The 144,179-nt window shown below is 42.4% G+C and overlaps 1 protein-coding gene across 3 annotated transcripts; it reads right to left on the bottom strand.

Annotated features, from left to right (window-relative positions):
- Window positions 1-47,727: 47,727 nt before the first annotated feature.
- Window positions 47,728-103,164, bottom strand: SV2B (synaptic vesicle glycoprotein 2B). Of its 3 annotated transcripts, XM_069465760.1 has the most exons (12): window positions 102,714-103,164; window positions 83,474-83,654; window positions 82,951-83,102; window positions 78,471-78,604; window positions 76,945-77,034; window positions 71,821-71,931; window positions 70,880-70,968; window positions 67,948-68,112; window positions 58,074-58,207; window positions 53,472-53,672; window positions 50,173-50,332; window positions 47,728-47,911 (listed from the first exon to the last, which is right to left on the bottom strand). In XM_069465760.1, the coding sequence occupies exons 1-12, from the start codon at window positions 103,162-103,164 to the stop codon at window positions 47,728-47,730; spliced, it is 2,052 nt and encodes a 683-aa protein (XP_069321861.1). The 3 variants fall into 3 exon arrangements, with proteins under 3 accessions (XP_069321861.1, XP_069321862.1, XP_069321863.1); XM_069465761.1 differs by lacking the exon at window positions 53,472-53,672; XM_069465762.1 differs by lacking the exons at window positions 82,951-83,102; window positions 83,474-83,654.
- Window positions 103,165-144,179: the final 41,015 nt, after the last annotated feature.

The following is a 144,179-nucleotide window of genomic DNA, read 5'->3' as shown; positions in this document are numbered from 1 at the left end:
TGTTAGAAGATAAAGGTGAGCCCTAATTGACTGGCTTTACCTACTTCATGAGCAGGGTGATAAGCAATCGTAAAAATAACAACCAGCATGAATAGTATACATTCATATTTCTTAAAAGTACTAGTTTAAATAGTACTTTCATAAACAAGGTATTTTGTACTGGCAAAAAAAAAAAAAAAATAAGGCCCAAATAACATCACCTCAGTGAAAGCTGTTTATAAATTGTAAAGCATGCATGTGAAATTATATGGCTTTTAGTGTCTATTGTAATAACCACCTGGCATAGCTCAAAAGATCACAGCCCAGCCCGGCAGAGAGAAGAGCCTGTTCCGAGGGCTCACACTGCGTTGAAGAGCAGCAGGCAATTTTATTTCCATGATAATGACACCGCCTTCTGGCTTCCTCTACTTTAACCTCTTTATGGGGAAATAAAACAACATCGTACAAGTACAGGTAACTTAGATTTGCAAAACGCTTCCACATCGATTACCTCTTTCAATCCTCAGGACTCTTCCCACTTTGCAGAGCAGAAATTCATTCTTCAGAACTGGAAGTAACTTGCCTTAATCCTTCTAGCAAACGAGAGGGAGTTGGACTTGGAATTGAGGTCTTCAGACTGCAAGTTCCCAATCTGTCCATCAAACCATGAGCCCATAGCATTAAAGCATTTGAGATCATCTAATCTAACGTCTTTAGAAGTTAAGAAGCTGAGATCATTGTCTCTAATATCATACAATGAAGAGGAGAGTTAGGAGTCCAGCCAGGACCAGAACTCCAATGTCCCACTTCCCGCCAGTCCCTAGAGAGTTATGTTTTACCTTTTGTGGTATCTGCCCTCAAATTTGGCCCCCAGTGGTCCCCAACTACTAGTATTCACACTCTTGTATAGTTTCCTCCCACACTGCAGAGGGCTGACTTGTCTAACCAACAGGACATTGTGGAAATGACAATGTGTGACTTCCGAGGCTAGGTCATAAAAGGCATGCGGCTTTTGTCTTGTTGTCTTGAATCACGTGCTCTGAGGGAACCGGACACTATGTCGTGAGGACACTCAGGAGCCCTTTGGAGAGGGCCACGTGGCAGGGAACAGAGACATCCTGCCAAGAGGCAGTGCCAGATTTGCAGCTATGGGAGTGAGTCTCTCTAGAAATGGGTCTTCCGGTCACATTGAAGCCTTCAGAGATCACAGCCCCTGCCCATATTTGGACTGTAACTTCATGAGAGACCCTGACCCAGAAGCACCCAGATAAATCACTCCTGAATTCCTGCCACACAGAAACTCTGTGTCATAATGAACCTACTGCTGTTTAAGTCACTTAGTTTTTGAGGTAATTTGTTATGCAACAATAAATAACCAATATAATTTCCGTTATGGCCAATGGGTTCTCCAAGGCATAGGCACATTCTCCTTTCTCCTCCTGAATTTCAGGCTTCTCTTCCTAAAATAAATCCACTTTTCATTGGTTCCCTGAACTCACTGTCAGGGATGTTAAATGAGAGGAGTTACTGCAATAATCTGATTCTCTATGGCCTTCACCGGCTTCCCCAGAAGTGTTCCATCTTGTCCCCCGGCAATTTCCTCACCATACACTCGTGTCTAAAGCCTGAGATAAGGTTGACTAGGCAGTGTGCATGTCACGGGCTCTATATCTGATCTGTCGTCTACGGAACACCTAGTAAGATCTGAGATGCATCTGGTGGAAAAATTGGATCCAGAAATGATAGGATCATGGTACTCACGTATATTCTTGTTTATTTAATCCAGATTCTATGTTTCTCTCTTCAAATCCTTCTATCATCCTCCTGTCCTTTATGATTTATCTATCATCCTTCTTACTAAGAAACCAAACCCATAGAAACTGGTTGTTAACTATAAATATGATAGTTCTTTTTAAAAATAATTTACTTATAAATCAGAGCTCTTTAATTTTCCAAACAAAATAAATTGTGAAACCACAAGTCCCCCCAAAGACCAGTCTATTTATACAACTCCCTTGAGAAAAGGAAATAGGGGGTGAGAATCCTGAACGCATCCCATCTCTGCCCTGGGAAAGCCCAAGATGCTTGTCAAGAGGAAGGGAAAAGATCCTGGCTATGGGGGTCGTTCTCCATCCTGGCTGCATGGACAGGACCAAACATCTTCAAGTTCTTTGCAGGAGAGGAAGGTCAGGAGGAGTCAGTAACATCCTCCAGGAGATGCTTCAGGATGCTGAGGGGAAGTGGACATCACTCCCTTCAAAGTCAGAAACCACAGTACCAGTCAAGGGAGAGCCAGGAATTTGGGAAGAACCTACTCTATCTGGGGTGGACCAACATAAATGCTATGACAAGGGGGAATCTTGAAATCTGAAAATAACCAGAACAGATAAAGAGAAGAGAAGGAACAGAGAAGGCTGTCAGCATGTACTGTCCATCTATTGTGCGCCAGGCACTGTGCCAAGGGGTAGATACTTAGCATCTCATTTAAGACTCCAACTTGCATAGTGGTTAAGAGCATGTGCTTTGATGGGAACCTAAGTTCAAACCCCCTTTCTGGTTGTATGATATTGAGTGGGCCATTCAACCTCTCTGAGCCTTAGTTTCCTTCCATTTAAAGCAGGGTAGCTGTTAGTATTACCAAGAGATGCAGTATACAAAATGAGTATATGTGCATACTCCAGTATCATAATGAGGAAGAAATGACATAATTGCAAGTGCTTCTCAAACTTTCCAGAGCATATAACTTACTTAGGGATTTTGATTAAATACAGATTCTCGTTCACACTAGGGTATGGCTTGAGCTGCATTTCTAGCAAGCTTCCAGGAAATACTGATGCTACTGGCCCAGGGACCCATTTTGAATAGTGAGGATATAAAAAACTCATAACCGTTAGCAATTTTCGTTGGTGTTAACATGTTAACATGATCTCCCCAGCAAGAGCAGCAGAGCTGGGAAGCGGCAGAGCCAGGGGCCAAATCCAGGACTGACTCTCCCCTCTTTCCCTCACCCCAGGTTGCCTCTTAAAAGGGGCAGGATGTGCTTGGAACAGGGCTAGGCAATGCCTTCGTGGAGTCATTTCCCCAGTTGTCTGCAGCCCAGGGACTTCCCATGTGACATTTCATTTCAGCCCTGACATCTCAAAGGCTCCACAAAAGAACTCCAGCAGCCTCCATCACATTAGCTCATGCTGAGGACTTTCTGAGTCACCCAGAAAATTTCTGTCAGCAAAGACAGATTCAATCAAAAATGAAAATTGAGGCTTAATTCAGCTTGAGGATGAAAGCGATTAACCAGGAGATGGGAGATTAACCCCCTGGGCCACTTCGCAGGCAGGAGCGGGGCTGACTGCTCAATGTTCGTCAGAATTAATTAAGCGCTCTCTGCCCCCGGAATCACAGGGAGGGGTCCTCTTCTAAGACCGAACAGGCCCAGAGATGTGGGCACTGGGCCTGACTCTCATTACCTCTCAGCGAGGGCCGGGCCTGAATAAGCTGTTATTTGGCTTTGGAGAGCGTATGATGAGGCTGCCAAGAGGAGCCTGGCGTTATTATCTTACGCGTACAGCACTTTTGAGGCAAGAGTGCTTTGCATCTTTGTCTTGGCTTATCTTAAATAAAGTCACAGGAAAAGGAAACAGAGACAAATTCTGAGAAAGAGAAAAGAGGGAGCAATCCTCATGTTCTAAAGCCTTGATGTCAGACACAAGAAATCGTGCACTTGGAGCTGGGAGCAGATGCGCTGGTCACTAGTCGTGGAAGTTTGAGGCCGCACTTGCAATCACAGCTAGGTTAAAACTGCACCATTAACAGTTAAGGCTAATAATAGCTACTAGTCTGTCCCAGGCTCTGTGTTGAGAACGATACATGCATTATCACGGCAATCTCTCCAGTAGTCTCATGAAGGATGGATCTGCTATCCCCATGTTACCGAGAACTGGAGTGATGTTGCTTGCCTGCGTTTCCAAAGGCAGAGGCAATGCTGAATCTACTTTTCTATATCAGCTGAATCATTTGGTAAAAGCAAGAGATCCAGTGCTAATTAGAGCACAAATTTCAGAGAGAATTCAAGAAGAAAGAGAATGGAAGCGTCGTGTTGTTATTGACCAAGATGTAAGAACTATCACCCAGTCTCTTTTATTTACACAAAGCACTCAGTAGAATACTTGTGAATTTTATGTGTGCGCAACATGCTGGAGGTTCAGGCTAGTTCTTGATGTGGCCATAGTTCCTCAATAATAGGTCTCTCCTGCCTGCCTTTATAGCCACACCCATTTGGGGAAGCCAGTGATGATCTGATGGAGTCCTCACTGGGGTTGCCATCACAAAGCCTGAGTCTGCAGCCAGGTAATAAATGTGTCCCAGGAACTTGGGGAAAGCAACTAACTTTTCTGATCCTGTATTCTCTTCTGTTAAGTGGGGCTAATGCTACTTACTTTACAAGACCATTGAGATGAGCAAACAAAATAATACTTGTGAAAATTACTTGACCGTGATATGCAAATGTTAGATATTAGCCTTACAGGGAAATTGCTTTCTGTTCTTCCCCCAAAGAAATTCCCAGACTCAAGCCATGTTTACTTCCTAGTCTTCTTTCAAAAGGCATTGCAAGGGATGCATGGCTCATCAGAGCACCTTTTCTTTCTGCAGGGTCGTTTTTTTTCTGTTTCTCCTCTTTCTTCTGGCAATAAGGCCTTTTGAAGACTAACAGTGCCCTGATCTGTTGGCTCACTCCTTCACGCCCAACCAGAAATTCTCTTTAGGAAGAAGTGAGACACATCTTCTTCCAGTATCGTGAGAGAAGGAAGCTGACATGAGGATAACTCTAAATCACAGGCAACCCTCTCCACACATTTATGTCTGACTTTAGATCATAGATCCACCCTCCAAAATCTCAGGAGCTAACCCATAAGTGCAAATGAGCTAATAAGTTTATAAATAGAAAACATTTAAAAAAATTTTTAAAAATCTATGGAGCAAACACAAGCACACACTCCTGCACACATGCACGCAAGATACACGTCCTCCGTGTACTGAGAAATTCCCTCTGTACCTCTTTTCCTATTGAAACTGAGTCTCTACCCACAGCAGACAGAAGGTAAGGTGGAGCCATTTACCAATGGTCATGGACCAAGGTCTCGTCCACAAAGCAAAAAAAGAGTTAGAAATGGACTGAAGTATTTTTAATACGAGCAGGACTTCTTAGACACTATGATGCTTCCCCAGTGCACACGTGGTCTTGCCTCTGGGAGTACTGATCTCAGCATTCCTGGACATGTCAGGCAAAGGCTGCAAAGTCCTTCAATAGGGATGTTCCCAGAGAAGGTGGCAATCTTCACTTCCTGGGTGAATTCTCTAGAACCTTCCAACATTTGTCTTGTTCCAACAGAAGAAAACCCAGTAAGGAAAACATGAAATTTGCTCCTACACATGGTTTCTGTTCCTTTCCAAGCTGAAAATTTTTTCCCTCTTGTTTTATTTCTATTTCTTCTCCTTCTTGACATTTTTCTTCCCATTATTGTAAATTCTTATTTTGGGGAGGGGAAAAAACAAATTGATGCTACTAATTTAAGAAAAAGAAGTTTACAATTTTGACAAACAGTAGAGGCAGAGGGTTTTAAATCCTAAATCCTTATTCCAGGCACTTCTTTGAAGAGTCTGCCAAACCTCTCATCCTCCTCTTCTGCCATTAATTTTGATTTGAAGTTATTTTCTTAACCTATCATCCATTTTCTTGCTAAGGCTTCTCAAGGGTGTCTTGAATATATTAATACTACATATTATAAGAGTTCTCTGTCATGGAGGAGACAGCCTCTATCTCCAGAACTCCCCATAGCAGAATGTTTATAAGGAATTGTGCAATTTGAAGATTCTCAAATTTTGTCATTGCTCTGAAAATGTCCCAGGTGCCCTATTTAGTTTTCTGCCATATGGAAAAACGAGGATCAACCCCAAAGCTTAGAATATGTGGAGATAATTAAGCATTCTGGAGAGAAAAGGCAGTGAGGGGTTAACTGAGGAGACCTAGTAAACAAAGGATTAATTCTTTCTTCTGAGTTACCAGGTATAGACTTTCTCCTCCCTTTCAGCTCCTCCCCCATCAGGAGCTGGGAGCCTATGAGAGGGAGAAGGATGGCTCTTTTATTATCTCTAAAATCAGTATTTTCTCCACGGGATTGGGAATGCCAGTTAATGACAGACAAGGTTCTAAGTTGTATGGGCACATGAAGCCAAAATTACAAATACAGGGATACAGGGCAGCAGAATGGATTCGCCAATTGTTTGGATTATTAGTCCAGCAGAATTTTTAAAATTTTAAAGCTAATAACCTCTATCATTTTTTTCCTGTGACCAAGCGATTAGCACCTTACACAGTATCTTATTTCAGGTTTCCCCATACGCAGAGCCTGCGTGAGGACCACATCCAGGAGTGAGGGTGTGGAGGGACACAGCAAAGAGAAAAGGCCAGCAGAGGGCGCACTTTCAAAGTCACCGCGGAAAGCAGAGGGGCTGAGCTCTGCAGGTTGCTCTGAGGATACAAAACACTCCCAGAACTGAGCACTGGGTCATTTGTCCGCTGCTTTCCTTCCCCTCTAGATAGGGCTGCCCTGAGGGTGTTTGCTGCCCCCAACCTCACTTTGAGGCTGCTACTGTGCCCAGGCTGAGCAGCTCCAGCAGCCTCCAAGAAAGCTCCGCAGCACGAAATGGAAAGAGGCTCTCAGTGTACGGGAGACGGGTACCACAACCACCAAGCCAAAGCGAGGCACAACTATCCAGCAAAGCCACAGCTGAAATCAGAGATGCATCTCGCAGAGTGAAGAGCTACAGCAAAAGGCGCTGCTACGCACACAGCAGAACCCCCTTTGGCTCCTTCCACCTCATTACTCTTGTGCAATCTCTACAGAGAATGATTTAACAATATCTTAAAAAATTAAAAATGTACTTGATCCAGAAGTTCAAATTCTAGGGATTTGCCTGATAAATGTTCTTGCACATGTGTGAAATGCCTGTACAATATTTATCTGAAGCGTTACTCATAACGGCAAATAAATGGAAGGAAAAAAACTAAGTGTTAATGAATACAGGACAGATCAAATAAATATTGATAAATTCATGAAACAGTGGAATTAAGGTGACAATTATCTATATTTAACAACCTGCATGAAACTGTCACTAACAAGTTAGAATGGACACAGCCCACAAGAGCAGCAGCTGGCTACAGAACATCAGGCACACCCATGATGACGCGCACTGGCTGAAAGTCAGTCATGAAGGACAAACCGTGTGGCCGTTAGAAGGAATGAGACTGCTCTGCTCTGTACACACATTTAGGCTCCTACTTTTTTTTTTTTTTTTTTTAACGTGGAAACCAGAAGTCATTTTTACCAGCAGAAAAGTCGGCAAACAGAATTCATTATTTGGACGCAAAGTGAAATCACAACCTTAGAGCCGTGCCTGCATTCAGGAGCAAAAGCAAACCAAGCTGCCCAGCTCTGGGTCATGGCTTGTTTTGTTTCCAGGTTTCCCCACCAGTCTTTTCTGGCTGATTCTGTTCAGTCTTTTGTTATATGCCCCTACTTTTAAAGTTGATTTTAGATCTCTGTTCCATTAAGAAGTTCAGGCTGAAACCTCAACCACCTTGCCCTTGATTCCTCCAGCTAAACCCTGAGAACAAGGCAGCCTTTCTGAAACACAGAATTGTCGGTGCTGATTTGAAGGGTGTGTGAAAGGATATATTCAATATATTAGGCTTATTATGCAGCTATTAGTAGCAATGGAATTTTTTTTCCTGTTCTAATCTCCACTGTATTCTAGATGTTTAAACAGATGATTGAATTATAAAGCCAGAGTCCTGCATGTGAACAGCCAGTCCTCATAGAGTTAAACTAATTCCCCAGCAGGATCACTTCATCAAGCAAACTGATAAATCACACTCAGCAGGGTTTTTTCTTCTTCCTGATAGCTTTCCTCTGAGCTTTAATATGCAAAAAAATAAATAAAATCATACCAGCCATAAGATAAAGTATCCCGAACCTGGAATCCTCCCCCACGGGAACCAACAGCCTGGAATGCCATGTCCAGACCCACCCAAAACAAACTTTCCTATCTGGCCTCCTGCATTCTCTGGCTCTGAAGACGGAGAAAACTCACCCTCCCAAACAAGCCACACTATGCTTACCCAGGATTCCATGCCCAAAACCACAGCTTCCATCCATGGTTAAAAAGCACTTCCAGTCCTGGATTGGGCTCTGCCAGGGAGTCGATTAACCCTGCGGGGTCTCTCCTGCACCCACTTATGCAGACACGCCTCCTCTGGCCTCAACGTGTGCTCAGCCATGGGCAGGATGTCCACACAGCAGGATGCACCCAAAGCAATCATCGTAATTTAGACTGTCAAGGAGACGAAAAGCAGACCCTACCCAGCACTCTGTCTGGCATTCTGCATTCTTTCCCAGTGGAGAGAAATCCCTGGAGATAAAAAGAAAACCTCTGCTATCAGGGTTCATTCCAGGAGTGGGGAGAATTCAGCACAGTGTAGGAGTAAGTCTCTGTTCGCTAGATGCATCCTTCTTCTACTGGATGTTTTATGAAGAACTGTGAACAACCCCCATACACTGAGTGCATTTGCCCCTCTCTTTTCCATCAGTGGGGACCAGCATTTGGATCCATGGTAGCTTAAAACAAGGTGCATGGTGAGAAGGCTCATTCATCACAGTGACAAGGACTGCAGGAAAATTTCAAAGAGTTGTGCACCATTCAGCTCTGCTTACAGGAGCTTAGTATGATGATAAAACGTGTTGATTTCCTAGCCTTCACCAGGGATTGTGGAGATGAAGGAGCCATGGGGAGTCCTGGGGTTGCAGAGGGAGGCAAAGGGCTCATGGGGATAGGAGTGAAAGTGATGGGAGCAGATGAAGAGGTACATGTGCTGGCACCAGTTTGGAGCATCGGTCTCTAGACAGGCTTGTGCCATTTCCCTGGCTTGTCATTGAACTTTGCTCATGATTAACACAGAGAGAGAGATGCCCAGACAGTCTAAGGTGAAGGTGAAGAATGTCTAGACACCATTTTCCTGCCTAGATCTTATAAATAATGGAAGGTAAAACATGAGAAAAGTTATTTTTCAAAAATATTTATTTTATTTTATAAATAGCTACCTAAATTGAAAGAGGCATATTTCTTTCTCATTAGGACTCTTATTAACGAATTTTAATTAAGAAATATTTCAGATAGGTAAAACATCCTGTCCTAACCCATTCCCTTCCCTTTCCTCCCTGCATTCAAGTTTAGTGTTTATCTTTTTCACCTGTCGCTGTACTTTAATTATATAGAGATATAACCAATATAAATAAATATATATTAAGTGATACATAGCATTATTTTGCATGCCCTTAACTTTTAAAAAATGCACATATTTCCTTCTGCATTTGATATTTAACCATATTGCTATGACGCCCCTAGTTTAATCCAGCTGCCATTTAATAATCTGTTTTACGAATCTGACACAATTATTGATCAGTTCTCCTGTTGGTAAATATTTAAATTATCTCCAATTTTGCACTGTTGCAATACTGCTGCAGTAAACATCCATGAACATCTTTAGACTTGCCTCCTTATACACATGTGAAAAGGTTGTGACATGTTTTTAATACAACTGTACATTTTAGAGATCTTTTTGTGCCAGTATGTGTGGTTAGAACTCGTTCTTTTAACATTTGAACAATATTCTAGGACATTAAAGAACTAGAATATATTGACTCAAGGTTCCTGCTGGACGTTGAGACAGCCCTCCCTTTGTTCTGTGCTGCTGACAGCAAGGCTCACATGTCTCCCTGGACATGTGTGAGAGTTTCTCCAGAGTATGCACCTAAAATTGCAATTGCTGGATCAAAGAGTGGGTGTACTTCCAAGTTCGCTACATACTGCCTAATCACTCTTTAGCTTTGCTCATTTGCACCGACCCCCCACAGTGTGTGAGGGTACCCACTGCCCTACCACTCACTATCTCTTAGTACTGTCAGTCTTGTAATTTTTACAAGCCAATGAATTTCAAATGGCATCTCATACTATTTATGTTTACTTATATGCTTGCTTGTAAGAATGAGCATCTTCTCTTATGTTCGTGGACCATTTGGTTTGTATCTTCCATCACTTGTATGTCCACAGCCTTTGTTCCCTTTTCTTCTGGGGGACCGTTACAAGAGTCTGTTTCCAATATTTCCTATGTTCTATTTATTTTAGGAGAGGACAGTCCATTGAAAGCTTAACTAAGAAAAAAATCAAATCTGTAAATAATAAAATAATTCTAGTAAGATATTATAGTAAACCTAATAAGTAAATAAAATTAATTTATTTCTGTTTCTCAGAGCTTTGGAGACTCGACAATGATGTGAGAGATACCCCGGAGGGATGTGAGTCTCTGCTTGCACTGGGAATCCAATCTGCTTCATGCTCCCTGAGCCAAAGGAGTAGGGAATGAACTAATATTAATAAATATTGACCTTCTACTCAGAGTTTAATGGATATTACCTCATTTAACCCCTACCACAAAACTATGAAATAAGTATTATTACCCCCATTTAAGGATGAGGAAATGGACACTCAGCAAGATCAAATATCTAGCCTGAAGTCATGGAGCTCGTAATTAGCAGAGCCAAAATTTGGAGGTTTATCCACCTCCAAAGCACATGTACTTTCTACCACACAAGAGAATCATAATCCTTATGGATAAAGTAGTTTGAAGAGGTTATAAACCTTAACAGTAATGAATGCTAGCCATTCATTCCTTCTGAAATAATTACTTAGGGAACTAAAGATCATGCTCAGTCTTTTCTGAAATCTGACCATTGGAGATCTTCAGATGCACATTTCCTCCCCACCACACCTCCAGGAGGAAACTATGACCATCACATTGTTGTTTAAATATTGTACATGCTATGGAGAATTGATATGCATTCTATTCTTCTCTTGTCCTCCTGCTAAGAAAAGAGTGGTTAGTTTTGCAGGAAGCAATATCAGCTTCTTTCTCAAGGGGTTGATGATTTGGCAAGATGTGGTAAGGGGGTGAGAGGAAACAGTCTTGGAGAGAATATAAAATAAGTTTTAGTGTCAAAAAGTGCTAGAATTTATTCTGAAAAAAATTTTTTTAATTATTGTTTCAGAACAATATGGGAGTACAAATGTTTTGGTTACATAAATTGCTTTTGTACTGTTTAAGTCAAAGTTATAAGTGTACCCATCCCCCAGAGGGTGTGCATTGTACCCATTAGGTGTGAATTTATCCATCCCTTTCTCCCCCATCCCACCTGCTTGATTTCTGATGAATGTTATTTCCAAATGAGCACATAGGTGTTGATCAATTAGTTCCAATTTAATGGTGAGTACATGTGGTGTTTGGTTTTCCATTCTTGTGATACTTCACTTTGAAGAATGATCTCCAGCTCCATCCAGGATAATACAAGAGGTGCTAGATCACCATTGTTTTTGTGGCTGAGTAGAACTCCATGGTATACATACACCACGTTTTATTAATCTATTCATATATTGATGGGCACTTGGGTTGTTTCCACATCTTTGCAATTATGAATTGTGCTGCTGTAAACATTCGAGTGCAGGTGTCAATTTCTGAAAATTTTAAGTCAAACACACACCCAATGAATATATCACACTTTTTTTCTTACCAATGGTTTATTTCCTAACTATAATTATTGGGTAATTACAGAAAAAAGCCAAACTCAGCCCTGACAGTATGCAATTATGGGAACCCTCAGGAATTTCTAAGGTGGTTTATATGGCTCTTAAGATTCCTTGAATCCTGGTAGTGTGCTCATAAGTTTTAGGGCAAAGCATTTCCCACCACCCCCCTGCCCCCTATGGTGAGATGGCCAAGGCCCTCTGCATTGTACACTGTCACCTTGAATGTGATTTCAGCTGGAGTTCTGCTGGACAGTTCCCATTGCAACTTCTCACCTTCCACACACATTTCCCGACTTTCTGCCACGATTGTTTCTGAAGCTAAGGCAGCTTGCTCAGCCTTTGTGCAGAGCCAGAATGCAAGAGAGTTAATGCCCCTGGAGGCAACCCTCAGCCAATAGAGGAGTCAGCCAATAGATGAATGCCCCAGTCTCTGGAGCTTCAAAGGGAAAGTTTAAAGGGTGTTCTCGTCCCATTTGCCCATAGCAGTACCCAGTTCAATAACGAACACTCTCTTGGCTTTTCTCTGTTCCCTCACTCACTCTCCTCACTCTCTTAGACCTGCCTCCTGGGAGTACCTGCCAGATAAACACTCCCATCCTTTTCTCAGGTTCTGTTTTTGGAGAAACTTAAAGCAATACCCCCCAAATTCTCATACATACCAATGTATTGTCTTAGATATAATTTACTTCTCCGAGAAGCCTTCTCTGATCTCCTCTAAGTGTAAATAAATGAAGCTAAGCTTCTGTTTTACTGGTCTATATTTTAATTGGCTATTTATTTATTCACATCCCTCACTAGACTATGAGCTTCCTGAAGATAGGGACAGTGCACCATGTATGCCTGGCCCCAGCCCCATATCTGGTCACAGCCGGCATTCAGTAAATATCTCTGGAACAAATAGAGACAATAATGTATAGGTACTGAGCTAGGTGCGAGTTAGTCATGCACCAAGATGAACAATGTTCACAGCACTCCCTTTGGTCAAGAGGATTCAGTGTACTGGAAATGACAGGAAAACAGATAAATTGCAAGGCAACATGTTTTGAGCTCCAGTGAAGGCATGAAACAGCAGAGCCTAAGCTCTGCCTTGACAGCCAAAACAAGGCTCTCAGAAAAGATATTTGAGCAAGAACTTGAGAAAACCTGGCGTATCTTAAATTTTTCCCCCCAAAAAGTAAATAGATTAAAATAGGATAAACAACTCACATTTATTGAGCCCTTACTTGGTGTCTGGTACTTATACAAAGGGCTTTTCGGGAATGATTTCATTTAATCTCCATAGGTAGATACTGAGCAGTCCCACTACCCAGATGAAGAGATTGAGGCTTGTGAGGTTAGGAATTTGGCTGGATTTGCACAGCTAACAAGAGGTAAAACCAGGATTCCAGTTTGTCTAATTCCCAGGCTCTTAACCCAGCATTTATTATAATAAAGTTTCCTACTCTAATGAGAAAAGAGTCAAATCATGGAATATTCCCCATGTGCCATGAATTCTCACGTGAAACCCTGCATAGCAAGGACTAAGAAAGCCAGCCTCAGAAGAAAGGGAAATAGTGTCATCCTTGAGAAGTGACAAATACTTCCACATATCCCCATTCCAGCCACGTGCTCACTCCACCCCAAGGCTCACATTCCTCCTTCCACCTCTGGGGAGTTCTAGGGTCTCTCTCTCTCTCTCTCTCTCTCTAATTAGAACGGTGTATTCCAGCCTCTTTCCTCACTCTCACGTGATTCTTTCAATCTTTCTTTAAAAAGAAAAAGAAAGTGTGGTTCTACTTAGAATCACCTCTTAGTTCTTCAAGTACTTCTCAATCATTTTAAATCAGTCCTCAGAAATTCCCAAGAGTGCATGTGTGCACAACACATACACACACACACACACACACACACAGATGCACCAAAAAGCTCTCCAACAGTCACCTGCGTTATACATGTTATACATGTAAGAGGTGATCTGGGAACACTAGTCAGTAACTAGGGGATAAGGATAATGCAAAATATTTTAAGGCTAAACTTCTAAGTCAAGACTTCAAATTCCCTCTCAAAATCTGATAAACTCTGCTAATAGAAACAGATTTTTTCAGTTGTTTCATCCTCAGGAGAATGAGTGCCATTTTGGTGATTTCCCATGGGTGAAATTAGTGAAGTTTGTTTGTCAGACATGATCTATTATTGAAATCATTTTATAAAGGTGAGAGAAAAGAAGGAAGGAAGGAAGGAGAGAAGGGAGGGAGGAAGGGAAAGAAAGAAGAGAGAGAGGGAGTGAAGGGAGGGGGAGAGGAAGTGAAAGGAAAGAAAGGGGAGATGCTTCTCTTCTAATGGGAGTAAGTGTAGCTGCTGAATAAAAAAAATAATTAGTAGGGAAATAAAATTGATTTCCAGGTTTCTTTTCCATGAAAAGAAAGAAGGAAGCTTCTTGCATCGCCTCCGCTCTACAGGGCACCAGATAGGAGGGAAAATACCAGAGGGCAAAAAAAAAATATCTTTGCCCTTGCTTGAAATGCAGCATGGACAGATTTTTAAAAATTGAGATTGTCTAATGGCCCAGATACAGCATAACTGATTAAGCAAGGAGACTAGGATGAAATGAGTAACTGCACTTTATATTCTTTAAAGTAACTGGCCCAGGCTCAGAAGATGGTGGAACGACTAATCGGAGCATATCGCTGCCATATCAAAGGTCTGTTAATAGGATCTGGGAATGAGAATTGGGCTTTGAGCTGGTTTAGCTGAAGACCATAAGAACCTCTTCCAGTAAGACTCTAATCCCACGGGACTGAAAAACGTGACTGCACTGCATAAAACATGACCCACAATTTATGGCACACTTTCCAGCAAAGATCTTGGGCAGCCCCTGAGGGGTTGACAACACTGTAATTCCACATTAACTGATACAAAGGGAGCTGTTTTCCAGATGACCTCACACCTAATTGAATAAGGCAGATACACATACCACACATAATCACGTTCAACGTATGCATTATCGTCATTTAACGTGTATCACCTTCTCCCAAAGCATGTGAAGGTCAAGAGAGCTGACTCTAAAATCTTACAGAACCAAGCCCTGTCAAAAAAAAATAGCTCTGTGAGCTTACCATCTTTAAAATGGTGACAAAGAATAGTTATTACCTCAAAAGGTAGTTGTAAGAGAACAATGCATGAAAATATGACAGGTGACATACAGTAAACATTCGTAAATATCATTATTATTTGTACTTTCTAAAAGCATTGTGGATGGGCTTATTAGCTACACTTTGCTCCTTGGGCAAATTCAACTAATATTTTTCAAGTGCCTGTCTTGTGTACAGTGCTAAATTTTTTCACATATGCTTTTTATTCCCCACAGCACTTTGGAGAATAAAAAGGTATTATTAATCCTATTTAAAAGTTAGGAAAATCAAAGCTGTGGTAGGATAAAACAATGTGCCCCTTGTCACTTGGCTAAGATGTCATGAAGTTTTTTATTTGAGCTCAGGTCTTCTGGCTCCTCAAAATAGACACTTGCACTACATAGACAGTGTCATATCCTTTAGCATACCTAAATTTTTACAGCCCACGGATAGTCTATCGATGGGTGTTCTGATAAATCAGCTCTCCAAAAAACAAGCCGATTACTGTAGTGTATATACTCCCACCAAGGCTGATTTTAAGCTACCAACAACAGACTGGTAAAATGTTTCTATACTTAACAATCGGCTCTCACTAGCTATTATTTTGGAATATGGTCACTTGTATTTCAAAGTGCCCACAACTGCGGAAGTTAAGTCTCAGTGCTATGCCTCTCTCTGCCTACCGTTGGCTATGTTCCTTTTCTCCCAGCCTTTTTGACTTTTTGAAGACTTGTTGTGGATGCAGCTTTGGAGCCCACCATGCGGAGCAGCAGCCAGGCCCACACCTAGGAAGAGCAGGCTGCAGATGAGAAGCAGGCAAACAGCAGAATGCAAGACAACCTGATGAAAGCAATGACTGAGAGACAAGACCCGCAGCCAAGAGCAGGGGAGTCTGATTCCAGATACAAAGAGCGGGTCTAGGCAACTGAAGAGAGACAAGTAGCTAAACAAAGGACGGTCACGTGGAGTTGCCTAGGCACAGGCTAGGAAGCATACAGATTGGAGCACAACCATTTTCCCCACCCCTTACTCACTGTGCATCTGTGGGAAGTGTAGTTAAATTCTCTTTGCCTCAGTTTCCTGTCCTATGAATGGGAGCAATGGTATCTTCATGTAAAGGATTACAATCTCTCACATACTAGTTAGCATTCAATAATACTAGGTTTTAAAAATTGGTCTTATTACTTATAAGGAAACCAACTCTGCCTCAGCCAGGGAAGACAATTTTATTTTACTTTACCCTATTTTTAGGACTCAGGTCTACAGATTTGAATCGATTGCCTTCATCAGTACATGATGTGTTGTTGTCACCCATCCATTTGTGATCCTCTTTTTAAATTGTTTTCTACCTTATTTCTCACTCTAACCCCATTCTCTTTCCTTCGTAGCATCTTCCCTCCAGTGTTTAGTCTACTCACTTCTATACACACATGGGTTTATTCAATTACCTTTGTATCTGTGAAAAACACATAGCATGGCTTTGGGTGAACTTTTAAAATTTATGTAAATAAGGTTACATCCATTTGCTAGGGCTGCCATTACCAAATCCCACAGACTGAGAGGCCTAAACCACAGAAATTCATTTTCTCACCATTCTGGAGCCTGGAAGTCCAAGATCGAGGTATTGGCAGGGTTGGTTTCTTCTGAGGCCTCTCCCCTTGGTTTGTAGATGGCCACCTTTTAATGCATCCCCATGTGCTCCTTCCCCTATCCGTGTATTCCCTGGGTGCCTCTCTGTGTGTTCACATTTCCTCTTCTTATAAGGACACCAGTCATACTGGATAAAAGTTCTATATTTAGTCCATCCTAAAGTCCTCATTTTAACTTAGGTATCTTTTTAAAGACCTTACCTCCAAATATTATTACATTCTGAGGTAGTAGGGGTTAGGGTGTTGTTCAACATATGAATTTGGGGGAAAGGGGACAAAATTCAGCCCATAATAAGTGTTGTGCTATTGTGGTAGATTGCTGCAGTCATGGCACCCAGTGAACCACACAACTAATAGGATCCAGGCCTTCATGCTCCCCTCTTTGTCTCTGACTCCAGGCTTGGCACGAAGTTGCTCTGGACAACGGAATATGAGCAAACATAATCCAAGCAAAGCCTTAATGACATCTTGTGCACTGGGGCTTTCTCTCTCTTGCTGCTGGCAACTCATCCACTGCTAGGGGAAAGCCCACACTAGCCTGCTGGTTGCTACAGACATGAGGCCTCCAAACATGAGTAGCCAATACCAGTGGCCAGCTGGGTGGGGGAGCCACCTTAGTCTACCCAGTAAAGCAGGTAGAAATCCCAACCAGCTTCGGGGGCATAAGTGGGCCCAGGAGAGACTGCTAGACTTCCCCTGCTTAGCCCATCCCAAACTGTTGAGCTAATAAATAATTCTGTAAACCACTAAGTTTAGGATAGTTTATTAGTAGCAACAGAGAACGATAAAGCTCTGGATCTCATTCTGTTTCTGACTTTTTATCATTTAACATTATGTATTTGAGATGTTGCTATTTGTAGATCCGTTTCACTCCTCTTGGCTGCTATGTGGCATTCTGTTGTACGCACATGTCATATTTTACTTATCCATTCTTCTATGGATGAACAGTTGGGCTGCCTCCAGTTTTTTGCTCAACAAACACTCTCATATACATATCTTTCTCTGCCTGCCTGAGAGTTTCTCTGGAAACACTATTCAAAAGCGAAATTGCTGCGTTGCAGGGCATATGCACGCTTAATTGCACTAAATATTGTCAGATTGGTCTTCAGAACAGCAGTAGCAATCTACACTCCTTTTAGAAGTAAGGGAGGACTGGTCAGGGGACTTTTATATGTTTCTTATTAGAACAGGAATCATTCCCTGAAGGTTGCTAGCTTTAAATCTGCAAGAGAAAATAAGCAGAAGTTCCTAGCTAGAATATGAGGAATAGTCCAGAAATCAAAGCCTACTGACATAGGCAGAACTTAACACTCTTTCTCTCCATTTCTCTTCTTCACTAGCCTTCCCTGGAATTGATACACTGTGGGGGGGGGGGTAGGTTGTTGTTGTTATTTGCCTATTAGAGTTATTGTACTCAGTTTTCTGCTCTCTCCCATTCCTAAACTTGAAATTTTATGATTTTTAATATTTTCATTTCTCTATCATAAAAAATCTAAAAAATAATCAAAATTTACTGGTAGTAGACAATTCTGTTGAAAACAATTTGTTCAAGTTATTGATGTGGTTGAAAATACGTGAAGATAAAAAAATAGTTTTTGATAACACTGTAACATAATTATGTTATCATGTTAAAGGGAAAATATCAGGATACAGAATATATGGAAAATAATTATTTAATAATGTTAAGAGAAAAGCATCAGGATAAAGAACATTGTGCAATGCATAATCACAACAGTGACGACTTGCTCCAAGGCTATTTGCCATTACCAACTGCTGGTCCTCTGGTCCTAAGACTTTGCAGTGCAGCGGGCAGAAGTTCAGGCCCAAATTCTGCCCAAAGTTGGAATTATTACAGGAGTTTTTTTCCCTCATTAAGTATGACCCCTAGTGATAAAGGCAAACCACATCAAAACCCATCTTCTATCCTGCTGTACCACAGACATGCATAGACTGGAATAGACCGGGAAACCTCAAACTTCTCAGGCACTCTGAAGGAAGGCCAGAAGGTACATTCATCCTTGATCTCAGGGAGTCGGAACAAATAATTTTCAAGGGCAATGACAAGAGTGTTGTCAGAGATAACCAGGCATACAAGGAACCAAGACAGCATGAAAGAAAACAAGCAGAAGAAATAGACAGCTGAATTATTTGTTAATTATAAAACAACTATGATTATTATGTCTACAGAAGTAAAAGGCAAGCTTGAAAATATTCAGTGGTAGTGGAAAACTATAAAGCATGATACAGTAGATTTGAAAAAACAAACAGAATGTCTAGATATAAAATATATAATAAAAGGATTTAAGAGCTCTGTGGTTACATAGGACAGCATATTGGACATAGATGAAGAGAGATTTGGAAAAAGATGATACTTTCCAGATACAACACAAAGATAGATGAGAGACATATAAAGTGATTGGAGTCCCAGAAAAAGAAGAAAGAGAAAATGGAAGAGTCAATATTTGAACAAATAATATCTGAGGCCAGGCGTGGTAGCTCATGCTTATAACCCCAGCATGTTGGGAGGCCAAGGTGAGAGGATCCCTTGAGGCCAGGAGTTCAAGACCAACCTGGGCAACATACTGAGACACCATCTCTACCAAAATTTAAAAATTATCTGGGTGTGGTGGTGTGCACCTGGACTCCTAGGTAGGAGAAAAGAGGATTGCTTGAGCCCAAGAGTTTGAGGCTGCAGTAAGCTATGATCATGCCACTGCACACCAGCCTGGGCAACAGAGTGAGATCTTGTCTCAAATGATAATAATATCTGAGATCTTTGCAGAACTGATAAATGAAACTAATATACATATGTAGGCTCAGAACACTCAAGTAGGATAAATAAAAATAAATCCATATCTATATGCATTATAGCCAAACTGTGACAAAAAGCAAAATAACCGCATAAAAAAAGAAATATATAAAAAGGAATAAAATAGATTACCATCAAAGTGTAGCAGTAAATACATAATTGACTTCAACAGCAACAAGGAAAGACAGAAGACAGTAGAAAGCTATTTTCAATGCACTAAAAGAAAATTAGTATAAACCTAAAATTCTATACTGAGCAAAACTATCTTTCAAATGTGAAAGTGAAATAAAAACTCTTCAAACAAGCCAAAATTGAAATACATGATCACTGAAGGAAACCTAAAAGATATATTTCAAGCAAAAGGAAAATGATCCCAGGTGAAAAGCTGAGATTTAAGAGGGAATAGAGAGCAAAGGAAGTTATACATACCTAGGTGAATGTAAACTTAATAATGACTAGTCACTCTCACACACACATGCACATATGCATACACACAAACATACATACATAGAGAAAGTTAAAATGCCACATAACAGTAAGATGGGGAAGAGATAATTGAAGTTGAAGTATTCTAAGGTTTATCAAGGAGGAGAGTAAAGAAATTTATTAAGTTTTTTTTTTATAAATTAGGTATACATGTTGTTATTTCTATGGTAACAGCTATCACAGTCAAGAAGAAAACAATGCAATAAAAATCTATTGTCTAGGTTAACAATTCTGGTTCTGCTGCACATGTAAACAGATATTGAACAATTAATTGGATAGCAGATTGTGGGAGCCAGGTGTTTCATTGTTGAAGGAGGAATTTACAGATAAGGAAGGAAGGACACTAGAATGATCTGTGTGGTAATGAATTATAAAGCTGGAGACATTAGTAAGAACTGATGTTAAGCTTAATGCAGATACTTACGATTTCATAATAGCAATATTTATAGATATGTGTATACCAATTAATATACACACATGTATTTCCTTGCTGTCTCAGCTAAGAGGGTTTAGAAGAAGTAATAAGCACACGTAGAGCCCAGATCTCGGTTTCTAATCCCGTTCTCCAATAAAGGAACCAGAGCTCCTTGGAGAAATGACTGATCCTAAGACTGAGGCAGGAAATATACAAGATGAGTCTGGAGTACTTAGTAGTACCAGAAAGCAAAGAAGTGCAAAAAAAAACCCCACATATTCATAAAGATATGTCAAAAGGCCACATGAGCCATCTGAAAGAGCTCACAGTGGCCAAATGGAAAAGTGAGCAACAAAATTAAGTAGTATTGGATTAAAGCCAAAAACATAAAATAAATATCCATGAGTCAATATTGACATAAATACTTAATTTAATGAACGGGGAAGAAAAGACAAATCTGTGCAGAATTCTAAGTAATTTGTGTAGATAATGTGCCCTAAAGGAGGCGGAGCACAGCTCCTCGCTCTTTAAATGTGGGCCGCACATAGCATCTTCCTGCCAAAGGGTACAGTATGCAGAGGAGAAAGAAAGGGTAACTTTACAGTGGAAAAAGCCAGCAAACACTCCTCAGCCTGGTGACCAAGGTCAACATCGGCAGTCAGAAATCATGCTGATGGCACGTACCTCTTAGGTGATGAGACAAAGTCACACTTTGCCTCTGTGATCTTCCTCCAACAAAGCCCTAACTCCAGTCTGATCATGAGAAAAACATCAAATAATTCCAATACTGGGGGATCCTACAAAATACCTGACCAGCACTCCTCAAAACTGTCAAGATCATCAAAAACAAGGAAAGTCTGAAAAACGGTCATAGCCAAGAGGAGCCTAGGAAGACACCATGACTAAATGCAATGTGGTGTCCTGGATGGGATCCCAGAGGACAAAAAGACTTCAGGTAAAAACTGCAAGAAATGTGAATAAACATAGACTTTCATTAATAATAGTGTACCAATATTCATTAATTAATTGTAACAAATATGCCATGCTAATATAAGATGTTAATAATAGGGAAAACTGCGAGAGTGTGTGTGTGTGTGTGTGTGTGTATGTGTAGTTTAAAGATACACGTAAAAGTAGTAACGTACACAGAAAAACTAAAAAAAAAACCGTAAAAATAAAAAAAATACAGTAATTATGCAAGAGGAAGGGAGAAGGTTGTGATCACATAGGTGTTTTCTGGGATGCCTACAATGTTGTATTTCCTGACCTGAATGAGTAATAAATTGCTATTAAAACAGGTATTTGGTTTAGTAACATTCTTAAATTTTATTACTGTATGTTAAGCTATACATATCTATTTTATGTACTTTTATCACCATAAAAATGTAAAAAACCAAAAAAAGTAGAATGACATACACTGGAATAATAAAAGAGATTATCTCCAAGTGATAAAATTATGGATTTTTTTCTTTTTCCTATCTCTTAAAATATTTTTTAATTTTTCTACAATGAACATAAATGTTATTTATAATAATCTGAGAAGAACAAATTCTACTTATTAAAGAAGGAAAGGAAAATAGACTCTCAAAGAGTATTTACCCAAAAACAGCCTTTCTCTTCTCATTTGCACCTTTATGTTGTGCTAAAAGTTGACTAGAAATACACCAGCTATGGTCATTTAATTGCATACCAAATGGAAATGTAAGATAGAGCATAAAGCCTGAAAAATCTAGAAATGTTATATTATAGTTTTCCATAAGTCATTCTAATGTTTTAAAAATTGTTTTCATAATTCCCAGTTTGGAAATAAGCTAACAAACAACAAAAATACAATGACTTTGGAGAAGACACAATGACCCACAGAAAATATGGCAAAAAGTTGCTTATCATTTAGCAGCCTCCATTTAGAAGCAATTAAGCATCTGGCCTTGTGCTTTCATTTGTGATGTCAAATACCAGAGGGGAAATTATATGTGGAATAGACAACAGCCTCAGCCTGATTTTGTGCAGGCATTTCAAGGGAGCCACTCTATGAGATGTTTATCCTTAGAGAAGCCCAATATCGGAAAAGCTTTCTGATTATGTGTGACTTTCTACAAGTCACATAGGCCTCCCTGGGCCTCAGTGTCCTCATCTGTAAAATGAGAGTTTGGAAGAAATTACCTCTAAGGATCCTCCTGGAATTAAAATCCCATGTCTGAAACCTATTCCAACAGACAAAAGGATACATCTTATGAAAAATCAATGACGAAGATAATAGCATTGAATATTCTATAACATTTTTACCTATAAAATTGCTTTTTAATATATGTTCATTTTATTCTCAACAACTCCTAATTTCAGTAGAAGTAGAAATATCTTTATACCTATCGTGGAAATGAGAAGACTGAGATGAAGTAGATATTGACATGAAACAACAGAAAGTTGCACAATTTCATTCTGAAAACGCAGGGCCTGGCATTATGTAGTTGTGGGCTCTTGAGCAAGCTGGCTGACAAGGCTTTGTTTTTGTTTATTTCATCTGTAAAAAGAACAGGTCGAACTGGACTAGATGATCTCTATGATTCTCTTATGACTACAAGAAATTCACAGTCTAGTAAGCAAAGGTGCTTGGGCCAAAAGCAAGGTCTCCTGATTATGAAAATGGCCTTTGTCTAATTGGTAGTCACCTCATGTATCTCAGGAAACTTTGCTGCATGTGAAAATGGTCTAGAGGTCACTTTCTTGAACACTACCAGTGTCCCCACCAACCAACATGGTACACACAAGTCTCTTCTGTAACTATCAGTGAATTAAGTCTAAGGAGATCAGTGTTCTAATTCCAATTCATGATCTATAGACTTCAGTTTCTTAATCTGTAACACTGAGGACCTTAAAATATCACATGGACGGTGGAAGGTCTTGCTTGAAAACATTGTTACACACTCCCAGTGTTTTACAAGGCAATACAAGCAGGTGGGTGTCATTCTTGGCAACCGTACGGGCAGCAGCTCAGCAAGAATGTTTCCTACTTTTGCATTAACTGTACCTCAGCCCTCCCTCGGGCATTGCAGTGCAGGTGACTTTGATGCTGCCAGCCCAGGGACAACACTCTGGGATGCTCACCACTCTGAAAGGCATACTTGTCCAAGGGTATGCTGACTTAATAAGCAGCCAGTTTTTCCAACTGAATGCAATCTGGACCCTTTTACTTTTCATCTGTCTTAACTCATTTTCTGTTGCTATAGCTGAATGCTTGACACTGGGTAATTAAAAGAAAAGGGATTTATTTTTTACAGCTCTAGAGGCTAGGAAGTCCAAGGGCATGGCAGAGACATCTGCTTGGCTTCTGGTGAGGGCCCTGTGCTGTGTTGTAACACGGTGGAAGGCGTCACAGGGTGAGAGGGGCATACTGAGAGCCAAACTGGCTTTTCTAGCAGCCCTGCTTGAGCTAACTAACCTACTCCCATGATAATCCATTAATCCATTAATCTATAAATGGATTTATCCATTCACTGAGCCCTCATGACTCAATCACCTCTTAAAGGCTGTATCTCTTAATACTGCTACATTGGGGATTAAGTTTCAAAGTGAGTTTCGAAGAGAACAAACATTTAAGCCATAGCATCGTACATCTTTTCTGGCTCTGCCTTCTGGTACAATCCTGAGGAAGTCTGCCCATCCTCTTCCACTTGACTGCCCTTCAGATAATTGAAGATGATTGTCCTGCTCATCCTCATCCCTATGGTCACTTCCAAGCAGGCTACCATAAAAAGTTATCTGGGCAAAATATAAACCATTTTCTCTGGTATTGTGGAACAGTAGTGATTGGCTGTGTTAATAACAGCAATTGTGTTAAGAAATAAAATAAACATGAAGTTATGAGACTAGTTCATGTGGTTCTTAAACTTCTCCAAATTCTAGGACAGATTAAAAAACAGTCATTAAGCCACATTCTTCATTGCATTATTATGTTATCTGTTAATTTCAACATATCTCCTCTCCCCAGTTTGATTATATGGGTTCAAATCCAAGTTCCATCACTAATTTTGTCTATGGGCAAATTTTCAAATCCTTTGTCCTCATTTTTCTAAGTTTTGAGGACCAAAATGAGTACATACACACACACACACACACACACACACACACACTACAGAACAGTGCCTACACACAATAACCACGATATGTGTTTGCTATTATCATAAGGTGCTTATCGAAAAGAATAATGTAAATAGATGTTTGTAAAATGAATGCTTGATCAATAAAGAAATTGATTTCTCTAAGTAACTAAATCCAATTAATAACAGAGGCTAATAGATCCTAGACTAAAAATCTACAACTACTCACTTTTTAGGAAGATAAATTGACTTAATTAGCAAAACTAATGAAGTCAGTGTTTGCTTAGCAAATAGTTTATAAATAATTGACAGATTTCTTATTTTTTTTGCCTGTTTTTCATCTTCTGAACACCTTCAAATTTCTTCTGAGACCCATGTCCAGCAGTATTGATGCCATGCGAGCCCTCTGAGTGGGGCACCTGTCCCAAGGTAAGCTAACCAGAGTGCTGGCATGGTAACCTTGGAACCAGAACCAGGAAAGAAAGTCACTCCTTGAGTGGTTTACCACAGGATGGGAAACTCAGATTCTATTCTTGTCTTCTGTGACATAGACTAGAAAGATGGAAGAAACCTTTATAAAAAGGAAAAGAAAGACACAGGTATGTAAAGAGAATCAGAGATGAAAGAAATAGAAAATAAATTCTCAGCTCTTCTGAGTTCCTGATGCAGGAGTCCTGAGAATTACTTATATTTGTGTTCTTGGGTTCTGTGAGACACTCCAGTGTCTGTAAAATAAATCTCCTTTTTGCTTAACTAGTGTTATTTTCTTCCACTTTTACCTAAATGCTCACAAATAATACTATATCCACCCAAGACAACTACTCTGAAAGTCAGCATTCATTTAGGTATATTTAAGGCTACACCCACAACTCTGTAACAGACTAGGTTTTAAAACAATAAGTAAAAAACGAGACATAAAAGTATTCATCTGAGATGTAATAGCCAAGAGTGTTCAGTCCTCAAAAAAGAAAACAAAAAGAAGATTCTGTGAAATGGCAGGAGGTCAAAGTCTGAATCTTATACAAGGCCCACAATTAGTAGGACTAGGAATTAATGAAAGAGACAAGTTTAGTTCGGGCGTAACCGGGCTCATTCACCAGTTCAGCTCTGAGAGTCTGGCTTCAGGATTAAAAAAAAAAAAAAAAAATCCAGCTTTCAATGAGTTCTGTAAATTCAAGGCCTGCCCTGCCCTGTCACTTGATCTGGACAGCCAGACTTGATTTGAGAGAGAGAGAAGGAGGGAAGGAGGGAGAGAGAGAGAGAAAGAGAGAAGAGAGAAAAAAGATGAATAAAAAAGACCAAGCCTGTCTTTAGATCTTCTTAAGAAGTCTTAAGCACATTCCCACTATCCTGACGAAGCAATCAGAAGACAAGCCTCCAGGGCTGGACAGTGACAGATGAGGAAGATTCCCGGGCCAGCACGGAGTGTTCCCAAGAGTGGCACCGCGTCATCCCCATATGTAGCCAAGGTTATGCTATTTTCTTCATCGTCTAGAGCAGTGTTAGATGCCGCCCTAACAGGCATTCCCTACAACTGGCAAACTATACTCTGGGTGTAAGATTATCTCCTCATCTCAAAAGACAATTTACCTAAACTAATCAGGAAGCCTGGCCATGCAGGTCGTAGCTATAATTAACATGATGCCTGGGACAAATATGGCTTCAGACTCCAGTTTCCGAAGGGAAAACAGCGCAGCCCGTCTGCTCTGGCCGATACCTCCTCTCTCTCAGCCCCAACGGATCGAGGACCTGAACCTGAAGCCTGCAGAGGGAAACGTTCGAGAAAATGCAGAAGTGGCAAAGCTTCTGCCTCAGCTAGGCCTTCTGGGTCAGGAGCTTGCTGTGAGCCCCACGGCCTGTGAATGAGTCTTTAGACAATATTAGCCCTTCAGCTTCCATTATGATAGACGTCCTTTGTTCATTTATCCCCACTCTGTTGGATCATTGCCTTCGTAAGTTTAATTTTCATTGATTTCTTTTAATTGGCCTCTGTAGGGTGTGAAAATGCAGAGTTTCCCACAAAGCAAGGGGGGAGAGAGAAGGAGAATGCACTACTGTCCAAAGAAAGCATCCAAATGGAGAGGGGGGAAAGGGAGATGGTGAGACGTCACTTTCCTCTAATTGAGTCCCCCAGAAAGTACATTTGCTTATCTCAATCAGAAAAAAAAAATTGTATCACCCTGTGACTTTCTTGATATAACTGTCGAAGTGGGTAGAACAGGGGGTGGTTTGTAAACTAAGATGCATGTAAATAGGAAGTTATAGTTGCTTTTTTTATTCACCCATTCTATAAGAGTTCTCTTGTTTAGCTGATCAATCCTGGCTTAAAAGTTATGTTCCTTAAGAGAAGAGACTGGGAAACAAGTCCATGAACATTTACATATTATCACTGTAATTCTGGGCTGGCATTCTTGGGTCCCTGTTTCCTAAAATCAAGGCTGAAGCCCCAGCTCTACCACTACCACTTATATGGCCTGGGACAAGTCGCCAAATCTCTCTAAGCTTTATTATTCTCATTTTAAAAAAAAAAAAAAAAAAAAAAAGAGGACTAATGCCTACCTGGTCTACCTGACAGATGGTGCTGCTTCATTCTCATCCATTCAGTCTTGCAACATCGTTACTCAATGTGATCACTGCAGTAAATGAGTTTGCATAAAATTTTGTGGCATAAAGAGGGAGCAATTGATTCTGTCTGGAAGAGTTGTGGCGAGCTGCTCAGGGAAGGCAGACTGAAGCTTGGAGGACTCATCATGTCGACCATGAAAAGGGATCAACATAAGAAAAGGGAGGAAATCACAAGAGCCAAGCTCAGAGGAAGAGACCTGGGCTCCTTGGAAAGAACCTCCCAGGAGGGGACTGTGGGAGCAGAGACGGGAGGGAGGTGGGCCCAGACTGTGCACACTGGGAACCAAATGAGCAACTGCATTGGGAAGCACTTCTGCGTTAAATGTGAATGTGAATGTCTGCTATTACTATTACTTCTTCTCCTCTTTCCTTCCCTGATCTTCACAAGTGCTGCTGAGAATGCCAAACTCCCCCATCACAGTTTCAAAAAGGGATGCTTTGAAGCCTTCAGACCTGAGCTTGAAACTGGACTCCGAATACTTGCCATGTGACACGTTATAGAACCTAAATTTCCCCACCCGAAGCTAGGGATAATAATGCCTACTCTGCAAAAAAAAAATCTTATGGGCATTAGAGATAATTTATATAAAATGCCTGGCATATTCCAGGTGGTCAATACATGGTAGCTATTAACATATTTTTATTGGCGATAATGCATTTGAAGTGCCAAGATCAATGCCTGGCAGAGGAGATGTTAATAAATCTCGATCACTTGCCTTGGAGGTGAGAAGAGCAGTTTCTTTTTTTTTTTTTTTTTTTTTTTTTTTGAGACAGAGTCTCACTTTGTTGCCCAGGCTACAGTGAGTGCCACGGCGTCAGCCTAGCTCACAGCAACCTCAAACTCCTGGGATTTAAGTGATCCTACTGCCTCAGCCTCCCGGGTAGCTGGGACTACCGGCATGCGCCACCATGCCCGGCTAATTTTTTTTTTCTATATATATATTTTAGTTGGCCAGATAATTTCTTTCTATTTTCAGTAGAGACGGGGGTCTCGCTCTTGCTCAGGCTGGTCTCGAACTCCTGACCTCGAGCGATCCACCTGCCTCGGCCTCCCAGAGTGCTAGGATTACAGGCGTGAGCCACCGCGCCCGGCCGAGCAGTTTCTTGATTAGCGTTATTTGAGAAGGATTCAGAATTCTACTTCCTCCAACAATCCTCCTCATCTGAAATTCCCACTCTCAGTCATCCAGTGGGTTATGGAAAAACTTTTTCAAAGCAGGTTTTCAGGGAAAACATCTCTATGGTCTGAATATATATTAGGAACACACACATGCACACAAGCATATACAAACAGCCATGAAGCATTTTCCAAACATTATGACCATAGAACAATGACCTCCACAGAGCCAAACTCCATTGGGGAAAAGGCAGGTTAGGGCTTTCTCTGCAAGAGGTCCCTGTTAACACTCAGTTAACATTCAGGCATCTTATCCTAGAGGAAATAAAACTTGAACATCTTACTATCTATATCTATAATATCTGCAATTCAGTGTCCTCTATATGCTAGAATGTTACACACATTATCTCATTAATCAATGTTCATTAAGATCTTAAGATCATCAAAGCCACACTTATATAATACTACACTTTACATAGTTTACACAGCTCTTTACATAATTCCTTGACTCCAGAAACAACCCTATGAGATGGGTGCCATTATCATTCCCATAGGAAAGGAAGCTAATGCACAGAGAGGGGAAATGATTTGCAAGGTGACAACACCTGAGTGGCTAAGCCAGGTGCCAAGCCCAGTGCAGCTCTTCACCACTCATCATTTATCCACCTTTCAGGGACCCCTTGTTGGGTGTGCGGAGTGAGGCTCAGAGACGGAAGAGAGAGACTTTTCACAGGGAAATAGAAGATGCCCACGAAAAACGTGATGGATACTCAGACCATTCTCTGAGACTCTCCCAAACAAGAAATTCCTGGGCAAACCTAAGACATGATATCATGACTTCTAGAGAATTGGTAGAGTGTTTAAGGCACAGCGTGAGCTAGTGTCACCTGCAGAGGGCCCTGGGCAATTCACAAGGAAATGTTGCTTAGACTATCCTAAACAAAAGGTTTTTTCACTGCCTGAACTAAACTCTGAGTTTGACATGGATCATCTTGAGTCTGGCCATAGAACTAGTCTCAGCAACAGTGGCTTGCCATCTGGGCCCCAAAGAGATCAACAGCTTGATGATAAAACCTTCGCTGCAAAAAACAAAACAAAACAAAAAAAACCTTCCTTAATTGGACTAAACCTGCCCAGGTAGCAGGGCTCACCTGTCACTCATTGCCCTTTGTGAGCCATGTCCTCCAACTCTACAAACAAATTCTAGGTCCGTTTCGCTTACAGTTTTCAAATTTAAGATAGTCTCCTTCATCTAATTTACAAAGCGATAGGTACAGTCCTGTATCTGGCTAACATATTTTAGACCACAAAATCACCTCGGTGGAGCTGGAGACCAGTGTCCTGTATTACCGACACTGACAGTACCTGCAGCTCACTTCGTTTTTCCTCCCACAGGCAGCAGTCACACTAACATAGCACGGAGGACTTTATTACCTTTCCACTGTGCCAGCTTGCCTTCTCAGGGAAGAGAGGATTTATGGCAACTCGAGAGCCCCCACACCCTAAGATTCTCCCCACCATCACTCAGCAGGTGCCAATGTTATGAAACAAACAGGACATCAGCTCAGGTAATAGATGCTCAGCCTGGAGTCCTCCAAACCTCTCTATGAAATAGTTTACTTTATTATGGCCCAACAACATGACAAACTATCACACAACCACGAGGAAAAACAGTGTAAAAGTTTAAGATAATGTTTTGATATAAGAACATTTAAAATAGCAAAATTCAGAATGGCAGTATACTCTACATGCAACTATGCAAAAAATATTTATGCAAGTGGAACATAATAGGCAACATAATAGGAACATAAGAGGCAAAAATCCATTATTATACTAGTGTGTTTGGACAAGAATGTTTAAATTATTTCATACTTTTTTTCTTTTCTATTATTTCAAAATATTACGGGGGTACAAATGTTTTTGGTTACATAGATTGCTTTTGTTATGCTTGAGTCAGGGTTATAAGGGTGTCCATCACCCAGAGAGTGTTCATTGTACCCCTTACATAGGTTTTCACCCCTCCCCTCCTGTCTCCTGCCCCCTGCTTGATTTCCACTGAGTTTTATTTCCCTATGTGCACATGTATGCTCATCAGTTAGTTCCAATTTAATAGCAAGTACATGTGGTGCTTGTTTTTTCATTCTTTAGATACTTCACTTAGAATAACAATCTCTGTTTCCATCCAAATTGTTGCAAAAGGCCTTAATTCATCCTTCTTCATGGCTAAGTAATATTCCATAGTATACATATACTGTATTTTGTTAATCCACCTATGAATTGATGGGCACTTGAGTTAATTCTACATCTTTACAATTGTGAGTTGTGCTGCAATAAACATTTAAGTGCAGATGACTTTTTGATAAAATGACTGGTTTTCCTTTGGGTAAATACCTAGTAATGGGACTGCTGGATCAAATGGTAGGTCTACTTTTAGTTCTTTGAGGAATCTCCGTACCGTTTTCCACAGAGGCTGTACTAATTTGCAGTCCCACCAACAGTGTACAAGCATTCCTTTCTCTCTGCATCCACGCCAGCATCTACTGTTTTTGGACTTTTATTTCATACTTTTTTTTATTTTATCAGTTTGAACAACATTGTATAAGATTTTGGACATAAACAATCACATTATCCATGATGGCTTTTGTAAGGGAAAGAAATTAAGAACCATTGATTATGTGTGACATGTCAAAGGATGTGCATAAAATATTGCAATTGACCCTTACAACAAAATTACAAAGTGTATCGTATCATATTATCTCCTTCTGCCAGATAATACAAAGTAACTTGCTAGTTAGATGGGTACAATAGACCAAGTTATGGTTCCAAATCTTTATTCCATCCCCAATAATAGGATCATCCATCCATACCTGTTGCCATGTAAATTTGCAGTGCCTTTTTGACTGTGGGTTTAGCTATGTGTCTTGTTTTGGCTGAAGGGATGTTAGCAGATGGGATGCAAACAGAGGCTTAAAATATGCTTTTGCAGTTGGACCTGCTCTCTTGCCCCTCTGCAATCACCAGTGTAGTCTTCTGGTTCCAAGAAGACACATGAGGGAGAGCCACCCCCCTGAGCTAAGCCTAGGTAGTCTATACCCGGACACTGCCCCACATGTTTAGACACATGAGCTAAACTGGTCCTGATTGTTGTACACCAGCAAAATGTTGCAACTGATTGTTGCTCAGCACTATGGTGGTCAAGGTCAACTGAAACAGTGACTAAGTTAGAATTCAAACCCAGAATCCCAAAATCCATAGTTTTTTTTTTGTTTTGTTTTGTTTTGTTTTTTCTGTGCAGTACTGTCACAGAGTCTGAAACTTTTTCAAAATCACAATTGTTATATGGGAAACTGGGCTCAACTAAATGGGATATTAACAAGTTAATCTTTATTATTATCATCCTTTCTCTTTTCCCACAGTGACTTCCCACACCTAAATATCCCAACTGGGCTTGTCCATGCCCTCCAAATGACAATAAAGTCTATTAACTCTGTTCTAAATCAAGTCTTGCTCTGATCTTCTAAAACTGGGCTAGAGATGGTTGAGAATAGATTTAACATAGTAATGTCTGCTGTTATATAAATAGAATTATAGTTGTTGAAAATCTAGCAGGGAAATGGTTGAATAGGAAAATAGCTAAATAAATTGTGATGCATCTAAACAGTGGAATATTATCTATTTTATATATAAAAAACTAAATATGTGTGTGTGTATTTGCTTACTTTTGCATGTGCATAGAGAAAATTATGGAAGAATACATCCCAAACTATTATATTGGTTACCTCAGGGGGAGTAGGGAGCACAGCTGTAGGTGAAAGTTTATCAGCATTTACTGTATACATCTTTATACTGTTTCACTTGTTACAATCTTATGTAACTTTTTGTACATTATTTCTTTAAATGTTTTTTTCTTATCCTTTCTCTCTCTCTCCTCTCCTTCTGTACTCCCATTATATATATGTTGGTGTGCTTGATGGTCTCCCACATTTTTCTGAGGTTCTGTTCATTTTTTGCCTTTCTTTTTTTCTCTCGATTTTTCCTCTTGCACAGTCTCTATTAATCTGTCTTCATATTTGTTCATTCTTTTTTCTGCTACTTCAAATCAACTGTTGAGCCACTCTGGTAAATGCTTTATTTCAGTCATGTACTTTTCAACCCCAGAATTTCCATTTGGTTTTGTTTTATAATTTGTATTTCCTTATTAATATTCTCATTTGATGCAACATTGTCACCCCCACCTTCCCTTGCTTCTTTAATCACAGTTTCCTTTAGTTCCATGAACATATTTATATAATAGCTATTTTCAAGTCTTTTGCTATTAAATATGACATCTGGTCACCCTCACAAGCAGTTTCTTTTGCCTTCTTTTTTTCCAGTGTATGGGTCATACTTTGCTGTTTTTTTATATACCTCATAATTTTTATTTATTCATTTATTTATTTTTTTGGAAACTAGGCACTTTAGATAATATATTGTAGCAGCTCTGGGTACAAGCATTCCCCTCTAAGACTTGCTTTTGTTATTTGCTTGTTTGTTTTTCAGTGACTGACTGGATTTTAGTGAAGTCTATTTTAGTGAAGTCCCAATGGCCCAGGAGAGGTGCCTAAAAAGTATAGAGGCTTAAATGTAAATACAAATTAAAACCACATTGAAATATCACAATACCCTGTTTTAATAGCTAACATATAAAACAGAAGCAATACCAAGCGTCGGTGAGTATGTGGAGCAGCCAGAACTGTTGGTGAGAATGCAAACTGGTACAACCACTTTGTTTGGCAGTAGCTATTCACATTAAAGCTGAGAACAGGCTGATTCTAAAACCCAGCAATTCCGCTCTGAGCTATATACCCCTCTGAAATGCTTACGCATCTCCACCAGAACACCCGTACAAGACTGTCCATAGCAATACCACTTATGAAAGGCAAAAATTAGAAATGCCCCCAAAACCTGCTGCTCCCCGGGAAACAGTGCTGGTGTGCAGGACACTCATTAGGGAGCTCTCGGAGTCATCACCCATCCAGGAGGGAAGGAAGCAGGATTGGGCAAAAAGAGAAGTTGGACTGCAGGGGGAGCCCTGAAGCTGGGATAGTGCTTCCGGGTTGTGTCAAGTTGGGGTGAGGGGGCCAGGTCTTCATGCCCCCACAAGCCAACCAGCATTGCATGTGGGCTGCAGCAGCAAAGGAGCCTGGGCAAGGCAGCTCTCCTGAGCAGAATGTGCCCTCCAGTCCTGAAGAGGGAATCTGGGCAGGGCTGATTCATGCACTATATATAAAGTAAAGTATATTCACCCAATAAATAAATTAAGATAAATCCAACCAAGGAAATACAACAGAGAAGCGGCACCCCCAGCCACACACACTGATGAGGATGTGAAGCTGGAGCCGAAGGAGAGCATGTGGTGGGTTCCGTGTGTATAAAGCTCAGGAGCAGGGCAGACACAGCAAACACACGATAGGGATAGTGGGTGCTGGGGGGACGAGGTGGGACGGACCCTAGGGGAGCTGCTAAGAGTCCATCTTGATCTGCGCTCAGAGGCCCCAGTGTGACCAACGTGGAAAGCCAGTAAGCTGCGCATACTAGACGTGTGCCCTTGTCTGGGTGTACTTTATACCTCAAGTTGAAGATTTTTAAAAATAGAAAACTAGGAGCCGTCTCTGTTGAGTTGGAAAAAGATGGAGCAATACAGAGAGAGGAATACACAGTGAATTAGCCCAAAACTGTATGCAGCACAAGCAAAAGATTATTGGGATTTTGTGGCCTGGAAGAAGGAAGAAATTGCATTAGCGTTTCTTCTCTCCTCCGTCAGATTGCCCGTGGGCTAGACCTGTGATGAAGGAGAAGGGAGAGTAAAACAAGGAGAATTAGAGTTGTCAAGGTGACCCTTTACCTTCATCATCCTCCCTTTCACTATCTCTCTGGGGGTGGGGCATGCCTGGGGTCCCGGCGGGCCCAGAGGAGACAGGGCAGGTGCAGATTCGGAGGCAGATTAGGGAGAATGATGAAGAGAATCTTCCCACTGTCCAGCTCATCCCTCCTAGTTCAACAAAGGTAGCTCCATTACAGAGGACATTGCATTTATGTGGCACAGACACCCCAATGATACCAGCTAAATCAAACGTCACCATAGAGCCGATCCCCAGGTTTCTTTAGAATTGCTGGTTCCGTCATTGCTCCTTTAATCTGACATTACTAAAGATAACTCTGCTTTGTTTGGCTAAAATGCATCTGGAGTACAGAATCTTAAAAGAGAATGTGCCCAGATGGTAGTGGTATTTAAGGAAATACAGTTTTCCAATCTGGGAATTTGTAACCCCCTCTGATTTTATTTGTATAATTTTTCAAGCCTCCTTGATGCCCTTACACACTGTTCAAGTTGCCCAGGGAGTTGTGTGGTGTAGTCATGGCAACCACAAAGCTATGTGTGCACACACAGACACACACACACACACACACACACACACATGCTTCACCCACCTGCCGTAACTCACTCAAACTCCAATCATCATTTACATCCTGAAAATGAGCTTAAAATAACAAATGCCAAAGTTTCACAAACCTCCACATGTTGTGTTTTTGTCACTACGTCTAATTACTGTTCACACCAAAGGTAAAAAAAATATATAAATGGAATTCAATGGCAGATTGCTACGGTTGAGGACTTCCTTGTTAATAGACAGGAGAAAGAGAATGGGTGTCTTCCCCTATCTGCTAGAAGGAGAATTGAAATTGAAGGTGGTTTAAAGATGAGCTCTTTCCTGATTGCTTTCCCTTGCCTTGTAGTAATAATTATTCTTGGCTAATAATGTTGGTTTTTAAGGTAGGTAATTAGCACTTCCAACACTGTAATTGAATTTCCTGAAAGCAAAGACCTGCATTCTACAATCCAGGCCCCCATTATCTGACCAAGAACTGAATCTCAAACTCCCAGAGGCAATAATCCCTCTGTACTTGCATTAGCCAGGCCACACCTTGGGGCCGGGGGTGGGGGGGTGGAGGCGGGTGGAACGGCCGATTCTTAGGAGACCGGTTTCCAGGGAATAGTAATAAATAGATCCACATTCAGGGCCAGGAGACCAAGTCAGTGGGCAGGTCTGTAAATTGAGTCTTAAAAAGAAGCCCTGAAGAAATAGGAAGCCTTTGGTCTGGAAAACAGCATGGAATTTTAAATCCCAAATTTTGTGTTCTATGTGAAACAACCACTGAAAAGCAGAACTTCTGAAAAAGGAGTATCACTAACCTGGGAGGTCCCTGCCCTAAGGTTTTGCCACCCTGCCAAGCAAAGGATGGGGAAAGTCTCCATATTTGTTCTGAGACCCTCTCTTGGCGCTGCTCCTTGCAGTGAAGTGGTGAGTTCAAGAAGCCCTTCAGGAAGCGATTCCCATCTCCCTCCCTCTCTCTTAGTCTGTTGTTTTTCTAGCCTGGGTGCCCAGGTAGAGCCTGAGAGAAAAGTTTACGGGAGAGTACCTTCCTTGGGAGGGCGATTCCAGGCAGCACGGCCGAGGACAGAGAGTAGGAAGGAAAGCCAATGCCAGGATGCACTTGCATTATCTAATGGGACCTTGCTCTGGGGCCATTGAGAAGTCATGACCCGTCTCTGAGTCACCTGCCTGGAGTACAAACGAGGAGGGTGTGTGTCCAGCGGCTCCTGTCCACCGTTGGTCCAGGCTTAGCCCACGGAGGATAAGCTCCCCTCCAGTGCTCAGCTGAGCATCTGTGAGTGCTGAGCAGCACTCTGACGGTGCCACACTGTGTGACAAAACCCCCCGGGGCCGGCATCGAGAGGTCCACTCTGCAGGAAGCTGGTCAGAACTTGTGGGGCTGACTGCACAGCAGCAGCCACTGAAACGAGAGGCCAGGCCCAGAGGACTTGAGGTGGTGCAGTGGAGGTATCTAGTCACCCACAGAATAAGTGACAAGTAAGGCCGAGAGTAGGCAACACTGTCATGGAAGTCTCAGTCATTTTTGGGTGCTATAGTAAAGACCTGCATGGCCATTTCTGACCCGGCATAGAATTTCCCATTTCCTGCTCTAGATTCTTCTCCCATCATTGCACTGTGAGTGATTTACACCCACCTGAAACTCTGGCTGCATCCTCAGATACACACAGTCTCTCCGACCTGCTGGGCTGCATGGTGCCGACTGAGCCGTGACCTAAGATTCTGCATTTTCCCCCAGTGGAGGAATCAGCGTCTCTGAACACACTGTCCTGCTGGACTCCCGGAGTGTCTCAGGATGACGTCTTCCTTGCTTCTGTGTGCACCACCTGCTGTCTGTCCCCTCTGACCTGGCCTCGTTCCGTGTCCTGGCCTCTTCACCTTCCGTGTTCTGTCCTTGTCATCCAAGTCATTCTCATTCTCTTTATCTTCTTTCCTCTGGGCTAAACTTCCCCGGTGGAAATCCTATATGTAGTGTAAATTAGATCTGAGAATTCCATGCAAGTGCAATATTGATTTTTTAAGCAAGATTATGTAAATTACGGGTAGTCTATTATTTTGCTTGCTGAAATTCCTTTAACAAAATTATGAAGTTGAAGTTCTTTAATATGAGACAGCCCCAAAAAAGTAAATACATAAAAATCAAATCATGAAGACATATGATTCTAAACTATACTATTGGTGTCTCAGCCATTACATTCAGACTCAGTGAGAACTTAATACCAGAATTTTTGAAGGGATGTAATTTCTGCTAAATTTCACCCAGTCTCCCTGCATTTCTTTTCCATGGAGGAAAGCCCAGTTTCCTTCATTCTTCACATGGCACGTGGTTTTCGATAAACTGGGTCACATTTACAGTAATCACCCATGTTTCTCGGCTGTTAATATAGGATTGCTAATTTCATCATGAGTTTTACCTGGTCATTTCTGAAGGCCCACAAGAGGTGCCACATGTTTGCATATAAATGTTTTTCCCATGTTCTTCTCCTGCTTTTGTTCCCCTATATTGATGTTAGTGTCCCCACAAAGCCACGTGAAGGTGGTCTTTCCACATCATCACCGTTGCTAAGGCTCTCACACAGGGCTCCGGGGCAAGTCCAGGGAGCGGTCCAGCGACTGATCCCCGAGACAATGTTGCCTTCCCCACCTCCTGTCCCCAGGCATTGCACACACGCTTGGTCCCTGCTCTTCTCAGCCAAAACGAATTCTGTCATGCAAACCAATGCCCAGAAGGTCCATTTCAGGAAACACGCCAGGACTCACACTCAGATAATTTCCAGGTTCCTCATCCATCTGTCTTTTTTCTCTGGTCTCCTGTCCCTGCGTGCTCATCTTAGGTGTGGAACATTCTGGAAATGACAAAGTCCCTCCGGGCCAGATTTAGAGTACCCTCTCTAGAGGTGCCTTTTCTACTTATTTGGCTCCAGGGAGAAACATTTGTATTGAATAGATGAAACATGAAACATTTTTCTCCTTAGAACTGCAGATTCGAGAAAAGAGAGGCAGAGAGGCAACTAACTTTTATGGACAACAGATGAGCAAAAGGAGGCTCAGGTGGCTCCTCACTTGCCCGAGCCCACCACGTGGAACCAGGATTTGCACCCAGGATTATTCTAACTACCTGTCTCCCCACCACCAACCCTGCAGCAGGCTGCTTCCTGGCCTCTCTGATTACCTTCTTTTAGTCTCCACTGATGTGGCTAAATGCAGTTTTCTGTCACTATTTTTTAGTGTCAGAGGGTAAGACTTGAATATAAAGCTAAACTCCATTTTCTCTGTAGATACTTCATTTCTCTTTTTTCCTTAGTCAGCCCTGAGCACAGATTGCCTTCCACGACGTCACACTTACGGATCACCTGCTGCTCATCCCCTCCTCGGAAGCCACAGGTGACATTAGCAAAGCACTGCACACCCTGCCAAGGGTCTCAAAGGAAGCACAGCTCACACCACGTGCATTCCCTTTTTCTTGTGTCCTACCAAGACTCACAGAGGAAATTCCACGTCTGTGTTTTGCTTTCTGTGCATTCCCAGGTCATATTGTTCTTACTGTAGAGAGTCAAAACTTGAAGGGACCCTGCAGCTATTCTGTCTGCCTGTTCTATGTTAAAGATGGGGAAATTGAGGTTAAGCAACCAGCCACAGCCTTTCCCTAGGTCACACAAGTTAGGGCTGGAGCCAAAACCTCAGGGTTCCCAAGTTGAGCTTCTCCTAGCATATGTGACTGCTTTTGCATGAGTCAGTTATGCCGAAAAGATCTGTTCCCCTAAGCTCAGCTAGGGCAATGGCTACCTCTTTTTAACCCAGTGAACGTCAAGAGCTTCCTCCCTTATAGGGAAGAGTTCAATGTTTGAGTAGACGTGAATATACAAACCACCACTCACCTCTGCTTTCTTACTCATTCTTCTCACAGATTTCCAGGCACACCCAGAGGTTTTTGCCCATATGAAATGATCCAACAACAGTAAATGGTGAAGGCCTAGTTAAATAAGCATGGGTTAAAAGCCAGCTCTCTGCTAAGATGGGGCAGGGTGTTTCCACACAGGTGTTGCCTAAGTGATCGCTGAATCTACAATTGCCCTAAGGGCGATAGGAGAGTCTCCCGCTTTCAGACCTCAGCACATCGTAAAGGGTTGAAGGACACCCCAGGTCCTCCAGCAAATGTCTTCTGGAATCATCTCCACCTTTGATGCATCCTAAAGAACACAGAGGGAAGTACTGAGTGCTTCTCGAAGGCTGTCTCTTTCCACTTGACCGAGACAGGGAGGGCGCTCCAGCCTTGGAGCAGAAACCTGGTTTGCATCTTCAAGGTAGCTACTGCCCTCTAGTGTTCGATTAGGAATAAAGCAAAAAGTATACCTCGTAGACTCTAAACCCAACTTCACAAAGTTTTCCAATTAGCGAAGTCTCAGCAGCCTTGATAGGTAATTGGAAAACACCACCAGAAAATGATATTGCACTGAGGTTGACTTTTTGTGGCTCCCAAGTTTCTATTCAGCCAATTCACACCGTACTTCCATTCTCGTTAAAATACTAAAGTGCTTCCATACCAGTTAGCAAGAAGACACCACCTTCCAGAACCAGGCTCCTCCTCTGGACCCTCCAGGCCTCTCCACCATCCAATAACTAAAGTTTTAATGCTCAGCAAGGCAGGGGCCTCCAAGACCCTGATCCAGAGGTATAGCCGTAGAGTAGGGTCAGCGTTTGAATTGATCCAGTAATTTAATATTTCAAACATGACACTTTGCTCATTAGCATTTGACTAGCGTACTCATTCATCTATCCATTCATCATTTGCTGACATTTACTATGTACCAAATACTGGTCAGTCACAATGTACAGGAAAAAATGAGCATCTTAGTATGTCACTGTTTTGTGGGATCCTCTATGGTTAAGATGGTACCTAATTTGGTTAATATTGGCCTAGGGGCCTGGAAACAACTTCAGCAGATGACTAGTCTACACCCAGGCTTATTTGGGAGTAAGTTCAGTGGAATGATTATATATTATACATGCCAGGTGATGGGAGTGCTGACCTTGGCTCCAACTTATAATACAGGCTGAGCATCCCAAATCTGAAATCCGAAATGTTCCAAATCCAAAACTTTTTGAGCACTGACATAATGCTCAAAGGAAATGCTCATTGGAGCATTTCAGATTTCAAATTTTCAGATTTGGGATGCTCAACCAATAAATATAATGCAAATATTCCTAAGTCCAAAAAAAAAATCCAAAATCCAAAACATTTCTGGCACCAAGAATTTCTGATAAGGGATAGCCAACCTGTAGCTTCTTGGCCTTTGGCAAGTTACTTTACCCATGTCTCAGTTTCCCTATTTCTAAAAGGAAGAAAATAACACATCACTGGGTTATTATGAAGATAGAGGAGATAATTTAAAAGCCTTTATCACAGTCCTTGTCATATAGTAAGTTTTCAGTAAGTGTTTGCTAATATCTGGATCACAAAGTATTAGAAGTCAAAAATGTATCCACCAAGTCAAATGTTTCTACTATTAATACCTTAATGTACCCAAGAACAAAACAAATAGACCATTGGAGCAATTCCACTTTATAGGGACAGTCAGATGTAAAAATAGTTAAAGAGAAAGAGAAACAAAAGCATGAAAATTTTGAAGAGAAACTCAAAGTGGCTTTGGCCATTTCACACGTACAGCATCAGCTAGATAATTCGATCATTGCATTTGCCATTCATGGAATTATTTACAGACTAATATGAGCAGCTCTAGATGGGCATGGGGTCAAGACCTGCGCAATCAGTTGCCAGGTCATTCTAAACTGGTTACTGGGTCCCTGTGCCCATCCCCTTTAAACTCCTATGGTTCTGTGTCCTCCTCTCAGCCATGGACCACACGACTAGACAGCCTGACACAGGACTGTGAAGCATAACTGCCTTTTAATCATCTCAAGTTGAAGGTGCTGTACAGAACGATGGTGGGCTTCCAGTGAGACATCTTCCTCCACTGGCTGCGTGTCAGCACACTTCATCAACAGCCGTGGTATTTCAAATGCCTTCTACGCCTACCAAGCATTCTTTGTAATTCTTAGAGCACTTCACAGGACCACACACCTGGAGATACCTGCATACCTGGCCAGATTGTCTTGATTAACTTCATTCCGAGGCACCACGTTCCAGGAGCGCATTGCTGTAGCAGACAGTACCACTCAACAGCTCACATCTGAAAAGCTAGACGTGTCTCATCTAGTCAAAGGATTAAGCTAATCACTTTTGTAGCGGTTTTTGGAGGAATGATTCAAGATCACTGGCCAGATATTTGGGGAACACCAGGAATAGTTGCCTACATCTGAGTACTTTCCCCTCTCCCCAAAAATGGCATCTCTCTCGGACCACCTCCCACTGGAGAGAAAGAACCCTGTTAATCTTCCAGAATTGCTCATTGGAGCCCAAAGATTATTTGGAACTTTGCAAGTTTAGGCCACTACTTTGGAATAGAAAAGGAAAAAAGATAAAAGATTCACAATCATGGATTGGTATGAAAAGATGAACCATGAAACTTTAAGAAGAGTCCTTCTAATACCTTAATTTGTTTTACCTGCTTGACCCAACGTAGCAAGAACAGAGAACTAAGAGCAAAACACAGACATGCTTTCTTAGTCTGTTAGGGTTGGGGACGTTCAGGATTTAGATGGACAAAAAAGCTGGGACCAAATATCATGCAGAAAAATAACCTTAAATATTCCTCCGTTCCTGAAACCTGAAATGCATGGATCAGCTATTTTAATGTTTGACCCACTTGAAATGTAGCAAAATTGACAAATATGTATTTAACTACTTGGTAAATATTTCAAAAAGCTTTAAAAACATCTTTTGTATTTTATCCCTAATGTAAAAATAGCATAAATCAAAACTGACTCATCCACAGTGTGTATATTAAACCAAAATTACTATGGGGTTTTTTTTTTCCTATTTTTATATGTCACAAATACCTCCAGGTACTTCCCCAAAATGCAATTTTAAAAAGTTGGGCTACCTTTCAAAACCATCTACTAAACCTATGGATAAGCATCTGTATATTTAGGGCTACCTATAAAACACCGTTTTCCTGCCTTCCTTGTCCCAGCTTAACTTTTCACTGTAAAATATGTAGAACTTAGGTTTCTGAATATTATCTTTCTTAAAATCACTAGAATACCAATAAATATATCATAAGATACATTTTAAAGAAGTATAGTTTTACCATTCTCAGCACTTTGGGAGTCTATAGAATTTGCTTTGCCATTCTTTTAGAGAAATGCTTTAATAACTAAGAGTCATTTGTAATTTGTGGATCAATTACTTACCAATTGTTTTTCTAAGCATTTTTAAGCAATTCCTTTGTGATACAGTCCAAAATCTAATTTTCCTGGAAAGCAATTTTTATTTATTTCTATTTTTAATTGACAAGTAAAAATTGTATATATTTATGATGTACATGATGTTTTGATATATGCATACATTGTGGAGTGACTAAATCAAGCTATTTAACATATGCATTACTTCACATACTTATCTTTTTTTGCATTTTGTGGTGATTTGGGGAGCTATTGTTATAGGCCTTTTGTTCCTACCCTATTGAAATGATCACTAATGCTGATTTAGGGAAATCTGAATGACTGAGATTATATATCATATGTAAGAAGTGGAGGATAAAGCATTCATTTTTGAGTGGCTCGCTCTCCTGAGCCACAGTGCTTGTGATTAAATAAACCTCTTACCTAGCACAATTATCAAAAGCGGTGACCACATTAACTTTGGTAGAGGCCAGCTCCTGAAAGACCTTTGCCTTCTAAAGGAATACATATTTATGGTCTCTGAAATTTTAAAATATTCTAAGCCAGTAGGACCAAAGGTAAATGGACAGCTTAATGTGCGTTTTAAGGTGAGATGATGGTAACTCTTTGTTCTCCAGATCACAAATTGAACCTTCTAGAGGGTATAGGATGGTCCTGCTAAATAAATCTCTCGCTCATTCTGTAATTAGCAATGACTATAACAACTTTTATATCTCCATTTAACATTTGTGGGTAGCTCTAGTCTGTTTCATTTCATCATTAATCTTTTCCGAAACCTCACCGCTGCCACAAAAGCCATGCATAGAAATTCCCCGCCGTGCCTCCTCAAATTAAACAAAACCTGCTCTAAGCTTGCCTTAAAATCGAAGGCTTTGTGTGATTTATTTTCCAAACTGCTCCTAGGGCTGTGCCTCCATGTGAGATAGCACAGTGTTTTGGAAGTGGGGGCATCACGGTAGCGAGTCCGTAAATCTGTGTAACGTGAGATCTCCGTGGAGGGACCGAGCCCACTCAGTCTTTCTCCTCTCTAAAGGAGAAAGCTTTTCACCCTTTTCGAGAGTCCTTTCCAAGCAAGCTCAGGTTGACTGTCAGCAGGTCAGGCTCACATCTGCCCATGCCTTCATCACCCCTATGTGTCCCTAGGTAGGGGAAAGCTTTTAGGATCAAAGAGTCCCATTATAAAGCCCAATGAATGACAATGTGCCACAAGCATGTTTGCCTACAAAAAATCGTTGCCAGGTGGAAATGGCCGAAATGGAGCTCACCAACCCCCAGGTGAAAGGGCTCAGCCTCTGCCGAGCCTTGGAAGTATAATCAGAGCCCCACACCAGACATGGGCCCGTAAGGACAAGGCCTGAGTAAAACCAAGCAGTTTCTAGGAAAGGAAATATTTTTACTGACCTTTTTGAGTTACTGTTGCACTGCCACTAGTCTCTGAACTCTAGGAAGATGGTGATCACTTTTCATGGCTGCCAGCTTTTGTGAGTTTCTGGTTGGGCTGATTTTAAGTTATCAGAGCAATCGGACTTCCCCTAACAAATCAAAGTACTGCCTATCGGCAGGGTGTCAGTGGTACTCAAAATACGGCTTGAGGACTGACACCATCTACATCACCTGGGAGTTTATTAAAAATGCAAATTCTCAGACCCCACCCCAGATTTACCAAATCAGGACTGCTGGGGGTGGGGCCCAGCAGTGTGAGCTCTAACACCATTCCAGCTGATTCTGAGGCACACAAAAGTTTAAGAAGCATAGATCTACCTAACCTTTCTGGCTTTCTCCCTTAGTGCCAAGACCCTCAATTTGGAGGAAGGGTGGCAATGTTCCCAGTAAATACCACATTTCCCCGCCTCCCCTGCAGCAAAGGGAGGTCGGTGATACACACCTGGAAGTGACCAGGCGTGGCTTCCAGGAGAACAGTGTCAAGGGAGGATGGTTCAGCTGGGAGGCGCAGCTCCTTTCCCCCTTGCCCTTCCTTCTGCTTCCTGCCTGAATCATGGATGTGAGGACCGGCGCCTCAGCAGTCCTCTCAGCCCATGAGGCAGCCCAATGATCAGATCAAGCATGACTTTCTTTCCTCCAGATTCCCTTCATACGAGAGCTAAAATAAACCTTTAACTTATTATAAACTTATAAATCGGCTCTTTTGGGTTTTCAGTTCTACGCCATCCAACCTAATCCTCACTAAATCCCCAATATTGCCTCAGTTGTTAGCTCAGGTAGCACAGATGGCTCCTAGAAAAGCCAGAAGTGGAGGTAGAAACACCTTTCCCAGGGCGCCCGGGCATCCTGCCCCACTAACAAATGTCCTGCTTGCATCCCTGGCCCCATCCCTTCGGCCATGTAAAACTTTCTGTAAAATTGGCTAAAAACTGATTACATCTATAGAAGATGAGCAAGTGCATCTTTTCCCTTACCTGGTTTATAAAGATAAGAAATTGGCGCTCTCCTTTAGGAAAAGAGGAACGGGAGGGAGCAACCACGTTGGGAAAACCACAGCTGACAGCTAGAGTAGTTAAGAACCTTCTTACAAACAAAAGCTGCGCTGATTGTAAGGTCACTGTGCTCTGTGTTTGCAGCCAATTTAACATCCACTTGCCCACTCGCTCTAAGTGGGCTGAGGCAGGAAACAGGAACTGTGACCAATTTTTTCACCACCGTGTCCTCAGGCTTAGCAGAGAGTCTGCATAAGGATTTGTTAAATGAATGAATGAATAGGTGGATAATTACTAACCTTTCCATGTTTATACTGATCCTTGCACTCATTCGAGGTAAAACCAAGTGAGTATTCAATGAATGGCCCCAGGGGAAGGAAGTGTTTGTCACATTGTCCTATTGCTCAGGCACTGTATGGAGAGTTCTGTCATAGGGTGTCAGTGACCCAGGGACTAGTCCAGAACTGTAGAGCAAGCACCGCGGGTGGGCCTCGTAACGCACACCCAGCGCTACTTGTAACCTCGGTCACATCATCTAAGCTCTCGAGGTCTCCATAAGCAAAACATAAAAAGGTGAAGGAAGTTATGCTCCACATTTCTCCCAGCTGATTCAGTCAATTTAGGAAATACAGAAGAGAGCTTAGTGCCCGAAAATAATCTCTAAGCCCAGTTCTTAAAGGTTTGCTTCCAGTGATTTATATTATTAGTTTTGACGAACTAACACAAGGTACCAGGGAACCTAGGTTTGCGGTTATTTATCTATCACATGACCTCAGGATAATGTGCTACAAACGTCACAAACAGGCACACCTCTTTCACTAATTATTTTTAATAAAACATAAGATCAAAAATCAGCATCAGGAGATGACACAATACAGTTGAGACTACGAAAAGCAACTACTCCCAAACTGAGCATCGTAAAATACATCATCATGAACTGTGAACAGATTTGCTCGACAAAGGAGAGCCTTGTCCCTTTAACCCCCACCCCCCACGGCCGACACGGGGAGTTTCTCCGGGTAGAAAATGAAGTGGAAAAGGGTGGATGACCAGGAATGCTGTACATTATCTCCCAGTGACCTGCCACGGAGACTATTTTTAAAGACACATTTATCTCAGCAGGAGTGACAGCACTTAAGAAGTGGCCAGGTACTTATGCCAGACAATCATTCATGGGAAAAGCTTGGCTGCACCCTTTACAAAGGCCTAAGTGATGGATGAGACGGGAATTTCCCTCGGTTGGTTAGGTGTTTGGTTTAAGGAGCCATAAAGATAATGTAGAAGTTAGAGTTTGGAAGCCACATGGAGTCAACCCCTAAATTATTGCAGCCACCCCAGCACTCAAAAATTAATCAGATTTTAAATTTATAAGATCCATCTTAACTAGAAATGCAGGCTCTGGCTTGAAAATTTCTTAAGTGGTAGCTTCTCATCGAATTATATTATCCTATTGAAGAATAATGTTGTAAGAGATGTTGTAATCCCATATGTACACAATTCTCTTTTATGAACCCAGCCACTGTACTTCATATCACAAGAATATGGAAAGTATATTACAACTATATTACACCAGGCCTCTCATGTCAACATTGCACTGTGTTAGGTAACCCCTAAAAAACACTGAGAGAAACATTAATACACAGTGGTATATTTATATATTTCATATATATATATATATATTTAGGGGAATCAGGGTGTCAAATCAGAGTTGAATGAATAGGTGGGATTCAAGAGACACAGAGTAAACACATTAACCATTACAACTGATCTCAAATGGAGGGTGGAGAGGTGTCATAAAATTTACCCCTGCCAACCTGTTAACTGAGAAAATTACAGAAAGATGGCCTGAAGCTATCACAGGACCTACACATTTCTCCAAAACTGGGAAAACACTCAATGCAGCCATTATTATTCTGTTTTAAATATTTGGAGATCTCTGTTAGGGAAAATGTGGCACTTTATGGCCATTGAGAGCATTGCAAATCAGCTCCAAGAACTAGTTCTTGCAAACTGACGTTCACTGGACCTGGGCAAATTCACCTCCAGTGGCAGGAGTTCATAGCTCACTGTCCCCTCCCCCTGCTAGACAGTTCTGAGGACCAAAAAGTTGTTTCTCTTCCATGTTCTCAAGACTTCAGTCTTTTGACTGAAGCAGCAATCAGTCGATTGCTGCCACTGGCCAGAGCAGTCTGTCCTTGGCTCCTCCCTACTCATAACCCTCTTCGTGTTCCTAACTGGATTTCAGGAAAGAGTCTCTTAAAGCACTGAAGAAAAACATATTTGACCTCCACTAGCTCCCTAACTCCCACTCCATGGGCTCTGTTTCCAAAGCCCCGAACACATAGCATAGATTTCTCATGGGACCTGACCATTATAACGAACATGGATAGCGTTTTGCTGCTAAAACAAGCAGAAAGTATTTACACTTGGAAGAACTGTGGCTGCACTTCCCCATCCCTCCCTCAGTCCCCCATGTTGTTTGATTATCACCTACAAAGAGCGCCAGAGGCCACTGGACACTTCTCAATGTTCCTTCTGGGTGAGCAGCAAACTCGAACGCCAGTATTGAAGATGGTGAGCTTGAGTTTCACAAGTGATCTGGGTAAGAGAGAAAAGTAACTACGCACTCCACCCGCACGAAGAAAAGCGCCTGGATTAAATGAACTGTACAACATGAGTTTGTTAAGTGCATCCTCCAGACAGCAAGTTAAATGGCTATAAGAAATTGTGTTTGCATTTCATTCAATCAGACCTAATTTCCTGGGACCTCAAACACCAAGTTCTCCCAAAATATGGCTAATTTTAGCTGGCAATATTTGCAGACACCATCCGTGGCAATTAAACCCAAGTAAAGTTATATACAAACTTAGTTTACAGAACACCTATCCCATTAAGTTATATTGAATAGAGCAAAATAGAAATAAATATCATTCTTAAATTTATCACCTAATCCTCATGGAAAGCTTAGGACACTTAGGGGAAAGAGAGATCTGTATAGGTATTGCTCAAATATTTGGCTTTCTATATTAGAGTATTTTCAATGCTACTGTGCCAATTTTCAAGTGGAAAATATGATAGGTGACACTCTTAAATGCAAAAATATATGTATCCTGTACTTCAAGCCCAATGCTCACATAATGATTCTAACTTCCAGCCAAGACGATTTGTTTAATCACTGGGCTCCAAGGAGCTTTATGGAAGAGCTTGAGTGTTTCTCATCCTCAAATTCCTTTTGAAATGCAAATAAGTCCTTGCACTTCACTTAGGGAAATGCGCACTCCCTGCTTAGTGTGTGCGCTCAAGGAAGGGGCCTCCCCTGCCTTGGGCTGGGGAGACCTGAAGCCAAACACGCAGCTCTGTGATCCTAAGGGTGGCTCAGGGCACCCCCAAATCAGTCACCTGAGTTACAAACACATTGACAGCTGACGTGAGTCCTAAACTAAGGGTCACAAAATCAACTTCTCCTCCTGTGCTACCCAAGGTGTCCTCCGGACAGTGACAGGCAGGAAGTGTGGATGCATTTACGTGTCCTGGACAAGATTCTTTCAACCTTTCCTTTCCCCATAGATTGTTCACATCAGGACTTGTTCTCGAGTCTCTGGCAGTCGAAGGGCAATCAGGCCACCCCCAACCAGAGAAGCAGCGGCCAGAAGGATGGGGACCACTTTGGTTATCCCAACAAAAGAAGCAAAGATGGTGTTTCCCAGGATGGCGCCAAATTTGCACAATCCGTTGAGGATGCCAAAGGCTGTTGCCCTGTAAAAGAAGAGGAAAGTAAATAATTCTGAAATTCTGGACCTCATTAGGTGAGTGGAACTGGGTTCCTTCTTTTCCTGGTTGTGGGGGTAGGAGGAGGTGTGGGAGGGAATTTTTTCCTAAATATAAAAATAATGCATTCTCATTTTAATCAAATTTGGAAATGCAGAATAACATAAAGATGCAGGGATGTCTGGCCTTTTAACTGAAAGGCAATGACCTCAATTAACATTTTGGAGTACTTCCTTCAAGCTTTTTCTTTTTCTTTTCAAATACATCTCTTTTTAAATTTTTTACACACTTATTGTAGAAATCCTGAAAGAATGAAGACATATGCAAGGCGGAAAATGTAAGTGTTCCCCCGATAACATTCTCAATCCTCTTGCAGCAGAGACTGCTAGATGTCCTCAAATAGCATGTCTCCAAATAGAAGACTACATTTCCCAGAATCCCTTGCTGTGAGTATGGCCATGTGACTTAGTTTTGGCCAATAGAATGTTAAGTGCAAGTGGCGGATCTGGAGAAAATTCCTTAAGGGAGGTCATGCATGAGTGGGCCTTTTGCACTGTTCTCCTTCATCCTTTTTCTTATACCCTGCTTCGTGGAACACAGACAGACCATGGCTGAGTCCAGGCAAAGAAGAATAATGAGACAGAAAAAAAACCTGCACTGCCTACTCTGGCCTCTTCACAGGAGAGAAAAATGCAATGCCTACCTTTTAAGGCTGCGGTTATTTGGGGTTTCTGTAACCCAAGGCAAAAACCTAAGCCCTAATTATTATCCTGCAATCACACTTCCTAGTGATTCCTGTTATCAACCATTGATACTTTTGTGACCCTATCTATATTCAGATGCAATATTCCCAATACTCTCTCTCTCCAGCTGAAGTAAGATGTTTCTTTTTCATACCACAAGTTTATTAAGAATGTGGGTCTATTTTTGGACTTAAAATTCCTCTTACATCTTTGTCTATAACTGTACCACATGGCAGCCTTATAATCACCAGCCCAGTCTTTCTGTTTGTTTTAATATTTTCTTGGATATTTTCTCATGCGTGTTTTTCCAAATAAACTTTTTTCAAGTTCCCAGAGGAAAAAGCTCATTGAATTTACAGTGACTTTTCTAAGTAAGAGAAAAACTAAAGAAAATTTGACATTTTTGTAAGATTGACCCTTCTTACCCAAAATGAGGTATATCTTGACATATATTTGTCTGCCTTTATATCTCCTAGTAAAGCTTTACAGTTTTCTTCATGAAAGTGTTTCACTCATTGAATTGACTCTTAATTATTTTATGATTTCTTCCATTATTAAATTAATTTCAATTGCATTTGTAATTTTTTTGATAAATTTTAAAACCTATACATTATGAAGTTAGTTTTATTACTGACCATCTGACCAAATTATCTAATAGTTTCTAGTAGTCTCTTTAGTTAATTTTCTTAGGTTTCCTAGATGTAAAATCACATCCCATTCACATAATAATGAATCCCTCCTTATTTTTTGTAAAACTTAGCCATCCTTTGATTCAAAGGAGTGGGGCTCCAAATATGATATGTTGTGTTTTGCCACAGTTGCCTATATCCCTCTGTCACCAAGTTTAGAAATATCACTAAGGTTTTTTGCGGAATTTCATTTACCCACCTTCCACACCACCTCACATTCCTTTTTGACCATGGGGTCTCTTATCTGCTATCCTTAAAATTCACAATTCTCCCTCCAAGCAGAGACACAATTACAAAGTAATGGCCTTGGCCCTAAGCTTTTAGACCAGACCTCTTCCCATATGACCTGCACAAAATAAAAATAAACCCTGGGCATCCTGCCACTAGCTGTGCAAATGCCCCAGCCCTCTGTGCCTCATCCCCACCTTTTGTCCTCTCCCTGCCCTCACCCTGTGCTATTCTAGTTCTCCACCTCTTTGCTTTCTCTCCCCTTGGCAGGTCTACTCTCACCTCTCTTGTGGATTACATGATACATATGGTTTTGCCAATTTTTTACTCTTACTCCTCTCTCCTGGACAGTTTGCTCTTGTCCTTTGCTTCTTGCCATCCACCCAACCCTATCGAGGCCTAGTTCTCCCACTTCCAGGTCTATGACAGCCCCCATGCAGGAGAAACTCAACAACCTAGGAAACGTCTTGTTCATGGAACACCAGGAAGACCATAATGGCCGTGCATGGTGCAGGATCTAGTGAGCAGGTAGACTTCCGGCCAAAGAAGTCCCAACAAGTCCTAGATGGAAACCCAGGGAAGAACTGACCTCTGGTTGGTGGGATACAGCTCCACGGTGATCACATCCAGAGCATTCCAGGAAGCAATGCTGGTCCCACAAAACAGGCACTGCCAGCCAATCATCGCAGACTCACTGTTGCCAAAAAACAGGAAGAAGCAGCAGACCGCTGAGATCAGCATGGAGCCACCTGCAGAGGGAGTCCAAGGGCAGAAAGAAACATGAAGACCATCTTGAACAAGGCCATTCTTGTCCATCTCCCCTCCCAAAGGTACACCTGAAGTAACAGGTTACCTAAAGTATTAGGTTTATTCTCCACACGGAAATAGCACTGCTTGCACCCTCACATGGCACCCTGGCCAAGGGATTGGAGTCCTCTGCATGTGTCAGAGCACCAGAGTTAGCCTCCAGGAAGGATTTTGAAATTGCCGCTCTAAGGTGCTGCCCAGCCCAGAGTGACTGGGGAAGGCGCAGATGGAGGTATTTGTTGAGAATTTATTACGTGACAGACATTGTCATAGGTGCTTTAGGTACATCAGTATCGGTTACGAAAACCCATTCTCAATTTGAAATCAGTGTGTCAAAGAGAAATCTGCACTCTCATGTTCACTGCAGCGTTATTCACAACAGCCAAGATATGGAATCAATCTAAGTGTCCATCAATAGATGGATAAATAGATAAAGAAAATGTGGCCTGTATGCACAGTGCTTTAAAAAGCCTTTAAAAAGGAGGAAATTCTGTTATTGTGATAGCATGGATGAACCTGGAGGACATTATGCTAAGTAAAATAAGCTAGGTACAGAAAGACAAATACCGCATGATCTCATTTGTATGTGGAATCTAAAGCAGTTGAACCCCTGGAAGTTCAGTTGGAACTTCATGGCAGTTCATGGAAGCAGCGAGTAGAATGTTGGATCCCAAGGCCTGGGGGAGGGTGAGTGGTAAGTGAAGAAATGGGGAGATGTTGGCCAAACCATCTAGTGAGTTCTCTTTCCCCTCCAGGACTCTGAGTATGCTGTCCACAGGGTTAGCCTCCCAGGGCTCTGAGCAGGGCGGAGCAGGGCAGACCTGACCTCTGGGTTGGAGATGGGCTAAATGGAGAACAAGCAGGACAGCTCTTATATGGCTGGTGATCAGAGATCCCATCCAAAGAAGACTGCACCAAATCCTGCCCAACCCCAGTAAGTCCAGCCTGGCGGAGCTTGGGATGCAAGCTCCAAGTCCAAGGTGGATTCAGGTTGTGACAGAACATGTTGCAGACCAAGAAAATAGCTGGAGATGGGGTGGGAATAGGGTTAGCAGAGGGTGGTAAGAAAGCAGGTCCCAGGCAACCAGCAGGGAAATGGGGTGTGAGCTCCTCACCCAGCATCAGGACCCTGCAGGAGGGAGGTGCTCTGGATGGCAAGAAACAAGAAGGCTAGCTAGCCTGGCCTCAGTGAGAAAGGCCTCCCTGGGAGGGGGACTCAGCTGGACACTCACCCTCAGACCAGTGCCAGAGCTTGGTAATGAGCTGGGAAAGGATAACTGTCCCCCTGGGTTCTGGTGACTATGGGAAGGCAGGGCTGTAAGCAGGTGCCTGGTAACTGCTTTACAAACAGCTAGGATACAACTAGAAAGGGAGAAAACTGGCATCTGTGGGGTCACAAGCAACCTGGCAACAATGTCCTGTCCATGCCTGCATGCCCCATTCTCATTTACACACATGCCCACCCTACCTCTGTAGACCCTGCCTTCCCCAGAACTTCCTTAGCTACTTCAGGACCTGCCCATAGAATCCACTGTTAGACTCTGGGACCCACAAGGCTGGTGACAAAATGGCAGATGTGTCACACACCTCCTCTCACACCCCTTATCTACCCCTTATCTCACTGGTGCAAAGAGTTTTTATTTTAACACCTATTAAATGGAAACTCAGAGAAGCAAACGAATTTGTGCAAACTCATAAAGCTAATCTTAGCAGAGACGGCTGTCTGACTCCCAGTTGTATAACAGAATTTTTATAAGTTGCCATCCTGTAGGGTCTTCTGATAAAAGCTTGGTGTGTCAGGCTAACCTAAGAAAGAGGCCATGTTCACCAGTTCTGGTCAGTTCAGTGTCATCACTAAGTGTCAACTCTATGGCAGGCACTGCACCAGCCACAGGGGTTACAGAAATTAGTAAACCATTGTCCCTTCCCTCAGGGGACCTCAGGACTAACCAGGGCACTGCCCTGACAGAGCAGAGAGCTCAGTCTGCCATACCTAAAAGATGACTCCCTACCCTCACCACAAGATTAAAAAGCTGAAATCACAGGCATTCCTTGTGCTCACCGTTCTGAATATGCATGCTACTATTTATAATACCGATATTCAGTATGAGCCAACACGCCAGGAAGAGATTTCCTTCTCATGAAGACTTGATCAATTTTCTCTTTTCCAACAACATGACTGTGTGATTTACTTTGTTTCCCTTTCAGCATTGCTGCTAGAAAGCTTGGTATAGATTTTCCTTATCGACTACATTCCCTAGGGCAGATCCTTAATGGCATGTTTATTAATGTTTTGTCCACTTCCCCATTCCTGGCCTTGACTCATATGCTATGTACATTTTCTCTGGCCCTAAATGCATACATTTTGTTTCTTGTTTACCATGCATGGCATATGTTTCTCTATTAAACTGCTACAAATCCTGGGTGAATGAAGCCAGGCATACATGAAGATCGCTACTATTTTGGAGAACCTACAATGTGCCGAGCATTACAAGATGCTTGGGGTACCTTACGTTCAATCCTCACAAAACCCTGCCAGCTAGCTACAGTTTTCCTCGTCTCATAAATAAGGAAACTGAGGCCCTGAGAAGTAAACGAACATGTTCGAAGTCACACAGCCTTTAAGTGACAAGATTTCAATATGGGTCTGTCCAACTCCAAAGCCCAAACTGGTATTACTATTAAATAATAAAAGTAATACAATTTATCTTCAACCATCAAACTTTCATCTAAGAGCATTTTATATGCTTTTCTGACAATATTCTTATGAAGAGGTAGGATGGATGTAGTTAATACCCCTGTTGAAGTGCTAATAGAATAAGTGACTATCACAGAATTTCTCAGTCAGAAAATAAAGAAAAGTCCCTTGCCTGAACCAAAGGTCTCAGGCTATTTCCAGGGAGCCCTGGGGTTCTACAGACATGTATCCCTGGCTCTACAGCAGCAGGTTCAATCTTACTTGTTTGGTTTTCCATGAAAGAATTCTTTAATAAAAGGAAAAATTCCACTACTTTAATACACATGAAACGACCCTAGCCCAGCCCATTGGAACCCCCAGATGTGACACAACGAACAACTCACCGATCATCTTGAGCCTTCCGATTCTGTCCATTAGCAGGGCAGAAATGATGTTCCCAGGCAAGACAGACAGGCTGCCCAGGAAGCTGACGAGGTAAATCAGGAAGTCATTGTCTTGCTCCATGTCCATGTGGCAGCCCTCCTTCTGCTCCAGAAAGGTGGAGTTGATAAATCGACAGTTGATGAACTTATGCTCATAGAGGTCTGGGGAAAGAAGGAAACTTTTGGTTTTTGTAAGCAGAAGGTAGCAGGGGAAAGAAGGGCAGAGGCAGAGCTGAAATTACCTCCCATTCTATGGGCAGGCTGTGCCAACCTTTGCTACTCAGATAGCCTCAAAGTCAAGATAATGTGTGGCCGGGTATGGATGAATAGAGAAACTTCCAAAAATGTAATGACCTGTTCAAGTTCCTATAAGCAAGGGGAAATGAAAGTGACATTAATTGAGGGATGTTTTAATAAAATACACCTTCTCTGCAGCCGGATAACAGTCCTGTTTTACCCAACAGGTGACACTGAGGGTCACAGCAGCTGGGCACTTCTCTGAGGCTACCCAGCTTAGGGAAGCAGAACACAAGAGAGTTGGGTCCAGACTGAGCCAACCACTCCAGGGCCCATGCTGTAGTCTGTGCAGAAACCTTAACACTCTTAAAAAATAAAAACCATGTGCTTTGGAACCAGTTTGCAAGTCTTCTGACACCTTCTGAGTCCAGCTGTTCTAACCGAAAGAGTAATAAACAGGCTCCTTGGAAACTTGTGTTAGGGGAGCTCACACTGCCATTGATCCTCTTTAACCTCCCTGGGCCTCTACCTGTAAAATTAGAGTACACTTGATTATTCCCATTGCTTCTCCCAGCTCTGACATTTCCTGACTACACGTGTTTACAAAAATCCCCGTATTAAGAATATGCAAACGTAGAGGCATCATTAACACTTGAAAGAATAAAAGGATAAGCCAGTTTTTAATGACATAATAAATTTCTGGAACTCATTAAATTCAGGTTAAAAGAAAATTCAGTAAGGTAAGTCTCATAACAAATTATTAAGAGACTGGGGCATATTTAGAGACCAACTATTGAACTTTTGAGGCTATTTTCAGAGATGAAAAAGATGTTCTTGTATAAACTACTCCTTAGTGCTAATGCCAGGAACAAAGCATAGATCTAGAAGTAAGTAGTTCAGACTTCAGAGCCAAACAATTGAGGAATGAATCCAAACTCTCCCAATTTGCTAGTGGCCTTGAGCAAGTTGCTTAGTTCTCGGTTTCCTTAGCTATAAGATGGGAATGATAATAGCACATTTCTCAAGTGAGACAATTTAGGTAAAGCCCCTGAGAAAGCTCAGTTAGTTTCCTTAAATCCCAACTCCACTTGGTATGTTATTAATTTATCATGAGCGCAGTAAAAGTAACAAAGGGTGGTGAAGTGGTAGAACTTTGTGATTCTTTTTAATCATGGAAATATGAAACAGTATGATATTAAAATGTTCTTAGCATCTCACTTTATGTACAAAATGTGAACACATGTAATTTTCTCTTTTCATTTATTACTGTGAGAACATGAGTTGTGAATTTTGTAAGTTTCAAATTATGCAAGGTTCATGCATAAAATGCAGCCCTCCCAGAATGCTGGTTTTTATCTGTGTCCTCCTCTGTTCCTACCAAAGACACTTAGTGTATAGCATCAGTCTCATTTGGCTGGAAATTTTGTTTTCATTTTATATGTGATAAAACTGAGATAGTTATATTAAATGCCTTGTAAAAGCTGTGCACTGAATTTGTGCCACACCTAGGGCTAAAACCCACTTCCCCACCAAGGCTTGGCACTTGTGTCTACGAATACTTTCCTACTCCTGAAGCTTGTGATAGAGCTTTTTTTTTTTTTTTAGCAAAAATTTTATTATTTTTTTCAGAATATTACAGGGGTACAACATTTTGGTTACATGAATTACATTTGTACAGTTTGAGTCAAAGTTATCAGGGTGTCCATCACCCAGATAGTGTGCATTGTACCTGTTAGGTGTGAATTTAGCCATCCCCTTCTCCCTCCTCCCACCTGATTGATTTCCATTGAATTTTACTACCATATGTACACATGAATGTTGATAATTTAGTTCCAATTTAATAATGAGTACATGTTTGTTTTTCCATTCTTGCAATACTTCACTTAGGAGGATGATTTCCAATTCCATCCAGGTTGTTACAAAAGGTATTAGTTTACCATTTCTTTTAATGGCTGAGTAATACTCCATGGTATACATATACCACATTTTATTAATCCATTCATGTACTGATGGGCACTTGGGTTGTTTCCACATCTTTGCAATTGTGAATTGTGCTGCTATAAACATTCAAGTGCAAGTGTCTTCTTTATAAAATATCTTCTTTTTCCTTCAGGTAAATACCTCGTAGTGGGATTGCTGGATCAAATGGTAGGTGATCTTATATCTAGAAAACCCTAAAGATTCTGCCAAGAGCCTCTTGGAATTGATAAATAAATTCAGCAAAGTCTCAGGTTACAAAATCAATACATACAAATCAGTAGCATTCCCATACACCTACAACACTCAAGCTGAAAATCAAATCAAAGACTCAATACCTTTTACAATAGCAACAAAGAAAATAAAATACCTAGGAATATATTTAACCAAGGAGGGAAAAGACCTCTACAGGGAGAACTATGAAACACTGAGGAAGGAAATCATAGAGGATGTAAACATATGGAAAAACTTATCATGTTCATGGATTGGCAGAATCAACGTAGTTAAAATGTCTATACTACCCAAAGTGATTTACAGATTCAATGCAATCTCCATTAAAATGCCAATGTCATTTTTTTGCAGATCTAGAAAAAATAATTCTATGGAATAATTCATATGGAACCAAAAAAGACCCTGAATAGCCAAAGCAGCCTTAAGCAAAAAGAACAAATCGGGAGGCATCACTTTACCAGACTTCAAGCTATACCACAAGGCTATAGTAACCAAAACAGCATGATACTGGCACAAGAACAGAGACATAGACCACTGGATCAGAACAGAAAGCCCAGATACAAAACCATCCTCATATTGCCATATGATCTTTGAGAAAGCAGACAAAAACATACACTGGGGGGAAAATTCCTATTCAATAGATGATGCAGGAAAAATTGGATAGCCACATGTAGAAGACTGAATCATGATCCACACCTCTTACCACTCACAAAAATCAATTTATGATGGATAACAGACTTAAACCTAAAGCATTAAACCATAAGAATTCTAGAAGAAAATGTTGAAAAAACTCTTATAAGCCTAGGGAAAGAATTTATGAAGAAGACCCCAAAGGCAATCACAGCAACAACAAAAATAAATAAATGAGACCTGATCAAATTAAAAAGCTTCTGCACAGCCAAGGAAAAAATCAACAGAGAGAATAGACAACCTACAGAATGGGAGAAAATATTTGCATGCTCTACATCTGATAAAGGGATGATAACTAGAATCTATAAAGAACTCAAGTAAATCAGCAAGAAAAAAATCAAACAACCCCATTAAAAAGTGGGCAAAAGACATGAACAGAAATTTTTCAAAAGAAGATAGACTAATGGCCAACAAACATATGAAAAAATGCTCAACATCTCTAATCATCAGGGAAATGCAAATCAAAACCACAATGAGAATCACTTAACTCTAGTAAGAACTCTAGAAATATTATCAAAAAGTCCCAAAACAACAAATGTTGGTGTGGACATGGAAAAATAGGAACATTCAAACATTGCTGGTGGGACTGCAAACCAGTACAACCTCTATGGAAAGTAGTATGGAAATACCTCAAAGAACTAAAAATAGAACTACCATTTGATCCAGCAATCCCACTACTGTGTATTTACCCAGAGGAAAAAAAGACATTCTATAAAAAAAAGTCACCTGCACTTGAATGTTTATAGCAGCACAATTCACAATTGCAAAGATGTGGAAACAACCCAAGTGCCCATCAATACATGAGTGGATTAATAAAATGTGGTATATGTATACCATGGAGTACTACTCAGCCATTAAAAAAAAATGGTGAACTAATACCCCTTGTATTAACCTGGATGGAACTGGAGACCATTCGTCTAAGTGAAGTATTACAAGAATGGAAAAACAAACACCACATGTACTCACTATTAAATTGGAACTAACCAATCAACACTATGTGCACATATGGAAATACATTCATCAGAATTCAAGCAGGTGGGAGGGAGAGGCAGGCATGGGTAAATTCATACCTAATGGATACAATGCACAGTATCTGGGGGATGGGCACACTTGTAACTTTGACTCAAAAGGTACAAAAGCAATTTACATAAATATTTGTACCCCTGTAATATTCTGAAATAAAATTTAAAAAATTAAATAAAGCAAAAAGCATTACTAGGGGGGAAAGAAAGTCCCAAAACAACAGATGCTGGCGTGGTGGCATGGATGCTTATACGCTTTCACATTGCTGGTGGGACTGCAAACTAGTACAACCTCTCTGGAAAGTAGTACGGAGATGCCTTAAAGAACTAATGACTGAGCATTCTGATTCTTAGACAACACCATTTCACCCTTGTTACAGTCTACCCAGTCTATCACTGTTCTTACCTGTGTTATAAAAGATGGTGGATTCAATGGTGCAATTTTTGAAATAGGTATCAGTAGATGTAACATCTTCAAAATAACACTCATCAAAGAATGTGTCCTCAAAGAGTACATGTTTAAAGTACATCCTTGTGAACCTGTGGAAAAGACATTAGCCACTGAGTGATTCATCCAAGAAAAAAATAGACTTGAGACTGAAGTGAAAATACAGAAAGGCAGAAAAGGAAAAACTGAAAGCCAGAAGGTGCTAGAACATTATTTTCGAACCAGACTAGTTCCCCATTTCTTAGCTGTTTGTTCCTTAGTGGGGATGGGCCTCAGGAATGGAAGCCGGTATCTAGTCCAGGCACATATGGGGTCCTCTGCAACAACCTAGTGGTTCCCAAATGTGGGTCCACGGAGTGGACCCTCTGAATCAGAAGCACAGAAATGTGAAATAGTGTTAGAGGGAAATATTGATAACATCTCACTTTCTAAGGAGCTTGAAAAACATGCAGTATCCTAGGCTGGTCCTTGCCTGTTTGGAAGCAACATATTTGTGAGGGTCTGACAATCTTCATTTTTAAAATTGCCCCAAGAAGGAAATGTGGAGAAATAGGCACTTTCATTCACATTATTGGTAGAATACAATCACAGCAGCCTCTTTGGGAAGGAATTTTGCAAAATTTAAAATACACATTCCCTTTGACCCAGGAATACCACCTGTAGGAATTTATCCTACATATGCTTGCTCATGTATTCAGAGAGATACACTCACTGATCTTCACTGCAACATTGCTTATAATAACAACGGTTTACTACCTATATACATACATAACAAATAGATACAAATGGAATACTATGTAACCATTATAGTAAACAAAGTAGATCTGTATGCATTAATATGGAACAATCATTAGGATATATTGTTATGTAAAAAAATCAAGATGCAATATAGAGTTTATAACATGTGACCACTTGTGTAAGAAAGGGTATGGTACATATGCTTCCAAATATTGGAGAGTTACACTGGAAACCGGAAGAAGTGATTGGTCCTAGGGAGGTTCACTGGGGTTAGGAAAGAGATACACAATTTTCACTTTATACCAAATGTATGTATTACTTCTTCACTTAAAGAAAAATTTTGTTAGTAAAGGGGCAAAGCACCCAGATGATTATGAGGTACATTTGGGAGCCACTGTAATGCTCCAACTCCTACATAAACTAATGGGAAAGAACATCATTACATTTAAAAATATATCTCACATGCAGTAACACCATCCTCTGTTGGCTATATTTACCAAGCTTGGTCACACTTTCAGACTGGAAGCCTTCGGCTATGTCTTCATCTGTGAATAATTACAACCCATTCGTTCATTCAGTCATTCTTCTATTCATTCACTTACGTATTCATTCTTCTGCACTTACTGAGCGTGGTACTAGGTGATACGGGTACAGAAAGGAAAGACACAATCTCTACCCTCCAGTCTAATTGGAAAAAAAAGAACACACAACTATAATACAGTAGGAATCACAGTGACAGAGATAGCACCAGGTGCTGAGGGTCATTGCTTCCTTCAGGGCCACCAAATAATTCACTCCATGACTACATATGATGGCCAGTGCCACTCACCCTTCGTACCATATTATGTTCTGCTCAGAACCCTAACCCACAGCCACCTATCATTACGTTCTGCCCAAAGACCTCCCGCCCAACAGGAAGTCCTGGACAAGTGCTTGTCGAACAGAGGTCCCCAGACCACTACTATCAGAATAAAATAGGAGATTATTATTAAATATGCAGTTTCCTAACTTCCATCCTGGACCTTCTGAACCCTAATCATCAGTGGCAGAGACCAGATTATCATACTTACAAAAATTTGAGAATCATTGGTCTAGAAAACCAAATTATTTTGAAGAATTTTTCTTAGGGCCAAATATGCTACAGACTTTTCAACAGGAGCCTTCAAAAGCTATCATTAAACCCTTTGAGTTTCCATAGAAATCTAATTGGTAAGCTTTTTGTTACAACAAGATGCCTCTGACTTCAAAATTTGTATGCTAGATGTGTTTACTCGGGAGAGCTATTGCTGGAGACTGTCTCAGGCTTCTGCCTTTCTTAATATATCCTTCTCTTTAATATAGTAATAGGCTGGTGATGTGGCCTTTGGTGATATTTTAATATTCTGCCAAGGGTGGGTGAGAAAGAAGAGCTATAAATCATAAATGGGTCTGACGCAAGCAGGCCTTAAAAATGTATCTCCAAGTGTGTTATAAAAAGCCAAAGTTATAAGGGAAGAGATAAAAGGAGAAAGGGCCAACACGTATTTTATGAGTCTTTATATAAATCATCTCCTCCAATCGAACTTATATACTGAACTGGTCCAAGATTCTTCATTCAGGATAGTTCAAAGCCTGAAAGCAAAGTCAGCAAAAGTATTAATATCTCCTGAAACATTTACTTTAAGGAAACAGAAGCCATTGGCCAGCCAGTGTCTGTGATAGAAGTATTATTACAAACACTTTATTTCAGCTACTCTCAGGCCAAATGCTCAGCCCACTAAGTGATCTAAATGATGCCAAAGTCACACTCTACATGTTTTAGGCTTGATGGTATCCCACTCAAGAGACTCAGTCTAACTAAAGAGATATACAAGAAAACTGACAGTTTGATGATTATCAGTGTAGAGCTCTGCTATAAACTCACTTCAGAGGGAGCACTCGTGACCCAGCTGGTAAAGGATGATGTGACCTATCCTGAGGGACCAGCGAAAGCTCCCCAAGCAAAGACGAGGAAGTGCATTCCAGGCAGAGGGAACAGCAGTGCAGGCATAGAGCCCTTTAATTGCCTTTTCTTCCTAAGTAGAGAATTCTCTTTCCCATAAATTACATCACCTTTCAGGGAGCAGATACATAAAGGAGATGGCTCCCCAAAGCTCAGACACACAAACACCCTACCATCATAAGCCCTCCAGGCACAGTGAATGAAAGAAAGCTCTTCAGGAAAGAACCAGAACTCCAGTCTCTTACATGTTATCTTATTTCAGGTCCTAATCCGAGGTGAAGCAAAGCACAAATAAGAGGGTCATTCACTTCAGAAAGTATATGCTTGGGCCTAATTGCTTAAAGAAAACGGAGGAAACAGATTCTTGCCTGAATGCTCTACACAGGTTCTTACATTCTCCACACGTAGGCGTCAGACCTCCAACACCACTCTCCAAAACCTGAAGAGTCCGACTTTCAGGACTTAACCCCCAAGAGCTCCCGGGCAAGTCCCTTCTCCTCTCTGTGCCTGCATTTAAAAACCTATAACATAGAGGTGCTAAGGAGATGGCTTTTTCCATCGCCAGCAGCTGTGATTCCACAGTGAGGAGTAGTTTTACCGTGCGTGGCCCTGAGAAAGAAATAAGAGAGCAGACTTGGAAGATGGCCATCTTACGTCCCTAAATATTGAAATGTTATTTCATGGAGATTCAGGAAAGTTTATGACAGGAAATCCTGGTGCCAATGTCAATCAAATAGTCTGTCTAAGGACATACATTCTTGTGCCTCAGTGAATCTGGAAGTAAATACAACTTCCTCTCTCCTTCTTCTCTTCCATTTAAGGTTATTCGAGTGCTGAATCACGATACCTCATGCTGCCTCCTTTACACAGATCCCAGCACATTTCCTGCCTTTGGAAATAATACCTGAAGCATAGAACATAGGACAGGCCGGGCGCGGTGGCTCACGCCTGTAATCCTAGCACTCTGGGAGGCCAAGGCAGGAGGACCGCTTGAAGTCAGGAGTTCATGACCAACCTGAGCAAAAGTGAGACCCCTGTCTCTACAAAAAGCAGAAAAATTAGCCAGGTGTGCTGGCGCATGCCCATGGTCCCTGCTACTCAGGAGGCTGAGGCAGAAGGATCGCTTGAGCCCAAAAATTTAAGGTTGCAGTGAGCTGTGATGACGCCACTGCACTCTAGGCAGGGTGACAGAGCAAGACCCTTTCTCAAAAAAAAAAAAATAAAATAAAATAAAAATAACATAGGACAAAAAGGGAAATAATAAAAGCAATTATTAAATTAGCAGGAGAAAAATAGAACAAATTTATATATAAATATGGTTATAAACATCCTAAATAAAACACTGATTTAGCCATGCCAAAATCTGAAAACAATCCCAAAATCTCTTCAGCTGGTAAATGGATAAACAAAATGCCATTATACATTTATATCATGGAATACTACTCCACAGTAAAAATAAACAAACTGCAGAACATGCAACAACATGGATAGATCCCAAATGCAATATGCTAAGTAAAGTAAGCAAGTTTGCAAGACTTCATATCGTATGATTCCATTTATGTAACATAAAGAAGATCATTGGATGCCAAGGGCTGGGGGTAGGGGAAGGACTGATTTAAAATGGCAGGAGGAAATTCTGGGGGGTATTGGAACTGCTGTGTATCTTGATTGTGGTGGTGGTTACATAATTGCATGCATTTGTCAAATCTCACAGAACTGTACACAAAAAGGGGTAAATTTTACTGTACTTAAATTAGACCTCAATTAAAAAAGGAAGTCCCAATAAGTTTCTAAGGTAACCATAGCTACAACAAAACCCAAACTAAGCTCAACTACTGACTAGCCTAGCAAACGAGGAAGTGGACGAATTTCTTAGTCTCTACTGTCCAATACAAGATATCTGACTTGCAACTCAAAATTATAAGACTCAAAGAAGCAAGAATAAAACAACATGATGACAAGACACAATAATTTAAAACATAAGACTCAGATATTACATGAATACCAGAATTACCAAGCAGGGGAGTTTAATATAATTATTATTGACATATTAAAGCCTTAAAGGAAAAAGTGTATAGCATACACGAGCAGTTGGGGAATTCTAGCAGAGAGATGCAAAATATAAGAAAGAGTCAGGCCAGGTGCAGTGGCTCACGCCTGTAATCCTAGCACTCTGGGAGGCCGAGGTGGGTGGATCGCTTGAGGTCAGGAGTTGAGACCAGCCTGAGCAAGAGCGAGACCCCCATCTCTACTAAAAATAGAAAGAAATGATCCAGACAGCTAAAATTATATATATAGAAAAAAATTAGCCGGGCATGGTGGCGCATGCCTGTAGTCCCAGCTACTCGGGAGGCTGAGGCAGGAGGATTGCTTAAGCCCAGGAGTTTGAGGTTGCTGTGAGCTAGGCTGACACCACGGCACTCTAGCCCAGGCAATAGAGCGAGACTCTGTCTCAAAAAAAAAAAAAAAAAAAAGAAAGAAAGAAAAGAAAAGAAAGAGTCAAATAGAAATGCTATCCATTTTTAAAAATGAAGTAACATGTTAGGAATGCCTTTGATGGACTCATCAGTAGACTCATTATAGCAAAAAAACAAAAAGAATTACTGAAATTATATATAACATAAGAGAAATTACCAAAATTGAGACACAGAGAGCAAAATAAGGGGGGAAACAGAAAAGAACATTTAAATTCTGTGGGAAAATATCAAGCAATCGAACATAGGGACAATTAGAACTCAAGAAAGAAAAGATAAAGAGAATTTGGCAGAAGAAATATTTGAAGACATGATGGCAAAGAATTTTCCTACAGTAATGAAACAGATCAAACCACGAGTCCAAGAAATCCACATAACCTCAAGCAGAGTTAAATATCAAAAAGGAGGATGAGGATAAAGAGGAAGTAGCAGCATACCCAAGCATATGATATTCAAATAGCTAAATACCAAATATAAAAGGAAAATCTTGAAGGGAGTAAGAGAAAAAAAATCAAATTACATACAAAAAAATAACAATACAGCAGATTTCTCATCAGAACATACGTAAGCCAACAGGATTCCTATTTATTTGCTACAACATGTACAAATGTCTGACAGGAGAAAAGTGATCCCCTTTTCAGCGGCCAAAGAATAAAATATCCAGGAAGACACTCCACAGGAACTGTGCAGGACCTATCATGAGCTACAAAGCTTTCCTGAGAAATTTTGCTCCTCTCAAATGTACTGCACATTATATACCAATATTACCACTTTCAGATGTGGAATCGAGGCTTAGACAGGTCGGAGATCTGTCCAGGTTGGCTCAGCTAGTTACTGACCGGTGAAGGCTGGAACCCAGCCCTGGCTGCTCCCCCAGATCTAGAGGCCAGAAGGCGCATTTCCACTGCCCACCTTCCATTGACATCTTCAAGGAATGTACTGCACTGAAACAGTCCCCCTGCACAGGAAGAAAACTCTTATTGATGCCCCTCTAAAAGGGGGCTTAGCAGTGTGGGTAGCATTTCAGCGTGGTGCGTGCAATCAACCTTCTCTTTTCTAGTTGTACTTTGGCTTCTTTCTCTCTGCTCTCCCTGCCCCCTGCTACACTACATACCTCATTTTAGAGCTAAATCTTGTGAACTTCATTTTCATTTTGAGTTATTCACCTCCAACGTTTAATGAGAACTCAAGAGACTTTTCTCTTATTATTCACTGGCAAATCATCTGTGTGAATGGTTACACATTCCCATTTGAGTGTCCAAACCTAAGGAGAACACACCATCAACTTCTTTCAGCTGTGAGGAAACCCCAGGATTAGGGCATTACTTCCTGGGTCACGACCTATCAGAGAGAGAAATCAGGTGCGTCTCCCTCACGCACAAGAGGTTTAAGTCAGATAACGCCCTTTCCCCACCCTAACCCTCACAGATGAAAGCCCTGCCAAGCAGAAATTTCTTCCCAGGAGGAGAAAGTTAACTAATTAATTAGTTAATACATACTCTGGGATGAAAACTTGTCCTGTTTTTAATTAACCATAAGGGAAGACTGGCCTGACATTTTGGTTCAGGGTTCAAAATATGAACTTATTCTTTGCCTTTCTTGTACTTTCCAAAAACTCTCAAGTTCTAAAGCAAAAGCTGTACGGGTGCTCAGAGCCCCCAGATCCCATAATACACAGGAGGAGGCTGCAGGCGATGCTTAGGGGGCAGCCCAGACTCATCTGTGAGCTTTTGTTTCTTCTTGGAGCTAAAGGGTGAGGTTTAGGTTTCATTCAACAGGATTTTCTTTACCAACAGAGTCCGTGGGTGAAGTCTGAAGCCCTGTTTACACGAAGTCATTTTCCCCCATGTGTGATTGCCAATAAAATAATTTCCATCTAAATTTTAAACCAGCCAAGTGTGGCTAAAGCCAGAGAGGGAGTACTGGTACAGGTGGGAGAAATGACCCAAGGGAGCTAAAAAAATACGTCAGTTTCTCCAAAGAGGCTCCCCGTGTTCAAAGGTGAGGCATGTTCCAGCTCAGGACCAGCAGATGGCAGCATAACTCAAGAAAAGAAGCCAAGTTCAGCTATTCCTTAGATCATTTTCAAAGGTTCCTTAATCAGTCCAAGGAAAAAAATACCTTTTTAATTCAAACAAGTCACGGGGGGTGGAGGGAATTATGGGCTTCAAGTGCTAGTGGTTGTGCTTTTAGTATCTGTTGGTTAAAAAACATATATTGTATACAAAAGTTATAATTAACTCATAACTTTTGAAGGAATTTCTATTTTAGTAACCACACAAAACATCTCCATACATTTAAAGCATAGAACTGTGGTAGAACATCATGTGAAGAATATTTACATCAATTCCCAGACAATCCTGGGCACAGCTGTGCGTTCCCAGATCTTGGCAATAGCTCTATGGTCCCCAGGGGTCCTGCATCCACAAGAGGAGACCACCGCTTTCATCAGCCCTCGCTTCCTCCACATCCCACCCAGAAGTTTATGGGAAGCTTGGAGAAGCTGAGAAAAGTTAAAAAGACAGAGTGGACCAAAAGTCCCCACTTTCGCCATGGCTAAGTCTTGGAACTCCAAAATCTGCCTGTTATAAATCACAAAGGCTCTGGCATTGTAGTGAACTTTCTAACACAGAAAACATCATGTAAAACATGAGAATGGAAAGCTTCTAAGTGAGACAACCGTAGTAGCTGTCAAGAGTACAGGATCTGGAGTCCAAATGCCTGGGCTGGGAGACAGACATTTCTATTTAATATTTATATTAGCTGTGTGATCTTAAGCAAGTTGCTCAAACCCTAAGCTTCTGTTTCCCCACCTGTAACACAGAAAGCATATTTCTTGTTGCCTGGAGTTTTTGTGAGGATTAAGTGAGAAAATCTATGTAAGGCACTTAAGGTAGCAGCTGGCACACAGCAGTGCCCAGTAAGGCTGGCTGCCATAGTTACTATCACTGGCATTATTATCATGGCCATTACTATCATTATTATTACTAATACCACAATAGTGTATCACTGAACATGGGGAACCTCAGAAATAAGTTCTCCTTTAGGAAATTCCTCTCTGCAGGGAATGGTGTCATATCCTGGGTGACATCTAGTCATCCATAATATCCCTTAGTTTTCAATAATTTCAGAGGGTCCTAATAAAGCAAGGGCAACATTTCCTCCTTGGCAATGCCAACACAAGATCTCCTGACTTATATTAAACAGCTCAGAGAGTGAAATGTTTTGGGAGAGTTGCCTTCCACCACCACTAGCATTGGAGCTCCCATCCCGGGAATGGCCACTCTCAGCAGATGACGACGACGCTGAACTGCCTGTGCAGAGAGTGTGTGGCTGCGTGGGCACGCGGGTATACAGATGGCTGAGATTGCACGTCAGCATTTTAAAAAAACATCTGAAAAGTTGAGCCCCATGCCCAACGATACTTGATCCTAAACTTTCTTTTCCGAAGGTCTCATAGTTGTAAAAATAATATTCACCCTTTTATTGCACACTTTCTCACCCTAAATAGCAGTGAACCTTTGCTAAAATCTGGCCCATAAGCGCAATCTGGAATAGACTGAAGCAGGTATCCTTCCTGGACTTCTCTCAGACATCCATTTCTTTCCCAAAGTGGCTGTCAGTCACTTCGGGCAGGGACCTACTGAGACACCAGACACAGAGGTGGTGCAGACACTGGGGAGGCCGAGCATTCACTGGAGGTGAGAATTCATGGTATGAATTTTGTATTGAGGCAGTAACTACAGGGCAGTTAATGTCATTGACATCGAACCATCTGGGCCATGGTATTTCAGGTGCCACCACACAGCCCATGGTCACTTACTTCCTTTTCGTTCACAACCCAATGAGCTCGCTAACTACAATTCAAGAAGCGAAACAGCAGAGGAGAAAATGTTCGGCTTAGGGACCAATGTGGCCTGCGGTAAACTTGGCTAATGTCCTTCCCTGACCCATTCTGAGGCTTTCAGAGGGCAGCTTGCAAGGGACTATCCATCTCCTTTGTCTCAGGACCAGAGAGAAGGGGAGTAAAACAGATTGAGGAAGCAGCCCCACAAAGATGCAAATGGGACTTCTCTAATACTCCACTGATTTTTTTCTTCAAAGGACAAAAACACTCCTGGCTGACCATGGACCATGCGATCAGCCCTCCAAAGTAATATTAGCTGAAAGAATAACAACAGGTGATGCTATATTAGCCCTGGCATAGAGAAGCTTCCAGAATCAAAGAAAAAACTCAACACCCAGGTCATGGATTGGTTCAGAGACCTCAGCAGTAAGAGCTCCGGGCCCTTCCTTCAGGCAGATGCCATTCATGGAACACGGCTTTCTGCTAATTTCCATGAAAAGTTCAAGTTCTTGGGAAAGATGGCTAGATTGGCTGTCCTTAGTCAAATGTGTCCATCTTTGATGAATTAGCTACAGCCAGGAGAGTAGGTTGACAGGGAGTCAGCACAACACAGACAGGGCCACCAGGGGAGCTATTGTGTCTCTGGCAGCCACAATCAGCTGTGACGACTACAACAGCCTTGGAGCTCATTCCCCTGCATAGTTAATTCTTCTCGTTCCAATGGCTCTCTCCCAAGAACAGTCCCGGGGACCGTCACCCTGATCTGAGGAAAGCCCGTGGTCACTCACTTACTTATCATTCACAAGTTTCCCACGTTGGTGGATCTGATTTTCCATGGTGAAGTTGATTGTGGCACCATATACATGCTCATCCAAAAATACCTTCATTTTAGACTTGTATTCTTCATCTTGATAATACCGGATCATATCGGGGAACCAAACTGTCAGTCCATAGTAACTGTAATAGAGAAGACAGAAGGTCGGAGCAACATGATTAATTCTTTTATGACCAGAGTCTACGTTCTTGATTTCATGTAGACCAAACTCACTTTAAACATGTTAATTTGGTTCATTAGCAAATTTAATAATATAACTCATCATATTAATAGGTCTAAGGGAAAAAAATCATTACCACTTCCATAGATGCTAAAAAGGCATTTGATTAAAAAAATTCATTCTTGATTAAAATACCTATAGATTAGCGATTGATGGACACTTCTTTAACACATAAAAAATATACATCTCAGCCCAGAATATTAGTGAATAGCGAAATGCTGAAGACATTCCCACTAATGTCAGGAACAAGACAAAGATGTCCATTATAACCACTACTTCTTAACACTGTATTGTAGGTCTCAGCCAACTCAGATAGACATGAAAAAGAATGCAGAAATGTAAAATTGCAAAGCAAGAGGTAAAACCATCTCTATCTGCAGATGATATGACTTTATATCTAAAAAAAAAAAACTCTAGATAAACCAATTCCAAAAAATGTACATTAAACATATAACAAAGATGCTCAATCCCACTTATAAGAAAAGTGAAAATTAAAACCACACTGTTACCATTCTCACCTACCATATTATTAAAACCTTGAAGTTTGTTAAAACACTTTGTTGGGGAGAGTGTAGGTAAACACATGCTCTCATACATTGCTGGGAAAAGAGCAAAATTATACAATACCATGTGGAGGAGAATTTGTCAGGGCCAAAAAAAAAAAAAAATACTGATAGATTTACTTGCTCTGATCCCTTAATTCTGCTTCTAGGAATCTATTCCATTGATAAACCAGCGCAAATACAAAGTGGCCTACAAACACAGTTACTTATTGTGGCATGGTTTGCAATACAAAAGTCTGGAAACTTCTCAAAAGTCTAGCAGTAAGGCCCTGGTTGAATGAAGTGTGGTGCTGTCCTGTGGGTGCTATGCAGAGATCCTGTGCTGCTGTAATTTGAATAAGGAAAATCTCAATTTACCAGTATGGAGAGATCTCCAGAATACATCGGTGAGTAAAAAAGCAGACACAAGACAATGTGTTCCTTTGAATAAGAAAAGGAGGAAGAAATAAGAATATGTATGTAATTACTTGCTTGCATTAGCAACAAAAAAGCATCACTGGATGGTAAATAGGAAAATAAAAGATGTTTATGTATAGGAAGCAGAAGGGAATGGGTGGAGGGGGAAGGGATTGATGCCAGATTTCTCCATTGTTTCAACATCTGAAATGCATTACCTAGTCCACAAAATTAAACAGAAGTAAATATAAATAAAACACATTCTTTAAAAAAAAAACTGTCAATGAATTGAATCCTAGTGTCTGCCACATTTGGCTTCTGACATGTTCTCCCCTAGTCTGGACTGACTGAGTGGAGGGAAGCAGGGCCAGGCTTCCTTCACACCTTTACCTGTGTGGGTCTGGAAGGTCACATCTGCATGAATAGGTACTGGAAGACATTCTGCCTTCCTGTGTTTTCCCCCACAATGAAAGAGGTCATTAGAGCCCATTAAATTTCCTGGGGTGACAAAATGTGTCATTGGGCACAGGCAGTGGTGAAAAAAGCAATTTCATAGATGGAAGCTTCAAATCTTACAAATGGTGCCTAGCTGATAATAGCAATTTATTGAGCATTTATTATGTGTCAGAAACTATCACAAGCACTTTAAAATTATGCAGTAAAATGGCCCCATAAGCACCGTACATGGGCCCCCAAACTCACATAAAAAGAAGAATCATGTTATTTGGAGGTTAATGAAGTGATGGGGTGAGAGCCTGCTAATCACCAATTGCATTATATCTTAGTTTATTGTAGGACACAGCATTGCAGAGTTTTGCTGTTTCATCCATGTAATGTGATGGCTGCCTACTTCGTTGTCATTCCCTGCTTCCTCATGGTGAACAGGAGCTAGATTTTATTCAGGTATCAACCCTCGAGAAAAGTACCAGTATCTTTAGCACTGAGGCGAATCCTGATTAGTCCAAAACCACTGGGAAATCCATTTTCCTTTGCCAGGGATTAGTTTAGCCAAAAGAATGTGACACACACATCTGGCTGGTATAACAGGAGAGAAAGTTGGCTGTGGGGCCTCTGAAAGAGGTTCTCTTGGTGTTAAAAAGGAAGCTCAGTAATTAACAATTAACAATAGCAATTAGTTAGCAATTAACAATCAGTTAACAATACCAGATTGCCTACTGGAAATTAGTTAGGAAGGTAGATCTTAGGTGTTCTCAACACACACACACAAAAGAAAATAGTAACTATGTGAGGTGATGGACATGTTTATTAGCTTGATTGTGGCCATTACTTCACAATGTCTGTGCACATCAAAGCATCAAGTTATATACCTTGAATATATATCACACGTATTTGCAATTATACCTCAATAAAGATGGGAGGAATAAGAAAAGCAACCTCAGGGAGAGGCAGCCTCTTTCTCCATGCAACAGCTTTCCCACCTCAAAGGACACCTAGAACAGCACCAGCATTTGGCAATCACAATGAGAACAAGCCTGAGGCTGAAACTCCTGCCTCTCTGCAGAATTCCTGTTACAAAGGATAAGAAGTTTCCTTCTGGTAGAAGCCTAGAATAGGTTGCCAGTTACTTGCAGCCAAAAGCATCCAATCTGATACAAACTCCATGAGTTAGAACCAGTTGCCATCTGCAATGCATAAATGAGGCAACTGAGGCACAGGGAAATTAAGGAACTTAAGTAAGAGAGAACTTACCTTAAAGCCATGGTAAACCAGACCACGGCCAGAATAAGCGTGTTCATTCTGTAGGGCCCCATCACACAGTACAGAGCATTGTCCCACACCTATAACCCAAGCCAGAGAAGGATTGTTAAGGGCGGGAATGTACGACTTGAAAGAGCTTATTTCTCAGATTTTCTGACACGTTGCCTAGGAACCCAGGGAGAGAATGGGTTCTCACCCAATTATCTCCCAGGGGTAGCAATTCTATCCAAATAACAAGGGGAGCGCTTCTCTTCTTATTGGCTGGCCTCATGCTCTGGCAGTCTGATAGCATTTTCCCTGGGGACATGGTATTCCATGAACGTAACTGAAAGCACACTGAGTTAGGATTGCAAGGCACTGAAAAACCTCGAACAGTGAGTTCTGCTCCCTGCCTGTGGGCAGGGTGATATTCCAAACATTTATCGACCATATGCTGTGAATACCGTCCATTCTCAATAGACCCTGGCGGGTGGGCTGCCTCCGTGCCCGACAGCTGACTTGCTCCCTGCCTGCAGGAGCCAGTGCTCCGGAGAAATGGCATTGCCCTTCATGAAGAATCTTTCTCGGGAATCACTAACGAACCTCAAAAGGATGTTCATTTCACTCATTTCTTCCTTCCTATGGATTACTTAAAGAGAAGTTGCTAGAGTGAAGGATGTTTACCCAGACTAGCCATTTTACCTACATTCAAAATCCCTGCCTTTGGAAGGACGAGAAAAGAAAAGAAAGTAAGGTTGAGAGTCTGTGGCTCAAAGGCCACAGGAAGTTAGAGGCAGACATGGGCTGGCACCCAGACATCCCCACCCGGGTGCTTCCTTGACAGCTCACTGCCTTAGGTGGATGGGGGTGTTCACAGTCTTCGTTCTTCATCCACTAAGGTTACAGACCCCCACAGAGCCACCATCTCATCCAGCACATGTTCCCATTCATACCTGCTTGAAAATGGTGTTGAATCTGACCAGCCAGCGCTGGTACCAAGTTCCTGTTGCACTTTGGATCTCAATGAATTCATCCATTTGTTTGGGAGTTTTGATGTTGGAAACCTGAAAAGCAAAGATAGGCGAAAGAATCTTAAACTCACTTTGTGTCAGAATTTCCTTTTCAATGTTTAGTTGAATGTAACTGACTTTATTAACTTAGTTAGGGCTGGAGGAGTCTTGGATGACCCTCTAGTTCCGAGTTTCTTAACCAAAGGTGTACACAGCATCTCTTAGTGATCTTTTTTAGGTAGATATGTCGCACTGCAGACAAAATGAACAAGAATCTTCTCATCAAATCATGCCTTTGGGAAACTTACACTGGTGGGTCCATAACACACTGAATTCCCATTTATATCTGATTTGCCCACAATAGAGTTGATGCCACCTTAAAATTCACATCTCTATCCTGAATGGGTGTCAACATCACAGAAGTCTAGAGCCCATATAGGTGGTAGTGTGGGGAAGGGGTGTTGCTACTTAAGGTATTTTAAAAACACAAGATAGTAAGAGAAATCAAGGCCTCTCTGCTATTCCTGGTTTTCCCGGTAGAAATCAGAGATAGGGAGTGGAGATAAGGTTGCAGATGTCAGCGTTCCTCTCAGGGCGTGGAAAGTGTTAACATGCCCAGTGTGTGTAGCCCCAGTAAAGTGATCCTGGCTCACCAAGAAGATGATTTTCCAGTTAGTCAAATGTGTAAAGCAACCATCAAATTGCATAACTAATCACCCACTTAAGGATATTCCTGGTCACAGAGTCTCTTTTAGTCAAGTTATCAAGGTCCATGTTTGCAGACAATCTCCTCTAATGCATAAAAGAAATGGAAGAACATACTCAAAAAGAATTCAAAAACAGTTTCCAACACCAACTCCAACAAACCTTTTCTCTAGGGATAAAAATGAGTCATCTGAGTGTCTCCGTCTCTTTCTTCAGCCAAAGGACCGAGAATGTGAGGAAACGAAGAGGAACAGAAATGGGTCTGGACGATCCACACAGAGAAAAACAGTCCCTGGACTCGGACATGGACTTGTATTTCCCAAGCACTAGGTCTAAGACAGCGTGGCTGGGCTTTTCTAAACCCTGAAAACAGTGGTTCTGAAACATGTGGGAGGGCCAGACACCCATATGAGAACCTGGAAAAAGCACAGGCTCTCCTTCTCCTCCCTGGAATTTCTCATACGCAATCATGCTGTGAGTGTCCTGGACTCACCATCCTCCCATCCCCAGTTACAACACAGCAGGCTCTGCAGTAGGACTCTCGGCTGGAGCTGGGCTTCAAATTATCCGATACCCCACGGTTATTACAAACCCCAGTCACAGCCACAGGAGGCCAGAAGGGGAAGTTGACACCACATCCTGCAGCACCTTAAAACCCACACCCCAAAACATTAAGATATCCACTCAAACATAAATTTTTCCTTTCTTTGCTCCTTGGGGAAAACTAACACCCAATTCTCTAGGGATTTGGGAGTGGGTGTGTTGACAACTTCAAGCACAATTACTCTAATTTACAATTAATTAGAATATTTGTTTTTAATTCAGTCTAAATTAGAGTATGGCTTGTGTTACCCCAGCCCTGCAGAATATAGGTTCTCAGCGGAATACATAGGCTCCTTCCCTTTCTAGAGGTTTCACTGGGGACACCTGGCAGGTGGCAGATCAGAAGCTCCTGAGGCACCTACCAGAGTTGCTAGAACCCAGGCTCCTGGGAGGCATCCGGGTTAGCTGAGCACTAGCTGACATTCCGGCCTTCCCTAAGGTCCTCTGCCAGGCCACTGAGCACGCTTACAAGTACGTTTACTGACGGGAGCGCACAGGAAAACAGGCAACGCCATCAAGTTGGGCTGAATATTCACGCCTGACTGCCAACCCCAGGCCAACTCTCTGAGCTCAGTCAACACTCTCTGGTTGTCACTCTCTCTCTCTCTCTCTTTATTTTTTTTTTTCCTTTTCCTGGCGCATCCAGTCATGTACTTCTACATAATTCATGGGATCGAGTCCGTATGCAGTCGGTACTGCACCCGTAACCTCTTTAATTCCCTTTTCCTGCTGGGTAGAAACTACTAAAAGCAGAAGTTATACCTCAAAACCTAGTAACTGGCACTTGTGCTGGGATAGAACACACTTCCAGCATTTCACAGCCCCCTACCCACTTATTTCTGCCCGAACTGTCTTCCTCGGGATGCGCTTTCTGCCCTCAAATGAGGAACCCTGGTCCTAACATAAAAGACTTAGCTTTGTCTTTGAAATGTGAAATCTTTATTGATTTCCAGGCTGAGATCTCATTCTTCAACATCAGGCTGCTGATACTTGTTAAAATAATTAAATGGGAAGCCATTAGACTGAGGTGGCTCCAATGCTCTGGGTTCCTGCATAATCAAACCAAAACCTAACTCAGAATTAAAACAGAGTGGAACTTGAGCTCGGCCAATCATAGGTGACCAACTGGGCATTGGGTATATTGAACTTCCCACAGGAATAGTAAAAAAAAAAACAAAAAAAAAAAAAAAAAAAACAACTGCTCAAATTTTAACCAATCAAATAATTTCTTTGCTCTGTTTCCACATGCACCCTGCCAAAGCCATGCCCTCCTGCCCCTTCAGTGGGGCCTGAACCACTCCCAGTTTGGAACTACCCAATCCAGGAATTGCTGTCTGCTCAAATAAATTCTTTAAAAGTTTAATGTGCCAAAGTTTATCTTTTAACACATTGGACTGGGTCATCAAGAGAGAATGTAGGCTCGCTTTTCTTAAAAAGGGGCTCCCAGTAGGGCAAGCCCATTTGGTTGGTTTAGAAGTGGTCTTTCCAGAAGCAAAGTTGGGAACCCCCTGGATGAGCATCACTATGTGGAAGCTACCATACGAGGTGACCCAGAGTCAGACGAGAGTCAGAAAGAGCTGACAATGTACCCCGGGAAGGGAGCCACAGGCAGACAAAACGGGGTGGGGAGTAGTTACCTATCAGGACTCCTTGTAGGACACTCTGTGTTTGTTTGGAATCAATCTGCCATAACTGCTTGAGGTATTCAGGAATCCCAGGGAGACACATTCAGCCTTAAAAGACCAGAAACCTACTGTGCATAAGCCTAGGAGAAGTTTTATTCCAGAGGGAGAAGAATAGAGAGAGGGCAGAGGACAGGAGAGGAGAGACTACATAGGAGGAGGAAAAGAGAAGGGCAGGGAAGGGCAGGGAGAAAGGAAGGAAAAGGCTTCGCTCTGTGATGAAATTCCTCTGTTCTCAAATGTTCCGTAAGGCCATAGACTCCCACATGCTTGGTACCGGTGGTATGTGTGTGGCTGTGTCTCTCTGTGAGTGTGCCAGTTTGTGTGTGTGTGTGTGTGTGTGTGTGTGTGTGTTCCATGCCCAGTTGATGTAGTATAAAAGCCAATCCAGCTGATGTGGATTCAGAGGCTGGAGGCAGAGACAGAAGGCCATGGACACGTCTCCCAGAAATAAGCAGGAGCTCAGAGAGGAAATTTGTCCTCCTCAGGCTGTGGGATGGGACGGTGGGGGCAGGAGGAAATCAAGATTGAGCCAAGGACACCCAGATTCCAGTGGGCAGGAAGCCCATTCCTAAAACCTTGTTTCTATACCTGCAGCCCAGCTGTAGCACTGTAATCCATCACAGAATTTGGAGGGATGGAAGACTGGGAGAACCATTCTGGCGCTTAACATCTTTCATTTGGAATATTTCTGTTAATTGTGTTTCTTAACAAATGTTTGCAACAAAAGCATTGGTCCCATATTTTAGGTATTTTAGGAGGATTAGAATTGAGGAAATATGCCATCAAGTGATTTTTCCATAAAAGTGTAAGTTGAGTTAATTTATGAAAAAATATCTCATAACATTTTTTAATAATAGTCATTTTTTAATAACAGTCAGCATCTTCGTAGCACTTACGAAGTCAGGCAGTATTTTATTTAATCCTTACAACAGCCATATTTTTAGATATTATTATCTCTCTTTTCTCAATGAAGAAACTGAGGGACAGAGAGAAGCTTGCCTAAGCCCACACAGCTAGAAAGTATCAAAACCAGGATTTGGACCCCGACTGCCTGGCTCCAGGGTGCAGATGCTTAGCCACCATTTTTCCCACCTGAGAATCAGCTGTGTTAGCCAGCAGGTAAACAAGGGCAAATGTTTTACGCAAGACTGAAATTATGGAAGCCAAAGAATCAAAAGCAATGAATCAAAGGTAGGTGGGAGTTAATCCAGAAACGCTTCCTTGAGGAAATGAATTTGAACTTGAAGAAAGTTATAGAAATAGGTACACAGAGGTGGCTGTACCCTCCAGTTGGCCAGGGTATGGTAGGCAGGAACACTGCATCTCTGTAACTAGCAGAACATCTTCATGAAGTTACCATTTACAGGCTTCTAAACCAGCAAGAAACAAAATTCAGGCTAACAGCCAATGCTGGTAAGGGTGTAGAGAAATGGGTCCCCTATTGCTTGTGGCATTGTAGACTGGTATAACCCTATTAAAATTTAATTTAGCAATATATCTCAAGAGCTATAAAAATATCCATATTCTTTGAGCAAGTAATTTAGAAAACAAACCTAGAATGTGAAGGGGAAGGAACTGTGTGCATGAGAAGGTTCACTGCAATAATATTTATAGGAACAAGGTATAAAACTGGGTAAACAAACCTCTAACATTAGAGACATGTCCAGGAAAACTGTGTTAATATTTCTAATATTAATGTTCCTTAAAATGTTGGTTACAAATACGAGACAACATATAAAATAATTATGAGGACAGCACCGTTACATAATACGTTTATGTAAATATATGTTTGTATGCTCATCCCCATGTGAATATAACCAGTTTTTTCTAGTTTTTCATTCTTTAACAATTAGCTACCTAAGGAAAAACCTAGAAGGATAGCCATCAAAATGCAAAGAATAATTATGATAGTGTGATAGGAATAGCAAAAGTTTTATTCTGTTTTTGACAACTTTTCTGTAATGTGCTTATATAATAAGGTTTTTTTGTTTTTGTTTTTTCCCCCTGTTTTTAGCAAACCAAAACAGTAGCGAGGAAAACGCCCTCTTCTTGGCCCAGGCGGCCCCAAACTCACCGTGAACACCTTCTCTGGGGTCCCCTTGGCCCTCATGTTGGTGTCATGGACTTTCTTCAGAATCATCCAGGCCTCATCGTGTTTGCCCATCTGGTAAGATCAAGGGAAGAGATGTGGAAAAGTCACCACTGAATGTGCCTTCTATGCGTTCGGGGTGGAAAATCCTACAGACTCAAAGGGAATGCTGTTACCCAGCAGTCAGGAAACTGGACATGGACTCCCTGCTGTCTAGGGCTTGTGAAAGACTAGGACAAGTTTCTGTTCCCAGCCGCTCTTGGAAGAATAATCAGGTTGTGCTTCAAGATATAAATGCCGGGTTTTATTAGTACCATCATTGCACACTGAGTAACCACCCGCGGTTCTGAGTTGAATGGACTGGGGTGGGAGCCACGTTCGTGCTGATGAGATGAAGCAAAGAGCAACATGCTGGGGGCTGAATCCCGTCCCCACCGAAGAAAGGTGTGTTAAAGTCCGAACCCCAGTCCCCCAGAGAGTGACTTCAGGTGGAAATAGGGTTGCTGCGGGTGTGATTAGTTAAATTAAGACAAGGAAGTACTGGAGTAGGGTGGGGCACTAGTTCAGTGCGACTGGTGTCCTGGTGAGAAGACAGCCAGGTGAAGACAGAGACTCACAGGGAGAAGGACACGTGACAAGGGCGCCATCAGAGTGATGCGGCTGCCAGCCGAAGAATGGCAAAAATTGCCGGCAGACCACCAGCGTCGGGAAGGGGCGAGGACGGATATTCTCCCCTCCAGGCTGCAGAAGGAGCATGGCCCCGCTGCCACCTTGATGTGGGACTTCTAACTTCAGAAATTCAGAGAATTATTTGTTATTTTAAGTCACTCGGTTTGTGGTACTTTGTTACAGCAGCTCTAGGAAACTCACACAACAAAAGGTGCACGACTCCCTGTTGCCTCTGCCTCCTGGTCAGGGGTGACAGAGGGAACTCAGCACGGAGCCCCACTCTGCGGAAAGCTCAAGAAGGAGGCAGACAGTGGGCTCTGTGGACTGGGGCTGTGGAAGCCTCCAAATCCTGTTGCCCCTGTGCCAGCCCCTGCCCTGCCTGACCCCAGCAAGCACGAGACACCCCCGCAGGTGGCAGGCTCAGGACACCGGGTGCAGCTTTCTGGTGGCTTGGGGCCCTGCGTGGCTACAGTCCGGAAGGGCCCGGGAGCAGCATTGAGCTGTACCATGGATCTCACTGTGGGAACATGGGTAGACAGCATGCACGCAGCCTTAAAGAGCCTCCTAATCAGGACCTCCAGGAAGGATGGGCACCACGAGGCTGCTCAGGAGCTGCCTCCAGCACCGCACCACGCCCCTGCTCTGTCTCGCCTGTCCCTCCAGTACTGACTGTCACGAATCCATGACCTGCGACCATCACCAGCAGAAACAGAGCCAGGTGTAATGATGAGGGAGGTCGGCCCACCTGGGGGAGCAATGTGCAGGCTGGAGAGGACGTGGGACTAGGGCTGGGACTGTGGCTGTTTCGTCACTCTCACGCCAGCACGGAGGCACAGACTCACCTCGAGCAGAAACCTTGGGCTCTCTGGCATGAACTTGAGGGCCACCATGGACACGGTGCAGGGCAGAGCACAGATGATGACGAACACTCTCCAGCTGTGGAAGTGGTAATTGGTCCCCATGCTGAAGCCCCAGCCTGTGAAGGAGCAGTCAGAGGATTTCTGGAACCTGCTCTTTTCCTCTACAGAAGAGCACTCTGCAGCCCCAGCTCGCACACCTGACACGAGAGCGCCGCCTGGGGAGCTGGTTAAGATGCAGACTCCCCCAGCTGCACCCCCAAAGCTCCTGAGTCGTCAGTCTGGAACCGGAGCTGGGAATCTGCATTCTGACAAATCCCTGGGTTCAGCCCTGGCCTGACAGTTACAGAGCCTTGGCTACGAGTGCAAATAGAAGCAACATTCCATATTTCTATATAGCCATTACATTTTAAGTTAACAAACTGTTAAATAAAAGATGTGTTATACACCTCCCTTGACAAATAACAAGCTAGATGGCTAGGCCCGGAATTATGCCTACCCTTGCCAGACTCCCCTCTTTTCCCTCCCCAGCCCCTCCTGCAGGGTGAGGGGCCTCATGCCCACATGTGTGGTGACACCACACGCTACCATGGTGAGAATGGGCACACTCGTCGGATGCCTTGAGTTTATGAAATTTCTGGGTCCTAAGCACCCAGAGCATGATGTGGATGGAGGTGGAGAGAAGGGTCATGGCCTCAGGACCCCCGGCCTCATGGGAAAGGGTGCAGCACGAGGAAGGCCAGAGCAGGGAGGGCTCCCTCTTTCCCGGGGTGGAGGGCGATACCAGCTCCAGGTGATTCCAGTGTGAAGGGCTCAGGACCACACTTTTAGAAACACTGTAAGTCATAATGCGACTACATAAATTTTTTATAAGAAACTGAACTTCTACGTTCAAATGCATCCGACCGTCATTGGAATGGGGAGATAACTAGCTTCCATTCAGCTGTCATTATTCAAAGCATTGCTAAAACTCATATTCAGAAATTACATTCAAACATTATTTTGAATATCCCCATGGGTAGCAAACTTTCCTCTTGTAAGTAACACAGTGGAAAGAGCCTGGACTTTTGCCGTCACCTAGATCAGAGTTCCACATCCTGGCTTTACTACATCATTACTGTGTTGGTGGGTTTTCACAGCAGCAGAATCATTACCTATGACACCCCCACAGATTTGCTGGCAACCCATAATAACTCACCTGCTTTCAGGGGAGAATTGATGTTTATAGAAATAGCTACCATGGCATTTAGTGCCAATGATGTTGAATGAAATAGATAAATAACAGCAAAGATCAGCAAAAGAATTGTTTTTTGTTTTTTTTTTTTTAAAAGCTGAGGTTATAAAATAGGCTGGTTCTCTCATGCTGCTAAAGTATTTCTGAAAGCAATTCAAACAGTGTTTTTCAAAAGACAAAGCTATATAAATATATATATATCAACTTATACAGTTTAGAGGGTAGTAACTATTTGGATATAAAATTTCTATTTCATTTACTTAAAAAATATACCACATGGCCAACTCCAGTGGCGCGCGCTTAGGTCTTGAATTCTTGTTACTCCCCATTGTGGTTCAACTTGCTCTGCTTGGAATAGACTCCTAACCCATATGTGCTGCTGCTGCAGATATTTTCTACTCTATTTGCACAATTGAAGGACTAGGCAGAGGAATCCCAGGTGGGAGAATGTGGGGCCGTGTCCGCGTGGACACAGTTGGCCACAGCAACGGAACATACGCTTTACCCAACACTCTCAACAGGGATCAAATCTCTTTTTGCACAGCTTGGTCTCTTTTCATTGCACTGAGGTTTGTTTGTTCGTTTTAATTTTAATTAAAAAGCCTTTTCTTTCTCCTGGGAGTAACACTAGAAAGAGGAAGAGAAAACCATAGTAATATTTACACATTCTCTGCTCATGTGCGAAAAGTATTCTGGCATCGTCAGACGTCGGGTTGATCAAAACTACACAGCAATCAAACCTAGACGGATAACCAGGGCAGGGGGGCAGACGCAGGTATGTTTATAAAGTATTCAGCCTCAAAATGATTTTTTTTCTTTATGATGACAGTGTAAATTTCCAAAATTCAGCATTGCCTCATGCCTCTGTGGTTTTTATTGGTGATTTCAATAATCTGCATTTATCACATTCATTAGGCACATCCTTGGGGCTCTAAATTAAGTAAAATTAAATGGCATACTGCTTCCAAATATTTGGAACAATATTAATTTGGAGGCAGGGATTGTTCTGTTTGCTGATCTTTTAGCCTGCCCTACTTTTTCTCTGTCAGGATTTCACAAACAGCTGGTGGTGCTGACTATAGTGGGAATTAATCTTCCATAATATATCCATTTTTTCTGGGCTGTGCCTGTGAGTTCCCAGGAAAACATTCCAAGCTTTGTAATTTTCTTTCTCAATGAGTCAGTCACCCAAATTTCTGGTGCCAAGACCTCCCATCTCTTCGTTCTTGCAAAAGCAATTAAGTGGGTTACACAAGCTGTACACACAAACTTTGGTCTCCTTTCTGTAGTTACACTTGCATTTGTTAGAGGATTAATGTCTTGGGTACATTGAGAAATATCACCAAATGTCTGGTTCACCATGGACGAAACATCTGGTCCTGGTAAAATGAGGCTTAAAATAAATAATGGCTCCTGTTACACTCTGATTCTAGTCACCGTATTTCTAGGGTGGGTTTTCCCCAAGCTAATGCCTGCTTCAATTAAGCCTGATCATGTGGGAGACTTCTATGTTAAAAGAGTGTCAAAGTCTCAGATTTCATACAGGCTTACAAATAGGGACATGTCCTGTCTATTTGGGGTAAAACATAAGCTCTGCTGTCAGCCCACAGTGGTCAGCTAGTAGCCACGTGGCCTCTCTGCCATGGGCTTCCCATTCATCTCGGTCAACATGCTCCCAATCTGAATTCTTGTATTGCTTTCTTAGAAATCAGACAGCTACACAATATGAAGTGTTGTGACTATTGTGGGTTGCCAGCTCTCCTCACAACATCCTCCTGCCCTTTCTTCCCCGCTGTGTTGCCGACATGTGCTTTAGGTGGGACTGATCCCACCCCCAGTTCCAGGGACGAGGAAGGAAGTGTATGTAAACCATTCAGATCAGAAACACCAGCCAGACTTTACATGAGTGAGAAACTTCTCTTGTGCAAAACCACTGAGATTTCAGGGTTTATCAGTTTATCATGGTAATGCACCCAGTATCACCTTAACCAACACGGTAGGTATTGTCTACACACCAAAACTTCTTCCTAAAAAGATATATGTGGAGGCCAGATGCAGTGGTTCATGCCTGTAATCCGTAATCCCAGCACTTTGGAATGCCAAGACAGGAGGATCACTTGAGCCCAGGAGTTCAAGACCAGCCTGGACAACATAGCAAAACCTCATCTCTACAAAAAATTTAAAAATTAGGCAAGTGTGATGGTGTGTGCCTGTAGTCCTTGTTACTTGGGAGGCTGAGTGAGTCAGGAGGATGGCTTGAGCCCAGGAATTTGAGGTTGCAGTGAGCTATGATGACACCACTGCACTCTGGCCCGGGCAACAGAGTGAGCACCTGACTACAAAAAAAAAAAAAAAAAAAAAAAAAGATTATATGTGGAGCCTCCATTAACTCAGAACACACAGCAGCGAGGGTCAGATCTAAAGATGAACAAGTAGAGACCAGTGGGTTAGCTTCAGGGGCAGTTGTCTGCTACCACCTAGTGGTCTACAGGATTCTAAATCATGGCAGAGTTTAGACTCAGAATTGGTGGTTTCCCAAAAATGATCTTGAAGGATGATGATGGTATCACTCAGTATACTCAAAAAGCATAACCAAATTCAAAACCTAATGTCTTCTCCCTACTTTGCTCTTGACAAGACCAATCGTAAGAGTTAATGCTGTCAGGTCTCTGTCCAGGGTAATAAAATTGTCCTGCTGAAACCATGACCTTGCCTGTAAGGGCTGCTCCACTTCTGCAGCCAAACAAGAGTGCCGGCAGGTGCCAGAGTAGAAAATGCACGAGCATACTGCACCCGAGAGGGTGTCGGGACTCTACCCCTATGTCACCCCATGCGGGGGGCATGGCCTTGAGCAAGTCACCAACTGCTCTTGGCTTTTCTTATGTCCCTCATCTATAAAATGGAGTTGTCAAAGCTGAACTGGCTGGAGGAGATGAAGGTTGAGATTCTTTCAAATAAAAGGAAGGAAAGAAGAAAGGGAGAGAGGAAGAGAGGAAGGGAGGGAAGGAGGAAAGGAAAGAGGAAGAGTTGGGGAACAGATTGTATTTTTCCAAAATGACTTGTATTAAAACTAACAATGTGTCTGCAATGTTAGAAGTTCTTTAGAAAGATCAAGGTCACATACAGGAACCGTGTGTGAGTACACAGAATAAGCCTGAGGGCAGGAAAAGTAGTTAGGGTGTGGGTGCTGCAGACACCGGGGTCCCGGGCTATTTTAAGCCAGCAGCTCACCGTAGTGGGGGATGATGCTCCAGGCCATCGCGGACGCATAGATGCCTCCGGTCATCCAGAAGATGCCCAGCCAGCTGAGGTGTTCTCCACGCTTCTCCCGAGACAGGAACTCAGAGAAATAGGCAAAAACAATCGGCAGAGCACCCCCAATACTGCAGAGAGAGATGCCAGAGAGAAAGAATCAAGTTAGACACTAAAAATGGATACAGCAGAAACCTACAGCAGCCTCCTATCCCACCCCTAGGCTCTGTGGCAAAACAACCCAATGAATTTGAAAGACTAGCCAGGCCGTTCTCTACATGTAGGAGGCAGTCTTAGATTATTTTTACTTTATATACTAATTTTAGAGCCTAACCTTACCCCTAACCCTTTGTAAGTTTCAACTTCAATATAGGATAGTATCTTGAAAGTCAAACAAAAAACTCAGTCCCAGGGTTTCTAGAGGTACTGCTCAGAGCTAGAGCACCAGAATGGATGGACTACTGGTCTAGGAAAGCCTGGCTCAAGCTCTCCAAGTACGTACCCTATGCCTGAGATGAGTCGGCAGAAGAGGAAGGCTCCGTATCCCTGCACGAAGGAGGAGAGGGAAGCGAAGGAGGCATTGATGGCCAGAGACATGCTGAGAACTCTCTTCCTTCCCAGCTTGTCAGCCAAGCCACCCAAGATGAAGGCTCCCGCCATCATTCCTAGGTAGACTATCAGCCCTGAGAGGAGGGGAGAGAGGGAGAGAGTGGAGAGAGAAGACTAGAGGTTAAAAACTATCTGATGTTTCCAAAATGCAACACTTATTTTCCATATCCTAGAAATTCCATGTCACAGACAGAAAAGTTGGAATGTGATAAGATATTTGGGGCAAATTAGAAGTGCTATACAAATGTGACTTTTTACCGATGTTATTTTTTCTAAAAATAGCCTTACCAGATTTACATATATGTACACAGACTAACACAGATCAAACAAAACTGGGATAGACGCACCTTTCCTAAAGACTACTCCTGTAGATGCATAATCTGCACACAGGAGAAATGCTGTAATTTCATTTTTAAGCAAGAAAATTGTTTGTGCTGCAAAAGCCTTCCCTTGAGGGATTATGTTTAAGGAGAAAATTTCCAGGGTAAAGTGTGGCAAAGCAGGTATGGGAAATGTTGGGAAGGAAAACATGGTGCAAGTGAAAAACAGCAATTGCCAACAAGGCTGGCTATCCTATCGCCACCCAAAAAGGACTTTTTTTAAGCCATAATCAGTGTTCTAACTTCTGAGGAGAATGTAGCGTAATTTGTTAATGGTGTGAGATAAGGGTATAATTTCATTCTTCTGCATGTGGGTATCCAGTTTTCCTAATGTTGGTTATTGAAGAGATTGTCTTTTCCCTATTGTGTATTCTTGGCACCTTTGTCAAAAATCAATTAGCCACAAATGTGTGATTTTATTTCTGGGCTCTCTATTCTGTTGCATTGGTCTATATGTCTGTTTTTATGCCAGTACTGTGCTTTTAAAAATTACTATAGCTTTGTAGTATATTTAAAATCAAGTACTGTGATGACACAGCTTTGTTCTTTTTACTCAAGATTGCTTTGGCTATTCAAGTCTTTTGTGGTTCCATATGAATTTTAGGATTCTTTTTCTATTTCTATGAAAAATGCCATTGGAATTTTGAAGGGATTGCATTGACTCTGTAGATCAATTTGGGTAGTATGGGCATTTTAACAATATTAATTCTTCCTACCCATAAACACGGAATATCTTTCCATTTATTTGTATCTTCTTCAGTTTTTTCATCAATTTCTTATGGTTTTCAGTGTATAGATCTTTCACTTCCTTGGTTAAATTTATTTCCAAGTATTTTTTTTATACTATTATAAATGGGATTGTTTTCTTGAATTCTTTTTCAGGTAGTTCATTGTTAGTATATAGAAATGCTACTGATTATTTAAAGTTGGTTTTCAATCTTACAACTTTACTGAATTCATTTATTAGCTCTGATAGTTTTTTGGTGGGTTTTCTATATATAAGATGCCATCTGCAAACAGAGACAATTTTACTTCTTCTTTTCTGATTTGAATGTCTTTTGTTTTTCTTGTCTGATTGCTCTGGCTAGGACTTTCAGTACTGTGCTGCACGGATGTGGCAAGACTGAGTATCCTTGTCTTATTCCTGATCTTAGAGGAAAAGCTTTCAGCTTTTTAACATTGAGTATGATGTCAGCTGCGGGCCTGTCACATTATATTGAGGTACATTCCTTCTATACTTAATTTGTTGAGAGTTTTTATCGTAAAAGGATGTTGAAGTTTGTCAAATACTTTTTATGCATCTATTAAAATGATCATTTGATTTTTATCCTTCATTCTGTTAATGTGGTATATCACATCCTGATTTGCATATATTGAAACATTCTTGTATACCAGGGATAGATCCCACTTGATCATGGTTATGATCCTTTTAATGTGCCATTGAATTCAATTTGCTAGCATTTTGCTGACAATTTCTTTATCTATGTACATCAGGAATATTGGCCTGTAGTTTTCTTTCCTTGGAGTGTCCTTGTCTGGCTTTGTTTTCAGGATAACGGTGGCCTCATAAAATATGTTTCAAAATTTTCCCTCCTTTTCAAATTTTAGGAAGAGTTTGAGGAAGATCAGCATTAATTCTTCTTTAAATCTTTGGTAGAATTCACCAGTAAAGCCATTAGGTCCTGGGCTTTTCTTTGTTGAGAGGTTTTTGATTACTGATTCAATCTCTTTACTCATTATTTGTCTGTTCAGATTTTCTATTTCTTCTTAATTCAGTCTTTGTAGATTCTATATTTCTAGGAATTTATCCATTCTTCTAGGTTATCCAATTTATTGACTATAATTGTTCATAGTAGGCTCATGATCTTTTGTATTTCTGTGCTATCAGCTATAATGTTTCCCCTTCATTTCTGATTTTCCTTGAGTCTTCTCTTCTTTTTTTTTTAGTCTGGCTAAAAGTTTGTCAATTTTGGTAATCTTCTAGAAAAACCAACATGATGCTTTAACTATTACACTTTACTGTTCTTCATAGGAAAGGATTGATCAGATTTCTCAGCTCTACATTAGTACCTTCTTTCTTTACTTGCTCATCCCCAGGACTGCTTGCTAAGTGAGGACTGGTTCCTTCCTTTCAAGAAGATAAACAATAAAATGGATGATTATCTCTGAGTGCGAAAAAAGTGCTCTAATGAAGGTATATGTCAGGTATTATTAAAACACAGAGAAGGAGCGAGGCTTGGCTATACTTCACTCAGTGTGAGAGGGCTTCCAAAAGAAAGACATTAAGCTGTTCTTGAAAGACAAACGGAACTTAGTCCGATTTCCATTTGGTGATTGGGAGAGTCTGCCATAGCATTAAAGGCAGTGGCAGACAGAAAGTGCAGAGACAAGAGGCAAAAAAGAAAGTCTGACATGTTTGGGCAACTACTTGTAAGTAGTTCAGTGTGAGTAGAGCATTGTTCACATGGGGAAACCTGAAGAGGGATTCAAGGTGGAGGCAGGACAGAGGCCAGATCATAAATAGCTTTGTACATGTGCCTGACAGACAGAACATGCATGTGTATGGCTGCATGCATGTGTGGTTGTGTGTGCACACATGGGTGTCTGCATGCACATGTGTGGACCTATGAACTGGGAAGAGAGAAAGGGGGAAAGATTTAGAGGAGTGGTCTAGAGATTTGCTGAGAACCAATCTCTATACCCCATACCCTGACCCCACCCTGGAATAAAACACTAGCATCCAATAAAAGTTTATTTATTTTTTTTACTTCAATAAAGCTATCTTCAGCACTTCTCAAATTTAACTGTGTACACAAATCACCTGGGGATCTTTTTAAACGCATCTTCTGATGCAACAGGTGTGGGCTGGGCCCTGAGAGTCTGCAGCTCCAACAAGCTCACAGGTGAGGCTGGTGCTGCCGGGCCAGGAACCACACTTTGAATGGTAAGAGGCACCATAGAGCACACCTGTCCTCCTCCAAACACAGCGAGGGGTCCTGACCAGAACCTTAGCCTTGGAACCCACAGATCTTATTTACTAGTTGTATGATTCAGGAGATAAGCCTCTCACCTTCTGAGGGTCTTAACCACCTGACTTGTACACTGAAGACTGAACTTGACAACTCCAAGCTGCCTTCTCATTCATTATTTTTTTAAAAAATGTAAATCATGAAAGATGAAGTTCTGTGAATTTTCCAGAAAGAAGATATTTAGATTAAAAGCCCAGACACAAATGTTTGATTAAACTACTGAAGGCCACACAAGACATGTTTATGGGCCAAAAGTGGCTTCTAGGCTACCGGTTTGAGATCTCAGCAATGAACACTGTGCCAGTTACTGAGCTGTTATCTCTTAGCTCCAAAGCCCCCCTTCCAGACCCTACTTGGGGCCCACAGATCCCATGTGTTTTGCCAGCTGCTCCCTGCTGGGCTCTGCCAATAGAGGGCAGTAGAGGGAGGCTCCAAGGCTGGAGAAGGCAGAAAGGACCTGGGCTTTCCCTTCCTGTAGGTTTCACCTGGGCAGCAGCAGTGTCTTTCTACAGCAGCAGCTGAATTCAACCAGCAGAGGCCACCCTGCATCCCGCCCTCCCCTCCTGCTCCTGCACAAGCACCAGCCAGCCAGGGCCTCTCTCCAGAGATCTGAGTTGCAGCTTCATGGGGCCCCTTTTCTGAGGTTCGAAATTATAATCATCCCAATCTCTTCCCTTTATCTCCCCAGCCCTAGGGGTGGTAGCTGCTACCTCAGTGATACTTTTCAAAACCATTTCACTTACCCAGTGAATAATTTTTTATATTCAAGTCTCTCTTTTCAAAGAACTGGTATGATTTCTATCTCCTTACTATTCCTGGACTGTTGTAGACACATAGGAAAAATGACAAATCTTAGAAATGAGATATTAAATCCAACCCCTTAGCTCTACCAGACAAGAAGGTTGAGCCCCAGAGAAGGTCAGTGCCCGGCCCAGCACCAGCTGGCACTGCGTGCCTGGCTCCTGGCTCTGAGCCTGGCGTCTTCACCACTACACCTCACATTCCAAGGCAACGGAGGTGCTGGAGAGAGTAAGAAGAGCTTCTCAAATGCTGTCTTTGGAGGCCAGGGAAAGGAAGAACAGAGTAAAAATGAGCCTGTCCACCAAGGAAGAGAAATATGAAATTAACGATGCCTCTGTGCTATTCGTGTGAAATGGCTGTGCTATTAAACTCATTTAAAATCTGTCATTAGCAGAAGAAATTAAGACCATAAATTTGGAAAATTAGAGCGCAATGGAGTTTTCAAAAATTGCTTTAGCGTGAAGCAGATAAGGGACTAGTTAAAAAACTGGAAACTCTGCCATCCTTCAATTCCACTCAACATGCTCGGTGGCATATCAGGGGAATGTCCCCTTAATACAATGAGATTTTTAAGGACATTTAACACTATGATTGCTACTTACAGAGTAGGGGCTGGGGGCATGAGGTTGAAGGGATGGAAAAGACTTCATTGGTGATAGCACAGCAAAGGAAATGGAACAGGGCTCCTCGGAAGAGGGAGGAGCCTGCGCTGCCAGAAACCGTGGAAGGAGGGGCCCGGCGCTGAGACTGACAGGTGGGCGGCGGTCCCGGCTCCCTGATCGCTAGCGGCGGGACCCTGGCAACCCATTGGGCTTCTCTGACCGTTGTTACTTCTTTGTAAAATTCAGACACTACTTCTCATCTTGCAGAGTTGTTAGGGTTATATTAATACAGAAGAGTGGATTTAAAGCATCTAGCAGGGTGCCTGGCCTAAAAGTAAATGCACAATTAATAGAGTCGCTATTGTTGTTTTTAGTAGTGCAGCTTGGAATGGGCCCTGGAAAGCCACAGGATTGGAAAAGTGAAAATAAGGTGGCGGTATTTCAAAAGCAAACCAATCGCATATTAAAGGAATCTGAGGAAAGAGGACAGATACTCGCAGAAGAAACTTATTTATAGCAGCGCGCCCTTTCAAGACACCTCTCTCTCTCCCTACCTGGGGAACGAGCCAGGCTCCAATAAAAAGCTTTCTTTGCCTAAAATACTTTTTGAGTTTCCTCTAACAAGACTTCGAGGGAGAAAAGCCACTTTTTTTTTTTTTTTTTTTTTTGGCTAACTCATATTTCTTAAGTTTCCTGATTAAATGTCATTTCCTTAGAAAGGTGCCCCTGATGTTCCAAACTAGGGTTCATCAGACGACTTTTTCTGTAAAAGGCCAGGGAGTAGCTATTTTACTGGTAAATAATTTACTTTGTAAACCTCTTATGATCTCTGGCTTATCTTCTTCTTGTTATTGCCTTTTAAATTGACAACCCTTTAAAGATGTAAAAACAAAAGTAGGTCACAGTCCGTGGGCCAGTTTGCTGACCCTTGTTCCAAACAGAATGTGGTTGCCCTGCTACCCTGCCAACCTTTCTGCGGCATACTGTTCCTTTCCTTCCTATCGCACATCTCTATTTGCTGTTGTGTGTTTATTTGACATTTGTCAAGATCCTTTGACTGTAAGCTCCTGGGAGGACGGATCCTGGCGGTCTGTTCACTGGGGCTCCCCACTGGGCTTCCAGCACGTTGCACAAAAATCGACTCATAGCAGGTGCTCCGTTACTAGTTGTTGAATAAATAAACACAATATATCAAAATAATTCATAGTCACTGTAGAAAAATCTGAAAAATACCCCCAAAAATGTATAACAGGAGTACTACTCAACCATAAAAAGGAATGAAATAATGTCTTTTGCAGCAACTTGGATGGAACCGGAGACCATTATCCTAAGTGAAGTATCTCAGGAATGGAAAACCAAACACCACATGATTTAATAAGTGGGAGCTGATCGATAGGCACACACAGTCGCAGAGGGATGTAAAGGTCATTGGAATTCCAGAGGGGGAAGGGGAAGAAATTACCTGTCGGGTACAATGAACAATATTCGGGTGATGAGCACACTGAAAACCCCGACATTATACAAGGTATCTAGGTAACAAAAACATTTGTACTCCCTTAATATTTTGAAATAAAAGACAAAGGTAAAGCAAAAAACCATCCATCATACCACCACTCCAAGACAGCTGTTCTTAGCATGTTTTATTTTATATGTGTTTGTACGTGTATGTGTATAAAACTATATACAGTATTTACACAGTTGATGCCATTCTATATTAGAAGCTTCATAGTCTTGTTTCTCCACTTAATAAATAACTCAGCAAGGAACACCTTTATGCGTGCATCTTTGTCGATGTTTCTGGTTATTTGCTCAGAATGGATTCCAAGAAATGAAATCAAAGGGGATCAACAAGTCTGTGGCTCTTGAGACACAATGCCAAACGTCCTTCCGGAGAGCTGCCACATATCGCAAACCTCTCGCCAGCTCTACACACACGTTTCTTTTGTCACAGAATATTTCCTGTCAGCACCAGAGGCAGCAGGAGGAGGAGATGTGCAATCCGGTGTGGATGTGAAAGGAGGGAGCTTGCGTGGATGCGTTTCTTTATTTAGCAATTAACCAAGGACAAAGAAACCATTTCTAACATTTTTTGCTTGAATGCTTAGAAATTAAATGCATTGATTAGCCTGGGAGGATTCTGAGCTCCCTTTTCCAGCAACCACGCAAATATTTATTTGATTGTACACATATGCTTTGTAGGGATAAAAATCAGCATCTCCCAGCTGAACAGTCTCCATTCCATCCACCATCTCGAACAGACAGTTCCTGTCATTTGGAAACAAATGTGCAGAGAAGAAACACAGGGGCAAAGGAACTAGCAGCTGTTGAGCCCCGGTCATGTGCTAGATACTATGCTAGATGACGCCTATAATAATTTCAATTTGTCATTTCAACCTTGGGAGGGAAGAATTAATATATTCATGTAACAGATGAGGAAACTGAGGTTAGGAGTTTTCCTCTGACTGCAATTACTAAAATACCTAAGTTTCCCAATATCTAACAGAAGAATCTAGGTTTATAGTTAGGTGAGTCATCAATCCCCCAAACTATGAAAGAGACCATGAGAAAAGACACACCATTGTTATTCAAGGACACCAGGTTTGGAATGAGGCATTTGTCACTCTGCCTGTGGATGCAAAATACTCACTCCTGGCCCTTTAGCTCAGGACAAGTCACGACACTAGGGAAAAGCAGAACCGCCCGTCCTGGAAGTTCTAGGTTCTGAGTGTGGCAAACAGGCCCAGAGGTGGGAGAGTCAAAGAGACAGAAGCCCTTTGCTTCAGCAACATGGTGTAAGGACAGAGCCTTAATGAGGAAGGGGTTCTCTCTCCAACCATACACATCCGATGGAGAATGAGAAAGAGTGGCCAGTGCACAGCGGGAAAACTAGGGGACAGAGGTGGCCTAGATGTCCAACAAAGAAAGTGCACAAGGAGGGGGGAGTGGCCAAGGGTCACAGTTGCTGTGAACAGGTCAAGACAGCTGAGCACTGAGCGCTGAGCACTGCCTGGGCAAGGGGAGGCCATGAGTGACCTAGACAAGGACAGGTTTCTGAAGTGGGGGGACTAAATCCTGCTCAGTGGGTTCAAGTGAGAAGGGGGAGTGAGGAATTGGATTCGGTGAATTTGACTGCAAAGGGAATAGAAGAGATGTGTGTGGGATTGAGAATGAAGAAACTGCATCATGTGTGTGCCGATGGGCAGGAGTCCATGGAGGGAGAAGTACTGATGAGGAGGAGGAAGGTGGGTTTACAAAACCGAAGTCCTGGGGAGGCGCAAGGACAGGGGAGCTTGCAGCTCCTCCAGTCCCAGGAATAAAGTGGAAGCTCAGAGCCCAGTAGGGGGTGGGGGCTGCAGCAGGAGCTGTGGACGTTCTTTTCTGGTTGCTTCTGTTTTTCTCTGTGGAAGAGGAACTGAGTTTATTCGCCTGAGGCTGGAAATGAGGGGGAGATGCTGGGAACTGGAAATCGTGGATCAGGCGCAAAATAGTCATCGTGCTGAGTGGGGGAGTGAATGGACTATGGCAGCACAAAGGGCCCTGGAGGTTCCCGATCTTGAATGTAGTGGGGCCAGTGGGCAGCGCCTTGTGTTTCTCAGCAGCCCCGTTCAGCTGCAGGGCACGGGAAGACGGATGAACAGCCAGGATGAACCAGGACTGGGGGACACAGCAAAGCGAGGGAGGCCCAAGGAAACTGGCAGTGCACACAGGGAGAGACCATGAAGATGGATCATGGAATTTGAATTCAGCGAGGAACATGGCAAGGACCAGAGGGTAACAAGAGACAGTTGGGTCAAAGGCTGTTGGAGAGGACTTCAAGCAAGTGAGAGAGCAGAGTAATGGAAAGTGCTTATGGAAACCACCAAGAATTATAACACAAATATTGCTGGGATGTGACAGTGAACTTGGAAATTTAAATCCTTGGGAAATAAGAGAGCACGGCCCAGGGGCCAGTGGATGACTGCAACAAGAATGTGTCTTTCTGCTGACAAGGGATCCAAATACGGGATTTTTTAATGAGGAGGGAGGGAGAATGGTCTGGAAATACAGATAGGGAGCGAACAGGAGCAAAGGTACCGCGCGGGGTGTGAGAGAGAGAACAGCCCCAGCTAAGACTGCAGGGCTGAGTCCCATCCTCAGAGGAGAAGTGAGAGGCAGGGGAAGGGGGTGTCCCGGGCCATCAGGGGATGCAAGCCTGTGTGACAAGGGATGTGCTAGCAGACACGGCCTCTCATGGTGGCTGACATACGTGGATAAAAAGAACAGTGACATTAGTCCTGATTTTGTGGCGAAGCTGACAGCGCTGGGGAGGAGAAGTGCTGGGGGAGCCTACAGGCGAGCACTGCGTTCTGGAGCCCCCTTCACTCCGCCAGCCGGCAGGTGCAGGGCGGAGCCATCCCATTTGTTATCTGTTTCTCTAGTGATGCGTCAGCTCCCTGAGGGGGGGACTTGTATTCTCCTGTTCATCACTTCAGTGAGCCAGTGAGTAAACAGCTGACTCCTTAAAGACTTCTTGAATACCGTGAACAAATTGAAAATATGCAAATACAAGCTCATATTTATCGGACACTTACTGTGTGCCAAGGACTGTGGTGAGTCCTTAATGTATGTCATTATCTCATCTAATTCTCACAATGGTCCTGTAAGGTAGGTACTAATAATGTTTTAATTTCATAGATTAAGAAACCAAGGTCTGGGCGGTTAAGTGACTTTTCTAAAGCGGTAAAGAGAGAGAGTGGTATGGCAAGAAAAGAAGTCGAACAGTCTACCTTTGCAAACATGCATGTGTATACTCGGTAGGCCATGCTCCTGACAGCCTTTTCCCCTCTTCTTCCTTGTTAAGAGAACGCTGGTTTTCATTCAGGTATTAAGATGTGTTCGGAGAAATTGCACCCCCCATATACACTGAGCTCCAGGGGATGAATCATAGTTAATTTAGGATGCTCATCTTCATCCAATCTTTCTCCCAGTGATTAATCCCAGGAAGGCAGTAAGACATGGGGGACGCCTCCCAGATGACCCTGGAAAGCCGTTCTGAGAGCTGAGCAATGGTGGCCATCTTGTGACCACTGAAACGCAAAGACAATCCCAGGGATGCCAACCTCATGCTCTGACATCAGTGAGCCATTGAACCAACCCTGGAACCATCTACTTGGAAAATTCTTGATCGGTAAATAACAAATATCTTTATGATTCAGAGCCACTGCTACTAACAGCCAAATGCATCCCATACACATACTGCCTCCTAAAAAAGAAATCATACAGGTAAAAAAAAAAATCATCTGATTGATTCAAATAATCATTCCTTAAGAACAAAAGGCAAGACAACTTGGTACACAGGAAAGAACTGTTTGTACCAGTTAGGAGTCCCAGGTCCTGGTCTCAGAGCACCTGACCTTGACCAAGTCACTTCCTCCTCAGGGCTCAGTTTCCTCAAGTAGGAAATGGAGGGCGCGCTAGTTCTCCTTCTTCCCTTTCAGTTTCTAATATTAGATGGTTCTACAATGTCGTGACTCATGCTGTATGCCTTATAATCTGTCATCATGTCTCCTTTGAAGGACAAGGCTTCCCTTTTGGGCCCCACAGAGAGGTGAGGCAGAGGCCCGGGAAAGGATGAAACTTCTCCGGACTATTTTCTGCACATCCCCAGCAGACAGGGATGTGTGCCTCTGAGTCAGCAAAATCCCCCGCGGTGGAACAGAAAACGTACACTCGGCACATCTGCGCAGCCCACGTGGAAAGGAGGATGTTCGCATTCGGTCTGTTCAATGGGCCCCATGGGGCATGTCAAAGGCTATTACATTTCCACATTTCCAGGACCTTCTATCCATACTCCCTCCCTCCTTCCCTGCTAACATCTGCGACTTTCAAGCTTTCTTCTCTGGAAACTAAAATCAATGCTTTGCAAAGTGAAAATCAGCACATCTGGGCTTTGTGCTGCTTAAGATGTATAAATAAACAAGGATTTCACACCCACTGGCCTACTAAGGGCCACTGTAGCTGTGTGGTCACGAATTTGACCGAGGACCTGAGTGTTCTCTGTCTGACGTGGTTGCTGGGGCAGGGAATCAGCGGGAGTTTTTTGTGCCCCTGCTCCTCCAGTCTATGCACAGTGACGGTCATCCCTTGGGACGCTTTTCATGGCCTGACATGGAGGATGGCAGTGTTGCCCCTCAGCTCTCCGGACAGCCTGTTCTGGAATGACAGTCCGTGCCTCGGGGATCACCCACCGAAGACCCCTGCAGTTCCCCCTCCTAGTGCAATCAGCACCTGGCCTTTCAGACCTAGCTGCTGGGGCATGGATGACACCACCTTCTCGCCTACAGAGATGAGCTGTCACTCACTCCAGCACCCCGAGGGAGGCCCAGCTTCTTTCTACTCCACATTTGCGTCTTACTGGAGTGACACATTTTGCAGAAAAGGTTGCTTAAGCTTATATATGTAATGGGCACCTGGAAAAGTATTCCAGGGATGGGACAGCAAGGGAAAGGAGAGGCAATGGACTTTGATGTCAGATATAACCAGTTTCGAATTCTAGATCTGTCACCAAGTAATTTCGACAAGCTACTTTAGAGCCTACATTTTCTCATTTGTTAGATGGTGAAAATAACGTTTACCTTGCAGGTTGTTATGAGGATTAGAAAAGCTGTATATAAGATACCCAGTATACAATGTGGATGCAAGGAAAGAGCTTCTCAAATTATAACTCTTGGTGGTGATGGTGATATAATTATTGTAATTTACTTTTAAATTAGAAGAAAAGTAACGGAGGTTATACCAGGCACTGGGAAATAACTGACTCTTTTACCATCAATTTCTTTTGTTTCTATGAGGAAGTCTGTACATGAGAAAAGAAACCTTCCAACTAATTAATATAACGGAACCTATGGTGACAATGGGTGGCAGTGCAGGACAAGGAAACTACATTAGGAACTGGAGTCCAGCACTCATCAATTCTAGTCTCCAAGCAACACTTCCCCCATCATGTAAACAGGGATTACCACGCTGTTCATCTCACAGAGTCATCTAAAGATCAAATAGAGTGACCAGGAAAACCACTGGAAATCCGTGAAGCACTCTACGTGATTTTCTGGTGCAACTCCTTTTCTTCATGCTGGCCAAGATATGTGCAAGTATTCCAACCATTATGGCAAACACAAAAAGGAAGCCATTTGGGGATAGTTCTTACCTTATACTTTATAGAGGACAATAAACAAAAACCCTGACATCTCAGCAGCTCCTACTGACACAGAGTCTCTGTGTAAACAACCTGGTTCCCTATTCTGGCTGCACAACAGCATTACTGGGTGTGTTAAAAAAAAATTCATATGCCTGCGCCTCTTCTGTAGAGATTCTCACTTAGTTATTCTAGACCAGGGCCTGGATTTTCAATAGCTCCTCAGGTGACTCTATTGGGCAGCCAGGGTTGAGAACACTCATCTAGAACAGTGGTTCTCAAATGGAAGTGATTTTGCCCCCCAGAGGACATTTAGCAGTATCTGAAGATACTGACATGTTTAGTTGTCACAGATGCAAGCAGGGTGCTACAGGCATCTCGTGGGTAGAGGTCAAGGATGCTGCTAAATATCCTGTGATGCATATGACAGCCCCCAGAACAGGGAATTATCAAGCCCAAAATGTCCATAGCGCGTGCCATTGAGAGGGGCCACACGGAAGACTGGTACAAAAGAAAGTCCGTAATTGACTGCACTGCACAAAAACGGCTCAGCAGTATTTCCGGTCCACCTGCTCTGCAGAACCTTGCTACTTCCCCATCAGGAGATGCAGTCTACTTCCCCTCTTTATGACTCAACAAATAGAAAATGCAAGGAAATAACACAGCTTGATGTGTGAGGCAAGGTCACAGAAGGCTTCTGCTTGTTTTTTCTCTCTTGGGATATGCACCTTGGAAATCCTAAGGCTGCAAGTATGAAAACCGGCCACCCTGAAGCTGCTGTGTTCGAAATTGCACATGTAGAGATTAGATAGAGATAGAAAGAGTTGCTCAAAAAAAGCCTCAGCCGTCTGTGTCTTCCCAGCCTGGGCACCAAACCTGGCTGTGCGGAGCCTGCCCCACCTTCCAGCTGCTCCAGGCAGTGCCAAGCGGGGCAGAGGCCAGGTGTCTGCCCAGACTGCAGGTTCATGAGCAAAGTAAATGGTCTGCAGGTTTGGGTTCTACACGGAATACAAGTTAGTTTGTTTGATATGCAGCACTAGATAATCAGAATAACGTCCAGTATGATAGTGTAAAGGATCCGTATCTAAACCCTCTTGATTGGGCTGCGGAAGGCTTACATACACTTGTACAGGGAATAAGCTACTTATACATTTCCAGCCCACACTGGACCCGGCAACTTCCACCTCCATTCCCAAAATATGCCAGTTTACTTAAGAATTCTTCCCATTTATTCCTGTGGTATTTTTCATAGTCTGGAAGATCATATTTTCAAACATGTGGATTAAAAGTCTTACGAGTTTTTTCTTGGTGAAGTTTTCCATGGTGGAAGCAAATATAAACATATATATAGGTGGAACAATGTAAATAACACATTTTTGTTCCAATAACTAGTAAATTGATAGTTACAAAACATCTTTTATTTACAAGTTCTTCCTGGAGTGTGCATATAACTGTGGAGGGAAAAAAAACAAAACAAAACTCCTGAAAGTCTTTGAAGGCCCCATTGCTGAGGGAGATATTCCGCAAGCAAAGTAGACAGGATGTACCGAGACATCTTGCCTGAACCAAAGTTAAAGCAAGTGAGACGCTAAAATGTCAGGGTTTGCAGTTGGATCAGAGGAGCAGGATGAATATTGACTAAGCACCTACTGTGTGCTGAGCCTGAGCTGGACAGTTAACTTGGGCAATTCCATTCAATTCTCCCAACAACTCCGGGAGGTAAGAACCATCCTCTGTTACCCTGACTTTTCTCTCTCTTTTAAACTATCTCCTCTCTCTCTATCTTTGTCTCTCTCTCTCTCTCTCTCTCTCTTTTTTCCTTCCCCACTTTGTCCAGTAACATTAGGAACAACCAGCCAAAGTCATTGTGTTCCTTAGTTTGACAAAAATGTTGGAAGGTACCGCGTACCTGGTTTGCCCACCATCAGCGTTTGGTGAGGCGTATCCAGTGGTGGTATTTTATGTATCTTTATCGCCACATCACACCATGGACTATCTGTGTTCTCTTTACTACAGGAAACAGCATCAAAAATGTCTTGAAATGGAACCAAATTATTAGAAAGCCAATTTCAGAAACCCCAAACCAATTCAGAAAACGCATCCTCAAAATTCTGCTCCTCTAGACCCACTCCCAGTACCAAGATCACTGGGGGAGAGGGGTCATCCTAAACCACAGGCCCCATCCTATCACTTCCTTCCTCAGAGGCTTTTCATAGCTTCCCATTCAACAGCCCTCTACTGCCAGTGGAATTAAGTCCACACTCCTAAACATGGCAATCCGTGTACGCTCTGTTAAGGGAGCTCTTATCTTTCCATCCATTCTAAAGAATTCATGATCTAAACAGTATAAATAAGAACAACTGATATAAATTAAACACAAAAAGGAATATATGAAAATTCCCAGTGGTGAATTTCACCATCATGAATAAGTATTTACTGAGCACATATTTTGTGCCAAAGGCATGACCCCCAGGACACAGAGTAGCTCCTCCTTTCAGGAACTGACACTTTGAATTCAGGGCTAAAGAAAAAGTGGTTCATAAATCAAATGTTCAGCTAGAATATGCATATAAAACAATTAAAGGATGATCTTTCATGACAGCAGAGTAATGCATCCCTCTCTGAGCTGCTATGAAAATTCAACTCACAATTTATTCTTATGACTCTGCCCCATCTTACATTTCTCCCTGTCTTCCACACAGCTGGCATAGACACCAAGCCCCAGGGGGCAACCGTTACATTCTAAATCACTGTCTGAAGGATAGAACTCCCCCAGGCTTTCAATGCAGATGGCAAGAAATACGAAAGCCAATAAAATACATGCCAAGTGACTAGACCCTTCCAAGAAATCAAAATTCTGTAGGCAACACATGGAACTCTGGCCTGAAAGTGGAGCTTTCTTTCTTTCGACAGGCATGAAGGTAGGGAATAGCCCACAGTTCCAGGAAGGAGGGTTTTTTTTTTTATAATTATGAAAAAACTTTGATGTCAATTGATCAAATACAGAGAAGGATGCTGTTGATGTGTCTTACATGCTGCCAATATTGTCATCTTAGCTGCAAGGAACCAGGCTCTGAGACACCAACAATTCAATGTCAGGGAAAGAACAAATGGCTTGCTGTGCCAGGTATCCCTGAACTTCCTACCTTAAAACTCATTTCTTTGGGTGATTTTTTTTTTTTTTTTACATATAGCCAGAAAGTGCTTAAATATCACCTGAAAGGAGATCGAAAGAAATGTGGGTTCATTCATTAACCACCTAAAATGGTGATATCTCAGAAGGAAGACTTCAGATTGGCCCAAAGTCACATAATCATTAAATAGTAGAGCAGGTGCAAAAACAAGTGCCCTAACTCTCAAACCCCCCAGCCTCAGACTCTATCCCTTACCCTGTCTTCATTTCCTCTTTTTGAGAGTAAAAGTGATAAGATCAAATGTCGCATTGCACAACTGTATTGTGCTGATTGTATTTTTAGTTTTTGTATGACCTCTATTTCCAGTTAGAATAAAACTCACTAAGTGCCAGGAATTTATCTTCTTATATTGCTTAAACCAGCTGAATACCAGGCACATAGTAATGTCCAATAATTTTTTAGAAAAAGAACAGATGAAGAGTTTAATTAACATATGAATGCATTCTCGTTGTCTTGAAGGAGACCAACCTCTGGATATTAAGCAAGGCTGAGCCTTCAGTGCTAACATGCTCACAGACCTTTTTCTTCCCCAAGTGAGACAGTTCTAGATAAGGGACCCATTAAAACACAACGCTGGAGAGAAGCAAATTTGCATTCTTCTAAAAGCTCAGAAAAGTGGCACCGTGGGACCCAGATATTTTTGTCACCCAGGCAAGGGACAAGTCTTTTATTTTCTGAACTGATTCATTCATTTCCAGGAAGAAAATAACAAAACATCCTATGATTTGAGACTTGAATTTAGGGGTGGAGAGTTCTCCTACTGAATTCTTTTCCTAGACACCAAGTGGGAGCAAAGCCTAGACACATCACTTTCAGAGAGTTTCTTTTTTAAAACAGAGAAAAGGGGGAAAGAGAGAAAGAACTGGGTTAGCACTCAAACGCAAAGGGCCTTTGTACCAGCTGGGGTAGGGTAAGCTTTACCTTAAAAGTCTGCAATAAAAAAAAAAAATGGCTGAAATAAATTTGCAATGTCACCTGAGAAAATCAGTTTCTGAATTTGGGTGGCTCATCATTAACAAGCCATCAGTCTAGTAATAATAACAACCATAATCAGCAATAATAATAAGATTTCTTAAGCATCTATTATGTGCAGGCACTGTTTTAGCCAAGTTAAATTCATTAAACATATTTAATCCTCACAAAAACCCTATGAAGTAGATATCATTATTATCTCCATTTTGTAGACAAGGAAGCTAAGGCCCAGAGAAGCTAAGCCACTTTCCGGAAATCACCCTACTAAGAACTGGCACAGCAAGGATTGAATTCTAAGCACTGACTCCAGGGTGGTGTTGCTCCAACATCTCACTGCAACTATAACTCACTGCAAACCCAGAAGGGAGAATGTCAGAATACAAAGTAACAAGAACTAATAGTTGTGTAGCGGGCACTGGGTACTGGTTGCTTTACTTGCATTATCTCCTTTAGTCTTCATGACAGTGTATTACTAGTCTTACCCCACAGGTGGAAAAACTGAGAATTAGGGGAGTTATTAAATATAACGGGCCAAAGTCACTAGCTGATAAATGATACACCCAGTTGCCAAACCCTAGAGGTCAGTCTCCAGTGCTCACACCACATTCACCGCACCATGCTCTCTTTCTGCTGGAAGAAACCTGTGGTGTTCTAAACAATCTCCAGAGTGCTCGATGACACAGAAGCCTGCGCCATGGCCTGACTTCCTTTCCACAGACCAGGCATGAGAGAGAGGCAATATGGGGATGCAGAATGAGCACAGACTTTGCGCTCAGCACTTACTAGATGTGTGACCTTAGAAAAACCCTCTGAATCTGTTTCCTTGTGTTTACACCCGAGGATAAAAATTATCTCCATGGTGACTCTGAAGGTTGTGAGAGCATGTGGAAATTTTGGCCTCAAGAGAGCCTCAGATCATCCACTTCCCTGGAAACACTTAGACACCCACTTTCTTGACCACAAAGAGGGTCCCACAAGTGCACAGGAAGTCCTTCTCTAACAGATGGTCTGCCTGCTCCCCTTGGGCTGAGTCAGAGCATCTTCTTGGCAAACTGAAAGCAAAATTGCACAAATGCAAACTCTCCAGATCAGAACCACATTCCCTCAGCTCCGAGCATTTGTCCTGGGCGCCAGCAGGAGCCACAACCACACTGCAGTTCTGTTAATGAGGTTGCCGGGCACCGTGGTGCCAGCGAGACCAGCAGGGCGTGAAATCATTACTGACATTGCCAATTTGGACTAACAGGGACCCAGGGTTTCAGTTGGGGAAACCACAAAACAAATTAATGTCTTGGAAATGTTTAGATCAGCTGGGGATAGTCTTGTTTTGTTTTGGGTTTTTGTTTGCTTCTTTCTTTCTTTGTTTTTGTCCTTTTTTTAAAAAAAAATCTACTGTTTATACTTAAAGTCAGCTAGCAGAATTTTTTTAATAAGAAAAGGAACCGTATTAAAATTCTGTTGCTGTTTCAAAACTCTGGGTGATAGCCTTGCTTCTCAAGTCATTCCTTCTGCTCGTATGCACTCAGTTTGCTTGGGTTCCCTAATGGTCGTATCTGACACAGTTCTCATTATTTTAAATGGCCCTTTAGTTAAGCACAAATGTGTAAGACAATTTTTAAAAGCTCCCAGGGATGATTCTTTATGCAGATGTTTTCTTTATTTTATATTCCAATCTTTTTTATAGACCCTAAATCAAGGGTCAGCAAATTGCAGCCCCAGGCTAAATCTGCACCCCTGGCTGTTTTTGTAAATAAAGTTTAATTGGAACAGAATCACGCCCATTTATTTACATGTTGTCAGTGGCTGCCATTATGCTACAGTGGCAGAGCTGAGTTGTGACAGAGACCATCTGGGTCTGCAATGTCTAAAATATTTACTACCTGAACCTTTATAGAAATGTTTGCCAACCCCTGTTCGAAAGCCAGTTTCGGAGGACCAGAATCACACAAGGTATTTCATAGTGCTTACCCCTACAGTAACTAAATAATTCTGTTTGTTAATGCCTGCTTGTTCAGGTATATGTAAATTTTCAGAGAGGCAAGGACTCTTTTCTTCCCAGGGCCTGAGCATAGAGACTAACACATTATAGACCAATAATAAATATTTGTTGAATGAATGACCTAAGTTGCTAGATAGATTTTTAACTCTTGAGGGCCAAAGCAAGTCTTGATCTTGAATGAGAATTTGACTCTTAGTTCTCAATAACTGCATGTTTGTTGCACAGTCAATTGCATGGGCTCTTAATTTAGAGAGTGGATATGTTTTGTAGGATATTTGTTGACCAAGATAAACCCTGGTCTATATGATGGTGACTGTCTTCTACATCACACCATCTGTGCCCATCCTCTCAATAACTTCACAAAATCCTCTCTGCCTCAAGCCCAGATAGCTGGTGCTTGGCTCTGATGGTGCTAATCTCATAACTGATTTAAAAGCTGGTCTTCTATCCATCTGTGCTTCTCTCCATGGTTCCCAACAGCCTGCAAGGGCTCCACTGGGGTGCTCAAGCCCACCGTTCATCCCCAAGGCACCTGGGCATTCAGCCCACTAACACTTATGTACAAGAAACCAGGAGCAGATGCTATCAGATTCTAGAAAGACACAGAGAGAAGGACCAAGTGGATGAGACCTCTGGCTTGCCACTCCCAAAATGTATTTGTCATTCAGACACGGAAGATGGTTTAACCAGAAGAAGAGAGAAATTTGACTCCAAAGGAAGCAAAAAAATTTGGAAAACCAACTAAGAGCTCAGACATCAGACAGACCTTCATAAAGAGAATCCAAGCTCTGATAATCACTAGCTGTATAAACTTAAGCCAATCAATTGATTTCTCTGAGATAAAAATACCTTAACAGCAAAATGGGTACACTGAGATATTTAAAGTATCTAACAGTGACAGATACAATATAAATTTTACTTCTCCTTCCCTTTCATATTTTTAATGACACAAAGAGAATGAGTGTTGGAAATTTCCACTTACCAAGCATTCCTTTCTTGGAACTGGACAGACACATGTCCTTCTCTGCACTGGGCAGGGCAAAACTCACCACGAACACCTCCACCCCATCGGCCATCAGGGCCAAACCCAAGACAAAAAAGAGCATCCACTGGAAGCGACCATGGCCACACTCTTCCATGATGGTCTCATACTGGTGGGCCAGCTGCTCCTCATCTTCCATCCTCTCAGCCATCAGGTCCTCCTGGCCCCGAAGGCCATCCGCCCTGGAGGGCGCCATCTTGGTCTGCTTGGCCTTGACATCGTCTGGGTGAGGGATACCCTGGTACTCGCCCTCATAGATCTCGTCTTCCTCATCATGGCCTTCTGTGACATCACTCTGTGCATCTTCTTCCGGGTTGGACTCATTGCCGCGGTAATAGCCATCACTGGCGGCATAGCCTTCGTAATTGTCCTGGTACTTGTAGTCATCCATTCCTTGGTGCCGGGACTGCCTGGTTGCCTCTCGAGCTATATCCCTTGCTCCGTGGTAGAGGTTTGGGCTATTTCGATAACCATCATTCATTATGTCGTTTAAATGTAGAGTATGTTCATGTGACTTCTTGGGTGAAAGTCACACCTGTTTCCTCCTCCTTTGTCTCTCAAATCAACCAGATTTGTGCAAAGGCAACCTGAGCATCCTTTTGCATGAGATATCTATTGAAAGTCTTTGGAAAGTTTCAAACTCTGGTCTGGCTTCCTTCAGAGACCCAGGGGTGCTGTGTTGGGAAGTGTTGATTAGAAATGGATCCAGCTGTTTTTCTTGACAAGGCGTGAGTGGGACTTGGCAGCTGGCTTGCGGCCCGATTTGTACCACCACTGAAGGTTATGCCCTGAGAGTGGAGAGAAGGGAAAGAGAAGCAATGTTACAAAAGGCTGAAATTCGGACAAAGCAGTCTCAGAATTAAATCAAATATATTTGCTAATGCCGACACTTCATGTGTAAGGTAGAGGAAATCTTGATTAGACGTTCAGAGTCGTATCAACCGGATGAGGATTGAGTCAGTGAGACTGAAGGAACAGTGCTCAGGAAGGCCCTTTGAAGCTCTGGTTAACCCATGAAAGGGATCAGATCTTACCCAAGAATGCACTATAAAGCGGCCAAGGGATTTTCGATGAAAGATAGTTTTGTGTTATGAATTATCTATTGGCATTTATGAAGCCCTTGGCAACAGTAGAGGTTTATACAGCTCCGTTTCTGTTAGGGAAATGCCAGCTTTTCTAACTTTGTTATGAAGTGGCTGTACAATTTTACAGCTAGAAATGTACGGCAAAGAAATATCCAGAACAGATTTTCCTGAGGCCTGGCTTACTTCTGAGACTCAGCATGTGGTTCAAAGGCGACCGACCCTGCATGTGGCTTAAACAGGCAGGGACAAGGGGCTGAAGACCCAGAGCCGGATTGCTTGGGTCTGAAACTTGATGCTGCTGCACAGTGGTTGTGTGACCAGCACACGCCTTTCCTGGCCCCCATCTTCTCGTGCGTAAGATGAGGAGAGCAACAGCCAACAGCACTTAACTCACAAGGTTGTGCTAAAGTGCTTAGAATAGCGCCTGGCCTGCATGGTAAATACCACTTAAGCCTTGACATTTTCATTGCTTTTTTTTTCCCCCCTTAGTTTTAATTCTGGAAACCAGGAGACAGTATTGCCTAGAGCCAGGGCCCTGTCCTATATCCTAATTCTAATCACTGCATCCCTCTGTTGACCCCTGTGTCCAATGGACTGTCATCCTGCCCTAATTACCTTCCTGTAATCTCAGGTCTCACAAGGTTTAGAGCCACCATTTAACGGTGCCTACTGTGTACTAGAAAATGTGCTAAGTTATCCTTCATTCTCACAACAATAAAAAAAAAAGAAAGAAAAGTATTTGTATCTTCATCTTCGAGATAAGGAAACTATGGTCAGAGTGGGTTGGTAACATGATCAAGGTCACAGCACCAGGACTTAACCCAAGGGTCCATCGGTCCCAAAGCCAGTTCTTTCCATGGCCCTCATGCTTCCAGCTGCTGTTCTGAAGGACTGTCACATTAGGTCACCTGGGGATCTGTAAAAATACAGATTCCCAGAGCATGCAGAAGGGCTGGTTGAGCTCAGAAACATGAGTTTGCGTACAACTCCCCAGGTGGCTCTGAGGGCCCTTAGGGATAGAGGCCAGAACCCCAATCCTCCTACCCGCCTCCCCCCCAACTCTCCCCAGCTGCCAGAGTCTCTGACAGGCATGGTGCTCAGAACTCCACACCTTGAGGCTGCCAGAGATCCACTCCCCAGCTCAATCCACCTGCCAACAGTACGTACACCATCAACCTTCACAGGTTCCCTGTGGCACCTGAAATCCGCTGTCATTTCACTGCACTCGGCAAATATCAACTCTCAATAGACTGGACACATTTGTCCATGCCATGGCTGCTGGATTCCCCCACTGCCCACAGCCCGTCCCTGGGCCTCTGCCCCACACCTGCCACCAGGCCCTCCATGCCCTCAGCCCTGGACAGACTCACACTTTGTGACTCAGCTGACTCAAACAACACAATGCATTTCCTTCTGGGAGGAGGCCAGAGACATTGGTTCTCGATCTTTGCAGGGTGGGCCAGAACCACTTGGACCATGGGAGGCCCAGTAGAAATGCAAATCCTAGAACTCCTCCCCAAAAGACACAAGACCTGCAGAGGAGGGGTAGGGCCTGGAAATCTGCATTTTCCACAAACCACACAGGGAATCCAGAAACTGCACTTTGAAAAACCATGCCATAGCAGTCAGCAAGAAATATTTACTAAGAACTGATTCCCACTCTATCCTCTCAGATTTTTCACCATCCCCAGTAAATAAATTTATATTAGACCATGTTGGCCTGAACCATGTCAGATTAATACTCTAAATCCGTTTTTATTACATCCATTTAGGGACCACCAGAGGAATATAAATCACATGTAAACAGCACGAAAGTTTGCAGAGTGCCATAAAAAGAGAGAAAGCATGCCAACTGCCTGAGAGCTCGTGTGTTATTTCCATCCTGGAGGCCCTACAAAAATGTCATGATCCAGAAACGATAGATTTGCAATTCCAGAAGCACAAGTGGGAAATACCACTCAGGACAAAGGTTCTGGGACTTGCTTTGCAGAAAGAAGCAGATCTTCGTCAAAACAAAATCCCCTCACTGGATTCAGTTAAAAGAACCACTGCGAGTAGCCCATGCAGAGGAGAGACAGGGAATCGCTGTCCAGTGATTTTGTATTTCGACGTTATCGGCTGAATGGTGTCCCCATAACGTGAAGGTCTGTTGAAGCCCTAACCTCTAGAACCTCAGACAGTGACTGTTAGCTCTGGAGCTGAGAGGGAGGCACACGAAGCCTCAAGTGTAGCAAAATGCTGTTTATTTGAGCATCTGCGTACAGATGAGGGGAGGCCGGAAAGAGCATCCCCACTGAGGGAGAGAAGAGCTTTGGGTTTTATAGACAGTTTTTCCAGGGGGAGTGAGTAGCTGAGCCAGAACAGAATAAATTCTTTTCAAAACAGCCAGTTCCTGGGACTCCTGTAGGGAGTGATAATCCTCGTCCCTATCAGGAGGGACGAGGAAAGTAAGTTCCCTCTTGCGTTTCATTCATCCCCCGAGGGGTCTGGAAAGGCTACTGCCTAGTACACCCCTAGGAAGGGGAGAGCGGTGGGTTTTATGGGAGGTTTGGATGGAAGTTTGGGGAGGGTGAATTCTTTAAGCCTAACAGTGATCTTATCTGGAAATAGGGTCTTTACAGAGGTAATCCAGTTAAGATGAGGTCATTAGGGTGGGTCCTAATCCAATATGACTGGTGTCCTTATCAAAAGGGAAGTCGGGACACAGAGGCAGACACGCACAGGGGGATGAGGATGTGCAGACCCGGGAAGACGCCATGTGCAAGGCTAGGGCTGCCAGAAGCTAAGAGAGGCCTGGAACAGATTCTCCCTGGCAGCTCTCAGAAGGAATCAGCCCTGCGGACACTGTGATTTTGAACGTCTAAGCTCCAGAACTGTGAAGCGACAAATATCTGCGGCTTAAGCCACCCAGTTTGCAGTACTTTTTTATGGCAGCTCCAGGAAACAGACAGTCAACAAGCCTAGCGTTTACAATGATAAAACCCCCACAGTGCGACTATTAACTGAGGACCAAGGTGAGCGTTTTATAAACAATACCTCCTTTATTCCCATAGCCAATAGTAAAACAAGATAATTCTCCCCATTTCACAGATAAAGAAACTGAGGACAAAGAGGATTAAAGGATGTCCCCAAATTCACACAGAGAATCAGTATCAGGGCTTGGATTTGGAGCCACAGTCAAACAGAACCATGGGGGGTGGGAGAAACTGAGGCTCCAGGGGGATAAGTCCAGGCCATACACTGAGGTGCTGGCAGAGCACAGACTGGCACTAGGCTTCCGACACGCAGGTTGGGGTTCGCTCACCCCCACTCAACAAATGTGCTGGGATCTTTGGTGTTGATGGAATCACAGTGAGTATCACACAACTCGATCTCCATCCTCAATAGAGAGTCAGATTAAAATAACACGAAGCATCATATGGTAATAAAAATCACAATCTTGGCCGGGCGCGGTGGCTCACGCCTGTAATCCTAGCACTCTGGGAGGCCGAGGTGGGCGGATCGTTTGAGCTCAGGAGTTCGAGACCAGCCTGAGCAAGAGTGAGACCCCATCTCTACTAAAAATAGAAAGAAGTTATATGGACAGTTAAAAATATATATAGAAAAAATTAGCCGGGCATGGTGGCGCATGCCTGTAGTCCCAGCTACTCGGGAGGCTGAGACAGGAGGATCGCTTGAGCTCAGGAGTTTGAGGTTGCTGTGAGCTAGGCTAACGCCACGGCACTCACTCTAGCCTGGGCAACAGAGTGAGACTCTGTCTCAAAAAAAAAAAAAAAAACAAACAAACAAACAAACAAAAAAAAACAAAAAAAAAAAATCACAATCTTAATTATTAAAAATATTACCTTTGATCTCATGAATACTTTGTGCTACGTACATGCTAAGTGATCATATGCTTTCCCTCTTCTAACCTGCACGACAACCCTAGGGGGCAGGACTGTTATCACACCCATTTTACAGAAAACAAGACTGAGGCTGAGGAAGGTAGATAGGTGGCCCAGGGTCAAAGATAGTAGTTTTTCCAAGGGGTTTCAGAGGAGAGAGAGGTCACAGTGGGCGGAGCTCTGCTGAAATAGTATCCCAGAGGTGAGGGGGACATCCAGGGGCAGGAAAGGACTTGGGGAAGCAAACAACAGAGGGAGAGGAGAGCACTGGAGGCTGGAGAACCAGGATAAGCACCGGCATGGAGGCAGCGTGGCTGCTTCTTTTGGCAGCAGTGAGAGGCCAGTTGGGCCACAGCAGCCGATCAGGAATTCCGGGAGATGGGATGGACACCGCAGTCAGTCTGGATGCCCTGCTCAAGATTTGGAGTTTGCTTTGACAAGGGAGCCAGTGAAGGTTGTCAAATTGAGCGAAGCAGCGTAGTACAGCACAGCAGGGATCTAGAAGGATCCGCTGGTGGAGATGTGCGTCCTGGTTTTTAAGAGAAAATCTAAGCACAGCAAAACCAGAAGCTTTCACGTGTGTGTGCATGTGTGTATGTGTGTGTGTGTGTGCTTGGTCCTAGTCCAGAGGTGAGGTGACGCCTGAACAAAGGTGGTGGCTATGAACTGGAAAGACAGACAGACACAAGGGGACTGCCACGGGAGCACAAGAGGTCCGTTCCCAATCAGGTGAGAGGGACGGGCTGAGAGTGACTGTAACAAGATGACTCTATGGAAACAAATTCTAGCCTGGGAATCTTTAATTGCTGTGTAATTAGGATAATCAAAATTCTTTTGCAGACTGATCTGCCCTTTGTGTGCAGTGGTGGCTTGTATAATGCAGACGCTGGTGTCAGAGGGTCCCAGGTTCAAGTCCTGACTCTGCCACTTCCTACTCCCTGTGTGCAAGCTACTAACTGCTCTGTGCCTCAGTTTCCTCATCTGTAAAAATGTTTACAAGCAGAGTACCTACATCACAGGGTCGTTGCAAGAATTCAATGAGACAGTCCGTGATGAGCACTTAGCACGGTGCCTGGCATAGGTGTGATCAACATGCATTTGATCCAATTGCTATTATTGTTGTTGTCATTAGGATTGTTATCTGACTGAGCATTGACAGTTAAACTGTAGCCAAGATCTCAGCTTGAGCCCAGCCTCTCTCCCCATGAGATGTGGGGTCCATCTGGGCTGGGGACCCAAGCACAGAGGAAAACAGACAGTTACTCATGAAAACCATCGCCTTTCAAAAATGCCCCCTTGCTAATCTCATAAGCATCCTCCTTTAACTCTTCCATTCTATTAACCTCTGCCTCTACCCTACTTGATTCAAAATCATTCTGTGGTAAACACTTGTTCATCATTAACTATCATAGAGAACAAACTTAAAAATAATATTATAATCCAATGATGTAACGCTTCCCAAAATCTGTTCTATAGAACATTAGGCCTTTAATATGCTCCTTTAAGAGAAAAAAAAGAATTCTAAGAGCAAATAAATTTGGGAAACATTGCATATTCTACTCACCATTTTCTTTTGGTGATTCACAAGGCACATTGCTGTATCAAAGGCTGTGAGAAGACCTGAACAAACACCTGCTTAACACCATAGTGAGATACCACTGCACATCCATTCAAATAGCTACAATCAATAGACAATAGCAAGTGTTGGCTAGGAAGTGATGAACTTGAACCCTCAGAAACTGTTGGTGGAATGTAAAATGGTCAGCCTTTGCAAAATAGTTTGGTAGTTTCTTAAAGTGTTAAACATAGGCTTACTAAATAACACAGAAATTCCATCCTAAGAAACCACCCAAGACAAATACAAATATATACCCACACAAAGACTTGTGCATGATTGTTAATAGCAACATTATTTGTAACAGCCCCAAACTGGGAACAATATGAATGTCCATCAGCTGATGAATGGATAAACCAAATAGGGTCTATGCACACAATGAAATCCTAACCAGCAATAAAAAGGAACAAATTACTGATACAAATGATAACTTGGATGAACATTATGCCAAGTGAAAGAAACCAAATGCAAAAGGCCACATATTGAATGATTCCATCTATACGAAATGTCCAGAATAGGCAAATTCTTCAGGACAGAAAATAGATTAGTGGTTGCCTAGGGCCATGAGTGGGAGTGAGGATTGACCGAATGAATTAGAGGGAATTTGGGGTGGAGGCAGGGCGTTGATGGGAATGTTCTAAAACTAGATTATAGTGATGGTTTTACAACTCTATAAATTTACTAAAATTGCACACTTACAATGAGTGGATTTTATGGTATGTGAATTGTGCCTCAATTAAATCGCTATCCCCACCCCATAAAAAAAATTCTATTTAACCTATGGAAATCAGTGTCTTCCACCATCATAGACCTTTTTCCTTGGAACCCTTATTCCATGGAATATAGGCTCTTCTAAACAGTTAAGCACTGATTTTTCAGTAGAGTCTAAGCTGTATTCATCCTAGGATGTTGTCATGTCTTGAGAGATCATTTGGCAAGCATCCTGGAGTCTGTCTGCATGTGGGACCAAGAGTTCCCTATTGGAAGAGAGAATTAGGGAACACACCTTGGTCACAGCCCAATGGGTCACTGCTGGAGGGACAGAGAATTCTGGAGCACTTCAGCAGGTTCAGTCAAGCATTGGTGGTCCATCAAGAGCCCAGAATGTAGCATCTTTGGCATAAGCAACAACAGAAGGTGGTCCCCTTAGCCGAGATACCCGCATCCTCTCAGCACCCACCCCTGGAGAGCTGAGCACATACGTTGGTACCCTTGGCAAAAGTTGGTAGCAACTGTGCCTTTGGTTGCAATTGGCCTTGATGAGAGATTCACCCCAATGAGTCAGGGCAGAAGAAGAAAACAGCAGATACCCTGTGCTTAGAAGGACTAGATACACTTGGGTTCTCCTGAAACCACTTGGGAGGAATTGGTAGGCACTGAGAGACATTACAGGGGTAAAGCCTGAGAAAATGTTATTTGAGAACCTTATTGTAATTCTATTATATTTTACGTGAACAAGAAAGAGGTGAATCAATTAGTAGCAACTAATTGATAGCTGCTAGTGAGATCTTCATATGTACCAGTTAGTTTTGTAGAAACTGATGGAGTTCAGGGCACACGACCCCAAAATATGGCACTTTGGCATTTAAGAAAACAGCAGAGTCTCTCTGACCTTCCCCTCGCCCTTCTCTGCTGAAGTGGGTCATTAAAAAAATTCTCTGATCTTCCCCTAAAGTAGGTCATAAAATCTTCACTCCAAAGGTGTCCAACCCTATACCTGGAGGAAAGGAATATCCTCACCTCTGAAAACACCAAGACACAGAGAAGAAACTGAAAAAACAGGCCTTGATAAGTTCTCCCTAGTTTATTACCTTTAGATCACGCCCTTTTTGTCCTCCAATCGTACTCTGGCACGACTATCCACAAAAATATAGGTTTCCCTGTTTCTTTGGGTCTTCATTTCTGAAGGCGCCCATGTCATGTAAAACTTACATTAAATACACTCGTATGCTTTTCTCTTGCTAATCTGTCTTTTGTTATCAGGGTGAGAACCCAGCAATGGGTGAGAAAAGAAACCTTCATCTCCCCTACAACACCTCTTACTTTAGTTCCTTCCTAACTGAGGAAGTTGTGAGGCCAGAGGGACGCAATACAAAATATAGGCAGTTGTGTAAGAGAAAGACCACTGACCACGGAATAGAGGACCTGAATTATAGTCCCAACTCTGCCATCAAGTCTCCATGGGACCTGGACGGAGTCGCTTGCCTTCTAAGGTTTTCAGCTCCTCGTTTCTCAGATGCAGGACTGTGCTGGGTGCTGGGTGATGTCTAAGTCCCCGTCCAGCCATCAGACTCAATATTTTCCTGTGTATCTGGGAAAATGCTTTGAACTATCCAAGTAATATATAATAACATAATTGTTACTATTTTAATATCTAGGACAGTGTTTCTTTCAAGTTAAGAGCAACATTTACAAATTGATTAACCACTTTTTTTTTTTTTGGCAAGGGCGGGGGGGAGGCCAATGTGATGTCTCTTTACTCCTAAACATGTAGAATTACTCCAAGAGTTGCCATGGCATTGCACACATTTATTATCACATTGCATTGGAATTATTGATGTCTTTTTGTTTATGTCTCTCTCTGCCAGGAGATTGTGAGCAAGTCCAAGATAGATAAAGCACTGAATTTTACTTATCTTTGAACCTCCAGCACCAAACACAGAGTCTTGAACATAGAAGGTCCTTGAGAATGTTTGCTCAATGAAGGAGCAAGTCAAAAACGGCCCATGAGCCAGAGTGCCCCTGCCTTGCTGTAAATAGACCAACTTGTTTAATATTGTGCTTTACTTTTGTTTAAAAAATACAAATTAAATTCAAAGCTGAGATCATGTGACATCTTCCCACAGAGGCTTTCACTCTTTGACTTTTCTATTGGACTTCTATTAACACCAACAAGTTCCTAGCTGAGCTAGCTGGGGGCGCAGTGGTTCTAAGGACTGCTTGAATTATTTGTTTTCAACTTTATGAACATAAAATATGTTTTAACCACCTGCGGTGCTTCCTGAAATACACTGCTTGATGTTTCTGGAGTAGGTTACATCAACCCGTGGGCTGAAAATACCAAGGCTTATTTGAAAATACCAATACTGGCTGGTAGTGGGAGACAGTGTTCTTTGAGGCTTCCAACAATCGCTGTGCTTGCCCTACTTAAAAAAAGTTTTGGTTCGTTAGTATTACACTAAAAGTACTTCTTTCTTCTTAGCTGAATCATTCATCTAGTTTTCTATTGTGTTAAAACAGCTAGTTTTCAAGGTGTGAGAAACAATCGATTATTAAACAAGCAGACCACATGATTTTTTTCAGCTGGAGAAAAAAACAAATACTTTAAAATAATATCAAATACTTTAAATACCTAAATACCAAATCCTTGATTCCAGTCTTTGAATTTTCAGTATGGTTCTTAGTTTTAATATACAGAAGCAGGACAACAATTTATGGAGAAGTATGTTAATCAAAGCATTATTTATAACATCAAACCTTGAAAATAACCCATATGTTAACCAATAGGGGGTAGGTAAGTAAATGTTAGCATATTCATACAATTAAATATTATGAAGATATGAAAATTATGTTTTGGAAGGACTTTTTAAGGGAAAAAAGAAAATGATCACACTATGATACTATATGAAAATGCTAGGTGAATCATGTATTTATATAATTAAACCAATAGCATTATAATATTATATGAATATGTATTGTGCAAATATATCTGGGAGGATGATCTGTTCAGATGTTAATGTTTGCCTATTACCCTCTGAAAAGCTAATTTTCTCCCTCTCCGCTTTTCCATGTTCTAAACCCACACAAAGTGTGGTCCTCACACCACCCGCAGGAGAAGCTAGTTAAAAGCAGACTCCTGGACCCCATTCCAAACCTGTCGGAACAGAAGAGGGACAGAAATATGCTTTCTTTGCAGCCTCCCCAGGTAATTTCTTTTGCTCAAAGTCAAGAACCTCTGGCCTAAGCTTTTCTTACCCTAGGAAGCAGTTAATCATTTCTTTGTGATTTAAGGGCAAGGTCAAAGAAGCCCTCACCCAAATCTTCAGAGAGGCTATTGCAGGAGCTAAGCTGAAATGGGAAGGGAAGAGGGGCTGGTGCCTGGCCTGGTGGAGGTACCCAACCACTGGGAGGAGGACTCCTAGGAGAAAGCATGTGAGTCCCCTGAGGGGAGATGGAGGCTGCCCCTCCTGCGGCAGCACCCAGGATGTGGGATAGCCATGGGATGCCCGTGGAAGCTATTTGCCCTGCAGCCCTGGGATCAGCAGCAGGGGTCCCAGCCCACAGTGCAGCTGTAGACAGAATCACAAATCAGTGAGCAGGGTCTCTTGTAGTTCATCCAAAACAGAACCGCCCAGCAGGTGGCAGAAGCCTTGGTCTTGAAGGCAGCACTGAACTGCAGAAAGAACAAGAACCACGGTGGCTAAAGCCATGGACTAAGGAGTCAGGCACCCCCACTGTCGGGGGCCACTTAAATAAATGGTCCAGCAAGATGGGGAAGGGAGCCCGAACAAAGACGAATTATGGGCAGCTTGCCAACCCTACTTTGATTTGATTTCATTAAAAATTTTTTAAATGGTATTTCTTGGAGTGAGTGTTGCAAAGTAAATTCTCGGCCATTGCCTATATTCACAGACACCAGCGCTGCCACCTGCACGCTCTGTGGGCCAGAGCACGTTGCTGGACCTCCGAGCTTCATTTTCTTCAAGCGTGAGATGAGGAGAATAAAGATCCCTATTTATTTTGTTCCCAAATGACTGATTCCCAAGGCAAGTGTTTCCCAAAGTGGAAGATGCCACCTTTCGTGGTCCCTGACATGATTTCGAAAGGTGATGGAAGATATCATCAAATAATATTGAATCATATAGAGAAAACAGTGATTCCATCTTCGGTGTTCTTTCATTCCCTTTTGATGGTCAAGGAAAAAGTCGCCTTTTGGGGGCCAGCACCGCTCTACAACCTCCTTACTAACTTGCTAGCTGCCCTTTTTAATGCCATGAAAACAAGCCTCGGGTTCAGAGCGTTTAGGGGGAACAGTATCTGGCCACCGTCAATAACACGACATTCCATCCCTTTCACTGTGTTTGTTTTTATAATTACCCTACATTTACAGCAGTGATAGAGTATCTTTCCTAAACAAATGCATTCAGTTAACAGAAGTGATCTGATTTTTAAAAAGTAAGTAATTAAGTAGGAAGAGTACGGGAAGTGGTATGTGATATTTGCCAGAGATACGGTAAAAACCTTGAGGATCATGCATGGATTACGGAAGTTTGGCAAACGCCACCCTGATGGGAAATGTTACCTACAAGGGACAGAAAATAACACTTTCTGAGCTGAGTTCTTTAAATTTACCGTCTTATTTCAACTTCACCACACTAGGAGTTCGATGTCTTTACTTTTCTATCCCATAGATGAGATAATTAAGGCTCAGAGAGGTTAAGTCACTTACCAGGGTCACACAGCTAGGAAGTTCAAGAGTCAGATTCAAATTTTCCTCATACCAAGCTGCCTCCCCCCACACCCTTATTACATCTCTCGCTGCCACATGGTCCCTCTGGGAAACCAACACCAGCTTGGGGAAAAAGTAAATGAACGTAGGAGCCTACTGGCTGCCACTGGGACAGCCTGCCTGCCAGACAGCTCGTGCCCCCACCCTCAGGGTCTAGGCTTCCTCTGTTCTCTACCAGAACATTCCTCTACAATTCCACTTTGCCTTACAAACACACCAACAAAGAACACGTACCGCAAGTGACGACTGAGCACATCCCCATATGATCACGTAAGTAAACTCTAAGATGGACAGAATTCTACAGTAAACCTTAGCAAACTTGGGTAATGGCAAGTTATATGGTGATGGAATCCACGTGGGGGCCAGTGAGTCCAGCAGGCACACAGAGGGAGCTTGGTAGGAAGGCTGGGGACGTGTGTGCAAGGAAGGTAGGGGCAGGCTGGGAAGGGCCTTGAGTGACAACAGAGGGTGTCAACTACCCGACACCTCAAAGCATGAGGAGTGACACTGGGCCAGACAGATTTTGGACCAGGCCCAAGAAAGAAAGAGGGCAAGTTTTCTGGGGAGTTTTTGTTCTTGCTTTAGTTTCTCCTGAGAAGCAATATTTCTTTGTGAAGAACAGTAACAGCTATTAAAACAGAACCCTCTACAGCTGCACAAATCTACTGGAGGCTCATAGAACACGACACGGGCTTATTGAAGAGACCGTTTATAGCTAGGTTGTATTTCTGGGGCACTTCAATCTCCCCAAGCAAAGAAGAGATATTATAACCTGGTGGGCATTCTGGATACATTTTTTCCTTCCCAAAATAGAGTTGATCCGAAAACAATTCTACGGGCTGAAAGCCTAGCTTAAAAATAAGAAGCAAATAGTTTACCACTAAGCCAACAGTAGAATTGAGTATGACTCTGAAGACTGCTACGGCCACCATCAAACGAACTATGAAAGAGAAAGCCACGCACCCACGATCCCCTTCTTGTGTGGTTGACAGATCTTGTATGCTGATCCTACTACCTTTTAAATTCTGATACAATGCCAAAGAAGTAAGGTGTGGGGACAAGCCCTCTGCTCCACTCCACTGACACTGCCTTAGCACAGCTCTCACCTGCATTACCTGACACCGTCAGCCCCGCTCCACACCACCTGCCTAAAATCTCTTGGTGGCTTCTCAACACCTTCAAACCACTGTCCTTGCTTTGGCCTTGAAGGACCTTCACTGAACAATGTCCACTCCGCCTCTTTAACTGCATTTTCTCCCTTTCTGGTAGCCTCTTCCTGGAGGAGGGACTCTGTTCAATTTCAGCATTGTGGTCATTCATTTATTCTGTCAATACTTCTAGGGCATCTATTATGTGTGGGTCCTGTGCCAGGTGCTAGGGACCCCCAGGAGAATAAAACAAGCTCCTCCCTCACGTCCCTTATAGTCTAGTGCAGCGGTCCCCAACCTTTTTGGCACCAGGGACCATTTTCATGGAAGAAAATTTTTCCATGGACTGGGGAGGGGTGTGATGGTTTCGGGATGATTCAAGTGCATTACATTATGGTGCACTTTATTTCTATTATTATTACATTGTATTAATAATATATAATGAAATGATTATACAACTCACCATAGGCTGGGGACTCCTGGTCTAGTGGATAGAAATTTTACTAAACCCAAGGACAATAGACTTTCTGTAAAGAGAGGGTCGTCTCTTCACACACGAGGTATTCTCTGTCTTCGGGTTCCTTGGGACCTTTGGAAGTATTAATATATCCAAAACAGTGAAAATACAAAGCTAGCATTAAACTTAGAAGATTTATTGCTTCAACAGGGGGCACCACATGAAAAATGTGGATCTCTTCCTAAAAGACTTGAGAAACTCTGGATACAGAACTGTGGGTTATTGAGGCAGGCAGACTAGAATCGATGACACCAAGGAGGATCTGGGACCGTTCCCCAACAGAGCCCAAGTGCACGTCTGAGAGCCACTGCGGGCTGGAAGGACACTGCTCTATGTCTTGATTTGCCTCTGCTCTGATCAGAGCCTTCATGCATTTTTTTCTTCCTTGAAACTAACCCGCCCTTTGCTACATACAGTCTGGCCTAACAATTACCCAGCCCTGGAAATGCCTCCTCCTGTCCTCTAGTATCACCTGCAATTCGTATCCGCTGCAGCTCAGGCCTATTGACTTACTGCCCCCTGCTTAGTCAGGGTCGCCTGGCCTCTGCTGCCCAGTTACAGCCCCGTCCCATACCCTAACAGCCTGCAGCCCTCCCTCCCCCTGGAAGCCTCCTCTACATTTCTCATTGGGGAAACTATAAGTAGAGGGCTCGTAGCTTATCTTGCAGTCCCACGTATTTCCTAGAAATAATTTTTGCTTAAACTCACCTCAGTGTGCTCCAATTCCTGTCTCTGTCTCCTAATTATCCAGCAATGACTCAACCCCTGGGTGTCACTGGCCCTGCTTCTCCTCTGCCCCGACGCTCACAAGCCCCGGCCCAGCGTATCACTCCTCTATAATTAGCCCCCTCCTTCTCCCTATCCTTGCCCCTAATTTGCTTTGGCAAATTATAAACTCTGTAATTAGAAAGGGCTAATATGTTGCCAGGAATGCAAACATATTTAGTGCTAAAGCCTAGCGTTCTGCGCAGTTCTGGGCTCCACTCCAAATCCTAGAGTGACAGAGAAAGACAAGGGGAAAGGAAGAAAACCTTTAATGAGCTTGTCGTTTATGTCAGGAGAGTCTCACACACAATCTCATTTAATCCTCCCAAAGACCTGCGAGCTGGGTGTAGGTAGCAGGAGCTCATAGAGGCCAAGAGAGTTGCCCACAGTCATAAACGTGGAGAGAGGCAGAGCAGGACGCAAACCCAGGTCTGTACCCGGCTGCCCCTGCAGACGTCTTTGGGCTTCCCCACATCAGTGCAGGATGTCACCGACTCTCTCGGTCTGGCACCTGACAGGCTCGGTTAATTCGGTAACAGAATTCCTCAACATGCCTCTTTCCACTGTTGGCTTTCCCGTTCAAATTACTCCTACATGCTTGGAGACGAAAGAGTTCAAATGATGTCAACATTTTTGAAGAACTCTGCTTAAGCCTCCAAAACCAGCATTGCCACAGGCACGGCTTACGGCTGACTGAGAGACTGTAAGCACCCTGAGGACAGGGTCCACCTCTGACCTGTCTTTGTCTCCCATGTAGCAGGTAGCAGGACTTGGCACCGATTGCACATAATAAATACATTATTACAAAGAAAAAGAAAAAGATCACACTCCAGCACAGCTGAAGCTGAGAATAGTGGAAACCCAAGCCACCCATCCTTTAAACTGCCCTTGGATTCTGGAACAAGCTCTAACATTGCTATGTCTTGGAGTCCTGAGTGGAGAGAAAAGAGAAGATGGATGTGACAGAGCCACCAAGTGGGATGACAGGAAGATTACTTTTTAAAAAGATGCATCTTCCTTGCCTTCCTATTCCCAAACCACCTTATTCTATAGAGGGCTGTCATACACAAGGAAGGGAAAAGATGGATTTTGAGAAGAATCCATCAGGAATATTTTTGTAGCTCCTCATCAGCTACTAGAACCATCCTAGAAACAGATGGCGCATTGCTGCCGCGTGCTGCGTGAAGGACAAGTCCTGCATCAGGCGTCACCCAGGGTCCACCCCCAGAGTTGCCTGCTGCTGTCATCGCAGCCTAAAGACCAAATACACTCATGTCTTTCTGTGTTCCATGAATATGAGACCATCATCGGCAAAATAATCTTTAGCAACTTTCACCTCTGAAATCAACTAACACTGTGTTGTTTCCTTTTCAAAGGTGGAAAAAAAACTTTTCCTTTTCATCATAAATCACACAGTAATGATCCCCCCTAGAGATATAATGGAAAAAAGAGGTAATATGTAAGCTGTTGTGTGTATAAATAGGATAGATACACAAGTTTTTGCAAAATGGAGAGGACTTAGTGGTCTCTCCTGGGGAATTTAAAACCAGCTGTTCAGACTTCATCACCAAGTTCTACTACATCAGAAAAGCTCCAGCCATTTCCACTAAGCTCAGAAACCCTGATTAGATCATTGATATTGATGGGGTGCGGGAAATGCTACCCCAAAATGTGGCACCTTGGAAATTGAGGACACAGCAGAAGCAGGAAGGTCTCTCTGATCTTTCTCCCACCCCTTCCTCCTCTGAATCAGTCCACAGGATTCCCCTAGCCCCCTCTTCTCTGACGTTCTCCCTCCCTCATGTGACAGGTGTCCTGCCCTAGACCTGGAAGGGAGGAATGTCACACAAGGTTGCCAAGAAGAGACTGAACAGACAGGCCTTGCTAAGTCCCCCCCCACCACCAAGTTTACTACCATTAGATCACACTCTTTTGTCTTCCAGTCATAATTCTGCACCGCTGCCCACAGAAATACACAGATCTCCTGTTCCTTTGGGCCTTTGTTTCTGAAGCTTCCTGTGCTAGGTAAAACTTCTATTAAATAAATTTGCACCTTTTCCTTTTGTTAATCTGTCTTTTGTCACAGGCATCTCAGCCATGAACCTTGTGATAAGTGAGGAAAAGAAATTATTTTTTCTCCCCTACAATAGCAAGCTGACCACACAGACCTGATGGACATCCCCCCAATAAGCTGGCCCCGTGTTTGTGTGTAGTGGATGAATCATTTTCTTGGTGGGCACCACACAGACCACACGGGTCCTTTTCAGGTACAGGGACTAGAAAGAGTCCTTAACTGAGCCGGTGTTTTGCTCTTGACACGGGACGCCGTCCGCAGAGGTGTTCTTCAGTCCCGCCTGCCTACGGCTCAGTGTCACACCTTTCACAAGCTACCAGCTTGCCCTCAGTCTCAACTAAAACGCTCCCTCCTCTCTCTTGTGGGCCACTCTGAAAGACACATATCCCCAGGGTTGGATCATAATGTGCTTTTCTATTGGGGATAATATGTCTAAATAAAAGATCCTAACATCAAAACATCAGCATCTCAAACTTCCAAATTGATCAGGGCACCCCTTTTCCCTCCTTTGGTCAGACTTGATTTTAAATGTGCTCTTTTTATACCATATAATATAATATAATCAAGTCAAGAAGAAAGATAAACAGGTACTAGGTCTAACATTTATATCCTCACAAGCACAGCAGTTGACAAACCAGAAGGCAACTCCACTATCCTCTTAAATAAGCATGGTCCTCCCCAGCCCCAGCCCCAGCCCCACTCACTCAAAACATTTTTCTGACTGTTAGCCTCCAAGTAGGCATTGCCCACAATGTCCTCAGGTGGACAGCCCTCCTCAGGTCCCCAGCAAACCACAAGTTTTCAATCTGATTCTGATCCAAAGAAATTCCTGAAGGGGTTTCTGCTTTTACTGAACTGAAATTCAAAAGAGTGACCCTAGCCAGGACTTTGAAGAACAGCCACACAGGGACCAACACACCATCCCTGCAGGAAAATGTCATACATATGGTTCCATGCATGGAGAACCTTCTGGAAGGGGGAGCTTCCTTAAGAAAATATTAACAGTAGTTATCGCCAAGTGGAAAAAGAAAAAAAAAAAAAACATTCAAGACCTCCTAAATTTATTATGCCAGGGGAAAAGTTAAGCCCTGGAAACTAACTCACGTAACGTGGCTGTTTTCCTTCTCTGAGGCCTGACGGATGCTTCCTGACCTTAGTACCGAGATGTTGTACATTAACCAGACTCCCTATTCTTCATGTAAACCTAGACTGACTGAGGTTGGAGACAGACCCTTGCGGTTGTTACCTCTTCACAACAGAATGTGAAGCAAGCCCCTTAGAGTGTGATCGGTGCAGCCAATCAAACCTTACATCTGTATCTCAGCCTCTCAGTGGAAAATGTTGTAATTCTGTTCAGCACCTCCGTTTTTGCCTATATAAACAGCCCTCATTGTCCCCCACACCGGAGCACTGATCTCCATTCTTCCATGCAGCTCTACTCCCCCAACTACCGCCCTCACACTTGGCGCTTCAATAAACTCTTTTAACTGGATCTTGAGCTTTTTTTTTTTTTTTTTTTTTTTTTTTTTGAGACAGAGTCTCGCTTTGTTGCCCGGGCTAGAGTGAGTGCCGTGGCGTTAGCCTAGCTCACAGCAACCTCAAACTCCTGGGCTTAAGCGATCCTTCTGCCTCAGCCTCCCGAGTAGCTGGGACTACAGATATGTGCCACCATGCCTGGCTAATTTTTTCTATATATATTTTAGTTGGCCAGATAATTTCTTTCTATTTTTAGTAGAGATGGGGTCTCGCTCTTGCTCAGGCTGGTCTTGAACTCCTGACCTTGAGCGATCCACCCGCCTCAGCCTCCCAGAGTGCTAGGATTAAAGGCGTGAGCCACCGCGCCCGGCCCCTGAGCTTTTTTATTATTGTAGGTTGACACAGAGAGAAGAACCGTGTGCCTGGTACCAAGTCAACAAAGCTTCCTAGAAGAGGGGGCAGAGTAGGAAAAACAACAGCAGCAATAGGGATCCGTGAACTTCTTTCTAAAGAACAGTGAGTTTGCAATCTTTTATGTCAGAAGACAAAAACTGTGCTCATAATTCAGCATTAGACCAACCCAGGTTTGAATGCAAGCAAAGGTCCTGTACAAGTCACTTAACCCCTCTCAACTGCAGCGTCCCCATCCGTGAGAATCAGCCCACAGAGTGGAGTCGAGGAATAGAAGAAAGTAAGTGGATAGATACATAAGCACTGGTAGATGTGTGTAAAGCTCAATAAATATCACCTATTACCATCAACTCTCAACACATCACAAATGTGGGTGAATTTTTCTTCCAAACAAATATTCCTATTCAAAACGAAAGATGTTAAAAATTAAAAGAAATGAAGGCACCATCTCAGTAGCGCTGGCCCCAGCTAGCTACTGAGAACTTGAAATGTGGCTAGTGCAACTGAGGAACTCAATTAAATTTTAATTAATTTGGATTCGTGAAATAAAACTGTAAATTAAGACCCCCACTCTCCAGATAAGATGGATTCCCTGTGGCTAACAGAGATGCTCTAAATTTAAACACAGAACCTGGCAGACAGGGCAGGGTGTGAGGGAGCAAAACATGCCCTGCTACGAAGCACCCCCCCAACCAGCCCTTTGAAAGAAACATCTGAAAGAGGCTTTTCGTTTGGGGCTTGGAAACCACCCAATCAGGGCTTGACTGTTTCAGTCCATCAGAACAAGTCTGGATCCTTTATTTGCATAAATGGACCAGGTTGACAGCCTGGGCAAGAATTTTCCCTATTTAAGCTAACTCCCCCCCCCCCTTTGCTCTTTGGAGAGCAGACCTTCACTTGTACTGAAGGCTGTGCCCCCCAGTCTGCAGACTGGCTTTTGTATAGAAAATAAAGCTCTCTCCTTTCCTCCATAGATCTCATGGTCTTTTGTCTACAGATTTAAAGGTAAATAGCCACACACGGCTAGTGTTGGACAGCACAGATATAGATCTAGCCTCCTTTTCACCAAGCAGGCAATGAGCTTCAGAGACATGCAGGAACTTGGCAGAAGCCCCCGGTTTGTAAGACATATCTCACCCTCGCCTCCAGGTCCCCAGATTCCAGCCATTTTTCTACTATACCCCCAACTCTTCTCAAAGAAAATGCCCGAACAAAGGAATCCAGATTATTTTTATTTTCTCTAAAAGCAGATGAAACCCAACCATAACAAGACTGCCGCATTTAGAATACTTTTGAAATAGAAAACATAATAGGGTTTTTGAATAAAGATATAAAAGTATTTCATCACAAAGGCTTAAGCTGTTAACTTTTACAGAGTTATTTGCATTAAAATAGAACACACTCTTGATGCTTATTTAAATGCTTCAATACATAATGCAGTTCTGATGGTAGGATGGGTGGTGGGGGGATTTCCTCTCAGTGGTACCAGGCTCCTGCCTGCTGAGCAGAACTACCGCAAAGGCTCGCCCTGTTTTGTTCCGAATCACCTTGACCACAGGGGATGGTGTAGAACCTGCTGACAGCTCAGCTGTGACTAAGCAGTTGGACAGCTGGGCAAGGTCCCACTTGTGGAGGTCCGCAGGGAGAAAGACTTGTAGGTCAAGTCCAACCCTAAGTCTTTACGGGGAAGCTGAGACCCGCAAAGGATGGCATTTGTTCTGCACTCAGTGGACATCAGATTCACTAGAGGATCTTAGGAAGGAACTAACTGCTGGATTAAGATGACGTAGTGAGATTGTCACACCAAGCATTTACTGAAGATTTACTTTGTTGTCTGCTGTGATGTCTACCCAGTCCCCCACACTCCCCCAGGACTGGAGCCCTCACTCCCCAGATGCTGGGAGTGTGGGTGGCTGTCAGTCCTTCCTTGGGATTGTCTGGGGCTGAACAGACGGCCTTGCCCAAGGTCCAGCCTGCAGCCAAGGACTGATCGTTGTGGGGATAAAAAGGCCAGGCCCACCGGCCCCTCCTCAGGCCGACTCTATGGGCCTTTCCGGCTCCAGTGTTCTCTGGAGGGAGGAGACTGCAGCCCACCCCCTCCCTCCGGCCGACCCTGCTTCTTTCACCACCACCCCCTCAAGTGCTGATCCCAAGAGCACCAATGCAGGGTGCCAATCTCAGTCTGCTTCCTGGGGACCATCCGCAACAGGTACTATGTGCCAGCCGTGTTCTCAGCTGTTAACAGAAAAAAAAAACAAAAAACAAAACTCTGTAAGATAATCTAAAGAGGTTTATTCTGAGCTGAATATGAATGACCAGTGGCCTGAGGAGCCACACCCAAGAAGCCTTGAGTAAGTGGTGCCGAGGTGGTTGGGTTACAGTTTGGTTTTATGCATTTTAGGGAGACAGGAATTACAGGTAAAAGCATAAATCAATACATGGGAGGTATGCATTGGCTTGGCCAAAAAAGGTGGAACATCTTGAAGTGAGGGCTTACAGGTTATAGGTGGGTTCAAGAGTCCTTGGTTTGTAATCAAAGAAATAAGCTTTGTCTAAAAGCTTGGAATGTTTTAAGATAAGGAAGTCTGCTAATCAGAGAGCAAACCACGATCTACCTACTCCAGTGATCTGTTCAACAAACTGATGGCCTGCAGGTGTGATTTACCCTTTGCCTTGTGTGGCCTTACGACCTATCAATAATTTAGTATCTTATTGTCACGAAGCGCCTGTCTTATGATCTGTTTTAACATTAATGCTGGTCAACTGTGCCTAAACTCCAAAACAGAGAGGGTATATGGAGGCGTTTCTAACCTCCCTTCCCTTCATGGCTGGGAACTCAGTTTTCAGGTTTTTCTGGGGTCCCCTTGGCCAAGAGGGGGTCTGTTCAGTTGCAGAGGGCTTAGGATTTTATTTTTGGTTTACAACATGTACTTACTCTTAGAGGTAAGTACTATTATTATCTTTATTTTAGAGATAAAGAAACAGGCTAAACAGAGATCGATAATTTTAACACGCAGGTAGTCTTGGGAGATTTTGTGAAAATGAAAAGAGATGATGCTGATGAATAAAGATAACAGTGGCTAACACAGAGTAAGTATTCAGACTCATCTGTTGATGTTTTTCATTCATTCCACAAATATTTCCCCGGCATTCTGCTAAGTGCTATTCTCAGCACTGTAGACACAGCATTGGACAAAAGAGACCAAGTCCCTGCCCTCACAGAGCTAACCTGCTAGTGGGGGAGGACAAGAAATATACCAATAAACAAGTCAATGCAAATGTCATCTGAGGGCTGTGCAGGAAAATAAAGCAGATTAGGGGAGACAGGAGGTGACAGGGATAAGGCTATTTTAGGTGGGAAAGCAAGGGTATAGACCTCAATGATAAGTCAAGATTTGAATAAAAAAAGAGAAGAAAGTAGGAAGCGAGCCATGCAGATGTTTGAAGAAGGAGGATGTCAAGGAAAGGGGGCAAGTCCAAGTCAGAAACAGTGAAAGATATTGAGCAGAGGTTTGATATACTCTGACAAATTTTAAGAGGATGACCTGGCTGCTGTGTTGAGAATAGACTTGGTGGGAACAGCAGGGGTAAGTTTCAGGGACAAGGAAGGAAGCAGGAAGGCCAAATAGGAGTCTCTTGCCATAATCCAGACCAGCAAGGGCAGTGGCTTAGACCAAGATGGTTAGCAAAGAGAGTGGCAGGAACTGTTTGATCTACGCTAGAGGGAGAGCCATCCAGATTTGCAAAGGGACCAGATGTACGGTGTGATCACAACAAGAGAAAAGTCAAAGATGACCCCCTGATTTGGGGCCTGAGCAGTTGGAGGAAGGAGTAGCCATCAACTGAGATGAAAAGACCCGTGGGAGGAGCAGCCGTGGCTGAAGACGGGGCTGGCTAGGAGAGAAGGGGACTTGCGAGTTAGCTGTCACTGGGCAGTGGGGTTCCAAGAGAGACGGTGCAGCATACTGGTTACGAACACGGGTTCCACAGCCAGACCACCCCAAGTCGAGTCTCAGCTGTATCGCCATTAACTGTGTGACCCTGGGCAAGGTACTGCACCTCTCTGGGCTCCATTATTCTCATCTGCAAGATAGGGAGAATATTTGTCCTTACCTCATAGGGTTACTATGAGACGTAAGTGAGTAAATATATGTACAAGTGCTTAGAACAGTGGCTCTCATGCAAACAAGCACCATATTAATACTTAAAAATTCAAATGAGGCTCTCAATGCATGTGAAACTTGAGAATTCGTACACAGTACAAGGAGGCACCCAGGAAGGACGAGTCCCTGGATCTGCGGACTTGCCTCCCGGAGGAGCTGAAACCAGAGCTGGAGTTTAAAAGATAAAGAGGAGGTAGCCAGATGGGCAAGGAAGTGGAGAGCGTGGGAGAACATTCAAGACAGAGGAAACAGCGTGTCCATTTCCCTGAAAATACAGCCAATGTGCAGCAAAAGCCAAACCTAAAACGGTTATCTTATCACATATGCATCGATCTTTCTCCCTGATACTGCGGAATCCACGATGTGTCCAAAGAAACTGAGAGTGGCCTTCAGTTTACTTATCCAGAATGAATAAACCCTAGTGCAGTCCCTCTGACCCTCTCACGTATCTGCCCTCAGTGAGTTGGGCCTGGGCTACCAGCCCTGACCACGCCCATGTGAAGACCCACGTTGGCATACAGGGGCTTCCAACGGCTGCCGTCAGTGGCCCCAGTGGACACTGCTTTAGTTTCCTCCTGATCGCCCAGGTGTGTTCAAAAACTAATCAACAGGGGTATGGCATTTGCTTTTCTTCTAATTATATTTGAACACGTTTCAAGGCCATCTGGCCCAATAAATATCCCTAAACTCTCTGTACCTTACTGCTCCTAATGATTCTGCTAGAGAAATAACATTGCAAAGGTCAAAAGCTTGATTCTGGCAGAGCAATTCTGCCTGGATCTTGGTGAAACGCTCCACAAAGACCAGACTCAGAAAGAAGTAAAGCATTGGATTCCCTTGGCAGAAACCCTACCTTTTGGTAAATTATCAAATATCAGAACATAAGCAAAAGGAGCAGCTTGAATTTACATGGGATCAAAGCATTTCCTGGTCTTTCTAATGCATTTCAGCTATATAAATATGGAAAGTCTAAACCAATGGTAACAGTTCAGAAGAAAAACAGACCCCGAGCTGTCAGAGCTTGCCTCTCTGGTGGGCCAACCTCCTGAAGACCCTCGGCCTGCAGGCCCCGGCTCACGCTGCCCCCAGTTGGTGAGAAGTCACTCAACCATCCAGGCTGGCACACTGCCCAGACAGCCATGTGTTCAGAGCTGCTTCCTCATCATCAGACAAGCCAGAAATTAATAACCTTCAGCCCAGAAAAACCCTCCAAGCCCTCATCTCCACTGTGTGCATCCAGAAACTTCCAGTGAGCTGCTGTGCCATTTCCTGGTTTCCCCACCCCCTGGGCACTGAAACCCAAGACCCCCATGGTCCCTCTCAACTCCTGCTACCTGAGGTTTTGTTTCAACAGCGACAGGCACAAAAACACACTCCAAGGAACACCACTGCCCACAACGGGGATTCTCGAAGTATTTGCTGTGTCCTGAGATGCCCAAGGGCCTAATACCCACCCAGAGGCACCGCAGTTTAGGATAGCGGTACTAACAAACAGAAACCAAGACCCTCTCACCCCCTCCCGATAGGCGGCTGTCAGGGAGGAAGAAGACCGTGTGTTGTTTGTCCCTGCTCCATCGTCACCACAAATATCTGGTCCCCGCACACCGGCCTAGAGCAGTGTGACTCAGCCTTCTTGACCTATGCCTGCCTCCGCCACAAACCTCATCGCCATCCTTGTGCCCCGGAGTGATGGATGCAGTTAAGAGTCAACTTATTTTCCAAAAATTCTTCCCCTAAGATTTATGGAGGTTTACTCTCTAGAGTTTACATGATAAAAAAAAAAAAAAAAAAATGTTTAGAGAGCCTGGCACGGTCATGCACACTTGTTGTCCAGCGGTTTGGAAGGCTGAGGAGGGTGGACCACTTGAGCCCAGGAGGTCGAGTCCAGCCCAGGCAACATTGTGAGACCTTACCGCTAAAAATAAATAAATAAAATTTTAAAAGTGTTCGCATGCAAACAGAAAATACATTTTGTAATACTGAATATGCTGATTCAAACTTTAAATATACACACCAAATACAGGCGATTCTACCAGTCCTAGAGAGGCATCTCCACATGGCTCAGAATTGCTGTTGTTTATGGCCCCTCTATGAGATTTGGGGGTGTGCCTAAAACAACGCTAGTCTGGGTCAGGTCCACGTTCTCCACACAGCTTTAAAAATTATAATTAAGGTCTTCGGCCATTCTCCCTGGGCCAGGGCAGGAGCACACAGCCGGGTACTGCTTCCCCACATAGTCTGGGCTTACCCCGCCCGCTCTCCTCATCGTCTGTGGCCCATGCCCGGTTCTCCAAGCAGAAGCCCTTCTACTTATTCAGGTAACATATTCTGCATTTCATGTAAAGAAAATATGCTTTTAGGCTTCTGGTACAAACATAATACTCCATTTTGACAAATGTGCTCACTTCCCCGCAGCAGCCCTCCAAATACACACCTACACACACACAGGATTCATGGATGGAAATCAAAAGCTGTCATGGGGAAGAAAAAGCAATTAGAAAATCCATTCGATGCCAAAGGTAATGTCTTTGCTTTAACAGGCCTTGGTGCCTTGATGAAAGCATTTTCTTTTAGAGTTTTAGTATATAATGAAATATTTCAAATACAGAAATACGAAGAGAAAATGATATAACATCATGAATCACCACGAGCTCCTTGCCCAGCTTTATCTAGTCTTGACATGTGCTTTATTGCCTTTCTGCTTGCAGAACAAAAGAAGCTCTACAGATAAAACCAAAGGCCCCTGTATAGACTTTTCCATCTTGGTCCTGTCTTTTCATCCCCAGAGATTCACCAGTTTTTATATCTTCCTACATATTAATGTGTCTGTCAAATAAGTTTTGTATTTTTTAAACTTTATATAAGTGGTATCGTATAGTAAGTACCCTTGCTTTTTAGCCCAACATTGTATTAATATTTTAGAGATTTCATCATAACATATACGTAGTTCTAATTAATTTATTTGAGCTGTTGTATATTATTCCTTTGTGTAACTCTCTTTACTTATCCATTCTCCTCTCTATGATGATTTGGTTTTTTGCTATCAAAAAACAACGATCAGAGCATTCCTTTATGTTAACCGATATTTATTCTCTGGGAGGAAGTGTGGTATTTTGATAAGGCCAGCCTCACTCCTCCACTCATCAGGGGCAGGGCAGACAGGTCTTTCTGACATGCTACCATCTAAGATCAGCATCTATGGGCCAAGACTGCCACAGCCAATAGGCTGAGCAATAGAGGGGAACATCCCCACAGCCCTGGGATTGGGTACAATCTTCCCCCTGCAGTAGAGCTGTTTGTGAAGTGTTGTCACAGGGCCGGGGCATGGTGCCTGCGCTATATAAACAGTAGCCATTATTATTATTATCACCTGCCTGAAGCGCTGCTTGGCTAGAATCCCAGGCCTCCCCTCTAGGCTCACCCCACAGTGACACTTTTACTCATTAACTGGCCTGCAAAACACATCACTCATCTTAGTGCAATTTCATCACAACAAATCTATGAAGGCACATCCTGTTCAGTAAGCAAAAAAATGTGCTTGACATATAAATAGAAGGTAATTCATAACTTTGCTGATTTTTCTTCCTTTCTGTCTTTGGTGTTTATCCAGGGCATATGTGCTGAATGCACGTGTCTCTGAAACATCCCCACCTTGCCTGAAGAATCAAGTTCAAATTCCCTAGCATGGCAACAAAGGCCTTTCCAACCAGCCTCAGCCGCACATTCCATCTCATCCCTAGCCACACCCCACATCCTGCCTCCCAATCTGTGCCTTGGCTTTACTGCACTGGGCCTATGTATCCAAGGGTGTCCAATTAGCCTATAAAACTCAATTCGAATGCTACTTCCTCTGCAAGGCTTTGGCCAGGACCCACCTAGACATAATATATCACTCCTATATCTATGTTCCCATCCCCTTTTGTATGTAACTCTGTCATGCAATAGCACTTATAGCATCCTATTTTAATTGTGTAAATGTGTTCCCCTCTTGCCTCTAGACTCTGAGCACCTTGGTGTATGGCCTTGTTTTATGCATTATTTTATCCCTGTGCCTTGCCCTGGACATAGCAGGGTGAATAAATATTTCACAAACACATCAAATGTAATTTTTTTCCATGACTAATTTCTAGCAAGAAGAGAATTTTAGAATTTTAGTATCTTGGCCTCTGTGTGAACTATTGATTTATTTTTGAAAGATGACTCTTTTAGTAGCAGAGCTTTAATAAATTATTATAAACACAGTCTAAAGCACTTAAACAGTTTCCTTTGTATGGATATTTTTCCTGCTTGCAGATTTTTTTAACGAGATAGATATATATTTGTTCCAGTTGTAATAGAATAGAATTGTAGAGCTCCAGCCCTCCCCTGGGTTCTCTGATCCTAATGCTTACAGAAAATGTACCTAAATAACAACAACAATAACAACACAATGATGGCAACTACAGCAGGCAAGCTTCATCGAGGACTCGTTGTGTGTCAGTCACTGTGCTGTGTTTTAGCTGTGCTTTTGCATTTAAACTACCCACCACCCTATGAGGCGGATACTACTAGTATCCACATATTAAAGCTGAGGATACTTAGAGGGGCTAAGTAACTTACCCAGAGTCATCCAGTGAGTGAGTGGCTCAGGTGCTTAACTCCAGAGCCTGAGCCTTTAACCATTCACTAATTAGGTTATATCACACCACAGTAATAGAAACCAAGCCCCTATCTATATAGCATTTTCAAAGTAATTTTATAATCAGTTGCTTCTTTTAATCCTCACAACCACCCTAGGAAGTTGTATCAGTCCTAGGTAGATGCCCATCTCCCCATTTTATAGATTAGGTAGCTGTGGGTCAGGTCAAAGGACTTATGTGACATGCTCAGGGGTCCATGGCCAGCAGATACTGCATCAGCCAGGACAGGCTGGGTCAACAAGTAGCCCCAGTGTCAGTGACTTAAAACAATAAATGCGTATTCCTCCTTCCTGCCACATGTCCACCATGGGTCTGCTGGGCCCTGCTCCATGACGTCTTCCTTCTGAGACCCAGGCTGGTGGAGCAGGAGCAGCCTTGATCTTCAATATTGCCAGTCATCATGGCGGAGGGAAATGAGAACATGGCAAACTGTGTGCTGACTCTTAAAGTCACAGCCACACGGACACAGGTCATTTCTGTGCACAATTTGTTGGTCAAAGGTAGTCACATTGCCACAGGTGAATTCAACTGGGGGAGATGAATAATCCTCCACAATCCTTTGACAGAGAGGGGCACCAAGTAGCACAGCCCACCATAAGGAGTGGCGGTATCAGGACCTAAACCCAAAGATGCCACCTCTCTTGGAGTCAGTGAGTTTTTCCATAGTAGAAAATCTCTCTTCTTCAACCCTGCATCCCCAGTGGGTTTCCTGAATGAATGAATCCTTACCTAGTGAGTTCCCCAGAGCCCCAAGGAGCTTCTGGAATTTTCCAGAAAGTTCCAAAGAGAGCACTAGTTAAGCTAAACATATGTATGCCTATGACTCTGCAAATCCACTCCTGGATATTTACCCAAGAAAAAGGAGTGCATATGTCCAACACATACAAGAATTTCACAGTAGCTTTAAGCATAATTGCCACAAACTGGAAGTAACCCAACTCCCCAAAGGCATTATCCTAACTTTATCAAAAGGAAAATGAAGCTCATAAAGCACAGAGACATGAGCAGGCTGGCCCGAGATCGCACCTTTACAGGGCAGAGCTGAGGGAGAAGCCACACATTCCCATGCCATGTCCACTGCGCTGCCCAACGCCCCTCAAGTCGCTGAGCCAGAGCTCCCTGCTTCTCTGCTTGTCCTACCGTTTCTGCTCAGCCGAAACACTGTCTTCTTCTCTGTAGGACAAGACACCAATCAAAGCTGCCCTTGACTGATCCTAGCTGATGCTGCCTAAATTCAATTACCTCCTGCCCTGGCCATCAACTCCAGCATCCCAATCCCCTTGCCAGGTTCCTATAAGAAAAAAGCTCTCTGATGCAACTATGCCCTGAGGATGAGCTAGCAAACACAAACATAGGTTTGCAATTCCCACCCTACAAAAAGAGGATAAAATTTAGTGTGTCCTTAGGATTACAATTTAGATTTGTTATGCCTAAACATAATGGAATATGTAGGAAAGAAATAATAAAATCTTTTTCTGGACTGCCATCCCTGAGACAATAAACACATTCATATCATTTAAATCCATTCCAGTGATCTCTTTGGCGGCCATTTTACAGGACGTCACTTGAGAATTAGTCCTCGCATTAATGTAAATGGACAGATATGAAAGCCGAGTGCTTTCTAAATCAAGGACGAGAGGCAACTTCGAGAAGATGAAAGCTGCTTTCATGCTGCATTGGCAAAACGTCCTTGTGCTTCTCTCACATACTTGGATGTCTTCAAAGGCCTTAAGATTTCAGAAATGTGTGACAAGGGGCCACTCTGAGACCTGCCTCTTGCGCAGACCTGGCAAGTGCAGTCACCATCTGCTCCGCTCCAGGACAGAAAAGGAGGCACGGACGGTCTGGATCATCCAAAGAGGAGTTCCCTGGCTCTGACTTTTTTGTTTTTTAAAATATCTACTTTGGGAAATGTCAGGGCCAAGCAAAGTTAACACTGCTTCATTGGAAATAAGAGGCTAACTGTACAGGCCAACAGGTACATTTTTCAACAACTGTTGAGGTCCTACTACCTGCCGGGACACTAGGCACATGTGGCAAATATTCCCCACGCAGGTCGTCTCCTCCTCCTCCCACGACACTTTCCGTCTTGCCACCGTCTCCGGCTCGCCTGTCCTGAATTCCCGACTTGCTCACTTCCAGGAGCCAAATAGGGCACGATATTGAGCAAACACAGGTAGATGCCTAAGACACAAGTGCCTCACTGAGTAAAAGAGACTGCTATGTCTTAGCAGACAGAACACAAATTAGTAGCTAGATTTGTTTCTGTCTTTTTTGTTTTACTTCAGAGAGGAAAAGCGGAAAAAATAATTCACGATATGAAAGCAACCGCAAGTCTGAAAGTGATGGTTTGAACTGCCCGAGCCAACTCACTGCCTTAGGGACAACATCCCTCCTGCCCAACCTCAGAATCCCACACAGCAGGTGCCTGGGAAATCGTGCATCTCGGTTGCAAACGACGAGTCACCCGGGAGTCCCTAAAGCCTGTCTCATGAAAAGAAGTTGCTGAAAGTCATTAATCTGTCCATGGCAAGAACTTTCTGTAATTTTGAAAAATGGGAAAAACCAAAGTGAACTTCCTAATCTTGTGAAATAAAAGAAAATGTCACCTGCTCTCTCCTTTTCTTCTCCACCTTTTTGTAAAGGGAAGAATTTTGTAAATAAATAAATAAATAATAAAGCCATATTAGGGGCAACTCAGTGACTTTTCTCTTGTTTAAACACATCAAGAATATCACATTTGCCCATACACTGTTTCATCAATTTCTCATTACATCCCTCGTGAAATGCATACTGATATTACCTCGCTTTACAGCCGAGGAACTTAAAGTTCAAAAAGGCCAAAAGTCACTTCCAAGACTTATCTCAGAGCTCACAAAAGAAACACTAGACTGAAGAAGTCGTATTTATAAAGAGTTAGAGAAAGGAACAGAAAGCCTAGAAAGGAACTGAATTCAAGAAACCCTAGATTTTTATGTCAGCCAAACTTCCAATTAAATGCAAGAGAGAAACAAAAATATTTTTAGTTATTTAAGGTCTCAGAAGGTTTACTACACAAAGACCCACTTGGAAAATACATTTTAGGAGAAATACTGCTGCAAAAAGAGAAGATAAATTCCAGCAGGACACTACTAGATATAGAAGGAAAAGTGAGTAAATATGTTAACAAGTTTATTTTCTAAATAAATAAAGACTAAAAAATGTATAAAAACCTAGAACTACAGATCAATACTAATGTGGTGGTAAGCAGAACAGGGACAGACAAGCATGAGGTAAGAACACAAAAATGTATTTGCTATGGTTGGTAGCAGATTTGGAAAGATAATTGTAATTTTAATAATCTTAGGGTAACCACCAGAAAAATAAAACTATAACTTTAAAACCTATAAAATAAAATTCAACATATCCAATGGAAAATAGGAACCCAAAGAGACATATTTACAAAAGGTATCCAAAATTTAAAAAAGAGATAAAGCAATAAATCCTAATATGATAATAATCACACAATTAATGTAAAAAATAAAACTAAGTGATTCAAAGATAATATTCTCATATTGTACTTTGAAAAATATCCAGCAAAATGTTGCCCATGAGAGATTTATTTAAAACAAAAATACATAGAGAGGTCATGTGGAAGAAAAATCTTGCACCGGACATTTGTTAAAAATGGCAAGATAGATTTTATTTGAGCTACTGCAGTAGGGTAGAGAGACTTCCCTACAGAGCTGAGCCCAGCTCCTAATGCATCAAAGACAACTTGGGATTTATAGCCAAGGAGCAGACTGCGGGGTCAGTGGATGGACTATTACAAAGAGGAACTTGGTTAGATATTAAGGGCAGGGGAGTTTTGCTAAATTGGCTTAACAAGATTCTTGCCAAAGACCAGCCAAAGACTTAGATATCCAGGGCTGGGGGTGGGGGTTGGTGAATAACTTGATGATACATCAAGGGGGAGGACTCTCTCTAAACTGACTTGGCAAGATTCTTTGCTAGAACTGGGCTAGAACTGGGTTCAGAGGCCAAGGGCAAGACCTGGTCAAGACAAGGACTAAGAGGAGACTGACTAGAGTTTGATCAAGGAGGGAGTCTTTGTCATTTGAAAATAAAGGGATACAAAGATATGAACCAAAAGAAAGCCAGGCTAACCATCTTAACACCAAATGAAATAGAATCTAAAGTAAAAATTAACATAAGAACAAAGAGGTATGATATATACTGGTAGATAAAATGCTAGGTCAAGAAACTATAACAATCATGGACATAATGCTCTAATACAAAAATCTATAAAGCGTCATTGACAAAACTACAGAGAGAAGTAGATAAATCAACCACTGTAGCTGGAGATTTTAATATTTCCTTCTCAGAAAAATATAAAGCAGACAAAAAGACAAGTCATGTTGTAGAAGAACTAAAAATGTTTGTGTGCATACACATGTTGACAACATATGGAACATCTGCAAACATTTGCAATGTACCAGGCAACAACAGAAGCTTCCTAGAGATTATATTTCTTATCATAAAATGATAACATTAGAAATAAATACATTATGTATGAAACTACAAAATATATTTTGTCTCTGGGAGAAAGAAGAAATAAAAATGGAAATTTAAAGATACTTAGAACTGAATGGAAAAGTAAGCACTCCAGGTAAATATTTCTGACTACAGATAAACACTGATTACCAAAAGGCTACAGTAAACATCACACTTAATGAGGAAATGTTATCCACATTCACTTAAGAACATGAACAAGAAAAGAATATACACTTTTTAACACAATCGTACAACATATTATTGGAAGTCCTCACCAAGCAATTAGGCAACAAAAACAAACAAAGGAAAAAAAAAACACTGAAAATGAAAAGACATAATGATCAGTATTGATGAATGATATGATAACTTATATAGATCATTCATATAGATATAATAATTCAAGGTATATGGATAAAAGATAGACATAAATTAATATATGTCTCTTTATCAGCAATAACTCACAAGAAAATGTAATGTGAAATAAGATAAAACACATAATGGCAATAAAATCTAAAAACTATCATGGAATTATTATAAGTGGAGTGTGCAAGACCTACACAGAAAAAAATGTAAAACTCTTTCAAAGAATACTTTTAAAAAACCTGAACATATAGAAAGATTCACCAAATTCATATTTGATCTGATAACATTATAAAGGAGAAATTTTCTTAAAATTAGATTGTATTGGTAAGGTAATATGGAGAAAATTGACTCTTTTATAGTCAGAAGTATTAAAATACATGTAAACATATATACATATATAAACATTGGTATAAACATATTTTAAAATATCACTGTGTGAAAGAGGAAGAAATAGAGCAAAACTATGGTGAATGCCATCTATGTATACAAAATATATAAAAATAAAACAATACATATATTTCTAAGGGTATATATAAGTCCACATGTTGTAAGGAATGCCTGTGAGAGGAGGTAAATGGTGATGGAGTAAGAAAAAAATGACTAGAATAACACAAAAGGTAGAGCATCTTTCCAAGGGCCAATTATGACAGGGTGCCATGAACTAAATGTGCTCTACAAAAAAGTAAGAGATGGGAAAAAATGACATTTGGAGAGAAAAGCTAAGGTAGGAAAGAGGATGTAGATAAACTAGGGCTGAGTATTAGAAGCTATCAGATCATGAGAACAGTAAGAAAGACAGCCTGTAATACTCGGTGCATCATAAAAACAAGTGCTTTCATTTTTTTTTCCCAAAAAAATCTCTAAGTAACTGGCACTGACAAACTCCACATTCATGTTCAAGGTAAAGATCATTCTTTGGGCTACCAAGTTCTCTGGACCTGAAAGGTTAAGCACATATTCTACTGACAGACCTTCCTGGGTTCTTTTTTGGCCTTGGTAGAAGACACATTGCATTGTAGAACTCTAAGTATACTACTTGGTCTCTCTGTAATCATTCTCTTTTAAAACACAGTGAGTATAGAAAAATGTATTGATAAAACAAAATAAAATAATGGAATGAAAGTTAATATATAGTCTTAACACAGTATGTTTAGCTTTTAGCCTCAATTTTCTTAGTGTTATATATTTGTGTATTTTATAAGACAGTTTCTTTATAATTGTTATTTGGTTTACTATAGCACTGTACTTTAAATTAAATCCAAATATAGTGAATCAGAGCTAGCTTAATTTCCATTATGTGGTTCAATTCTTCTTCAAAAGCTCTAAGCACCAAAACACCATGCTTACAAGAAATATAGATGGCATCTAAGAAACCACAAATCCCAAGTGCTGCTTCTTAGTAAATGAGTATAGAAAATTATTAAATTAATTATAATCTAACTCAATAAAAATTATACAAATCCATTTATCTTTTCAGCAAGGTAAAAAAATTTGTATGTTGCCACAATAAAAAAATCAAATCAAATAACTTAGAATTATCACTATTTTCCTAGTTATCAAGCAGTACTTGATAGCTGTTATCCTACAAGTGACAAGAAGCTTTACTGTGCTGAAGTATTTTAAAACGCTGGCTCATATTTTAGAGTGAGGTGCCTTCCAGAAAACAACCCCAGGGCCACTGATTTCATAAGCAGCAGCCGCTTTCAGCACATTGGACAGTGACCTTTACCTGCTGTTTTCGGATGCCGGTGAGCAAGCTGGTTGGAATGTTCTCCTATTCTGCTGCCAAGTAAAAAATTATTGATTAAAAGTGAGACTCTGAAATTCATCTCTTACTGAGAAACATTTAAGAGCGTTATAAAATTCATTTTACCCATGCAATAAATCTATTGAGTAACGAGAAAGAAGAATCCACTTGCAAATACGGAGAAATATTCCTTAAGCAGTCACGCCAGATAAATTATTCACCTCCAACAATATGCCACAGAATGTAATGCCAATGAGTTTTTCTAATGCAGCGTTCACACATCCAGGGATGGAAGCCTGTGAAATGTTAATGCCTGTAAGTTTTTCTTAAAAGTATGTTTTGTGCATGACTCAGGACTTCTCCTGCACTGATTATAAGAATAGATCGTGTTCGATCATCTCCTTGTAGTGGGAAAAATGTACTTTTAAAAGATAAAAAAAAAGCTTTGAAAATAAATTTCTTTTGTGTATTTGGTTGCTATATCATGCTTCCAAGTGAACTACCTGAGAAAGACTTGAGCATTCTCTTATTTTTGAACGTTCATTAAGCACCTAGATCTTTTCACATTTCTACAACCTGTTCAATAACCCTTGTTCATGCAACCCTACAACTTGTTCATAACTACTTTATTGGTAGATACAATTACCTCCTCTTAAAAATTAGGAAACCAAGTCTCAGAGTTGCTAAAGACACGCAGCTAGTAAATTGTGCAGCTGGGCTTTGCAACTAGCCTTGTCCAACCCCATGTAGGATGCCTTTTCTATTTATCATGACGCTAATTCACTATAATATGGTTTATATGTAATTTTTGCTCAGTGCTTTATCTCACTTATAGTAAAATGTAAATAAATTTAAACTGTATAGTTGGATTTATTTACATAAAATAAAACATGTTTATGACATTGCGCTGCCAAATAGTTCTCCAGAGGCCTTGAAGTTACCAGCTTTGGGTGTAAAATAAATCAGCCTCAGCCTCCTTCCACTCCATGTCTCACTGATAGATATGCAGATGGGCCAGAGCATATTTCTGCTAGGAGGAAGTAAGTGGATAATTCCATGCCAAAATTCACACCCTTATTCGGAGAAGAAAAATACTAGAGTGTAATGAGCCATAAAGAATCCTCCTGTCCGTGGTGATGAAGATGGAGGAGAAGGCCGGGCGCGGTGGCTCACGCCTGTAATCCTAGCACTCTGGGAGGCCGAGGTGGGCGGATCGTTTGAGCTCAGGAGTTCAAGACCAGCCTGAGCAAGAGCGAGACCCCATCTCTACTAAAAATAGAAAGAAATTATATGGACAGCTAAAAATATATATAGAAAAAAAAAAAATTAGCCGGGCATGGTGGTGCATGCCTGTAGTCCCAGCTACTCGGGAGGCTGAGACAGGAGGATCCCTTGAGCTCAGGAGTTTGAGGTTGCTGTGAGCTAGGCTGACGCCACGGCACTCACTCTAGCCTGGGCAACAGAGTGAGACTCTGTCTCAAAAAAAAAAATAAAAAAATAAATAAATAAAAAATGAAGATGGAGGAGAGAAGGAGCAGGGTCCAGAGGCAGCCGGGGACAGCCAGGAGCCCATCTCAAGAGGGGTCTGGCCAAGCCCACTGGGGCATCAGGACCCACGGAGGATAAAACCAGTGTTAGCCTCCTGGAGTGCTGCAGTAAGGTTGTGCTTGGGAATAAAGCCACAATGACATGACCTTGAGCAAGTTACTTAACTGCCCTGTGCTTTAAGTTCTTTGATCAGAATAAAGGCGGTACTGAGCTCTACCCCACAGGGTGCTGAGAGAGTTCAGAGTTACCGGGTACGAGGTAACGGTTGAACAAATGCTAGCCATTAGCATCATCCTAATCTCCATCATATCATTTTCCAGTTCAGCAATTTGACCTTTAAAAATGCTCAGTACTATTTTGCCCAGGAAACCCCTATGGGTGGGAGGGGCCAGAAATGTCTCAATTCATTCCTCCCCACAAGCTTTGCTGAAGAGAACATAACATCTTCCAACACAGCTATGAGCTCCGGACCAAGACCAGGACGCTTCTCGCCAGTGTGCTGCAGCCGGCTGTAGCCCTTACAAGTTAAGCAGAGCAGAGCACCCACTGATTACTTAAATGCAAGGAAGGAAAACATCACCCATGTCATGCTAAAAGAACTACTAGAGGCAAAAATCCAAATAGATACAAGCAGAAAGAAAACTAGAAATGTACTTCACATCTTTGTGAATTAGAAATCAAAATAAATTTGATTTTAAAAAGGTTAATTTTTTTTTCTTAAATGTTCTTTAATTGATATTCAACCGGATGGACAGAACATCTGTTTCAGAAGAACGTTCCAGTGACAGGACGGAGAAATTTCCAACATCATGCCTCTTTAAAAATGAAAAAAAACTTTTATAAATATTTATCTTACTTGAAGTAGATTCACAACAATTTTATTATGCTAACAGATTAAGTGTATATGTATATCTTCCTATGTACATTTATGCAAAATGACCTGATAAATCCTAAGACAACTATGGTCACATTTCGACTTAGAGTTTTTAAGCGAACATTTGAAGAGATGAAGGGCAATTGTATCTGACTGCTTGAATTCTGAATAAAGTGGTGAAGGTCAGATAGATCAGTTGGATGCCAATGACAAAATGAAACATATGGCTTTGAAGTAGCAGATAAGTCATGAGTAGGCATTTTTCAAGATCAAAAGGAAGAAGCAGCTGAACAGCAATGGAAAAAAATGAGCTAAGGAGGAAAGAAATTGGGGGATAGCAAGGTACCAAGGTGATGAATCAAAAGGCAGCTTAGGCTGCAGTAGCAGGGCCTTGGGGAAGGACTCCAAGGGAAAAGGGACATATTAGAGAACATTAGCCAAAGCCAAGCATTTCCCCAAGAAATAATTGACACTTACTTATCAAAGATCACAAAATCTGGCATCCAATTCATGAAGCCCAGGTAAGGTATTAATAGGTAACATTTATCAAGAAATTACTATGTGCCAGGCATTGTGCTAAGCATTTTACAAGCATTTTCTAATTATTTCATCCCTGTTTTATGGATGGAAAAAACTAAGGCTATGAGAAATTCAATAACTTGCCTAAGGACAAGTTAGGCAACTTGATTGTAGCAAATCAATGGTGGTATCCAGGTATGACCCAGGCAATGTGATCAGAGCCCATGCTCTTATCTACAAAACTGTACTTCTGTATACACAGCGGAATGAATTGCTTAAAAGTTAGAACAATATATGGGTCAACCTAGCAAAATGAAGAAGAAAAAATTCCATGCAAATTCTCACCAAACTGTACCTTGGTTAGAACAGAAGTCAGAGGAGAGAATATGAAAACCTTAGGAGTAAGAATTCCACAGAATCAGGGACTTTCTTAAGCTAGGCAGTGTTTTCTTTTTTTCCTTTTTAGACATGCATAATAACACTACTTCTTGCTACCCTAAAGCTTTTTGCAAAAAGTTTTTTTTCATCTTTAAATAATGACTCACTCAATTAACCAATTAGATGAACAATGGCCGAATGGAATAATGAGTTTGACAACCAGTGTGAGGCTGTCACTTTTCTGAGTAAGAATGTTGTCACATGTCACTTCGTCCATATAGGGGCCATGGTTGAACCTGTATTGGGGTATTTGCAAAGTGATGTAAGAAACTTCATAGCATCAGGACTCTTAGAACAAGAAACATTTTAGTTCAAGCTGAATTATATGCCTCTGTGCAGTATATATCTAGACTAGATTAGAGAGTGAGAGGTGCACACAGATATGTATGCATTTACATTATAGACATTTTAAAGAGCTTTAAGTCTAAAGGACAAAGAGAAAATGATCTCTTGAAATTGTGCACTTTCTGCTTTCATTTTGAAATACTTACACGTCTCTAAGTGTAAAATTGTCTAGAACTACATTCCCACTGGCCTTCTGGTGCATCCAGATTAAAAACATACTACCCCCTCAAAATAAATTCAGGTAGGAGAGCCAAGGCTCATAAGAAACAGAAGACAATGCTTTCCAGTGATTACTTTAAAGCAAGGGTCCTTTCAAGCAGGGAGTGCTCTCCTCTTTAGAAACCTCTCAAGGCCTGACATGTGACCGTCCATCTAACCACCATTGTGATTGCGTGCCCGCTTTGCTTCAGGCCCTGTGCTAAATTTAGAGCCTCACATAATGGCTGGCACATAGCAAGTGCTCAATTAACGTTTGTTGAATGCATGCATGCGTGAATAACTGAATAAAAGGTAGCTCAAAAAGCTCAAAATCCAGAAGTTCCTATTTTCAGTCTCTAATACAAGATTATGGACCTGAATGAGATTCCTATGGTGGTCATAGTTCTGATGATATTACTTAGGCCAAGTCCATGAACTTGCTTCTCCCGGACACCAGTCAGCTTTGGTTGTTCTGAGCCCCCATACTGTGTCCGAGGCCCAGCCAGCCAGCTCTCAAACTCATGCCACTGGAGTCATAGCTGGAAGAAGCAATTCCAAGTGTCTGTTCATGGTGGAGGTCAGGAGCACATCTTTGGTCAGAAGTTGTACTTCACCGTAAAAACTTCATCTAAATTTTCTTTTCCCTACCATCTTTAAAAATGCCATCAGTGAGGGGAAAGAACCCCATAATTCTGCTAGATATTAGTTAATTGTAAACCAAGCTCAAATGCACACAGATTTACATAGAATGGTCAAGTTTGGAAACCATTACAGAGAATCTCTGAGATTGGCACTACCCCTTCATAGTCACAGCCTCCTTTGAGCACACGTTATGTGCCCGGCACTGTGACTAGGCTGGAGAGAGGCGCTCCAGGTCCCGTCCTCATGGAGAGTGTGTTCTAAGGAAGAGACAGACATTGCAAACACATAATCCTATAAAAGCAAGATCCCGTAAAAGGAGAAGGTGTCATTTCAAGCAATTAACATGGGGAAAATCTGAGGTCTAGAAAGACTTCCCTGAGGAGGCAGCCTTTGAGCTGAGAGCAGAAGGATAAATAATTAGCAAAAAAAAAAAAAAAGGCTATGATCATCATGTAATCCAGATTACATACAAATTGTCTGGATAAATATGGGTAAAGTTGGCCTTCAGTTGGATTGCCCAGATACGGCCTTTTGACTTTCTATTGTGTACTACTGAAATATCAAGTGGTGAGTCAAAGTGATAGACCAATTGCCCAGAAAACATTTTTGTCTTAATTATATAGACACTTCCTGAAAAGTAGTTTAGATAGCGAACTTCTCCACTTCAGTTGCACTTACATCCAATTTTAATATCCCAGCTTAAGATATATGACTTTTTATAAGTCGAAACCTTGAGGCATATTTCTCCAAAACTCTCCATGCAGCCTGGTATATGCCATCATATGTTATTTCTTGGTTTATAAGATGTCATCTTGCCTTCCCCATAGACTAGGTTCCACCACTGGATCAGTTTTATGGGGCTTCCAGTCATTTTGCTATGTGATTGCCCAGGCATTCATCACCATGACAAAGGAAATAAAAACCCCAGTCCCCAAGCTGTGTGAATGTCAATGAGCAAACAGATCAAAGAAGTAAACAAGCCAGATCCACATTCATGGTGATTAGCAGGAAAACAGAGGGGGAGGAAACTGACTATTTGCCAAGGACAAGGATGGAACATAAATTGAATTTTCCTCCTGGCCTTTGAAAATGTTGTCATTTTCATCTGCTCATCATTTCTCCATGTCTTATTTTCACAACTTGCTTAACATCCTAACTATTAATAATTGCCTTGGGCCAAAAACAGTAACTGCAATATCATCAGGAGTTATTTAACTGCTAGTATTGTTAAGACGATGCCGAATCCACCTTCAGCTTTTACAGTGTCTGGAGCACTTAACAGTCACAACATGGTGAACTCAATGCATGAGAGAGGCTTGAAGAATACACGCCTCATTCATCTCTCAGGCCCAGGACCTAGCACAGAATCTGGCATGAGGTGCCTTTAAATAGAGTCCCCTAAAACCCTGGGAGCATGACAGCAACTCGCCAATGTGCCCATTCTCAGTAGGAAAGGTGATTCGGCGAACGGAAGTTCATGGGCTCTACAGTCGGACAGATGAGATTTTGAATTGTGACCTCCACTAGCCACGTGACCCTGGAAAAATGGCTTGAATTTTCCAAACCTTACATTCCTCATCTATCAAGTGGAGAGAATGACCACCTATACCACAGGGATGAGGTGAGAAGCAAATCAGACCATGCATGTAAAACACGGGCACTTACTAGGAAATAGGAAATGTGTGTTCTCTTGCCTTTACCTTCCCTTACAACACCCAACACACCAGCCTGGGACATGTCAATGAGAAGAAATTTTTATTTTTATTTTATTAGTGGGGAAAAGGTGAGATGGGAGGCAGACCACCTTACATTCCATGTTACAAATGCCTTGTTGGAAAGTTACTCTTTTCTAGACCTGCTTAATTTATGCCAGCACAGGACAATACATACTCATGTGTCTGAGATGTGCCCCCTGGCGGCCACATCGCTGCAGGACTCATAGAGAGGACTCCAGGCATCTGTGCTCTTGGAGAACTTCAGGACAATCCACCCCGCCTGGCAGCTCTTCTATGAACCTCAGAATAGAGGAACCCCAACCCCAGATCAAGACAGCTGGATGTGAGCTCACCTGCACTTTGCCTAGTGTCCAGAGCCCAAGCTGAATCCCACGGAGGACACCACCAGGCTCAGATGCTTGATGCCGAGAGACTGGCCCGTCTAGGACTGGCCTGAACCATCTTTTAATGGGAAACATAGAAATGTCATAAATTTGGAGAGCTATTTTAGAAAAACCTTTTCTTCCACTATCATGACAGTAGATTTCATTTGTCCCTGAATTAAAATCCCTTCCATGGGCTTTATTAGCATCATGATAACTAGGAAAAACATTCTACATGGAGTTGGACAAAGCTAGTTTCAAAGCGCAGCTCCACAATTTACTAGCTGTGTGTCTTTTAATAAGTCTCTTGACCTCTCTGAGACTTGGTTTCCTAATTTTTAAGAGGAGGTAATCATACCTACCAGCAAGGTGGTTATGAACAAGTTGTAGGGTTACATGAACAAGGGTTATTGAACAAGTTTTAGAAATGTAAAAAGATCTAGTGCTTAATGAACTTAAAAAAGCAAGAGAATAGATTCTGTCTTTGGATAAGAGTACAAACCTCCTGAGAAAGCCAGCAGCTTCCTGCGTGCTGGATCCCACCTAGTGAAAAATATTGTTTGATGGTAAATATAATGGAAGGTAGGATGGGACAGTGCCGGGGACTTGAACTATTTAGAGAGCTCCTTGACTTTAAAGTAAGTCTTTTTTTTTTCTCCCTAAGTAAAGGATAAAACAGTATTCAACATTTAATTTCCAGCCAGGAATAGAACTAAAATGTATAGAACACCTACTATGCACTCTCAGGCAGTTTACCTAACTATAACATTCAGAA

The sequence above is a fragment of the Eulemur rufifrons genome, chromosome 3, assembly GCF_041146395.1.
Source record: "Eulemur rufifrons isolate Redbay chromosome 3, OSU_ERuf_1, whole genome shotgun sequence".
Classification (NCBI taxonomy): Eukaryota; Metazoa; Chordata; class Mammalia; order Primates; family Lemuridae; genus Eulemur; species Eulemur rufifrons.
Note: the sequence above shows the minus strand (reverse complement) of the source record. Positions and strands in the feature narration are given on the sequence as shown.

What these genes read in the sequence shown, in the direction of transcription:
- SV2B (XM_069465760.1), bottom strand. Translation starts at nt 103,164, where the DNA reads ATGGATGACTACAAGTACCAGGACAATTACGAAGGCTATGCCGCCAGT. An exon ending in TCAACACCATTTTCAAGCAG is followed by an intron (nt 70,969 to 71,820) that starts GTATGAATGGGA and finishes CTTGGGTTATAG; the next exon opens with GTGTGGGACAATGCTCTGTA. An exon ending in CTGTATCCCACCAACCAGAG is followed by an intron (nt 47,912 to 50,172) that starts GTCAGTTCTTCC and finishes CTTCTTTTACAG; the next exon opens with GGCAACAGCCTTTGGCATCC.